At 53.7% G+C, this 143,875-nt stretch overlaps 3 protein-coding genes across 4 annotated transcripts; 1 reads left to right on the forward strand and 2 right to left on the reverse strand.

Moving 5' to 3' along the window:
• Positions 1-7,727: 7,727 nt before the first annotated feature.
• Positions 7,728-55,360, forward strand: LOC122380530 (T-box transcription factor TBX20-like). Its single transcript, XM_043363750.1, has 6 exons — positions 7,728-8,034; positions 20,890-21,172; positions 40,314-40,587; positions 41,084-41,248; positions 43,201-43,277; positions 54,383-55,360. The coding sequence occupies exons 1-6, from the start codon at positions 7,899-7,901 to the stop codon at positions 54,855-54,857; spliced, it is 1,410 nt and encodes a 469-aa protein (XP_043219685.1). The 5' UTR covers positions 7,728-7,898; the 3' UTR covers positions 54,858-55,360.
• LOC122380531 lies at positions 45,357-46,641 on the reverse strand. Its single transcript, XM_043363751.1, has 2 exons — positions 46,082-46,641; positions 45,357-46,036 (listed from the first exon to the last, which is right to left on the reverse strand). Exons 1-2 carry the CDS (start codon positions 46,617-46,619, stop codon positions 45,753-45,755), a joined length of 822 nt encoding a protein of 273 aa, XP_043219686.1. The 5' UTR covers positions 46,620-46,641; the 3' UTR covers positions 45,357-45,752.
• Positions 55,361-88,016: 32,656 nt separating the features above from the next.
• On the reverse strand, positions 88,017-139,434 carry LOC122380532 (T-box transcription factor TBX20-like). Of its 2 annotated transcripts, none has more exons than XM_043363753.1 (7): positions 139,090-139,434; positions 138,110-138,298; positions 125,732-125,978; positions 97,872-98,145; positions 97,433-97,594; positions 97,191-97,267; positions 88,017-90,384 (listed from the first exon to the last, which is right to left on the reverse strand). In XM_043363753.1, exons 2-7 carry the CDS (start codon positions 138,195-138,197, stop codon positions 89,862-89,864), a joined length of 1,371 nt encoding a protein of 456 aa, XP_043219688.1. In that variant the 5' UTR covers positions 138,198-138,298; positions 139,090-139,434; the 3' UTR covers positions 88,017-89,861. The 2 variants fall into 2 exon arrangements, with proteins under 2 accessions (XP_043219688.1, XP_043219687.1); XM_043363752.1 differs by having other exon boundaries at positions 88,024-90,402.
• Positions 139,435-143,875: the final 4,441 nt, after the last annotated feature.

Genomic DNA, 143,875 nt, shown 5'->3' on the forward strand with positions numbered 1-143,875 from the left:
GGAGACCACCGTCCCCCACGCTAATACAGCGCTAAAACAACGAGAAAGCGGACGCTGAATATGCAGTCGCATAGCTGATGAGCGCTTTTCACACGTTTAGTGGTGATTTCTGAATAAAATTGTGGCTGGAGAAGTGTGGAGAGGTGGTTATGTTGTGTGGATAGGCGCGGAGATGTGGATGCGTGGTGTGGGGAGTTGCGGGTTTGTGGATATTTGGTGCGGAGAGATGCAGAGTTGTGGAGAAATGGCGAACTACTCGGTATAATACTAGGTGTGAAGAGGAACAGAAAAAGTTATAACCGGAGAAAGAAGCCCCTTTTCATTTTTGCAGCGGATGTAAGGACAAAAATAGACTCATGAGAAAGCAAAGGCCTGATTTCTAAAATGCAAGAAACCGTATTGCGTTTCAAGAAATCAATAAACCAAATAACGTTCCTGATTCCTAGACAAATAAAGGTTTAGAATGAGAATTAATATAGTCTCTATTTTGCTCTATTTATTAATATAGTCTCTAATTAATATAGTCTCTATTTTGCTGAAACATGATAGGTCTTTGCGAGGTTATCTATAACACTTCCATCCCTTGCAAACGGAATATGCCGACGACATGATGCTTATATTTCTGCTGACCAGTTTATCAAAGCATTATGTGTGCCATTGGTCTGGCAGTATAAAGAGGCGTTTATTTTGTACTGGAATGTGTTTATTTACACTTACTTCTACATCTGTGGTCCACCGACTTTGTATATGTCTCGCATAACTCAGCATTGAGAACGATAAGGTCGCTATGTGCTCTGTCTGAAGAGGGATATTTCAACAACAGTGATAATTAGGTATCGCAATGTGATATGTCAATAAGTACGGAAGGCTCTGACTTCGCAATCTTTTGGACAAATTATTAGTAGCAAGCGATCCCAAGTCGACATCTACCATATCAGCCGCGGAATCTACCCTGTAAATCGATCGATCAGTTGATTTTTGATCCCTGTAACACAGCTCACTGACCGGGAGGGGGAGGGTGGACTGCAGTGCGTATCACGAACCCGATCCGCGGCGAGAGACCTGCCCTCCAGTGACCCTGCCTCCCCTGACTGCACCACGAGCTGCGCTGTGATCTAATGACGTCACAGGCCCACTCGGCCGCCCCCCGCCGGCTGTGGCGTCACGCCGGCAGCTAACGGATGACTGGACGCTAATTGGCGCCATTGTGACGGCCGATCGTGACGTGGTGACGGGGGTGACTGGGCGCCGCTCGCCGCGGGGCGCACATATCGCCACGGCGGCCACTTGTCACCGCGCGCGGCAATGGCCGCCACTGGAGCTGCCGGGGGTCTGGGGTCGGGTCACTGCAGCAGTGGGGGCTGGGCTCGCTGTGGACGTCCAGAGCCACCCGGCGACCGCTCGGCGCTGGGGGCGTCGAACGGCCCGGCCGGCCGCCGCCGGACCCAGCAAAACCACCGAACGCGAGCCGCCGAACACTAAAAGGCACGTGACCGGCTGACGTGCGACGACCAAAAACAAAGCCACAGCTCGCGACCGCAGAAAAAGCAATCGCCTGTGTGAATCAAAGTGAAGTGAGCGACGAAAAACTTCCACGGTCGACACTCGACAGGCGCGCTCAGAGCACAAATCAGCGCATTAGCGAATCGGTGAATCGTTTAATTTGCGTCTGACAGGAGGCAATCAGAGCCATCGATAAGCTCGGGCCCACCCTGCACCGCTCGCCATCCATCAGCTCCCCATTCATAATAGAGAAGGTGTACGGAAGTTGGCTTTCAATTTGCCGGTGTGATCATCTATGGAGATATCTGGTGGTTTTTGTCGACATTCCGCAGGGCGGGCTGAGCAGCCAGCCGAGATTGATCGTGGCAGCACTGATGGTGATACAGATAGGGAGATGTTGTGTGAATGGCCGCACAGAGTTGCCAGATCAGACAGGTGACGCCGATTGTGATGCTAGATGACCTCCCGCTGACCGGGTACGGGTCTCGAGGGCAGTGGGGATCGGGAGACGGGGCAGCGATTGCTGAAACAGGGTCAGGTGAAGGAGACCTCTGATTCGCGAACAGTGACTAATTTTGCAGCCATCTGCCAGACTTACCGCAGTGCAAAGTTCTGGACTGCAGTGAAAAGCCACGGTGATAGTTCTCTTTGATTTCATTATCTAATTTCTATCTGCATCATCAGTCATACACATCGTTATGTCATGTCCGATCGGGAAAAATGGTGGGTGACAAAGCGCTCCAGTCGGCCCTTTTCGATGACCCATTCCTTCCACAGTCGTGACCCGCACTGCACGTTCAAGCAACTGTCACGTCGTGCACTGCAACCTGCTCCAGTTCATCATCGCGACATAACAACCTACGCTGCGGCCCCTATCGCCATCCTCGCAACCAAAGTGATTCGTCAAAGTGTTCTCGAAAGCAACCTTTGACACTGACACCACAGGAGCACGACAGACACTTCCTGGAGAGCAGATTGAAAGTCCTAGTCATCGTGTTCAACAACAGACCCTCTCAATCGATAATTTATTAAAACTGTGTCGTGAGGCCTTTCTGGGCTCAGAGCACTACTCATCCACTGAAGGCTTTGGTGGCTCACATTTATTTATGTCTTTATGACAAAGTGTGTCACGGATTTAAACTTACATACCTACTTGTAGGTATATAGTTATGTCGCCGATTCTTTTTTGGCAGTAAAACCGTGACGCCTGAGCAGAGGCAGGTGTTTTTTTTTTCATGTGCACTTTCATCAGCGAATGATAATTTTTAACAAATTCTACTGCTCCTGCAGCCTGCTCCCACACTGATCCCCCCCCCCCCATCTCGAGCCCCTTTGACTGCCGCCACCAGCCGGTGACACAGCTCGGCGCCCCAGCTGGGGGCTGCCGGACAGCTGCCGAGCTGCTGCAGCTCTCAGTGGCTTCATCGTCCCAGCGGCGCGCCCGCCGAGCGACATGCACCGCCCGCTGACCGCATGCAACATGCATGAGGCCGGATTTGTTTGCTCAGAGTCCTGGCGGGGCGGTAGGCGCGCGGCGGTCACAAATAGTGACGATGCATCATGACGACGTCTTCATGGCGCTCCGGTGGCGAGCGCTGCCCGAAGCGGGAACACCCAGAGCGCCGGCCGCGTTTATGCAACTGCTGACCCGACGTCGCACGTGACCAGGGTCACTGAACGGTGCCGAGGTGCTGCCTGTCGTCTGGATAGTCGGTTTGGTAGTAAGATAAATGAAGAAGCTTTCTGGGTGGTAGTGGAGCGGATAAAGGAAGTTTGTGTGAAGTTCATGGAAAACGAAATATGAGTTACACGCACATGACGCAATGCAGTCTCCAGTGTGTCCTGCGACACAGTCTACCTCCCAGGACTGCTTTCGAGCATCACACCACCCTTTTTCCGGGTGCCCGCCCGTGTAGCTGACGCCAGTTTTTCACTTCCTGTTGGACTCACGGGACGTCGGCGCCGACTCCCAGTGACGCCGACGGACAACAATGCGTCTTCATCGGCAAAACCGGCGGCCGGCGCGCGCGCTTTGGACGAAAAACGGCGCGCCGCTGCTGATGGATGCGCGCATAGAGGTGCTTCGGTAGCAGGGCCTCACCGTGTCGAAAGCAGGAGGTTTCGGCAGTGTCTCGGCTCCTGGCCACACGTTGGCGGTATTACGGGAATCTTATTTTTCTTGGGATAATGATGACAACGTATAAAAAGCAAGCGACATACGACAGTGAACTATTTTGGACAGCCAGCTAGCATTTGGATAACACGATCTCTTTGCGTTAATATTTGATTTATTTTTACTATGATCACGGCTTTGTTATTATTACTATTTCAATTACAGCACGAATATTTGTAAGTGACATGAAAATGGCTGAAAGGAAAAAAATACAGCTGCACAAAGATCAACGGAATAACACTAGGGAATGTGTGTTTCGCTAGTTATAGTCGTGAATCATGTATTCGTATAATCAAGCACATTTATAAAGGATATTATGTTTAATGCTCTCTAAAATGTAATGAATCATACAAATTTGATTAATATTGTCAAACTTCCCTCTATACCTAATGTTCATGACATGAAACATATTAAAAGTGCATATGATAGCGCAATAAATGATATGCATTGGCCACCTATTAATAAAAGCCTCGCGTGTAGCTATTTCATTGCGACATGAAACATTTCCGGAGCAGACAGCCGACATTAGCCGGGCAAACTGGTCACAAATGTATTGTTTGGCGCCTCGGTAAGTGTCGTCAATTGTTAGCCGGCCTCACTCGGTGTAGGGCCGAGCGCGCGACAATGGCCAGGGCCCGCCGCGCCACTCGAGGCATGTCTCCGGCCGCTCTGTAAAATACTGATTAATTGAGCACCATCACGACACACTGTCCTCGATATTTATCGTTCGGCTTTTGAGCGTTATGGCCGCGGTTAATCATCCGAAGATATAGTTCACAGCGCGCAGAGCGGCGTCGGCCCATTGATTAGGCTGAGTACCTCGCTGTCGGTGCCGAGGAGCTTCTTGAAACGCGCTATAGCTCTCGTCAATCCTTACCCGGGCGCGGCAAACAGCCCCGTCCGGCGGCCGGCCGCCGTGGTCGATCGATTGTTATCGCTCGCAGGATGGTCCTGGCTACTTATAAACGATGTTCGGCGACAGGCTGAGGTATGTGTGCACTGCGCTGACGAGCCGAGCGGCTAATTTCCACCCATTGGCCAAACGCGCCGTGACGAGACCCGCTCGTCCCGGCGGCATCTGTCATTACTTGGGTGCGCCGCGGCCGCGAAAATAGGGCCGTTTCGTCAAGAGAGCTCTCTCCGGACAGACGGTGATTACAGCGGTCACGCGCCTGATCTGCGCTGCCGCCGCCGCCGAATTGCTGGCATTTCTGAGCGCGTCGGCCGGGACCACCAGGACCACAGTGGGACCGCCAGGACCACGACCGGACCACCAGGACCAGACCGCGGCCGTCCAGCGCGCCATGACCAGCAGGTATTTTAATGTGTCGCCCATGGCGTGCGCTGCGCTGAATATGTATGTGTCGCGCCACCCGGGACGGGCCGGCCCCCAATTTGTCATCGCCGCTCGGCGACTCATTAGGTGACGGAAGCGGCGCGGCGGCGGCGAGGGCGGCGCGGCGGCGGACCACCCCGGCCGGCCACGGCGCACCGATAACAGTAATGGCCAGTGGCGTCATTAACAGGCTATTAATCACGCACAGGACACCATCAGCGTGCCAGATTTCCTCTGGACGGTTAGGCGACACACAACCCTTCCCCCGAGTGGAGGATCGCGGCCGTGTTTTGCGCTCACCCGACCTCTGAGGACTCAGGGCACTTCAGCCGGCGGATGCGCTCGCGGGAGATCCGTGAAATTCACCGCCGGCTACTACAATAGTGGTGAGGGAATGTTTGCCAACGGTGAGCAGCTTCAAAGACTGCTGCCGCGGCGCCAGTGACTGATCTGTCGCGACCGACCCATCACACGCACACCGCACGCACAATCACACACACTGTGCGGCGCAGAACACACAGCAGCGATACGGCGATGGTCTGAGCTAGACAGTGAGAGCGCGCAGCCAACGCTGGGACCGAGGACCCTCGCCGAGTCGCCACAATAGGTAATTTATAGATTTTTGACGGGATGTCAGCGGCGCGATCGCCAGTGACGCGTCTCGGTGGGACTCTTGGCGGGTCAGACCGCCCAGGTCGGGCCGCCACGCCGCGGGAGGAAGATCGCTTTGTGGGCGGCAGAAGCCTCTTTGTGAGCGGCAGAGGCCTCTTTATGGGCGGTAGAAGCCTCTTTGTGAGAGGCAGAGGCCTCTTTGTAAGCTGCCGACGGTGGCGGCCCAGTAATGCTGTGAATTTTAGGGACACTCAATGCGAGAAACGATACGAGCACTAACCATTTCATAAAATAAGTTTTCTATGCTCCTTTATCTATAAGTAATATGCAATATGGACGTCCCTTTTATTGTAATAATAGACATTTTCGAGTGAGCCATGAAATAGCGAAATCCACTAAGTGGATAAATCCGTTAGATTTATGCAATATATCTAGATGTGCATTAGTGTTTCTAATTATGTAACATATTTAGTTTTTTTCTATTATTTTCTTTATTCGACAATAAAACTGTTCCATGCAGCTGCACCACCCAGCTGGGTATGCGTGTGTTCTTGGTCCGCTGGCAGCAGCTCTCTGGTCCAACATTAGCACATCACCGGACTATGATGTGATGTGGCTGTGATGTGCCGACTCAGATCTGATGAGCTGTGAGCTGTCGGTCAGCGATCGTCCAGCTCTCGGCCTCCAGAGACTGTCAGCCTGTGAATGAAGGGCTTTCGCAGCCCGCCAGTCCTCCCTCAGTTCCTGTGTCAGCTCTTGATCAGCTGGGAGCAGGTGGGCGGCCGAGGCACTCAAGCAGAAGCTCTGCCCCGACGAACATGCACACACTACCGTAGATGACAGGCTAGGCAGACGTGCGACTAACAGCATGCGGTCTGACTGATGAAATTTTGACGGATCTCTGTGAGGCTCCCGACAGATCAACCGGTAAAGGTGCTTTTGGCAGTGGCCACTGACCATGGCCACAAAATGCATAATTTATCTTGTACTGATGTTATGAAGCCAGCAGTGGAGTGTTTTACCCTGATGCTGATGAAGGTTTGGTATGTAAATAGAAGGCCATCTTCTATTTAGAAAAAGTGTAGCATTATAAGAAAAAATGCGAGCATTAATTTGCAATTTTGGCTATAGAATAATGTTGCAGGATAATAGCGTTGCTGCTTTGTGTGGATCGCCCACGATTGTAAATACAATGCTGCTGTGTGCCATTTTCTGTAACCCTGTTTCGCTTTTGAAACTTTATCAGGGTACGTTTGAACTTTGATTTTATCTGGCTGCTCAATACTCAACCACCTACATTAGCATTTCCCCCAATTAGTCACTCATTCAGAAGCAGTTCCGATTATTCCGGCCCGGAGATCGGTGTGACTGGTCCCGCTGAGTTGGGGCGCCCTCGCCATGGGCGGCGCCGCCACTGATCAGAGTTCGTTCGCCACGCCCTCGCAGCCACAAAGGCACCTAACACGCTGCAGCACTGCGCTTGTGTACCGCTTCTCCCCCAGCGCAAAACACCGGCGATATCTACTGATATTTTGCCGCTCTCAGCTTCCCTGCCTCCGCGGCACAAGAAGCGAAAAATTCCCACTGTGCGCTAGCCGCTAGCCCCGTGAAGTTTTACATGTCGCCCGCCTTTCACTCGATTAACTACCTGCAAGAATGGAGCAGTTTGCAAAAACAGATAGCTCTGGGCGGGCTCGACTGGAGATAGCGGTCGAGCGAGTAACTCGATCGTCCATTAGGGAAAGGGAGGAGAGAGGTGGGAGCGTGGTGAAGAGAGAAGAGGAGCGAGAGGGCGAGAGAGCGATCTGAATCGGCGGTGGTGGTCCGGCGCTAATGGCTGACGGCCGGCCGGGCGACACGGACTGCATGTTTTCAGACGATTAGTCACGCCTGCTCAGTCGTCGGCCCAGAAATCCTCTGTATATTCAATTGCTATCAGCCGGATCGCCGCCGCCGCCGCCGCCGCTCTCAGCGCTGGGAGCGGCGGCGGCCGGCGGCGTCGCTCGCTCCGCCCCCTCAGCAGACGGCGGGCGGTGATTGGCCGGCGGCGGCGCAGGCCCCGCCCTGCTGCCATGGTGACGGCCGGCTGCCGGGCGAGTTCACACCTCCTCCTAGTAGCGAGCGGCGGCCGGGGGAGGGCGCGTCAGGCGGCGGCGATCGATACGAACCCCAGTCGAGCGGCGGAGCCGGCAGCGCAGCGTCCGTCCGTCGTGCGGCCGACCGGTGACCGAGCGACACGCAGCCACAGACAGACATATAGACAGAGAGGGAGCCATGTCGCCGGCCAGCCTGCCCAGCTCGCCGGAAATGGTGCGACCGCGCGCCACAGACTTTTCGATCGCAGCCATCATGGCCCGCAGCAGCAGCCGGGCCGAGGTCAGGTCGGCCACGCCGCCGCTTCTGTCACCAGGTGAGTGCAGACCCAGAGTGACCCGTTCACCCTGGGGAGGAGATGGGATCAGTGGTCTCCAGCCTCCGTTATCTAGTGTCCTGGTGGAACTGGGCTGTCGGTTAGCTGCTGCAGTTTGGCACGATTGCAGCGAATTGGATGTGAGCTTGAGTGGTCCACAAAGGCTACGTTCCAATTTTGAATATGACGCTTTTCTCCAATATCCATTTCTCTAAATCATGATGGAAGTATAAGTTTTATCGCATCTAACACGAATAAACATATCGACTTATCTTTTGCCGAGCTATCAAACTCCAAAATTAGGCAAAACATTTACTAGATCTATGTGCTACAATACCAGTGCACAAATCATAGGCTGTTAGGTCTCAATAGACCCCAAACCAATGATTTATTCCCATCTCATCCTCGTCATGTCGTCCCGCCCTCCTTTTGTCTTTCCACCGGCCCCTCATTAGGGTCCCTCCCAAAACCCACACCTCGCCAGGTGCCCTGGGGAGCAGCTGGCCGGCCGGGACGCTCCTCCTGTTAGTATTCCTCAGGGACGGGCGCCCCGCGTGGCACATGTCGCGCTCAGCGGCCGGGCCAGATACAAATGTGCCGCACCCCGGGAGGCAGCATCGGTCGCCGTTCGACAGAGTCCCAGCTCCCGACCCCGACCCCGACTTCGGCTGCCGACCGCGGAGACCGAGCCGCGCGCTCTCACGTGTGGGGCTCTTGGAATGTCACTGAGAGCTAACTTGCATACAGATTAGAGGACTGAGTGGGCTGCCAATGCACTCATTTGTAATGTCACCAGCCTTTGGAGCATTTTGAGCATGTCATTACCTCTCGCTTCTTTCATGTTATTTCCGATCTAGCCACAGCATAACGTTAATCGTGGTTGGGAGCTGTCTTGAAGCGATTTTCCCGCAGCCAGGTAGTGTATCTGGGGAGGCCCGCCGCCCGGCCGTATCTCCCGCCCCAATCGTCACCCCAGCAGCCCACCACACCACCCACTGTGCACCACTGCGCCCCAGTCAGCCCCCATGGGCCCCTTCCGCCTCAGAAAATCACCTGGTGGTGGCCCGCCCCCAGAAATTGAAACTCTTCCGGACAATGAGTCGGTCGTTGGTGTCCTCTCTAGATGTGGGTTTCACTGCGAGCTCTTCTGTGCCGCTCTAAGTGGGGACATTGTATGATGGTTCGACAGCCCACTGAGTTGGAAATGTGAGGTGGTTTAGGGGAATTTGGTGATGCTTTGTGTGCTCTGGACTCGGTGAGTTGACATTCCCGGCGAAATGCACGATGATAATGGGAAGTCGTCATGACGTATGGGTTCATTTCCGAATCATTGTTCGGTGTTACCCCTTTAGTGGTCAGCTGGAATGCCTGGCTAGGAGTATGGCCCTATACTGTGGTTACAGACAGTCTTTGTGTGGTTCTAAATGTTCTGTTGACTGCCGATGTTCCCTGAATCGCTTTGCGGGCCGTACCGTATTCTTTAGTTTATAAAATTAAAATATGTAGTTCCGAGTAATTGCAACAGCAATGAACGTGATGGAAACACCGATCCAGCAAGTGTCCATTCCGCTATTCATTATATCTACTAGTTACAGCTAAACCTGTTTATTCATAAAAGCAATATAATAACCCGGAACAAAAATGATAGACGTCTATCATTTTTGTTCCGTGTTATTATACTTGTCTCAACTGGGATACAATATATCATAAAAGCAATATTTAAAATTCGCCTCGCCTTGTTTCCTTTCTGAAATCCTTTATCTTCTACACAGTGTCTCTATGTCCATCTGTGTGAGCAGTGCACGTTCCAAGCAGTTGTCGGGTTGTTCGCTGTAGGTCTGAACAGAAACACTGGTCAGTCTTGTATGGTACACCTCAGAGCGCGCGCTGGTCAATCTGATAGCGCCAAACAGCTGCTTGGGCGGCGTTTCCGGCCCCTCCCGGACGGCAGCCGTGGTGGGCTGCAACATGCCGTGTGGGCTGCAGCAGCTGTGGTGAATGGGCTGTGGCAGCTGGGCTGTGGCAGGGCTGGACTGTGGCGGCTGGGGCTGTGGTGGATGGGATGTGGCGGCTGGGCTGTGGCGACTGGGCTGTGGCGGCTGAGCTGTGGCGACTGGGCTGTGGCGGCTGGGCTGTGGCGGCTGGGGCTGTGGTGGCTGGGCTGTGGCGACTGGGCTGTGGGGGCGGAGCTGTTGCGGCTGGGGCTGTGGTGGATGGGATGTGGCGGCTTGGCTGTGGCGGCTCGGCTGTGGGGGCGGAGCTGTGGGGGCGGTGCTGTTGCGGCTGGGCTGTGACGGCTGGGCTGTGGCGGTGGAGCTGTGGCAGCTGGACTGTGGCGGCTGGGCTGTGGCGGCTGGGATGTGGCGACTGGGCTGTGGCGGCTGGACTGTGGCGGCTGGGCTATGATGACAGCAGCTGTGTAATGAATCTGCTATGGGACGGTTGGGGCCGAAAGCTTTTTGGAGAGCTGCTATGACCAGGCTAGAAGAAGCCTATGTTTTCTTGGTCCTGTATGAACATAACTTCACAGACTGCTGTTGACTTGTGGAAGCTGATACTGTGGCTGCTACGGTTCAACTCCGCCTGTGACACTTGTAACGCCAGTTATGGCTGTGAAGACTGTTGCTGTGAGACAGCTGTTGCATTGATGTAGCAACTGCTGTAGATGTAGCTCAGTTGTGCCATTTCGGCTGTAGCTGCTGTTCGGGCACCTGCTGTCGTAAGTGTTCCTGGTTGATGGCTGCTGTTGCTGCGGCTGTTGCTGCTGCGATTACGGTTGGGGCTGCTGTTGCTTCGGTGACTTCTGCTGCTGAGCTGTCGGTACTGTCAGAGATTTGGAATCGCAGTCGCCGGGATATAACGTCTTCATCATGACGCTTATCTTCATTTCAAGCTTCGATGCTTTTAGTTGAAAAAGTTTGGCACATGGGGTCTCATGTCAACATTGAAATCAAGCAGAAAATAAGAAATATTTCGTTTTATTCCGTCTAAGCTTTTCAGAGATGTACGAACGAATCACGGTTTTGAGTTTTATTGATCCATTACGACAATGACAAATGTCACAACTCTATGGTCGACAGTTGTTGCTGTCGACTTTCAACTCCAGATTCAGCTTGAGCCATTCTTTCTGCGTCATTGGCTACCAATGACAGTGTTTCCACATATCTGGCAACGTTTCCACATGTTTGTAGGCGCCTGTTCCCAGCCAGTCTGTACCAGCGCCATATGGCAACCGAGCTGAGTGGTCAGCCATCCATCTTCAATCGCCCCGAGCTCTCGTTTCTGAATATAACAGACTCTGTAACTCTGTAAGACGTATGAGCGAGCCGCCATTCGTGTTGAGGAACAAATAGGTGAAATGGATGATGTGCGCGAGATGCACTCTTCGGTCCTTTGGTCTCCTGCACAGCGGGATAGAAGAAGGAGAAATAGAAAGAGAAAGAGAAAGAGAAAGAGAAAGAGAAAGAGAAAGAGAAAGAGAAAGAGAAAGAATGAGGAGGGAGAGAGAGAGAGAGAGAGAGAGAGGGAGAGGGAGAGAGGGAGATGAGAAGGAACGAGAGGAAGAAGGTTGAGATGGCTGCATTGACCGGTATTTCCGACCATTGCCCAGTCAAATTTGTACCCCAACCTATCCGTTGACAGTTACCGCGAGTGGACATCGAACTGAATTCATTGCATGATAATTCTCTTTTGTCGTCTTTTTCTGTAAATAATTGTCGAGGGAAAAGGTGCAAGCATGGTTTTAGTTGCTGATATTTTTATTTTTGGCATGCCCCTGGAATTTTGAACAAAACTTATCTACTTTCACAAGTCAATTTGATCTTGGTTTTACTATGGATAACAAATGCTCGCATAAAGAATATTTGTAAATGAACTGTGAGCAACAGGCATCATGTATAAAGTGAAAATAATTAAAAAAAAAAAACACTGACAAAGAACTTGTATTCACTATTTCATAACATCTAACCCTTCTCTTGGTGACTGCTGATGTTCCCCGTACGGGCCCCACGCATTTACAACCACTCTGCGCTGTGGTTCCCCCGTACAACAGTCGGTGAAAGGTCATGACCGAGGTTGTGTCAGCGTTTGACGAGCATACAACTGCTACACGTCATGTTTAACCCCTCTACGGTTATATCTGCAGGTGGTGGTGACAGAACCATTGACTGTCCTGAACTTTACACAGCGCGATCACAATAGCATGGTTCTATTGCTGTCGTTTGTTTTGACGATTGGTCATATGACGTCAAGCCCCAATGGAAAGAGGCTCAAAACAGGAACATCGACTGCCGAATGTGTTTGATGACGTCACTTCCTGTGGCAATGATCATCACAATGCTGTCTAATTCTATATATGGACAGAAATGTCTGGAAGGCTCTCAGTACGCTGAGCCATTCACATATGCTCCCAGCATTTTTGCTTGCATATGCTCCTCAAATAGCAGCATTCTGGCACCAGTGGACCCATTTGGGCGTCAGTGTCCACGGCGCTGTGTGGAGAACGGCTGTGACTTACTGCGGGTGGTCCGTGTGCGCGTCAATGGCTCATGACGGCTGCAGCACGGAGGCACCAGTCCACTGCGTCCGTTTTCGCACTAATTAGAACGTGATGATGCTAACTGCCCGCGCGGCCGGCATTAATTCCATTATCTGTGATCTGTGTGCCGTACATTCTTGTCAAACAAGCTGGTGTACACGCCGTTATCATTTGAAATGAGGGCTCAGTCGGCAATATTGCCGTTATCTATCATTCTGTTCACACTACCATTTCATGCTGAAAACTATGTCTTGTTCTGCTGTGCTGGGCTAACGGCATTCTAGGGCGAGGCAGACCTACTCATGGTGATTGGTTAATTGCCTAAATGGGTAGTTTTTGAATTTATGGAAGAGAAAGCAAATAATTTATCCATATTACACAGAAACTTGGTGAAATTCCACGTACGACCTAAATCAAAAATGTAAATACGGGTTTTATGTAAATATGGTTAATTGCTCCTGCATATTAATAGGACATTTTCAAAGGGTGACTTATCCACCATTGCATACATGTCATAATTACTTATCAACTTTTGCCAGCAACTTCTTATCCATTCTTTATTATTTTCTAATGCATATGGTGCCTCAATAGGTAAAAGCTTCTGTTGTTTCTTTGACAGAAGATTTGTTTTTCGAATATTCCTCTTTTTTACGTGAATAAGCTTTTCTAACGCAACAAATAATACCCCCCCCCCCCAAAAAAAAAATCGATTATGCTCCCTTTCGGTTAAGCTCTGCGAAATCTGAAAAAGAACTTGAGTGGCCGTTTTCATATTTGGAATAATATTTGTTTACTGCAACGAAATAACATAAATGAGTGATTTAATTTCCGGCATCGCCCACTTCTTATTGTGGATCACATTTCAGAAATTTTCTGACCAGTGACAATGCCAATGCTGAAATATGTACTGCTGTTTTTTATGTTTCTATGATGGCCTAAGCCGCCTTAATACACCGGCACAAATATCATTTTAGGCATGTCAAAAAGAAATCCTGTCATTCCGCTGTCGAACGAAACTGTGCAGTGTCCATTTTACACGATTACCCAACTCTCAAAAGCGCACCTCATTGAACCCAAACGAAAGTCATTTAAGTTCTTGAAAGCCTATCCGCATGAGGATTATCTTATCGAGCTTGTTAATTGAACAAGAGTCCTTATTTTGGGAATACAAAAAAAAAAAAGTATCAGAGCGGATGTATCAAAACTCAAAATGAACCTCAACATGAAACAAAGCACCTCGCATAACTTCTTCCACAGCAACATTTTGTGGCTGTTTGGCATCGCATCCCCTTTTTGCTATTGTACTAAACGTGAGCCAGCTCTGAAACTGTCAAAACACCAGTTCCCCAAAGAAAGCTAAGCTGCCTGTAACAATATGTACACTTCCGTTTATAGACAGTCGCAGCATTTGCATACCAGTGTCCGTCCCCCTAGCCTACAGTGGGCGCCCTGTTTGTGCCATTTGTACCACATTACTGGCGCAGCGGGGGCGAATTCCGGCGAGTCTCCGTAACCATGACTACACAACCCCCTCCCGATCACCATTCATGGGACACTCCATTGCGAGTGGCGGAGGCCGTCCTCCATTGAAAACAGCCGCCGCTCTCCCCGTGTTCGGCCGCCGTTCCCGGTCCGTCCACCAGCCGGCCTCGGCGGGCGGCCGCTTCTCCCACTGCGCCCGGCAGCGACATTTTTACACGGCTATCTTGTGTGGGATCGCGGCGCGATTTCGCGGTGATCCGTCCGTCGGGCCGGCCGGGCATGAGAACGTTGGTTTACCACCGCTGTGCGCCGAGGGGGGTCGCGCGCCGGGCTGGCCGCACTGGGTCGGCACTGGGGACGGCAGGAGCGGCGGTATAGGGGCGGGAGCAGCTGGACGCAGGGGCGACAAGAGAAGAGCGGCAGGGACGACAGTGGCGACACAAAGTAGCAGAAATGGATAGCAGAAGCTGACAAGCAGGACCAGCTCTCTGCATCTGGTGTCGCCCTAGTCTGTGACATGAGCATGCTCCTGAACCGCGGGATCGGCCGCCCACTTGAGGAGCGACGGCGGCAGTGGCGGCGGTCACAGGCCCTGGCTGAGCGAGGCTCTGTGCGTGCCCCAGTATCGATCACCTCCTACTGCCACCGCTGACGTGCCGACACTGCACGCCGTGTTCTCTCCAAACAGAGAAACGACAACTTTGTCATGCTGAGCCGGGCGACCAATATTGGTGCGCAAACAGACTGACAGACAGAGCGCCTCACTGCAGATCATGGACTCGGGGTCCTGGTCCCACTACTGGTGACAGGATACCGCATGTTTGGAATATTAAGACTAGCTCCACGTTTTAATCAGCTGATTTAGTCTAAGCTGAATGGTCTAACACCGCTTCACGGGGCTTCTTCAGCGGTTCGTTGTTTTGTCTTTACCCCGTCGAGCCATCAGCAGCGCTCGGCGCCCCAACTTGGGAGCTGATGTGAGATGTCTGTGACTGGCGGAGCCGCGCCCCAACTCGGGAGCTGTAGTCTGTCCGGTGACCAGTGGGGGTCCGGAGCCTCCCGCCCCTCGACGGCCGGTCTGCGGTTAGACCTTTTTGTCCGGCCTGGGAAAGAAGTGGCCCTCCACCTGGGCTCTGTCGGACCTGGAGCCCAGCGCAGCAGCTCTCGGCAGCTGCTGGTGCTGACTGCTGGTGGTGCTGGTGCTGACTGCTGGTGGTGCTGGTGCTGATACCACCGGGGGAGCGATGGCAAAAATGGACACGACTTCAGAGTGTGGTCCGCGGACACTGAAGGACTCGGTCTAGCGGGTCGGCTGATGGTCAAATCGTGATCTGAAGCTGTAATTAAACAGCTTTCTGCACCTGGCAACCCGGATATAGAGCTTCGCCGTTTTACAGTGGCTGGTTGCGCTATGAATGGACGCAGGAACCGGCCTGGTTCTCCGTTCCACAACTTGTTTTCATAATACGGAACATATTCTTGTTCCCTCGCCGTTCTGCGAGTTGTGTTTGACGCAGGCAACAACAGGCGTGACATCCATTTGACGTCTGTAAGCGCGCGGCCGTGGTAAAGTCACGTCGTTCCCTCTATGGTATAGCGCTGACAGTGTGTTTCAACACTGACAGCCACACTTTGCGGTGTCAGCGCGACATTTTGATCGGCCCTTGTTTTGATCGGTCGCCGCCGCCACTAAACGGATCGACAGTGCCACAATCAAACTGTTCTCATTTCGACATCGGAGCGACAAAAACAGCGCACGGCGCGACGCGCGGCGATCGATGCGCACCGCGCCACGTTCGCCGTCGGACGTGCCGCCGCGCCAGGATGGCCGCTGACCGCCGGCCGTCCGGCGCGGCGCAAAAGTCGCGTCGCGCCACAGACGCCGCCACCGCAGCTTTTTGTGCGGACAGGAATGTGGCGCACGTGAAGCGCCACAATGGTGTCCGCACGGGACGCGTGCGGCGTCCGCGGCGTGTCTCGCAATGTGGCGCACGACAGACGGCGTCTGGCGCACCGCCCATCCGTCCGTCGGCGCTGCTGCCAGTCAAGTCGGCTCCCTCAGTTCTCTTTCTGGGTGGCGGAGCGGCGCCGGCGGCGACCACTCATGATTCCTAACAGGCTGCTAACCTGCACCTGGCGCCCGTTCGGAGAGCCGGCCGCTCTGGGGCCGAGGTGATGGCTCGCGGAATTTGCCGCATTCCGGCGGTGGGTGAGTGTGGGGCGCACGGCCGGCCTCCCCCCCCCCCCCCCCCGGGGCTCGTCAGGTGCCCGCACCGGCCGTTCCCACAGGGGAACAGCCGATCGCCGCCATTTTGGCCTCTTACCCGGCCGCAGTGAGATGCAAACTGGTGTTGATGGTGGGGCGTTTAGCTCATCTGTTGGCCGCAGAGCCGTCCCGTTAATTTTGTTCCTCATTTTTCACCTGCTCCGTGCCCACCGGTTAGCGTGAAAAGGTGTTACTCACCCGGCCCCACGCCGTGCTCGGTCCTCATTTCATCCCAGCGAGGTCTGCTATTTTCACACGTTGAGTTCAATACTGGCTGTCTTATGAGATTTAACTATTTTTCATTTCCTCTAGCCTGTCAATTTTTGCGTAAAGCTTGCCTGATTTTAGACTGTCTCTACTCTATTTCCCAACCTCCCCAATCCCCATCCATTCCTCTTCTCCCTGTGACTGTGTGACCGTCTGCTGGCGAGCCCGGTGACCTGACCTGACCCGCGCGCGGTGGTCGCCGGCGCGGCTGATAGCCTGTTTGTCGGTAATCACGGCACAGCCGCGGCCTCTCGGCCGCCCTGTGTGGCTCACCGGTCGCTCGGCGCCGTGCCCGACACGGCCCAGTCATTTTTCACCCGCGGCTGGCCGGCTCATCTCAGGCTCGCTAATGTCGGACGGCGCCTTTGATGTGCCGCGCCGAGGTTTTGCGATGATAAGCCATGATTTCATTTACACATTACATCAATTAATAAGAGTCGGTCATGTTTCAGAAATTAGATACGACACACTGGCAAAAAGGCGTTGCGCGAGAGAATGCGCCCGCGCGGTGGGTAATTGATACAAAGGTGGCCCCCGGCGGTGCCGCGGGGACACGCGAGAGGCGTGTTGCACCGCGCTGCACGAAACTCGAGCGGGGGTGTAGCGGCTGGGCAAGCTCCAACGGGGGCGTCAGCGGTGTCCGGTGAGCTGTTCTTTCCCCGCTCTGTGGTGAGCCGACCCCGTGAGCTGGCCCCTTCCGATCACAGAATCAATTTACGGACCCAGTGCTCGGTGGGACATCTCGTCTTTCCCTACTCTTAGATTTATCCAGTAGCGCTGACTCGTCTCAATGATTCATTCTCACCAACTGAGTCTTTGTGTCGAAGGCTTCATCAGTGTCACACCCAGCCAAACTCGCGCCCCCGACACCGGAGCTGACACCCAACCGGTATAGATCGCTCGACCTTACTGTGTTTGTCGACTCAATTGAAATGGGGCCGATCACGGATGGGAAAACAGGATCAGCCCTGCCATCGATACGACCACCAGTGAGCTGTTACTCGCGGCAAGTCTGAAACGCGGCACGTTAGATTGATTTCCAGGCAGCTAAGTGATCTCATTGCAAGCTCGGAAACTGATATGGTTGTTCTTTTCACTGGCGACAAACACCCTTTTTCAGCTTCGCTTACGACAAGCTGCACGTTTTATACGACCTAGGTTTTTTCCAGTATTTTTTTGTGTCTAGTTGGGTTGTAACTCGGAAAAAAATTGTAATTTTTTGTTAGCTTGATTCTATTTGACACGTACGCTGAGATTTGATCACGATTTTATTTTTTAAACCAGTACGGACCAATTTTTTTTTTTATAAATTTAGTCCGAACCTTTTTGATGGGAAGGATTCACAAGGACAGAGCCATCGCTAAGCGAAGCTTGTTGCGATGACCCTGCCCTCTACCCTCCGATCGCGCAATTCCGATTCTATGGCAGAATTTAGAGTCCAAAGTTTAACGTGCGCACAAAGCCGCGCACGGCCGGTCCCCTCGCTGACTTCGCCTGGCTACGGCCTGCCACCAACCGCAACCATACCTGTCAGGAGGCCCATAAATGTCGAGCGCCCGTCGCGCTTCGAACCCGGACTGTCATAACCGGGAACGCGTGCTCTCACCACGCGGAGCCCAGCGCTCTAACCAACTGAGCTACGAGACCAATCACTGGACGCGTTCGTTAATTATGTCAGTCACGTCAGCAGCGTGGTCTGATGGCTCCGTGAGTGTCGAACAGCGCGAGGAGGTGAGAGCCACGTCAGTTGGCTGCGGTCTGATCGCTCTTACTGCGGACTGGATGATAAAGGTCAGAAAATTGTGGGACCCGACCCTTCTCGCCATTTTTTACCGAGTTGACATACTCTGCACGCTAGTTTTAACAGCATGTCCGGGAAATTCATTAGAAACGTTCATTGAATATTAACGTGAACTTAACTGATGATAATTGGTTGTCATGAGGTTCCGTGAATAACTGAATAGTTACAGCCTTGTAGCGGGAACATAAAGCTGTTACATGATTTGGTCGGCTCTTTTGATACAGCGAACTACATACGAAAACCTAGCCATATTTGTGCGTCCCAGTTTAGAAGACGACCGTTTTAGTGTACATATAGTTTCACTTTCAACTACGCGTCATATAAGTACTGCGTAGTGCGTAGGTACGGCACTGGATAACATGCTCTGTTCCAGCGTGACCAGCGCTGGGTCACATTTTGCGACGTCCGGTCACCGCTCGGGTCAGCGGGTCAGCGACTGGGCGCCGCTGAGAGCCGCCGCCTGCCTTTGATGTGCCGCCCGGCGCGGCGGTGTCCGGTCTCTGAGCAACATCCCGCGGTCTCGCAGGAATGCTGACCGCAGGGGCGGCTGCAGAAACGTCATCACCGGCCCCATCACCGTCATCACCATCAAAATCACCATCACTGGCGGCGGCATTAGGCATTAGCAGCAGCAGCGGCAGCGGTGGTCTGGCCGCCGCCCTCCCTCCGCCTGCCCTCGGGGCAGGGCGGTGCCCTTTGAGCAGCATCACCAGAGCTGGGCTGTCTCTGCCAGCGGCGCGGGGTCACGGCGGGATCTGACCCCAACTCCGGGTCACGTGACTCTCCGGGTGACGAAAGGCACCACTAAATCTTGCATTAAATTCAATTACGGCTCAAATTAGGATGAAGTGTGGGATCCAGAAAATTCATGTCCATGTTTAATTGGCTGTAAAACTGCATGTCGCTGTTGTTCATTGGTTAGGACTATTTTTCTTCTATTCAGGGCGTAAAAATAAGATGCTATTTGGAACAACGCTGTCGGTCTAAACAATGCGTACAAATAAGCTACACAACATGCAAGGTGGTATATAATAACCCAACCATTTTGCATGTAATTAGTTATGTAAAATAGCTGTTTGTGCTTCACAGTGGTAATCATCACCAAGCACTTGTGAAGTATTTTTTTTTGTGCACTTATAGAAAATACCTCTTGGGAAAGCTCCGTCGCCATTTCTGTCTCATGACGTGCTCTATTTTCCGTCCCTCTTCCTTCCTCCCCACTCTCGCCGATGTCGTCTGACAAACAGGTGCAGTGCAGGTCTGATCAAGGCCGTATAAGGTCTGATCTGATCCGCTTTTGTGTGCCGGACATCAGCCAGCGGCCGTTCGGTGTCCGTAATGGCAGTGGACCTCACTGACCGGCGATCGGAAGGGGATCAGCCGATCAGCCGCCTCACACTGCTCTCCGAGCTTACCTCACAGCGGGCAACTCACCTTCTCACCTCTCACCTCCCCCTCCCCACTCCCGTCGTCCATGGGGCCAGTTCCGGCCGACCCGGCCCCGCGGTCAGCCCGGCCGACGCCCTCGCACGTGCCCCAATATCGGGCTTTTTATCGCGCTCGCCTCACCGCGATCGGCGCATTTCTTCGTCAGCTCGCACAATGAAAACGTCAAAATATTTTTTACCGTCATCCACGTGCGCATTGAGAGAGCGGCACCGGCGTCCGGCGGCCCTCAGAAGAAAGCACGTGCCGACGGGGGCGGCCCGCGCAGGGCGGGACCCGCTCCTGATTTCGGCCAAATGGCCCCAGATTAGCGCGGAGCGCCGCAGAAGGCGAGCGGGCTTACCGCTGGCTGGTCGGGTGGGGAGGCACGTGTTTTGTACCGGGGATCGAGGGATAGTGATGGGGACCGTGTGGTGCGAATTATGAATGCGGGGCTGTGGTAGATACTAGATGTAGGGCAGGTCAGAAAAAAAATACTGCCTCTGAGGCAGATGACATTCTGGACAGTGGACAAGGATATAGCTCTCTGGGTGCCAGAAGATCTGGAAAATCTGTCAGAGTTCTAATGCCGGCTGGAAATCCCCAGATAGCTACAGCGTCGACATTCAAAAATGGATGTGTTAGAAGCCAGTGAAGGGTAAGATGACCAGGGCCCGACATGTAAATTCAGATGCAGCAGCTAACAAAGGACATTAGGATTTGGCTAAAACGGATTGTCATGAATTGTTGTAATATAATGCTGAGCTTGAATGACATCTGCATGAGCTTTGCTCTGTCGTCAAGCTAAGAAGTCATCTAGATGTGGAAAAATGAATGGGAGATTTGGTAGATTGTGCTTTGTCATCACGAATTTTATGTTCCCTACATCTGCCACAGAAGCTAGAATGACGTCATTATTTAAAATGCAGCATATCACACTTCCCATTATTGATGACAAGAGCTTCAAAAAACATTCATCCGTTCGCCTATCTCGAAGTCTTTATTTTCCCTCCGCACCTTCCTGCTCTTTGAAGCCGCTTGTCGCACCTCCCTGACCAGCTTCCCCTCCGTTTTCAGTGAAGGCGATGGAGGCGGTGCGCGTCTCGGAAGGTGAGGAGGAAGAGCGTGAGATCGACGTCGAGGAGCTGCCCGAGGCGGCCGCCATGGACGACTCGGCGTCCCGCGGCTCGACGCCCTGCTCAGAGCCGTCCGACAGCCCGCAGAAGCCGGCCAAGAAGGGTGTCCGCGAGACCAGCAACTGCGAGGAGCTGAGGGACGTCCACTGCCAGCTGGAGGCCAAGGAGCTCTGGGACAAGTTCTTCGAGCTCGGCACGGAGATGATTATTACCAAGACTGGGCGGTGAGTACCCGTGATCTGGTGGTGGTGCCCTGAGTGATGGGTGGGATGAGAGTTTGGTTAACGTAAAATGCAGGGTGATGATTGCCGGGGAATGGGAGTGAAGTTTTGTCATCATCCACTTATCGACAGCAACAGATATGTACACCCGCTGCGATACACACTCGATTGCACATTTCCCACACGCTTGCGCCCCTTACTGTTCATTAATCACCCCTGGTCCATCTCATCACCAGCTTGTTACAACTCTCCCGCATCCACTCCCCACTCGTCGGTCCGCTCCGTCCCCCGTCAAACGCGGCGTGTCGCTTCCAGTTGGCCGGCGCCGTGCAGATGAAATCAGGTACCATTGACTGGCCGTCACAGCTGTATTGTGTGCCGGCAACTGCCGCGCGGACGGCACGCGCCTGACACAATGACGCGACTGACTGCTGGGAGGTCGGGCGGACCCGGGGGTGATCCACTCCCCAGTCGTACTCTCCCGGGGATGGTGGGGATCGCTCCCCTCCCCCGGGACACGCCAGGGTATCGGGTGTGGGCGGAAACAGTGGCGAGTCAAAGTCGGCGGCGCTGGGAAAATGTTTTGCTGGTGTTTCAATGGATAAGAACTGGCGTTTGATCCGTATTTGTGGATTTAAAAAAATCGACGACTCGTATTGGCGCAGTCTTTTCTGGCTGACATTGCTATTCTTCGTCAACTGAGCATTACATGTTTATTTTTAAACGTTCCTAAACCTACTTTAAGCATCCCTCCCCAGTTCTGTTTCTGTCTTGTGTAGGTTTGCCTTTTCCCAGCGTTCTCTCCTTCATCCCGCTGTACGGTGGTACGGCTTCGTCCTTTTCACACCGCTTCTCTGTCCCTCGGCTCCTGTCATCCCTCCCCACTCACAGCAGTTACTCTGATTCGCACGCCGCTCAGTTGGTCCCTCGGCCGGTGTCGGTGTCAGCGGGGCGGCTCACGCCACCCGCACCGGCTGCCTGGGGGCATTATACGCGGCCATCGCTCCCCCATTAGATGACAATCGCCCCGGACAATCGGAACATTGCGAATAATCGACTGGGGTGCCGCCGCCGACGCGGTGCTGGCAGGTGTCGCGTCGGTTGCGACGTTCCGGAACGCTGGCCGCTTTGTGGGCCGTCGGCGCCGTAACGAGAGCGACGGCACCGACAGATGGCTCGGGATTGGACTGGGACGGGGCGACGACGGCGACGGGAGGCGGTGGCAATCGGTGGCGAGTGGGGCTGTGGAGTGTTGGGTGCGGACTGTGGAGTTCGGATAAAGTCTAGAGGGGACGGAGGAGCTGGTACGACGTCTATGAGACAGTCATGACTAAGCCAGATTTCAATCAGTGATGCATCGCTCTTGGTACATCTGTCTGTCCACCCGTTCACCGTTCGTCCGTCCTCCAGTCAGTCAGTCAGTCAGTCAGTCACTCAGTCAGTCCGTCAGTCCGTCAGTCAGTTGGCGTCGAGTCTGGCGGTTGCCGCCCGCTGCAGTCACACTCGCTGCAGGGACATCCAGGTCCGGTCTGGCCCGGCCGGTCCCGCAGAGCCGCCCTGTGAGATCTCGTTAGTACGGTCCGCTGCGTTTGTTTGTTCTGCGGTGTGTAACGTAATCTAACGTTCACGTGTTTCAACGAAGCTCACGTCATTCATTTTTATTGCAGCAAAAATCGTTAACTCTAGATCCGTGTCAAAGCTACCGAAAATACATGCATGGAAGGTGAAGTGGCAAAAAATCAAACATTCTACATAGCTATATCTACATAATTTATCTCACAAGTGCAGTTCTCTCGGCACTATACTGCAATGCTCACAAACCGACCTTCTCCCTGCGCACTCCGCTTCCCCGCCGGGTGGTGCCGGGTTGTCTGGCGCGGCGGCGCAGCCGTGGGGTCCAGGTGTGGCCCGCTCAGCCGCCGGCTGTCATTCAGGCATCGTGTTCCGCGCCGTCGGATGCCGGCGGGCCGCGCGTGCAGCCGCCGCGCGTGCATCGTCCACCTGACCGGCTCCGTCCAGCCGTCTGGCAGAGCGCCGGAAACGCGCCACCCGCGCCGCCACCGCCGCCGCCGCGGCCGGCGCGCTCAATTCTCCGCACGGAGCAGGCAAGGTCTCTGTTTCGGCGTCGCGCCGGCTCCGTTTCGGTGGCGTTAGAGTGAGCGGCACGGCCTACAATGTTGGGCTCGGCTGCGGCTAGCCGGGTGGTCCCGTCGGCCTCCCAGCGCTGCTGCCGCCACCGCTCTCTCTCCGATGATCGATCCCAGCTAACCCGGCCGCCGCGGCCACACTCTCAAACAGTTTACGGTGGCGCATTAGAGGCCTCTCGCGGACAGAAGGCCAGACATCAGCCGGCTGCAGTGGCGGGGGCGGGGGCGGGGGCGGCCGCGGGTGGCAACTAGCTCGAACGGTGTCTGGAAGTAGCTCGGTCGACCTGTAAGACGGCGCGGCGCCGGCGCTGCCCGCCCGCCGGCCGACGCACATCCGTCAAACGGGCCGACGCGAGGCGGGTCTCGCGGAAACGGTGGCGGTGGAGGGGAGGATTGGGGTCTGGAGTAGAGCAGACCGGGCAGAGCGGAGCCGGTGAGGGCTCGAAGACCGGCGGGCCCACACTTGTTTTCAGCGCGGGTGGCGCGCGCCGTGAGGACGCCCCTCTCATCAGGGCCGTTCGCGCGACACCGATCCTGACGAGGAATGCCCCGGGGGCGCCCTAATTGCCGGCGTCTCGCGCGGTCTGTGACGGCGTCCGGGCGGCGGCGGCGGCGGGGGCGGGGGCGGGTGGCGACCGGTCCATACCTGTCAGCGCGCCCGGCGGCACCCGGGTGGTCCTCAGCGCCGGCGGCACGCTGTTTACAATCGGCCTACAAATTGGTAAATTGATACTTGCGGCACGGAGACGGTGCCGAATTAATGAGCACCGAGTGGGCGGTGGGGAGACCGAGTCGCCACCAGCGCCGGCGGCGTGCATACAACTGTAGCGCGGCGAGCTGTGTGTCCAGCGGTCTGCTATCGGCCGTGTCACCGCCCGTCGCTCCGATCGACCCCCCGCGGCGCCCTCCCCTCCCCCTGTGGTGGTGGGGGCGCCGGAAGGCATCATGGGTGACGTGTTGGACGGCACCGACGCCGCCCCGGTGGTCCTGCAAGCTGCAGACGGGGAGCTGTGACCGGACACGGTACAGGTCGCCCCTGTCCGCTACCCTGTCCCTCCCTCCCTCTCTCCCTCTCTCCCTCTGCCCGACTCAGATCCGGATCGGTGGTTGTGCATGTGCAATGAACGACTCCCTGTTTCATAAGGCTCGATCGACAAACACTCGGCAGAAACTGCTTTGATATCGAATACTGACCTGGCCAAGTGCAAATAAAGAAAATCAATGAAGTTATTCATACGCATAGATGTTCTTCTTCAAGATAATCTTATCCTCAAGTGTTACGATGATTTGTTTTGTATTTCAAGACGGTAGTTTCATCGATTCATTTTCATGAGCCGTCCCCGGCCGGCCGGTGACACTGTACCATGGGCCGCTCTGCAGGTGGCCGGTGGCTGTCCCTCGCCCCACCTGCAGATGCACCCGTAACCCGCTCTCTCGGCACAGCGCGGCCAACAATCATATTTCAGCACGGCGTCTGTCGGGGTGCGCCCTGCTCGGACCGACACGGACCTCTGTCAGTCGGACCGAGTCATGGTCAGCCTGTCACCCATGGGCCCGCCGCCGCCCGAACGGCCGGAACCTGCCGCGGCCGCACCAGCGACGCCGGTGGTCCGCCCCGAGCCGTCGCGTGCACGCCCCACCTCTCCTCGCCCCGGACTCGCTCGGCTCGCCCGGGACTCGCCCGGCTCGCCTCTCCCGGCCTCGCTCTGCGGGCGGCTGCCGGTCGCCGGTCGCCACTCGCCGGGACGCTGTGTTGCTGGCTCAGGGGACGCCTCGGCGTCCGCCGTGACCCCAGCACGAGACATGAGACACGGGCCACGAGTGACGAGACACTGCCCACGAGGCAGCGCGAGTGACGGCGCGGCGCCGGCGGCCCGACAGCGCCTCACGGGGGGCGCCGCGAGCCGCTACTTTACGAAGCTGTTGTGCCGACACGGTGCAGGCGATTCGCGCACCCCAGCTGCGCGTCCAGTGTCGCCCATTAGTTTGTGAGACCGTTACTGTCTCCGGTAGGGGTTTAGGGAAATAGATATAACGCACCACTCAGCCGCGAGCGGCGTGACATGCTGGAGAACACGAGGAGTTCTCGGCACGGTGCCGTGGGGTTCTCCCAGCGTCTCAGGTCGAGTGATCTCCTGAGCCAACAGGAACTACCCACACCGGTAGGTTAGAGGGAATACGATCGCCCTTACAGTTGAGACACCGCCTCGGCTACCGTAGTCGGCCGAGAGATGACCCGACATCAGAGCCAGCCGCCGCCGCGCCGGTGCTGCCGGCGCACTCTGACGGCCCGGAGGGAGGGGTGACGGACGGGGGAGGGGAGGGGCGGCCCCAGTACCCGTATCGATATCATTGCTCGTCTGAGGACGTCCGTCACGGGGCCTGGCAGTCGTCGGCCGGCCGGCGGCGCCGTGTGCTTATTTATGGGCGGCCGGGCTGCGTCCGATCAGGAGGACCGACCGCCGCAGTCGGCGCCGCGCGCGTCACAGCAGCTCGCCGCCGCACTCCGAGGTGTTGAGAGGTGGCTGGGGCGTCCCTACCGACCCCCATCGGACCGCGGCCGCCCCCGCCCCCTCCCCGCCACCGGCCGCCCGCCGCTTTACTGCCCGGCCCACCGCCGTATCGCCAAATCACAGCCGAGTAAATTAGCACGACGGCTCGACTTGGAATGCAGCCGTCCGGGGACAATACCTGTGTCCACAGGTCGGTTCGCTGGTAAGGTGGGCACCGCGTGGTCCCGGCCGACGCCAATTTGTCACAGGGCCGGGTCGACCCTAAAACGTTTACCGCCCAGTGATTGGGACCCGCGGAGGAGGGGGAGGGAGGGGACGACGTGGTGTATCGACTAACAAGGTGACGAGCCGTCAACGCCGGCCGACCGGCCGCGATTGACGGCCCCTGGGAACGGACGGACGGACGGAGAGCTCACCTGGCCACCCGTCGTCCCGTGTCCTGTCGTCCGGGGACAGCCCGTCGAGCGAAACACCGATACAACGCCAACGCTGGCGGCCGGCGGTGACAGCGGAGGACACGAGAAACAGCGCGGCGAAATATCGGCCCGTCGGCCCCCAATGCGCCGATCGAGGACGCTGCGCCGGTACAGCTTTGTTTACGCTGCGCCGGACAGTGTTGGCCCACCTCCTGCCTCGAAAATAGCGTCGTTAAACGGCGGGATGCGCCATGTTCGCCGCTGCGCCACTCTGCGCACGGCCGCGCCGTCAGCTGTCTGAGTGGACGTCTGTCTCTGTGGCACAATGCTGGCGCGGTTCGGGCGAGCTGGGCGCACAGATGTTGACTGCGTTTGGCCGCGGGCTCGACGAGCGGCGTCGGCTAGTCTGCGCTGCCAGTCGTGCAAATGAGGGTCTGACACGGACCGCCGGGGGGCGGGGGCTGTCGGACTGGGGAGGGGGACCGACGCGGGGAGGGCTGGGAAGGCGGACAGCGGCCCGCCCCCGCGCTCCCCGGTGACAGGCCTCTCCCGGTGACAGCAGGGAGCAGTCAGCTCATTGACAGGCTGTGTATGAGAGCTGGGCACGTCCGGCACAGAAGGCACCGATCCAGAACAGAGACAGGCCGGCGCGGCGCGCACAGAGCGGCGCAGCGGGCTGGCCGCCGACAGCCGACGCGTCGCCCCCAGTTAATTGTGCGCCGTCAATGGAGCGATGTTGTCGGAGCGCGCCCAGATGGGCTGACCGTCCGGCGGCTCCCCCGCTGTGCAGTAACTGGCCCGGAGTCGCTGAAAAATGTCACACGCCGTCCGACAGGCCGCCCGCCGCGCGCCGGAGAGTCGGACTGCGCGGACGGCCGGCCGCACCTGCCGCCGCTGCAGACGAGCCTCCCGCCTGTGTGCGCCGGCCCGTCTGCTGCCGCCGTGTATGTTTGTATGAGAGCGGCGACTGTTTGTGTGCGTGTGTGCAGCAGCGTTGCTGTATGCGTCACTACGCGTCACTCGCTCCACTGCATCCGCGCACTGACGGCTTCTTACAGAAGGCGCAATTACGGCTCGGCGCGGCGTCGGCTGCACCCGTTGGTGACGACATTCATCAGACTCGGCTCTGCCGGTGTCGTCCGTATCGGACCATCGTCACCCCCCGCGCGGGCCGTTTTCACAACATTGGCTCGAGCGCGGCGCCGCCGCCGCCGCCGCTCATTAGGGAGCATTGTGGCGGCCCGCGACGCGGTCATGCCACGTTCAGCCGGTTAGCTCCGATAAATTGAACTGAGAGTGAATCTGGGCGCGTGGAGAGCCGGTGAGCGCAGTGAGAGCCGCCGAGTGAGCGCGGCATAGTGGGATGATGAGCTGGGGGCCGCGGCTGGTGATAAATCGGGGCCGCTAAGCAGGCTACCGGAAAAGGCACGACCGCTCCTCGGCAGCATATCAACTCGGCGCGCCGGCAGGCTTGTTGTCGCCTCTCTCGGCGAGAGATGCCAGTGCAGTGGCACGTTAAAGCTGCCGGCTCCAGCACCTTCCTCAAGGCTGCAACGTGGCGCGACGCGACGAGGCACGGCGCGGCGTGGCAATCGACGCGCGCAGGGCGCAGATGAGCTCTCGAGTTTCGTCTCTGTGGGGTGGCGCGCGCTGGATAGGTGTCGCACGTCGGCCGGCAGCTCTACCGCGAGTATTTGTTTGATTTTCGAGCGGCGCCTCGTGACTGCAGACTCTGCGGTCTGAGGGCCGGCCCCTGGCGCTATCGCAGTTCAAAGTGACCGCCCGCGCCGCTGACGATGGCCCGGCCGCCGTCGCCGCCGCTGCAGACGACGGTATGCAGTGATGGTTGAGAAGTGACCTCTCCTCCGTCGCCGACATGTCACAGCGGCCGCCGGCCAGCCGGGTGACGAGGATGACCTAATTGGCCGCGGGCACCTCGAAGGCGAACTTGGTAACCGCGCGCGCGTGGATGGCCGACGGACCTCGCCGCTGAATCCCGCCCGGTGTAGCGTTGTGCGCTCGCGTGTCTGCTGCTGTGCGCGGCTGCTGCTGCCGAGGTGGCCTCAGGCTTCGTGGTCCGACCTGCGCATTATCACGTCGTGAAATGCTCAGTCCGATCATTGCGGACGGTAATTGCTGGCCGAGGCGGGCCGCCGCTGGGTGGCAGGCCGCCCCGTCCCCGCCGCCGCCGCCGCGCCGGTCGGTGGACGCCATCCGTCCCCTCCCGGGCGTTGCACGCGGCCGCCCAGCTCGGCAAAATAATCATTATATTCAAATTCGTCGCTATCCATCAACGGGACGGCGCCGGCAGCGCCGCACGGTGGCCCCGGGGCGAAACTGGAGCGGGGCGAAACAGGCGCGAGCAGGCGATATCGGCGCAGCGGGCGCGCCGCCTCGGCCGCTGATGGAGCGAGTCGAACCAGAAATGATAGTTCGGTCGGCGCGTTGGGCCCGTATTAGCCGCTGTGTTAATCTGTGATAATAACGGCCGCGCGCTAATCTCTTGTAATGACGGGTTCGCGATCGGGCCGTGTCGGTGCTGAGACGGCGCGCCGGCGACCGCCCAGAAGGCGGTCATCCATCTCGAACCTCCGCCCGGAGCCGCCCGGAGTCGCCCGGAGCCGCCCGGAGACCGCCCCGGGCCCACCGCGTCACGCTGTGACCGGCCGCCCCGTCACGTCACCTCCGTTACATCACGTCACGTCACGGCAAGGCACCGGCTGCCGTTATGCTAATGTTGCTTCCGTCGGTGGCTTCGGGCGGTGGTGGGTCGGTCGGTGGGCGCAGTCCAAACACCTGTCGACGAGACTGGACGGATGGTCGGTCAGCGTGGGAGGGGCCCAGATGACACCGCCTCTGCCCACCGTCTGCCGTTCCACCGCCCACCGCGCCGCCACTGGTCTTACCACCACTGTTCCGCTGTTCTACCGTTATACTCGTATACCTACCCAACGTCCACCGCTTCGAAGTTCACCGTCTACTGTCTACTGCCCATCGCCCTCTACGGCCATCACTTGGTGCCATTGGAAGAAACAGACCGTCTTCCTGTTGCCGTTGGTCTTTTGGCCCTTGTCTCTCTGTTCTGTAGCCACCCGCAGTGCGTGTTTATTCTCTGACACCGTTCCCGGCACGCTCCCCACCCCGGGCTCATGTTCCTCCTGTCCTGAGCGGCGCTCTCTGGGCCGATCCTCCACTCGGGAGAGCCGGCCGTGGCGTGTTCCTCCGCCTCCCGAGTGATCGCTCTTTGTCCGCGGCCGCCGGGGAGGAGCCCGCCGCCGAGAAGCTGGTCGGCCGGCGCTAAATAACGCCCGCTGTCGAATAAATTAGCCAAAATAGTGATCAACAAGTCATTAGGGGCACCGCAGCGCGGCCGGCGGCAGGATTTACACGGCTCCGCGCCGTCTCGCCCGGCGCGCGGGCCGCACGCGCGTGCCGCGCCGCCGGCTGTGCGTTCACGCATGGGGCGTCGGAGCCGACGGCCCCGCCCCGTCCGCCGCGGGGGTCGTCGACGCCGACGGTGACGTCGCCGCGTCTGCGCCGGCGCCGACCGTCAATGGCGGCGCGCGACGGCGTCTCAGCCCGCCGGCCGCGCACAATTATGGTGGGCGCGCTGTCGTGATAGGAATTATTTGGCGTTTAATTGTGTCGGTGTAAAATATGGACCAATACGTGCGGCCGGTGTTCCGGGCTGCCGCCGCCGCCCGCCAGGTTTTTGCTGACGGCTGCTGTCACGCAAGCCGCCGGCGTTTGCGGCACTTGTGGCTTGATGCGGACCGCGTTTGCCGCATGGACCGCGGCAAAATTGGCTGGTAATTAGAGATGGTATTAGGTGTAGGCTGGTGGGTGGGGAGCGGAATCAAGTGGTATCTGTCCAATGGGATTTATTTCAACTGTTTTGTAACGGATGGGAGGCACGTAGCTGTAAAAAGTAAGCGTGCATTACCTCCCTTGAAGCAGCAAGTGGCGTTAGAACTGCAGGCCGTGTTGAGGTAGCGCGCCGCGCGGGTTATAATTACAACTTCCGCAGTACGTGTATAAGTGACAGCTGTCCCATTCCTGCCATGGTAGGCATAGCACAGCGCCATAGCTGTCGCGGTGGGCGGTGACGAAGCCGGCACTGGTGCGGACAACGCACGCCAGGGCCGAGTAACAAGCCGTGATAAATTCACCTGAAATATGCTTCTGATAGCAATGAGCGAACGATGACGATCTCACCATAAATCGCCGGAATAATAGCGCACCGGCGGCCCTAAATTATGACTGTTCGTGCTCACCTGAGCGGCGCCGACGAAAATTGTTTCAGATTATGGTCGGCGTATATCATAAACAGCGTCGAGTGCCCATATGTTGGCGGTCTCACATCATTATTGCTGGCAGAAACAAAACTTTTGGCGCTAATTTAATAGTGCGCCGCGCCGCCGGTGGCCGACGGGCACGGAAGCGCCGCCGCAGAGGGCTCGTTTGAGCCGGGCTCACCGCCGCAGCCGGTGGCAGCCGAGACCGCCCGCCGCGCCGTGCCGTGCCGTGCCGTGCCACGTCCGGTCGCCGGCTCACGGCGCATCGGACTGCTCAGCGCCGGCCGCGAATCCTCTCTGTCGCCTTGTCGCATCACTCATGCGGTGTATTCACTATTCATGTGCGGGCGGCGGCGGCGGCGGCGCGGTTGGCGGCTGGTGGCGGCGACGGTAGCTCCGCGCTGGACGTTACTAATCCTTTGCCCACCGGCCTCCCGCCCATAATTTCTCACCGGTGCGGAGCGTCACACTGCATGCATATAAGATCGCTCATACGCGCCAGCGCGACGCTTTCCGAATTAATAACTTTATGCAAACGTGGCGTTGCAGCCATCCATCGGGCCGTGAGCGGTTCGCTGCGGGGGTCTGCGCCCTGTCACCACTGGTGAGCCCACCGCGCTGCCGCCGCCGCAAAGTCAACAACTTTTTACCAGTCGCGTCATAATTCGCGAGCAGATTCACCGGTGTGTGGCACGGCTCGACTTTGGGCCGCGGCGGATGAACATACCCAAAGCCGTGGCGGCGACCCGGTCGGCGGATGAGCGGCCAGCGGGGGTCGCCGCTGGGTGTGAGCGCGCGGCTGCATTGACAAATGGCGCGGCGCCGCCGAGCGGACGCGTCGCGGACGTCCCGCCGGCGCGAGCCGCCCTGACGGATGGCCGCTTACGGGCGCGGAATCCGGCGGCGCGCATTCCGCGCTGGCTGTGTCCATTTGTCGGCCCGTCCGGCCGGCCCGAGCCGCTGTCCGCTGGCCCGGCTGTCCGGCGCTACTGTTCGGGAGGGCGCACTGTTAGAGACTGCTGTTTAGTTGTTCGTAGGTGTTGTTCGCTGCCCGGCTGTCCGGAGCTACTGTCCGGTCGCCCAGCTGTCCGGAGCTGCTGTCGGTCTGCTGTCCGGAGCAAGTTTGTCGGCATCGTTAGCACCGGAGCGTCGCTGTCGTCGCCGCCGTCGGCAGCGGCACGTCACTGTCGCCGCTCGTTATGCGGAACACGGTCCGTTCTGACAGCTGGCCTCGCGAGGGACGACACCTCTGCTGCCTGGGTGCTGGCGCAGAGGCGGTGCCGCTTCTGGAGGTTTGGTAGATCGTCTCGAACGACTCGTTTGCCTTTCAAAAGTCACTGCCCCGGCTTGGTACCAATGAGGCTAGAACAAAGGCACCGATATGTCATTTCATGTCATCACTGCAGTTTTCGTCATCACAATTCACAAGTGCTTATGCAGGCTGCAACAACACAACACCTCTTTATGGTTTAGCATCGTCACGAGCAGAGGTATAATTTTCTGCTATGTAGCCCGGCAAATGTCGCACGTCCTTCCCAGCGCTGAATGGGCTCGGCGGGGCGGCCGGACGACCGCCGCCGCTGTCGCTAGGTCAGAACCGGGCGCAAAAACACGGCGACAATAGCAGATACTTGCCTCCGTCAGCGCCCGCGCGCTGCTCTCGCTAAGCAGCTTACATGCACGGCTGACAAAACTACAGTGGAGCGGTGCAACACGCCGTGCTGGTGGTAAGACGGCCGGCAGAGCTCGGCGCTGAGGCGGAGTTTGAACCCTGAGCTGGCCGGCCTCTGAGTCTAGAACTTGTCCTTTGTCGCGTTCGTGTAGGGCCGGCCGACATAGCGCAACATTGACAGTCTTGTCCCCAAACCTGGAAATTTGGAATAATAATGGCCCAGCGTCGGTTCAATTATTCCGCAGACATTTTGGCCTTCATCGTGCTGTAATGTCTGCTCAGCAGGTCATCATTAATTCAGAGAACCCATTAATCTGCTAAAGCTCGGCGGTTGGGCGACCACCGCTGCTGTCGCCGCTGGAGCCTGGAGCTGCCGTGCACGAACATTGGCAACTGGACAGCGGCGGCGGCGGCAGGGTTAGGGGGAGGGGGGGGGGGGGCGGTGACACAGCGGTGGCGACGGTGGACATTGCCGGCGGCGACGGTATAGGCGGTGGACAGGATGCGGTGGGCGGGAAGACGGTGGCAGCTGGCAAGGACGACGAATATATTCTGCTACCATTGCAATGGTATTCGTGCAGCCCAATAAACAGCCATAATGCATTGGCTGTTTGTTGGGGCCAGATATTCTCACAGTGTCGGTAAAGCTCACAGTGTCGGTAAAGGAATGAAGACCATTGTTTCATTTCGGGCACTCAATCTAATCGTGAGCTATGCTCATGATTCGATTGTGAGCTTCATTCTCACATTACTAGAGACGTAATATGTGTGCATTTTTATATCACATCAAAGCCAGGGTAAGTATTTAGCATACATTACTCATTCAAAGCACATTTGCCTGTTTGCAAGTGGCGCCTCTGTGCTCGGAGGGTCACACTGCTGCAGTCGCCCCGGCCGGCGGAGAGCAGTGGTCCACGGGCGCAGTCTCTGAGCCAGCACAAAGCCGTCTCGGCTGAAATTCCGCCGTCTGGCGCGGTGTCGCGCCGCGGCGGTGGCGGCGCGCCGGAGACGGTAGCGTCGCAGGAGGTGCGGCGCGGCGCTATGACTGAGCCGGCACCTCTGCGGCGCCGACAGCCGCACTTGTTTCTCGCGCCGGACAATGCCGCATTACTGAGGCGTGAGCTGGCCCACGGCCGGCCGGTGCGGCTCGGGCCGCCCTCGCCACCGCGCTCTGTTCTCCTTTGTCCTAGCCACTCCATTTGTTGTCGCCTGATTCCTATTCTGTTCTCTCCCTCACCAAATGTTTAACCACAGCTGTATCAGTGTATCAGCTCGCTGCTCAGCGAGTTGCAAGCCCCTGCCTGTTCACCGCGCGCCCTGCCGGCCGGAGCCGGAGCCTGCACTTTACAAGCTCACCCCGCTAACGAAGCGCGTGTTAAACGCACCGTGCAGTCGGTACACGCGCATAAAACGCCTCCGGGCTGTAAATTGCGCCGCCACTTCCGGTGCTGCAGCGCGCGGCGGTGCCTCTCCCACGAGCGGCGGTGGCGGCTGAGCCAGGTGTGAGGCGGCGCGGCGCGGCGCGGCGGCGGCGGCGGGCCCGTATCAGCCCCTGGCCGCCCTGTGGCGCCCGCTCACACCTCGTTTCCTGAAACTGCAGCGCCGTTAAGACTGCGCTGCATAATGCGCTTAACGGCGCCGCTGCGGTCATGGCGGCCGCCTTTTGCACACGTGGTTATTACGTGTGATTTAGCGAGGGATGTGCGCCCTGCCTAACTACCGTGAGACCCGCCCCGCCACCACGGGCGTGACCACGCCAAGTCACTCGCCGACTCACGCCGAGTCACGGCGCGAGTCGGAGTCAGAGTCGGAGTCAGTCGCAGTCGGTGGTCGGGTGGCGCTCACCCACCCCTTCGGTCAAGGTGTCGGATCAGGTCGATCATCACTGACCTAGCACCGCATAAAACTATCCCCCGTGGCGAGCGGCCCACGCGCCACACTGTATCATGGTGCGGGAGACAGGGGCGGGGAAGAAAAGATATCAACTGGAAATCGGATCATGACAGCTTATGGCACCACTGTGAGGTCCCACTTGTTCATCGCAGCGCGGCTCCCTCTGCTGAATATCCACACACGCCCCTGCATTCGTGATATGTTGTTACCTGGCACGGAATATATGTGCATTACGAAGTGAGGCAAATTGCCGCTGAGTACCACGCTTGTATCTCTAATTACTCGCGCCGCCGCGGTGTCGGAGGGTGGCTGTGGGGCCGGCCGGGTGTATCCACACCTCGGTGAGCGAGCCGGGGGCGGTCGGTGACGCGCCGTGTGGCGGCTCAATGCCCCGTGTGGCGGCTCAATGCATTCCGAGCCGTCGTCGTGTCGGCGGCGGCGGGCGAGTTACGACGGCGAGCTGGTGCAGCGCGCCGCGGTAGCCGCTGACATGCAGCTACGTCAGCGGGCGCGGCCAGAGGCGCCCATCACTGTCCCCTGGCGGCTCCCGCGCACCGTTCGCGCCCGCCGCCGGCTGGGAGAGACCGACCCACCTCCGCGTCAGGTGTGAGCCGTTATCCCGACTCCACACACCCTTCCTCCGCACTCCACCACCTTCTGTCCTTCTCACAGAACAAACCATCCCACACAGTCCACTGGCTGACCAGCTCCCGGTGGTGCACTGTGCAGTGTGCACACCTGGCTCCGGATTCCGAGCCGGACAGGAGTCCGGGAGCCAGCTCGACAGGGCGCCGACACCTGAGCGCCGTGCCCCGGACAGTGCAGCACCCGGTGGGCGGCCGCCGCCGGCCGTGGGCGACCCGTGAAAAGTGTCTCGTGCTCGCTGGCTGCAAATCAGAATACACCTGGCATTTGTGGCCGGCTGACCCCGCGACAAATATAGCCGGATAGATAACAGCTCCGGCACCTACTCAGCACCTAAACGGGCAACCGGATCTGACTACCATCTCTGGACTGCGAGCTCCTGACTCATGACTCCAGCTTGTCTCGAGTTAGCGGTTTATAGTCTAGATATGACCTCTCAGTCTCGACCTGCATTTGACGTACCTATTCTGCTCCTTGCCTCGTCTATTGCTTAAAGTCCCTCATCTTCGAACTTTTATCTCTCGTATTCTGCCTCTGGTTTTTCGTGTCTCATCTTAAGTCTCCAATCTCCCAGCTATCATCTCTCGTCTATCTACCTCCCGTTTATCTCCCGTCTCCGTCTCGTCTGCTATCTATATCTCCGTCTATCTGTCGTCTCCGTCCATCCGGCTCCCGGTCCGGCAGCCGCTCGCGCCGCAGCACACGCTCGCCTGCGTCCGCGGAGTCCAAAATCGCGCCGCCAACACTGTAAAAAAAATTCACTAGCTAATTTTGAAATTAGGCATTTTTTACGAGTGCCTCCCTTGCTCCTCGTTACAACATATATGGACATTAGTAGTCAGAGCCATGCACGTTAACAATGCCGCTTGTGGAACAAATGCCTACGAGCGAGAACATGTTCAGGAACCTAATTTTGCGCAGTGTTAATGAACTACGCACAGCCTCACAGTGTTACCCGCCGTTGGCTTGTTCTCGGCCAGTTTTTAGCGTGTCCCTCAATTAGGTCATTTCGCTATTAGCTCAGCTGACGAGGCCCCGGCTGGCACCTACTAAACGGATAACCTTGCGTGCAACCCCGCTTGTTGTCACGAACGCCTGCAGCTGGTAAACGTGCTGGCAGGCTTGCGTGGTAAGCGGCTTCGGATGGCTATGAGGATGTGCCTCATAGCTATCCTCGTCGCATGTTACAACCTAGGAGTCTGTGGCTGCTTTCAGAAGGAGTCCCCCCCCCCCCCCCGCTTCCGGGAGCCGGCGTCCATTTTGTGTTGCGTCGCCATTGCTGTGTGTGTCTGCCCAACTGCTCTTTGGCTTGATTGAAGGTGAGGCATCTTGTATCATTTGCTGTGTGCTCAACAAAAAGGTTGTCCATTTGTAAACAAAGGTTATTATGTTGTTGAGCTTCTTAGAAGATGTATAGTATCGCATAATGTTGCCCGTCGTTGGCAGAAGTGCGCCGGTATCGTCTATCCAAGTCAGAATAGCTATATGTTTGGGACTTAAGCTAGCTTGTGGCAGGAATATATCACTTTCTTCAACTTTAATTTAATCATTTTCCAGATTGGTATGCCTTATGATAATAATAATGTTAATATTCGTTTTTTCACCCATTACAGACTTCTCTGGTGAAGAATGGGGCCATGTATGTCCTGGCCTACCTGCACCCCGCGACTGCCGCCGGTGCAGAGCTAATGAAAAAATCACAAATGTTTGATGGTGGTTATTTAAGAAACCTTATTGAAAATTATTCAGTTGGTTGTTGTTGTTGTTGTTGTTGTTGTTGTTGTTGTTGTTGTTGTTGTTAAAGTTATAGTTATTGTCCTGGCGTTGTTATTGTTCTCGTTCTCGTTCTCGTGCCCGAATAAATGTGCTGCAGCGCTTCTCAGTCTGTTTACTTGCGGGTGGCGGTCGAGAGTCGGGGGCACTGGTCGACGGAATTCCGTCGACGGAATTCCGTCGACCGTGCCTCGACCCCGAAGGCCAGTAGTGGTACTAGTTAACTAGTGCCACTACTGGCCTTGAGCTAGTACCATTACTAGCCTTGGGGGCTAGTACCATTACTGGGTATGGATTAGTAGGCAGTGGCTAGTTACCTTACCAGGCAGGGGCTGTTATGACACCTAGTAGACGCACTACCCACGCTATTTACGTGCGTGTTGTCAAACTAGGTGGAGCACGGTGGTCGTATGCATACGAGGCACAGCCTTGTCGAACAAGCTTGTTACTCGGCAACTAGCCTAAAATTAGCCAAATTTACACGCTCCTGCAATGTTATTTTTGCGCTGAGAATTCCTCTACGAGGGGCTTGTAAGTTTTTTTTACAGTGAAGGCGATACTATCGCGTAATGCGCTTTGCTAGCACGCCGTGTCGCCGCGATGTGTCTCGGCCGGCGCGGCTCGCGTCAGCACCGATATAACAGCCGCGGTGAGCCGGCCGAAAAGGAATGTCAGCGGCCGCCGCGACCTGCCGCCGCTAATCGGACGCACCGCGCGACCCGAGTGACGTCACTGGTAGAGCTGGTGTGACGTCACTCCGCGCAGTGGACGGTGGAGTGTGACGTCACTCGCGGCGCCCTGGCAGACGGCCGGGCGCGGCGGGCGGCATCCGGCGGTCGCCGGCCCCTCTCCGTCGCTGATGGTGGCCCGCATAGCGCAGGGCCATTCCAGATTCCAGGGACAAATTCCGCGCGCCGTCGCGTCGTGGGCGGCGCGCGGAAAAAGCCGGCGCCCCCCGGCGGGTGACAGCGCGCCGCTGCCATTGGCCGGCGCGCGTCACGTGGGGTGCGATTTCGCGCCGGCGGGGGTGATTTACTTCCGACTGAGTTATGGTGGTCCGGACGCGCGACACGGCCCGTTTGCGTGCTGCTGACGGCGGGCTGTTGGTTTTAATGTGCGCCATTAACAAATGTCGATGTTTTAATAACCGGGCGGCGACCGTCCCAGCTGGTGGTCGGCCCTGCCGGCTGCACACCGCTGTGCGGAGAGATGACGGTTGCAGCGAGCGAGCGGGCGCGACCGGTCGCCGCCACAAACTCGGTATAAACTCGATACAAACCTGGTACGATTCCGGTACATGTGTTTCGGCTCCCTCGCACCCCGACAGAATGGCACACTTTGACTGTCCGTCCCGCCCTGTACACCGCCGCCCCGCCCTGTACACCACCGCCGCCGCCCCCGCCTTACGCCGCCACCGCCGCCGCCGGCGCGGGTGGCGAGCTGCGCGCCGCAAAAGTGCCGTGCGCGCCGCCTTCGCCGCCACTCTGCCGGCCCGTTTGTCGGCGGCAAACATGTAATCAGCGCCGGCGCCGGCCATTACGGCGCAGTCAGGCCGACAATCACGGCGCGCCCACCGCGGCGCGGCGGCGAGCCGCGGCGCGGGCGGCCGGGGCCGAGTCTGGTGCGGGCTCTGGTCTCCGAACTGCTGCAGCCGACAGAAGCTTTAGTCAGCTCTGGCCACCAAACTGTGTCCCAGGGAAATGGCACAATACATGCCAGTAGCAACAGCGGGCAATGCCCTGATACGGCGACACTCAACGACAATTGACGGAAATTTGCGGCACTGTCTGTCGTAAGGCCTACCCCACAATCAAACTGGCATTACACGGTGTTGAGCAGTGCAATTGCCCGCACGGTGCTGTGAAATGTTACCGATGTTACTGTAGCGTTATTTCAGTCACGGCGCGAATTTCCCTGCTCCTACATCGGGCGGCGCTAATGCGGCGATCCGCCCGACGGCATCCGTTACCCGTTCAGAGACGGAAGTGCCCGATTCGGGGTCGGCGCCGCGGCCGCGACTCGATTCGGGCCGCAGTGGCACCCTTTCACAGTCGGCCAAACGAGCGACCGGTCAGGCTCAGTCGGCCAAACTGCCGGTCGCCAGTCGGACCAGCTCCCGGCCAAATGTCTCCGCTCAGACACCGCGCGACACGCCGAATGGACGTGCCTCCGCGCTAACGGCGCACCACGGCAGCAGCCGGCGCCGTCTCATTGGCCGGTAATGCATTATGACAAATTTCACTGATGCTATCGAGATATTAGCGCCTGAGTTATGCAAGGCCTGACAGACGAGATTGGTATGGTCTTTATTTGGGATAAGTGAACTGGACGCGGCTATGGGGCTCGAATGGGCGGCGAAAACCCTGATCAGCGTGCTATCTTTATGGACGAAATGAGGCACGGTGATCTCTGCGTCTGATCTCGGCTGTATATAATGGGCATAATGCGGCCAGCTCAATGCTGCAGTGGCGAGACGGCGGCCGCCGGGCAGAGTCCCCGCGCTGGCGTTTTATTGGCGTCGTATGAAGTCAGCCTTCAGCTGAGCGCTGTTTTAGGAAGTAAGCCAGAAACTCTCGGCCTTGTCTCCAGCTCTCGGTCGCAATGCATGACATTGCAGTGTGTGCAAATCGCCAGGTCATCGCATTGTCTCCGCTGGTGGTTTGCGAACAATCGACAGGACACGTGGAACAATTGATGCTAAGCCCCGACCGCGCACTCATGCCACGCGCACAATGAAGACACTAATCTTCTTTTTAAAATTCCCTTGACACTCAGTCATGCTCAAGCTTCTCTAAAGAGCTTATGCTGCGATGAAGCGTCTAGTTTGAGAGATACATCGACACCATGCTGCACAATCGCCCGCTCCCAGAGGGCTCCACACTCCACAGTAGGCTCTAGTTGCACTCCATGAGTATAGCGCCTCCCCCCCCCCCCCCCCCCAGCCATGCCGCTCGAGAGCACCGGGGTCAAACCAACACCTCCAGCAGCTCCGCCCCAATCATTGAGCCCGATCACACGTATGAATGAACGCCCCCCTGTTGTCTCTGCAAACTGTAATCAGCTGTTCAACCAGCCGGGTGGCAGGCTGCAGCCGCAAGAACACCCAACACTGTTTGGATATGTCTAGCAGCGCGCTCAAAGAGCCCCTGTCTGTCTGTCTGGCTGTCTGATGAAACGAGGGGAGCACGAGGCCTCCGGAAACCCTCACCGGGAGGGAGAGGGGGCACACAGACTGCACTTGCTCCGTGCAAGACGAGTCGACAACAGGGCCGTCTCAGCACACGTGCGGCTCGGATGGACCGATGCCGACACAGCTTTGCTCTCAGCCGATGAGGGATGATGCCGCCGTCCTAACCGCACGAACCGGACACCAGTCCATCCGCAGCGGCTTCCTTTGGTGTCTGTTAAACAGAGCGCCGCCAGTGGTCTGACAGTGGCTCTGTGAGTCAGCCGCAGACGACCGGACACGAACCGGCAGCGGATCGTCGTATGACCGACCGCAGACTGTCGGCCGCAGTCATCGGGCAGACTGACAGAGCAGACTAGCGCTTACACACACTGGTGCATGAGACCTCGCAAACTGACGCAGGCCCCTCGCCAGACTGGCGCACTGACGCAGGCACTTCGCCAGACTGACGCACTGACGCAGACAGCACACAGACTGACGCACTGACGCAGACACATCGCTGGCAGCGGAGCGTGCGCCGCCTGCCACTGTGCGCCGCCGCCCGCCGCGCCGCCTGTCTCGCCGCACCACCCGTCTGAAACGCGTCGTTTTTGTCCCCGGCAGGCGCATGTTTCCGACGGTGCGATGCTCGTTTACGGGCGTGGAGCCCCAGCAGCGGTATGCGGTCATCCAGGACATCGTTCCCGTCGACAACAAGCGCTACCGCTACGCCTACCACCGCTCGTCGTGGCTGGTGGCCGGCAAGGCGGACCCGCCGGCGCCGGCCCGGCTCTACGTGCACCCCGACTGTCCATTCAACGGCGAGCAGCTCAAGAAACAGGTGGTCTCCTTCGAGAAGACCAAACTGACAAATAATGAGATGGACAAACAGGGTCAGGTATGTTATTGCATTATGACTGAAGGTCTAAGAATTGGTCAGTACCTAAAGTCCGAAGCAGACGATAGCGCAAGACAATTAAACGTAAAATTTAATCATGTAATACTGATCTTTAAATTGATCTTTGAAACCGTCACGATTGGTAGACTGGTTGTGAACGTAAAACAATAACTTTCACTGAACAATGGCTTCGATGGCTTTCACAACGTATAATGACCCAGAAGCGTTAAATCGATCACGAGCAGCGAATACAATTGATTTCTCTTGCTTCTTTGTGGTCTTCCCTGCCCCCTGTCTCAGACGGGGGTGGCGCCGGTCGCGGATGGCCCCAGCACACGACGGGTGCCGGCTTAGCCCCCGTTCGAACGTCACCGGCGGTTTTGTCTAAAATGGAAATCACCGGCCGATGATGAAGCGGCTATTGAGCGCGGCGTGCAGCGGCGCGCTGCGGCACAGGCGACGCATTGTGTTGTCACGCGGCGTCCGTCTGCTGCAGATCGTGCTCAACTCGATGCACAAGTACCAGCCGCGGGTACACCTGGTGCTGCTGGAGAACGACATGAACGCCTCGGCCATCGACGACCTCAGCAAGGTCAAGCACAAGACGTTCATCTTCCCGGAGACTGTGTTTACCGCCGTCACCGCCTACCAGAACCAGCTGGTGAGTAAACGGATGGAGCGAGTCGCAAGCTTATCATAGGGAACAGTAATGGCTGAGGATTGAGGAAACACTAAACTTTTTCGTATTTCTGCATGAACTTGGCGGGAATATACTTTCTCCACATTAGTTATAATATGATAGAGACCGACCACGTTGATCTGGTCGGCATATCTGGCGCCTATTTAAACCTCTTCTCTTTAAGTAGGTAGTCGGTGTTAGCAGATTTTTTGTAACCAATCATCTTGACGTGTGATGTACCCTTCTCTGTACGCCACGCCCCACGGCCAGCCTGGGAAACACGAATAGAAATCGTTCCACTCCGGCGCACGGAATTTTACGCTGTGATAGATGGCCCAGGAAACGGTGTATTTATCCTCCTGGTGCCGGGTGGCGGAGGTGGCGGAGAGGGGGGGGATGATGAGGGGCGGGGGCCGCTGTTCAGGGGGGTATTAGAGGATCAGCGCGGCCGCAGCGGCCAATCAGCGGGCGCGCAGAGGAGGGGCGGGAGCCAGGAATTAGCGGGCGAGGTCTGACGCCGGAGAGACTGATCAGCCGGGCGGCGGTCGCGGACGGGAGAGACAAATGGCCCGCAGAGGCAGGTGCGCCGGCGGGGGACGGGTCAGCCGCCCCAGCACAGTGCGGCATTCCGGCTTACCGCAAGCTAACGCCTGCAATTTTACACGCCGTTCTGGATTATTAATGACTCGATGTTCTCTTGCAACCTGCAATATTGCTTCTTCCCCATAAATTTTCAGAGCACGCACAATAATTTTCAAATTTGTACAATATACTCACCTAACTCACGATATTCAATGGTAAGGTTGAGGTCTTTTCATCATCGAAAATTTTAGTTTTTGAGTTGTTTCACCGAAGTTCCAACTAACGCAAAAATAATTTAACAAGTATGTAACTCAAGACATCCGTAGTTCATGTCGATATTCAGCTACCGAAACGTAACCAAGCACACTGTCTCGCTAGAGCCGCCCCTCGTCGTCCATCTCGGAAACCGGTCTGTCATCCGGAGACCGGTCGCGGCCGATCGGCTCCTCCGTGACAGCCGATAGCCGCATCAAAATGGCGCACGGTGCGTGTCGGTTCGCCGCCGGGCGGGGGTGGGTGGCGCGCGTGACGCGGCGACACTGGCGGCGCACTGGCGGCGATGGCGGCGGTCCGAGGACAGCACGCCCGTCGGCCGTCCATCACTATTATCACGGCGCGGTCGCGTCTCCCGGTTTCCGGTGAGTGGGGGGGGGGGCGTTAATTGTCAGTGGTGGTGGTCCGTCAGCGATGGCCGACTGATGTCCCACCGATGACGGTCCGATGTCGGTCCGATGACGGTCCGATGACAACTGCGATGGTCCGCGAAGGACCGTCGCGGTCAGCTGATAAAATCTACTGTCACGTCATCGACGACGATCGGCCGATGGACATGGTTTCCTCACATTTGGGACACACAAAAAAAGATCCTATGATCGAAAATAATTAGGAAACGCTGCTCTGAAAAGCTATTCGGTATGTTCGTTTTCTCCACCATTTTACCATTTGAACTGCCTGTTTTACATCGCGTTCTCCCGATTTTACACATGACCGGTAATTTCCCGGCCAAATAACTACGTGCGTGGTATCGCGTGCGCGGCCACCGCCTCAAGTGGCCGCCAGTGATGCATGGCGGACCGGCGGCAGCGCGCGCGCCTCGAGGGCTCTCGGTGGCCGTCTGTGCCGCCCTCTCCCGTCAGTACGTCACTCAGTCAGCGCGCGGCCAGCCAACGCCTAATTGGATCACAGAGCGAGCGAGCCTGGCTGCCGGCGCCGGCGGTGGCGGCGGCGCTTCTGAAGTCCGCCACCTCACCGCCGCCGCCGCCGCCGCCGCAGCCGCTGGCCGCTGCTGCCAGCCGGAAACTGAGTGTACCGCCCGCCCGCCGACTGATCCCACTCCGTTTGTTGTGTTGCAGATCACCAAGCTGAAGATCGACAGCAACCCGTTCGCCAAGGGCTTCAGGGACTCGTCTCGGCTGACAGATTATGAGCGGTGAGTGTCGGAAAGCGGGCCGGAGATTGTGTTGATGACTGAGCGCGGCTGGTGGCTGAGTTTAGCACCGGACGGCTCAGCGGCTGACGGGCGCACCTCTCAGCTCAGTGGCGGAGCCTGTCAGGCGGTCGTCAGGTGTGCTGCTCCCGTCCTCTGTCTCCCGCTCACATCCTCTATCCGCCGGCAGCTGCCCGTCGGCTCGGCGCCCCGCCCCCTCGCGCGCCGGCCGTCTCCGCTGGCGCGCGTGCCCTCAGGCACGTCTCGCGTCGGTGACTCCGCGGCGGCGCGCGATCAAAACAGGCTCGTGTTCGGTTGTGCCGCGCTGCGCCGTGCGCCACTGTCGACATACATCACCGCAACGCGCCACTTCCGGCGCGGCGCGCGCTTTTTGCCGCGCGCGCGGCCGGCGGCGGGCAGCGGCCGGCGCGGCGGCCACATGAAAGCGTGTGTGGTCCCGATCGGCGAGAAAAACGTGCGGCGCGGGGCGGAGCTAGGCGGCGATCGGCGGTCGGAATTATCGGCCTGCCGAGATAGGACCGCCTTTTGGTCGCGCCTTAGTTTGGCGAGACGGCCGTGTGATTACTGGGTCAGCAGTGCGACTGACACGGCGGTCGTTTTTGTGACCTGTCGAGAGGAGTGCCGCGCGGCTGCCGGCCGGCCGACGGGCGGACTCCCAGCGGCCGGCACCTCCGAGCCGCCTGCACCGGCCGCTCGCTGGCGAGCGGCGGCATGCCTTTTCATGTCCCGCGCACCGCCTCCAGTGCCCATAATAATTAGCCCTGATGATAGCAAATTGATGCAAATAACCTCGGGTTTATCATAATATAAAAGTTTGTACCCAGATGGCGCGGTGCGGCGGAGCGCGCCCTCACTGCGGTCTGCAGCGGCCCGTTTGGTGCGGCCGACCGCCGCCATAGCCGACCGGCCCAACAGGCCTCTATGAGATCATTACATTTTGCACATCGTCAGTGCCCGGATAACACGTGAAAATAAATTAGCCAGGCGCGAAAGAAGCGCCGTTCCGACGCCGCCCGCCGGCCCGCAATGGTGCAGTATAATTTTGCCCGTCAGCAATGCCCTATTTGCCGGTATCCGCCTTGGCAATCCCTCCACCACAGACAGCCTGCCTATCACGTCATGGGCGTAATCTGCACCCAAAGTGCATGACGGGTGTACAAACGTACGAATACACAGACCCATATTCATCAGTCATGCATTTGCAAGCGCAGCGGAACGGAGAAATGCATTTGACGAGCGACACCTACGGGGTCGTGCGGCAAAAACTTTCTCTGTCCGCGGGCGCCACTGCAGCGACACCTGCCGTGTGGCTCCAACACTATTGGCTCAGTCTGTGCGCCCACGCCGTGCCGCGAACACTGATCCTACACATTGTTCAGCGTTCTTGTCTTTCCGATTGTCCACCGCCACCCCGCCGCCGCCTGTGGTACTGTGTTTCCATGCATTGCTGGCTGTGTAAGCGTAATCTGCACCCAAAGTGCATGACGGGTGTACAAACGTACGAATACACAGACCCATATTCATCAGTCGGAAGGCCGGCAACGTTAACCCTCTTTGGACGGGACCCGCCGCTTAGGATGCCTGAAGGAGGGAGACCGGCCGCCGTACGTATCGCCGCACGGCCTGGGACGACCAGCGGCCGGCGTGGCAGAGTTGAGGCTCCGTTAGTCCGACTGCGGCGCCGTGGGAGGCGCCGCTGATGCGAAGGCAGTGCCCGGAGAGGCGGGCTGGGTTGAGACCAGCTCGACGGCCCGCCATGCGAAGTACGCGAGTGAGATCGCGCGATGTCAGAGGGCGGCGATGGCCGCCGATAAACAGTGCGTCATCAGGAAGGCCCGTGCCGCGGACCGCGAGGTAGTCGCGGACAGCGGCGACCGGACACGTGGCAAGATCAGGCCGGGCTCGAAGCGTGGTGGTGAACGGGGAGGCCGACGTTTTTGAGGATGGAATGGTGAGAGAAAGCTGGGGGCCGACGAGACTCACGTGGCTGAGTCGGACTGTGTGGGTCAAGTCTCGGCCGCGCACGACCTCGCCCGGGCGAAGCATAGCAAAGAAAAGCCAATGTAAAGATGGCACGGAATGCAGCACGGTCTACCGGGGAGAGGCCTAGGAAATGGAGTGCGGCGCAGAGCTCGCCGAGCTCGGTCAGGGAGACGGCGAGGCGGTTGTCCGCACTCGGCCGTAGCCGGCGGGATCCCGCTAACAGCTGTCGCACCCGGAAGTCCGCCGTGGGATCCGGCGCGCCGGCTAGCTTGTGGCCGTAGGAGATGGCAGACGCCTCGGCGGCGAGGGTGGAAGCGGAACAGCCCTGCTCGTGTCGAGAGGCCAGGAAATCAGCAGTGTCGGCCACTGAGATGGGAAACAGGGCAGCAGTGGGCGGCAGAGTGAGGAAAACGCGGATTTGGCCCCACACTGCTCGATAAGAGCGAATGGTGGCAGGAGCTAGCGCGGCACCAGCTAGCTGGTGAACGGTGAGAGCGTGCCGCAGGCCGGCCAGTCCCAGGACGTCGGCGTGGCTGCTGCGGACGGGCGGAGCTCCTTGAAGACCTGCACAAGACCGCGGGACAGGGCGTCAGCTGCTGCATTGGCGATGCCGGGTGTGTGCACGGCACGCACGAGAATGTTATGAGAGACGGTGGTGAGAAAAAGGAATCGGAGCCATGGCATTAGGGCAGGCGAGCGAGATGACTGAGAGGTTATACAGGCCACCACAGCGGAGTTATCTGAGCGCACAAGGACGCAGCGATGCGCGAACCGATCTCGCCACACGTGCACGGCTACAGCGACAGCCACTAGTTCCAAAACGCTGATAGGGGCCTCGCGGAGGGACGCGGGCCACGGCCCCAGGAGCCAGTCCTCGCCGCAGATGGCACCGAGCCCGACCGAGCTGGAGGCGTCCGTCTCCAGGATAAGACCCGGCTCCAACAACCAGCGCCGGTGAGCGAGAATCGCGCGGCCTGGGAAACGGTCTAGAAACAGCAGCCAGGCGCGCATATCCTGTCTGGCCGCCCGGGTGATCGTGACGCGGTGGTGAGGGCGCGACACGCCGCGACACAAGTCGAACATGCGCCGTAGGAACGGGCGACCGAGTGGCACTGCGGTGCACGCAAAGCTGAGGAGCCCCGTGCATTCACGGACCATGCGGAGGGGCGCTTTCCGGCGGGCCAGCAGGCTCGTGAGGCCTGCCCTGGCACGTGCCAGCTTGTCAGCTGGCAGCCGCAGCTCGCCGCGCTCAAGGTCCAATACCACCCCGAGGAAGGTGAGGGACCGGCACGGCGCCACGGTCTTGTCGCGACGCAGCGGGATCGCCAAGTCACGGCACATGGCCTGAAAGCCGCCGAGCGAGCGCTGACACGCTGCGTGCGACTCGCCGATGAAGAGGAAGTCGTCCAAAACAGAAACAATGGGACCCGCCCCGAATTTGTTCTGCGCGATCCAGACGAGCGCATCACTGACGGACTGGAAGATTTGGGAAGAGCTGGCACAGCCCATAGGAAGGCAAAGGTCCACGTATGCGCAGTCCCGCCAATGGAAACCGAGCATGGCGGCGTCCGCCGGGCGGACGGGCACGATGCGGAATGCACTCTCAATATCGGTTTTGGCGAGGTAGGGGCGTTGGAAGGACCCAATCAGGCGAAGAGCCTCGTCCACCGACCCGTATTGAACATATGTGCGCTCCCGGAGAATGAAATCGTTGACGGAAGCGCCGGTGGGAAATGACAGGTGGTGAATGACCCGAAACGAGCCCGGAGACTTTTTGGGGATTAGACCAATGGGAGAAAAACGGACGATCCATGGCGGCGCGGGACAGAAAGGACCGGCTATCCGACCCGCGCGCGTCTCAGCCGCGACATATGCGTCCACGACTTCCGGCGCCAGAGAGCAGGATGGAAGGTTGCCGCCCGAGTCACCAGAGGGGACCTCGGCGCTGCCGAGCGGGAAGCCGTAGCGAAAACCGTGCACTAGCTGCGCGGCCAGGGCGGGGTCGTAACCTGTCAGGAGCAGCGCGAGGTGGTCGGGCGGGACTGATACCGGCGGAGTGAGGGAGTCATTCGCGGCCGGGGCGGCGGGTGCCGGGGAGGGCCGGGGCGGCGCGGCGAGGGCAGGCGAGCACGCTATGGGGGCCACGGCAGAGGCGGCACTCGTGCCGGAACAGGCACGGGGACCGGCGGCACCCGGCGGCGCGATTGTAGCCGAGGCAGAGCGCGCGAAAAGAGCCAGACGCGGCGGCCGGCCGGCTAGAGCCGCCCCGACCCTCGCCGCTTACACCGGCTGCAGACCCGGCCCGAGAACCGGCGATTCCGCGAGCGATTGCGGTGAGCCAAATGGGAGACGTGGCCGCCGTGGAGCCCCATGGGTGAGCTTCCGGGCAGAGGCCCCGTGCGCGCCGAAAGGCCTCATCGAAATCGCGCCACGCGAATCCAAGGCCGGGCGCCTGCAGCGAGGACACTTGTTGCATGTGGCGCAACAGACCGGAGGCGTCAGCGGGGTGGGCAGCCAAGTACACGGCCGCGTATCGAAGAAACGCGGTGGCCCAGGCGCCGAAATGCGGGATTGGGCGGCGCTGTACCGAGGGACGGAGACGGCCGTCGATAAGGCAAAACAGCCCTGGTTCTGCCGGGGGGATAGAGTCGTTGAGGAGAGTGTTTAGGTCAATGAATTGATGGGACACGATGAGGGCCGCCACCGCGGGGGATACGGCAGCGCGGGCCGCTAGGTCGTCACCTGCGGCATTTTCCACCGGTGCCGGCGGACGGCCGGCGACGGGCAACTGCGCCGCTGGCAGGTGCGCAGGTGGAGCAGGGCCGGCGGCGGTCGGAAGGGCGCCGGAGAGAACCGCCGGGAGCGCCATTGGCCCGGCTTGCAGTTCGGCAGCCGGCGTGTAGGCGTGGTCGGCGGACGTCAGATGGGCAGCTGGCCCATCCTGGAGACGCTGTGCCGGACCGCGCTGCACGGCGACCGTCGCCGGCGGTGATGGCTCGCTGGCAGGTAGAGCGGCGGCGACGGCGGCCCGGACCATGTCGCCCACCATTGTTTGAAGAGCGGCGGGGTCGATGACCGCGGCGTCAGGGGGCGAGGCGGCGGCGGCCGACGTTGTAGCAGCATGGCCCCGCCCTGGATTGGGCGGAGTGGTGGCCATCACTGCGGCCTGTCGCCTCGCCGCAGCAGCGGGCGTGCGGCGGCTCGTGGCACCAGCGCCAGACGCGGCCGCGGCCGCCGCGGAGCGTCTCGTAGTGGCGCGTCGCGGCGCGTCCGTCCGTGGCGCTGGCAGGGGGCGTGCCGGGGCACGGCCCGCCGACGACTTGGCCCGTGGCATAGCAGCTCCGAACGCATGAAAATAGACGACGATGTTAGCGGGAATGTGTATTTAAACGGCCAGCCGGTTAGGAGGGGGGGGGGGGACACACACGACACAGCACGGGAGCGACCCGGTACACGCTAAATCCCGGAGGAGGCGTCCATAGCCTCCTGTAGCACGCTCTCCAGGGTGCGCCACCCGGCCGCGGACGGATGAACCCCATCCGACGCCAGAAAGTCAGGTGGCGGCACAAAGTGGAGCAGGAGCACCGGCGGTTGGCGGAAAAGGCGGCGCAACAGTTTGTTGGCCACCCAGCGCCGCCGCCGGAAAATTCGCGCCGACACGCCGCTGGATGGAAAGCCTGTGCGCGGAGGGATGGGCAGCACATAGACGCGAACGACTCCGGCTGCCAGGAGCCCGAGCGTCAGTTCCTGGAGGTTGGCGAGCCACCGCTGAACGCGGCAGTCCCTTCTGGCGAGGTCATTTCCGCCCGCCACGAGCGTGACCACGCGAGGACGGGCACGAACTGCGGCCCGGATGGCCCAGCGCCTGAAGCCGTCGTCATTGACGCAGCCTCCGCGAACACCGGCCGCCGCCACGGCAAGGTGGGGCGAACAGCGGCGGGGGAGGTGGACAGCATAGCTGTCCCCTACGACGAGCATGCCTGCAATGAGAAAAACAAAATTACGTAAGCCCTGGACGCTCCCAGAGTGGGACGCGGACGAAACCGATATAGCATACACGGTTGCGTATACGTCCAGCCAATCTGTGACCGACTAGCGCTGCAGCTCAGGCATACACCGTTGCGTACACGTCAGGCCAATCTGTGACCGACTAACGCTGCCTCTCAGGCATATACGGTTGCGTACACGTCAGGCCAATCTGTGACCGACTAACGCTGCCTCTCAGGCATCCACGATTGCGTACACGTCTGGCCAAATTGTGACCGACTAACGCTGCGTCCCACAGAGTGGCATACGGCCAGCAGTGAGCTGACTCCAGCCCATACACCGTTGCGTACACGTCAGGCCAATCTGTGACCGACTAACGCTGCCTCCCAGGCATATACGGTTGCGTACACGTCAGGCCAATCTGTGACCGACTAACGCTGCCTCTCAGGCATACACGATTGCGTACACGTCTGGCCAAATTGTGACCGACTAACGCTGCTTCCCACAGAGTGGCATACAGCCAGCAGTGACCTGACTCCAGCCCAGATGGCCCGCTGCAGACCCGGTGCAAGACGACCCCCAATCAGCTGCGGACCTGCGGTCCGGTCGCCGGGCCAAAGGCCGCTAGGCCACGGTCACGGTCAGCTGACGACACGGCGGGTGAATCACCCGGGCCGCCTCACGGCGCGGATGACGGTTACGTAATGACACGCCCGCGCCTGCGCCGCTGGCGGCCACGTGGCTACCAGCAGTTGCTGTCGCTGCCGCCGCGGCGCCACCAGCGCTGGAGGTGTCCACACCTACCGCTGACGTCACGATCACGCGATCGCTGGGTAGAGGTCACACGATTGCTGCTCGGACCCGCCAAGATGGCGTCAGGGTGGCTTGGCCTTGGGTGCACAGAGACATTAGGTCATGCGCGTGGACAGGGCGATGAATACAACAAGATACGAGGCTAGCAGTCTGGTGGCAGCATAAGACGTAACTCCCTGAATTGCGGCACGAGCGTAACTGCGTATACGGTCGCCGGCGCAAACGCGCTATGGCCGACGACGCGATCGCGGGCCGCGGCGCGCCCCTGCGGCCGTAGGGGACACCACAGTTGTCGGTGGTGCAGGAACCTGCGGCAAGGGCCCTAGAGGCAATGATAGAAAAAAAATATAAAACAGCCAGCGACTGGTACTTTGGTCTGGCAGTTCCTAACTGAGAGCCGGCTGCCAGTGCCGCGAGCCCACTGGGCGAACATAAAAATACGACACCACGGCCCAGCCAGGCCATCTCGGCGTAATGCACCCACCACGTGGGGAGAACTCACCAGATGTGGTCCAACTACAATCGGAACGCTGAACAATCGGAAAGACAAGAACGCTGAACAATGTGTAGGATCAGTGTTCGCGGCACGGCGTGGGCGCACAGACTGAGCCAATAGTGTTGGAGCCACACGGCAGGTGTCGCTGCAGTGGCGCCCGCGGACAGAGAAAGTTTTTGCCGCACGACCCCGTAGGTGTCGCTCGTCAAATGCATATTAGCATCTAAAACGACGTCGGCACGTCCTCTTAGGAGTGCCTCGTCGCGTCCATCGGCCGACGTCAGGTGTCCTCCCCATTCTGATACACACACCTCGGCGGAATCTCCCTTGGAGAGCGGCTCACCATCCAATCTTCATCAAATTAAGGCCCCGGATGGCATCATGGCCTAGATGAAAGAGCGCCGCCGCCGCCGCTGGCGCCCACCGATCCCGGAGGTCACGTGCCGTATGGTCCGGCGAACCTCAATCACGACGAGCTTCGAGGTCCGAGGTCTCAGCCGCGTCAGATGGTGCCGTGAATGGGTCGCCGGAGTGTCGAGCAGTTCGGTGGCGTTTCGGCTCAATATCCAAGCGGACTAATGCTTCTGTCAGCTGTAGAACGGCTTTGCTTCTTCCCACCTGTCCCAACTTCGTTCATTATCTCCTATAAAAGTTCTGCCTTTGACTGGTCCCACTGTCTCACCCGGCTGTCCCAGCTCCCCCTCCCCATCCTGTTTCACCGTGCTGTCCCAGATTTGTCCCACCCCTCTGTCCCACCCTGCTGTCCCAGCTCCGTCCCACCGGCCTCCTCCGGCGGTGGTCCGGCAGCCGGCTCTCTCTCCGCCACCGAGCCGCCCATTAGAGGCGGCCGGTGCCCGCGGAGCCCAATCTCATCTGCGGCGCCCACCCGGTAATCATCCGCCGCCACGGCGCGCATCTTCTAACGAACCGCCGCGCCGCCGCCGCCTTATTCGCTCCAAATTAATATAATATACCGATACTGCTCTGGGACACGCCAGCCGGCGCCCCCGGCGCGACCTCCAACGCGGCCCGCTCGGCCCAGAACATGATTTCAATTAGCGGAGGTGCGAGATTTACACAGCCTTTAATTAGAGCGGGCGCGGGGCCGGGTGGCCGATCGGATGGTGCGTGCACCGCGGCGCGCCGGGGCGGGGCGCACCTCCACACCGTGCCGAGACCGGGCCGCCGCCGCCACTCAATGACACGCAATCAAAATATATCATTAATCGCGACGTTAATAAAGGTTCAAGTGACCCGTAATTATGCTTTAATATGCAGGTAATCGTGCCGGGCGCGAGATGAAAAGAGCCGACAGAGGTGAGAACATACCTCCCCTGAGCCATTAAGTAAACCCTGACCGGCGGCGATGGGCGCTACAAAGGTGGTCCGACCGCCGCGGTGCGCCGTTTTTTCGCCGCACCTCGCCGCAGCGCGCCGTGATCGTGAGCGGAGCGCCGCAGCACGCCGCAGCGACCGGCGCCACCGCGCGAGCTGCATATGTGATTAAGATGTTTTGTTCCGACGCCAAGATAAACGTGAGGCGTTTGATTTCGAGTCAATTAGCCCAGTGGCCGACCGGGAGTGGCGGTCTGCCGGCGGGGTGCTGTGTTGATAGATCGGAGCCAGTCTCTGCCGGCCGGGGGAGCCCAACCTCCGCCAGAGACCGCCGGAACCGGACCGGTCGGCGCAGAGCGAGCGGGCCGTGCCGGGGAGCGGAGCCGTCCGTGATGTCTCAGACCATCTGTCGGCGCGGGGGGGCAGTCACCGTGACGGCGCCGCCGAGCCGAGCTGAGAGGCTGAGCTGGTGCAACCACAGGGCTGCCGTCTCAGTCGGCCACGCCGGGCTTTGAATGGGTGGCCTCGGCCGCTGCAATGCCGACCACCGAGCTGCTGGGTAACCCTGCCGAAGGTCCCCAGTCCAGTGCTCGTTGTTTTGCACTCGTGTTTGCCACCGGTGGAGTTTTTCCCATAGTGCGGCTCACCGTCTCATGCACGACGTGTCAGTTGGTGGCCGCTGGCTACACCGGCAGATGGCACGGTTGCATTAAGTTGTCATTAGAGCAACGATAACTACTGGACTCTCATTGGACGTGACCTTTGGTCACTTCTTGCCTCTGTTGGCTATTAACGACATTATGAAAATTAGGGTGGTAGTTTTGATAATTCACCGCATTTCCTTTTTGTAGTCATTAGTAAGCGCCGTCTTTGTGAGAAGCCGCGGCGTGACCATTTCTATTATTTTAGTGCTGACTGACAATAGTTTCCTGGGCTTGCACGGTTGGGCCTGAAAGCTGCAACTGACGAATGTTGCACGGCTAAAAGGCGACTCAATGTTTATGGTCACCTCACTTCGCGTCGGAAGTTATTGTAAATCATAGTTGCATCAAAACAGCAGCTCTCCACCTTTCGCCAGCGATATAAATCACCACCAGAACTGTAAACCCTGTAACACCACAATCCTAGCTCCTCGTAACAGCAGTACAATCTCCCCGGAGTTGCCGTGACCGTGCGCCGACACACCGTGGCCACTCTCTGGCGATCGTTCCCCGCGGCCGCACCATCTCTCCGCCGATATTACCTGAGGTCCACGATCCCCGCGCCGCCCGGAGAGCTCACCATTTATCACTATTAGAGCGGCGGTGTCGGCGTGATTACCTGGCGCTCGGCCGCCGGCGGTCGCTGAACAAATCCCGACATTAATACCGTATGCCGGACGCCCCCGCCCCCGCCCCCGCCCGGCCACGCACAGTGCCGCCCGAGTAATGAGGGTACCGCCGCCCGGCGGGCCGATGCGCCGTGACACAATGACCATTCCGTCCCTGATGGTCGTATGACCGATCGGCGATAAATCTTTAAACGCATTTGCTTTGCTCGCTCGTGAAAACTTATAGGTGTTTAGTCTCTGAGAATAGAGTGGGCCCAATCTGTGCTCGCTCCGCCGCTTCTGACATACTTTGTTCTCCGTCGTTAATTGCCTGAGTGTTCGCGCTCGCTCGGCCGACCGTTGTCTGGCCAGTGCTATCTTCCATGTAAAACGCGGCAATAAATTATATCGGCAACAAACATTAGAAACATCCATAAAATCCCAAACAAAGCACCTGGGTGCTTGGTTTGGACGTAAACCTGCCAATGCGCCTGCCTGGAACTCTGGGCTGACGCGGAGAGATGCCCAGGGCTCCGGGGGACGCCTCGTCTCGGCACCTGTGTCTCCGGCCATTGTGCGTCACCACCACCACCGGACATAACGGGGGTGTGCCACTCGGCGGCCCTGCCCAGATGACGTCATACGGAGCGCTGGGCGCATCCATATTGTGTTTTCATGCTCGGCAAACATCAGCCGAGTTGGTCTGTGGCGGCCCCACAGAGCGCGCCGAGCGGCATAATTCGAAATTACAGGCTTTAAATCGCCGTTGCAGACTTTTACGGCTCCGCGCCCACGTTTGCCACATTAGCCGAAACGTTAAGTGCAGCTCGCCGGAGCAGTTGGGTAAGCGCGCTGCCCACCGCCTCGCCCCGCCGCTGCTCGCCGCCGTAAATCACCGATCGTCACTCTATCATTACGGCTCGTACGAATTATCACTAATTCGACGGCCGTTTGCTCTCGGCGCGTTAGCCGAGCCGCGCCGCGCCGGCCGCCGCAGAAGCCTGCATTGTGACGCGGCCGCGGCGAATGCAGCGCCTGGGAATGCGGCGCCGAATGTAGCCCGGCCGCTCCGCAACTGTCTGCCGGCCGCCATCGCGCGGCTCCCACCATAGCTCATCCGCTGTCACTGTCTGATTCTCACGGCTGTCTCTCTCTCCTTTTCAGGGACAACCTGGACTTCATGCTGGACCAGCAGCAGTACGGCTTCCCGCGGCTGCCTCCGCCCTCCATGGAGGTGGATGGTGCCGGTCTGGTCGAGAAGGCCCGCGCCCAGATGGCCGCTCTCGGCTCTCGTCTGCCCGGTCTGCCGGGCCTGCCGGGGGGTCTGGCGCCGGACACGGCCGCCCAGCTGTACGCACTGGGCGCGCGCGGCCCGCCGGCGCCGCTGCCGCTGACCGCCCAGCTCTGGTCGCAGTGGAGCGCGCTGCACGGCGTCGGTCTGCCGCTGGGAATGCTGGGCGGCGGGCAGCTGCTGCCCGGCCTGCCCGGCCTGCCGCCCTCCTCCCTACCGATGGGGGTGTCCGCCTGCCCGCGGCCCGCCCCCTCGCTGGCGGCCAACGTCAGTCGGTACTCGCCCTACAGCGTGCCCACCAAGCGGGCACCGTCGCCGCCCTCCCCGCCACCACGGACGATAGTGTAGGGACGACTCAACTTCCCCTCCCCACCCCGCTCCGCTGCCCCGATATGGTGATATCTAGATCGTGAATGGACAGGACCGTCGCTCTGCTGTCGTGAATGACATCAGAGTCTCTCCGGCCGCCCTGTTTTCTTTATATAGAGTATACGATGTAACGTATAAAATCGTAACATGACGCACGTGCGCGAGGGTGTAATGTAGCGACGTACAAATTGTGGTGAACGTAACGCATGGTCATGGACGGTGCGTTGTCTATATCGGTATGTTGTCTACCCTATTTGTCCAGTCTAGTCGAGCGGCGCCGGTGACTGGATCGGCTGCAGGTCGGGTCAATGGTCAGAGGTCACCAGAGGTCACACGCACAAAAGTGACCTGGTGATGTCGCCGTAGCTTTAGCCGCCGGAGCTCCCAGTGAGGTATATCTAGCCCGCGCGGCCAACGCACCTTGTTTTATGTAAAATATATTGTTGTCAATGTTCTGCAAATACATTAAGATTTACAACGAGGCTGTCCGGTTTCTGATGTGCGAGTTGTGAGCCGTTTATGTCGTGATCGATGTGTAGAATGGACACTGGGCAATCCATACCTGTTACGGATGCCTCTATGGAAGTTCAGCACGAATAAGCCACAGCACAACAAACGGAACAACTCGAGGTCGTGGTGTAGGGTAAATATTCGTAACTACCAGGCGTCCACACTCATTGACAATGCTAACCGTTTATCAAATACACTTGCAAACTTTACCCTCCACTTTAGATAGTCCAATAGATCAACAACGAACCCTTCAGCCCAACGTTACTTTCTTGTTCATGATCCATGTTTACAAAAAATGACCCCTGCTTCCATTTAAAACGAGGGTCGTTCTGTATATAGCCTTCTAGCAAACTTTGCAACAGCTCTGCCGGTTCTTTAGGAACGTTTTGAACTATAAGTTGTTTGTCGTCTGGCGGATAATTCATGTCACCAGTGACTACAAACACTGTCCAAATTCATCAGTTATGTGTAGTGTACAAAGGATAGTGCCTGTATAAAGTCGATAAAAAAAACAATGAGAGCGGGTGGATATGCTGCAGCCAGACGAGTTTCAAATGCTGCTTGGCTGAACCTCCAGCAGAACATCGTTGAGTGAGGCGCGAGAGCGCTTAACAAGCCCAGAATTATCGCTAAAAGTAAGCTTCGTAGCGAGACACGTGTAAGATGACATTGAGGAAAGGGATCATCAAGATGCATCTAAAATTCTAAAGCGTTCCTAAAACTGAAATATGAGGTCAAGTTAGAGGCTAAGGTCAAGTCAAAGCATCGAGTGTGGTCGCATTTAGAGCTCTTCTGAACTTAGTAGGTATGGGTTATGTCAGGCTCAATTTTGTGGACAAAATATTGGAAATGCGTTTCAAAGCATTCTACAAGTAGGTACCAAACTGTTAGCAAACACCAAGAGTCCAAGATCAATAAAAATAGTAGAAGTGATCTTAGGCTCATAAAAGTTAACTATTAGAAAAATTAATCGAAAAATCGATTAGACTTCTTATCAATTTCTCTTACAACTATTGTAAGCATAAGGTCAATTCTACCATTTCTGTTGATAATCATCATACTCAAAGAAACATTGCATCACATACAACTATCAAGATCAGCTGAGTCGCGTTCTGTGTCACACGTGTCGTTTCTTCCCCGAACAGTGCATCGGCGGCCTCCGGGCTCCAACGGGACGGACCGCTTCTTGGACACCGCCAGGCACCAGTCACCGGTCGCCCCGCACGCGCACGCACAGAAGTTCTTCGCGCTTCCAGGGAACACGGCTCTGGTGGCTACCGCTGCAGCACGTGCGGCTGGCTTCTGTGGCCGAGTACCGGACCGGTTCGGTGACGACGCTGCTCCCGACGGCACCTTTGATCGCAGCTGGAAAGCCCGACTCGACCTCCGAGCAGGCGTGAACGGCTCGGCCTTGGCTGCGACGCAACACTTCAAAGCGCGCGCTGTCGCCGGACATTTGCTGATGGTGGGATTAATTAGCAGGTGCGGGCACACCGGCGCGACGACAGATCACCGAGGCGACAGCTGCTGCTGCGCGTGCAAAGATGGCGTGCTTTATTGTGCAATTTATAATATACCGACGACGCACAAGTACCGGTCATTATACTGTGAGACTGGACCCACATAATTCAAAGTATAATGAGCTTGATTGTCTGCCGAGCAGAAAGAGTAGCCAGAGGCTCGAACAGTGAGCTTATACATATTGCAATGTTTAAAATTCCTCTATAGGCATACACCTTTGCACGGTCCAATATAGAAAGAGTGCACACAATTCAGTAATAGTGCAACCGACTTCGACAGTTTGGCATAGTTCACTGCTAGTTCGGCCCCCAAAAATAAAAAAATTGATTTTTTTAGAAAAACTAAAAAAATTTCCAATTTTTTTTTCGAATTTCGAAAAAAACGGAATATATGTGATAGTCCCTACGCTCTTCGATATACATACCAAATTTTAGATCGATACCTCTTTTTTGGCCAAGTTATAGCAAAAAAACTGTTAAAAATTGATGACGTCAAATTTTTGAACTCAATTTTTAGCAATTCTAGACCTGGTAGCGCAAAACGGAGACCACCATTGAACTCCCCGTGACGAGCTGCATCGAATCGATACCCATTTTATGCAAAAATATCAACTTTGAAATTTGACCTAATTTGACCTGACCTTGACCTGACCTTGACCTGACCTTGACCAAAACGTGACCTAAGCCGGCCCTAAAGTCTGTCTGACCCACATAATCGCATTTGTCATGTAAAATGGACCATAAAACATGTATCACACGACACTTTCATATTGTGACCCCCCCAGTGACCTGACCTCTGTGACCTGACCTGGTATCAGTGACCTCAAATAGCAAAATATTTGTTTGAAGAACATTTCTCCACCGATGATTTTCAATGAAATGCATTTTACTCGATTTTACAACGCATTTCTTGAAATGCCTGTAAACGGTGAAAATTCGACCTTTGACCTGACCTGTGACGTCATCGGTTTGACCGAGGTCAATGAAATTGGGTCACAAGGTAGTTCCCCGTTGGGGCTATCCAACACCGTTTACCGCTTGTCGCTATATTGCGTGGTTCTCGAGATCTGAGGGGGGGGGGGGGCCCAAAATGGCCCCCCCATCAGACCGCGTTGCTCGGCAGACCCCATCTGGGCGCAGGATATCCCGCACCCCGTTGAGGTCTGGCAGGTTCCACATCTTGTTGGGGGGGGAGGGGCAAAGAGCCCCCGTCGTATCTTAGGAACCAATAGCCGGATCGGAAAAATTCAAACGGCATTCGAAAGAGCACATCAAGATGCACCAACCTAGTACCTATATCGATGATTTTGGTACTTGACCTGTGACGTCTCAGGGAGGTCAAAAAAGGTCAAATCAGTCCAATTTACAATAAAGGTCAAATCAGTCCAATTTACAATGACGAGAAGTCGGTCATAAAAAGTTAGGCTTCCAAAATGAGTCTGGTTATGATGTTTATGGTAGCTCTGGCATGTGGATTGTCACCTGAATGGATGATGACCTGTGACGTCACAACAGAGGTCAGTTTCGACCAATCAGAAAACACTTACGTGAACCGTAAGGAAAGGCATGTTAACCCTCGCCCCGTTGGGGGGGGGCCATTTTGGCCCCCCCTGTGGTTTTTCCTGAATAGCAAGAAAACGGCGGCGCGCAGCGCCGCCAAATTTTCAGTACCTTTCCGGGCATCAATTTGACACCTTCACACCAAATTTCAAGTCTTAGGTCACCTTAGGTCAGGAGTTATTGAGGTCAAACTGAGGTCATGTTCGAGCAAAAATGAGCAAAAAACATGCAATCTTGAAACGCTCACCAAATCTACAGTTATCAAGCAATTTCAAAGTTCTTTATATGGTCTAATAGACAAAAAGCGGCGCTACAAAACTGCTATCTCGGAATTTCAAAATTTTGGGTTTTTGACCCAAAAAATTTCAAAAAATTGATTTTTTTAGAAAAACTTAAAAAAAATCCAAAATTTTCCGAATTTCGAAAAAACCGGAATATATGTGATAGTCCCTGCGCTCTTCTACATACATACCAAATTTCAGATCGATATCTCGTTTTTTGGCCAAGTTATAGCGAAAAAACTGTTCAAAAATGATGACGTCAAATTTTTGAACTCAATTTTTAGCGATTCTAGACCTCGTACGGCAAAACAAAGACCACCATTGAACTCCCCGTGACGAGCTGCATCGATTCGATACCCATTTTATGCAAAAATATCAACTTTGAAATTTGACCTTATTTGACCTGACCTTGACCTGACCTTGACCTGATCTTGACCAAAACGTGACCTAAGCTGGCCCTAAAGGCTGCCTGACCCACATAATCGCATTTGTCATGTAAAATGGACCATAAAACATGTATCACACGACACTTTCATATTGTGACCCCCCAGTGACCTGACCTCAGTGACCTGACCTGGTATCAGTGACCTCAACTAGCAAAATATGTGTTTGAAGAACATTTCCTCATCGATGATTTTCAATGAAATGCATTTTACTCGATTTTACAACGCATTTCTTGAAATGCCTGTAAACGGTGAAAATTGGACCTTTGACCTGACCTGTGACGTCATCGGTTTGACCTAGGTGAATAAAATTGGGTCACTAGGTATTTCCCTGATAGGGCTATCCAACACCGTTTGCCGCTTGTCGCTACGTTGCGTGGTTCTCGAGATCTTAGGGGGGGGCCAAAATGCCCCCCCCCCCCAACGGGGCGCGCTGCTCGGCAGAGCCCAACGGAGCGCGGGTTAAATTGTGAATATTCGAGTCTTTATGAAGACATGTCATACATATATAGTCACAGAAACATCTTTGACCATTTTTCTTGGACCTATGACGTCACATGAATGTTAAAAAGGTCCAATTGTACATGGGTTCCGCCACAGGGGGGACGGGGGGACTTGTCCCCCCATATTTTACATTTTTAAGATTATGCCTATGGGTGCTGCATGGGAAGAATCGACTTCAAACGGCCTTTGTCCCCCCCCACCCCACCCCCAACCATCGCGTCGTGACGGAGCCCTTGCAATTGTACCGGTTTACGACGAAAAACATATTTTTTCACGTAAAAGTGACTTTAATCACGTAAAAGATCATATTTAGTCCGGAAGAGGTTGAAAAGTATCATAAACATTACTCTTGTCTAATTTAAAGCCCAAATGCTGAAAATATCGTGACGTCAAGTCAAGTGGCTATATCTCTGGCAGTTTTAGAGATAATCTATTAATTTTTGGCATGTGAAAGAGACCCGTAACGGCTTGTTTGACATATATTCCGGTGTTCGAAAATTTCCCCAAATTTCAAAAATATCTCAAGCAAACTAGATTTTGAGATAGAAAATTGCTAGATCTTGAGGCTTTTCTATTTTGAAAATTTAGAGACAGCTATTTTGTTTGGCTTTACATCTCTGGACGAATTTTCGAGTCCCTACATTGAATGTCTGATTTTCTGCGATTTTTCTTCGCGAACAGATTTTTCGACGAAAATCACCGAACATGGCCTCAGTTTGACCTCTATAGCTTTTGACATGCGATGATCTGGGGCCTAATTTTTTAGATAAATTGTGTGGAATTGATGCCCAGTTTTGTATTGAAAGATTCAAGCCGAAATTCGCAGCCGTTTCTGAGTTATCTGCGAAAAACCACAGGGAGGCCCTTTGCCCCCCCCCTCCCAACGGGTCGCGGGATATGATTGAACCTTAAAGCAACGATGAAACATAACATTAAAGACCCTCTACCTTTTGCACCACGAACAGTGCAGCTGGCTACGTGACTTATTTGCGTTGCTGACTGCCTACGAGTGTCATTGGAGAATGGAGGCTCAGGTAGCGTGATAGGTAGGGGAGAGCGGGGAGAGTTGTATCATGTCCAAGTTGTATCAGGGCGAATTGTGCCAAACTTATCCGATGGATGGCGCTCGCGACACGACCAGCCGACGAGGTTTTCTGGGCGCCATCTTTCCCTGTTCTGTCTTGTGGCTGAGTGGACGCGTCTCGAGGTGAGAGCCGATTTTATGTTTTTTGAATGTCATTCTAAAAAATAAGTTGCAAGAAAATGTGTGTTCTGGGCATTTAGATGTGCACGAATTTGAAAGATCTCCGTAGCGGTGGTGAGGGTAGGTTCTAAGGCTGCGTGAGAGAAAACGGATTTCTCCAGCTGTCCGCTGTTTTTTTAGCACGAGGATGTTTTTTCCAAGATGGCGGCTAGGTACATGTTGTATCAGAGGCGGGTGGGGTATGTTGTAACATGTAATTGTATGTATGTATGTATGTATGGGTATGTTGCTTTTGATCGCGAAAGCTAAGCCCTGGCTCGCGTTTGTAGGTAGCAAGTCAATGCTCGTTCCATTTCGGCACAATGTGTTGACTTCTTTGCTCTTAACGGGCCACTTTTGCGTCTAGTCTGTTGATGTTTCGTTCGGATTGCATTGACCTAAGTTTGGTCTAATAAAGTGAAGCCTTTGAGCATACCTATACATTGTATTAACCCCATTTAATGTTGTTGTTATGTTCAAAACCAGTAGCAAGCACACTCCCTGAAACGTGAAATAGTGATACAAATTACCCCACCATGTGATACAACTCACCCAAGCCATGGGGCAAGTTGTATCAAAAACATTGTTCTATTCGGGAGACCGTAGAAGAAAAACCGGTAGGGGTAGTGGAAAAGTTACTTTGCACAAAAAAGCAGAAGAATCAAGGAAGGGGATAGTATGGATATAATGAGTTTATCACAGATAGTTACGAGGTTATGAGTCTCGGAGTAAAAACTGATACAACCCACCCCACTCTCCCCTATGTCTAAAAAAAAAACTTGTCATTGCTTTTTATGCAATGCCGGACTTACTGAACAGTGCCTAAACTACATGCGGCACCCCAAAATTGAAACGAACTGACGTATAGCGTGCGCTATGTTTAACATGACTGAACCTGGACCATTTTTATCTGCACTGCGCCAAATGGTTGCACTATGACGAATATCGTGCCGCGATTCGATACACGAATGCACTATGCCCTACTGTCGAAATCGCCCGCTCTATTACTGAAATGTGTGCACTGCCGCCTAAATTGGGCGTAAAAAGGTGTAGCTGTCTAACTATTCCAAGGGCTGTCAAGTAGCCCGAGATCAAGCTACGCATACAGCGTGGCGCTTTTATAAAATGGTGCTTGGACCGATCCTTTGAAAATACGCGTGTTTCAATATATACCAGCATGTATCGGGTTATAAATGGAAATTCTTTGAAAATCCGGTTTATCCCAACAAAATTATAGGATGAACTACAAAGGGAAACACGAATGTCATTACTAATCTGTAACGGGAAATACAATTGATATATTAGTGTTTCTGATTGTAACAAGATCATGCAGTCTTTGCTCATGTCTAAAAGAAATAAAATATCAAAAACTTGTTTCTTGTTATGATTACCTATAACCATAGCTTGTGTTTTTTTGTATTCGAAATGTAGAGCGATATGCATGGATTTATGAAAAATAATTGTTACAGTGGGCTAAGATATGACGAGTAGTGGGGTGCGGTAGCGGTAAGCATGGGGGCGAACTTAAAAGGCAGGCTTTCAAACGCTGCGGGTAGGGGAATATGCTCCCAAAAATTGTTCAAATTTCCAAAAGCTACTTGGATCAAGGGCCCAATCTTACCAATGCCGTAAATAGGATTTGGCAGCACTGGCCGGAGTTTACGGCATTGATATCAAAATTTCCTTTTAATTTACATCCAGCTAATCTTGTCCAATGATTTTTACGAATGTTGCTTGAACGAACGAATACGTGAATGTAGAATAGTTCTGAATGCTACCAAATGCCGTGAATGCGCATTCACGGCATTTGGTAAGATTGGGCCAAGGATCCGCTTGCTCAGACTTTACTTACTTATTGTAGAAGCCTCGCGCCACTGGGCGAGGCCTGAGGCAAAATGGCCTGTGCCGGCGAGGGTTAAAGACTTAAGATATTCGAAGCACTTGAAATTCTTGGGTTCTTGAAATGAAAATGACATGACACGACGCCAGTAAACGTCATTAAAAGAAAAAAATATCCAGCGGATTTCACTCCAATTTTCAGAAAACATGCCAAGTTGATGTATGATAAAATACCGGAAGTTTGACATAGCTGGCTTGACACATTTACATAGAAGATACTAGTGAGGTACGGGAGGGAGCAGATTCGGTCACCCCCCCCCCTCCCCCTTGCGGAGCGCGGGATGACCTAATTCAAACCTGTAATAAAAAAAAACAATTTTTAGTGTACTTTCTTAGCGAGGAAAACGACAGAAATTACATATGCTGCAGACTGGACAACGTGTCCCAAGAATACCCCCGTCGTTTGGATCGGCCTCTGTTTTTGGTTGCGGAATAATGCATTCATTATTGCGGCGTATTTCGGTTTGAAACATCAATGCCGGGAATCATTCACTATATAATAGGACATATGGGGCAATAGGACCGAAGGATGGTCGGCGGGTGTTAAAAAAAATACAGTAAGCACTTTTGAGAAAAAAAAACATGATAATGTTTTACAGATTTTATCTCATTTTCTGAAAACTTGTGTCACAAACCAACCTAAATTACGAATTTACGACCAACCAATTTTAATTAATTCCAGGTATTGCAACTACATATAGCAAATCACCACACTAGGCAAGCGTATATTTTGTGCAGCAATAATTTGCTGTAAACAATGCATCAATTTTACCCACACGAAGAGAAAACTGATAAGGGTCTATGAGTCGTTCTGTTCTAACTTCTAGGTTTTGCCTCTTTTATGTCATACATGCTTTGTTCCGTTTTCAGGAAAATTCATCGCTAGAAGGCTGCAAAGTACCTATGTTTACAAAAAGGTCATAGACATTAACTGTAGCGGGAGCAGCTCAGGATTTCGACGCCATGGGACAGGCTCACTGCAGTGGCTATATGCTAGTCCCATTGGGATAGGAGTGTCCCAGTGGGACAGGTGATCCAGGCACTCAAATGGCTACCGGGAGGGATACATGTTGCTTTCAGAATTGCCTTCCAACCTTTGTCTAGTGAGATGACCGTCAGCCCAGACAAGGTTGTGTGAGTAAGGATGCGGAATGCGGATGGGCTGTTCCTGGGAAAAGAGAGAACGGATGAGCAATATAATTGTAGAAATATAGCATCCCTAATTGTATGATGCGAGACACCAACTAGCCAATAGGATGAGTGATGACACATTCCAAAATAAACTGGTAAATCCTTACTCAGCCAGTTTTCTTTGAAGAATTAGCATTCGTAAGGCATGGGATGTGGTTTACTTACTTTCCATTTTCACCAGTCCAAAAGTCTGCCCTAAGCCCACATCGGCCCCCTACATGTAGGAGGACCCTATGCAGTCGGCAGGGCGCTGCATGGTGCGGGAGCAGTTGCCGTACCTGCCCGCTAGGCGGCAGCACTGAGCAGTTGGGTGGTGGCCGCGCGGCGGCGGCGCCCTGCCATTTGCCAGCGCGGCCGGCCGGCCGGTCCGCCCATAATTAGTGGCGTGGTGTGTGGCCCGCCGAGCCGGCGTCATCGGAGGCGTCATCAGAGCGCCGTCATCAGCGCTGGCGCTGCCGCAGTCATCGGAGCTGTCCAGCACAGGATCGGCATTATCGAGCACGGTGCATAAGATGTGATAACAACGGTCATTGACTTGACGATGTGCTATTTTCTAGCGGTTAATGTTTATTTCAATCTCAACAGAGCTTCATTGGGTTCCACCATATCCATCCGACATTACAAAGGATGCGCTGTTTGTTTATACTTAATATTTCGAACCAGCCAAAGCAGTCGCATGTTGCCTGAATGCAGGATGAGACAACTGACTTCTGAGGGCATTATTAGGACTTGAAAAGTCTGATGGTCCTCGGTTGTCCAGCCAAAATTCTACAATTAGTACCTTGTACAGAAATTGTTTTGAAAATAACGAGCAGTATAATTCGTGAACATTAATTTTCGGGTTATAATCACACCTATGTGAAGGCATTATACGATGAACGTTAACCGTATTCGTCCGCCTTGAACTCAGGGGTGGAGCTTTCTATTCACTTGGTAGGTCGGCTGCCCCACCATCTTGCCATTTTGCCCCACTAATATATAATAATATGTATCGTATATATGAGTTTTAATAATAATATTTTAATTTTAATAATAATATAATAATATGACTTTTGCCACACAACGTAAGCAGATATGCAGGACTTTACTGCTTAGCAAACCAATGTTTTCGCATTGAGGAGCTTTGAAACGTCTGTGTAATGCAAAATATTATCTCTGTAATGAAAAGAATTAATTCGTCGTTGTATTTTATCTAACTTAGCAATCAGACATTGTAGGTTTGACAACTTTTTCCCCACCAACGTTTCTGGAAAAGCGCCACCCATGCTTGAACTGATGGACTACAGGTGTCAGTTTTGGGATATGATGCGCCTTGATTTGACTTGATACAATTTTAGGAGTACCCAAGTAAGTATCAAACATGGGCTCGCTGAATTTTGCCTTCGTGGTTCTCAGTAGGGTGCTGCCTGCTGCTTTTCGTAGACAGTGCAATGAAGGCAGTTTCTTCTCCCCGTCATCAACCTTTCACAAATTCTCCACATCTCTTTAAAAATGATTGAGCTCCCTATCAGTAGGACAAGCGCAACAATGGGGCTCCCTTCATGTCAACTTTGATGCATCGAAGTCTCCGGCCGAGCCTGCAGCGGCGTAACACAAAGCCTGCTGGCGGGAGCACTGCGGCACAGCCGACAGCGCAGGCAAACCGACAGGCAGAGTCATCTGTCGGCGGGCGGCCGAACTAGCCCGGTGCCTGGTCACTGTCGGCCGGAAGCGACGGATATCCATCAGCGGTGCCGCGACCGCGGCGGCGCCGCCATCTATCCTCGAATTATTGCCAGTCTGCAACAATTACAGGGCAATCTGCACCTGGGAGCACGGAGTCATGGTAAAATACGGCGGCGGCGTGATTGTTACGTTAATATTCTGTTTGAAGATAAGGTGATGGATGAATAGCAGTGGGTGTCTTTATCAAATGGCATGCTTACAGGCGAAACCCATTGTTGATAGTGCTTCACGATAGCATGAGATGTGCAAAATGAGCGCAATGATACATTAACCAAATGTACCGCCATGTTCCCTGTCCCTTAATCGGTCGCCAGGAGTATGACAACAGTTCCCCACGAGCATTCCAGTCATTCAGTGACAACAAGCGGAGCTGGAGTCGGATTTGATTAATGTCTCCAGCGCTCATTCGGTGGGAGCCGGCCTAACAACTAGAGCAGTCTCTGAATGGGCGGCCTGTCAGGGATATCACAACACTGTTGGAATTCTGCGCCGTCATTTGAGCGGCTATCTCTTGCTCTTCTGAGTGGAGCGGCCGCAGCGATCATTTACCAGCGCATTGATCGGTCTCTTGAGATCGTGAAAATACCGGCGACAATGGTCACAAACGACCACGGTGACGCCGAGATTTCGGCACAACAGGCCACCCTCATGGGAGTGCCGCAAACACGCAGACGCATACCAACAAACAAACACACAGAACTCGAGCACACGTAGATGTCAAGAATATGAGACACGATGTCGTCTATGAGCAGCCTCGTATAGAAAAACTTAAATTATTGTGTATAGGCGGTGATTAAAACGCGGAATCTATTACTGTGCCAGTTAAGATAAAATACAGCACGATCAAACACCAATCTAAAGTTAAATGTTAAGAATAACACGACATTCATGCGTTTAAATCGGACCGGTTTTAAGCAACCATACTTGAAATTAAATAAGACTTTGTATTTCTTTTGATCCTATCAAGAGGAAAGTTCTATAATGTCATATTATATTATATGATCATGACATAAGAAGGTCGTGATTCCCCCTTCTAAAAATGGTCATTATTCCCAGCAAGGAGTAACAATCACAGCCAAATAATAGTAAAGTGAGTATTGAAATAAGAGCAATTGGAGATATGGAAGCAAAGTTGTAGTAACCACATTACCAGGATGAGAGGGTCTTCTGCTGAAGATGTTACCCCATAGGAATAAAGAGGGAAGGAGGGAGGAGGATTGAGAGAAGGGTAATAGAGGGCCGAGAGAGAGAGAGAGAGAGAGAGAGAGAGAGAGAGAGAGAGAGAGAGGGGGCAGATCAGGGACAGAGACAGGGACAGAGAGAGAAAGACAAAGACAGCCAGAGCCAGAGAGAGAGAGAAAGAGAAAGATATATAGATAGATAGATAGAGAGACAGACAGACAGACAGACAGACAGACAGACAAACAGACAGACAGACAGACAGACAGACAGAAAGACAGACAGACAGACAGACAGACAGACAGACAGACAGACACAGACAGACAGACAGACAGAGAGATAGCTCAGCCGCCGCCCGCCGCCGCGGTCCGGCTCTCTCCTGTCTCACCGTTCGTCAGTGGCCCGTGAACGGCGCCTCTTCTGCCGAATATGCGTGAAAGCCGCTCGCTCCTCCGTCACACTTGTCAAAACAGGCATTATTGTGTTTTTTAGAGGAGCGCCGCGCCCGCGGCTGGCTCAAGAATCAATCTTAATGTATCTGTGTGTCACCCATTATTATCCGGCGCGCTTGTGTTGGCGTAAGCCGGGATGATAAATCATTGGACGGCCGTTCGCCGGCCGATGTGAGATAAGCAGCGCTCAGGCGGCGGTCGCCGAGTGGCTTTGTGACAACTGTGGTGCGCCACCAGCGCCGCGCCGCGCCGCACCATGCCGCGACGCCAGCCTGAAAGCGACTTATTAATGCGAGCGAGGCCATTTGCTGGTTGGCGGGCTGACAGGGCGCGCTTTGACAGTGTCACGGACCACGGCAGCAGCAAACACTCCAGACCACCAGGAAGACTCTGGGTGACGGCGGGACCAGACAGACACGGACACAGCCACACAGACACACAGACATACATACACAGACATACAGACACAGACATACAGATACAAACATGCACATTGCACGAATTGTTGGTTTCATTCAGGTGAGTACAGAAGAAGCGTAAGATAAACATGAACACCTATGAAAAACTTTTGGAAACAGAAGCACGTATACTGTGTAGTACACATTGATTTATTTGGTTATGCCCTTCCGGTCTATAGTGACAATATTTTAGGCCCGTGGATGGGTGGATGGCTGAACGCCTATCACATCTGATTAGGCCTTGAGCGAACGCAAAACAATGAATTGAGCTAAGCACAGCAAGCGGGTGTGTTGCGAATTCCTTCAGGAGCAACTTAATCACGGTGACAGATCGGGTGTCTGAGAGTGACATAACCAACATCCATTTCTGACGCCTTTAAGCCCCTCCCCAATCCCCTCAACAGGGATGACGTCATCCTGTGCTCGGCTGCTCTTAGGCAGTGCACGAACGTTCGACTTGCACGTACATCGGAGACGCCCACGGGGTGCCAACTGACAGAGGGTGCTGGAAAGTGTGTACCGATAGATCAACTTCACACGCACAGACACGTGAAGTGTCCCTATGGTGACAGAGTGATCGTGGCCTGGCCCCTGTGGTATTGATGTGGAGAGGGACGTCAGCGTTTAACACCGCATACTCAATATGGAGGCATTGAATGATGGAACGTGATGCGTGTTTTTATTTACGTTTAGAAAACAGTGTGCTGTTGTTGGGAAGAGGAACATAAGCAAGCATGGTGTTATAAAATATGACTTTCTTCTTATGTCCAGCTTATACCCAAGAATCGCAAGTGCTTAGCGGCCAATGTCTAAAAAAAATCATTGGAATGAGTTAATTGATAGTAGCCGTTTTCACGACGGCCATCTGGTACTAATCTGGTGCACATTTGGTGCAGATTAGGTGCAGATTTGGTCAAATTAGGTTCAGTGTATCTCTTAGTAGCTATCAGTTAGGGTTGCGATACTTGCTTATATGCCTGCTTTGTCATATCATCAGAGAGTATCATCGATTAAAACACTGAAATAAATGCATAAAATAAAGATATTTGCTGTAAAAGAGATAAGGTGCAGATTTGGTCAAATTAGGTGCACGCACCGGATAGTCCTTCGTGAAAACGGCTAATATCAGCTAAGCTGCTCAATTCAGCAGTGGAAGAAGCTAAACTAAGATAAATCTGCAAACGCCGTTCCTGCAAAGCTGCACCACAGGCTATTTCCAGATATAGTTATTTGCATCATTATACCTGGGGCAATGGTATATTATATTTGTCTTCTGCCAGTTCTTCTGGCATATCTTTTTTAGCAAACAGCCCAGCAGCAATCAACACCGGCGTCCCACCACTTCCAGTCCCAGCTCCCACCACCCTCCGGTCCCGGCTCCCATTACCCACCCACCAGCTCCCACCACTCCCCCGTCCATCGGTGACCGATGGTCCAAAGCGGGGGACACGACCAGGCGGCTGATCAGACCTCTGAACAGCGCACCCCCGCCGGCAACTATCGGCCCATCGGACACCCTTCTGATACCGCGTCTGTCTCTGACACCGACCTCGTTAGCAGGCGTTCAGACAGTCACGAGCCGAGGGTTCCCACGCCGCCGTGACCTGGCTAGCCGTGACCGGGCGGGGTGATACCCGGCCCCGCCGTGACCTGATAGGGCGTGACCGGTCGGGCGGGAGGTGTAATCCACGGGACACGCCCCTATTGTACTGGAGGTGCCGCGTGGTGTAAGATCTGGGTCAGCTTAGTGGGAGGGCGGGTAGAGCAGAGGGTTAGAGAGGGCTGCACGTTGGAATGATAGATCGATCAGTTTCAACGTTTGTCCTTAAATATTAATGTACGTGTATGTCTAGAATCTAGATCACCCCTGGAACACCATACCAAATGCGTCAAGCATTGGCCCTGCACCCACAGTAGAATATAAAATAACATTCTTCCAAATACTAGCTATAGTGTCTGGGTCCTATCAAGCTACAACGCGTAGATAACGATATGCCTTATTTCAACGTGATAAACTGCAAGGCATAATCATATGTCTTTTAAATTCAGAAACGTGGACAATGCTTTCAGCCTTCATCTGATTTGTGGTCGGAGATGAAACCCAGAGGCCGAATATCATTTCCTTTGATATGCAGCTTTAGATGACGCTCGAGGTAAAAAGAACCACAAACCTCATACCATTTTGTGATAACCGGCCGGGCGTCGTTTTTATCGTGGCGCCGCCGCGTGAGACGCCTGAAGAGGAGGGATGATGGACTCGATGTATCGCCACATATCGGCCGCCACGCCGCCAAATTACCATAAGCGGACAACTTGTATTCACGGTCCCCGGCCGGGGACGGCGGCGACCCGCCCTAATGCAGCCATCTGAAAGGGAATCCGTCCTGAGACGACATAGCCGCGCGCTGAGCCGCCGACCTTTCAGCCGCCCGGCAGCCCCTCCCTCCCCACGCACACTGGCTCTCAGCAGCACGCACTCTGATTGGTCACGGCGCGGACAGAGAGAGGTGGCAGAGCGCGAGACAGAGCGCCGCCGAGACCGCCTGTCCAAGATGGATACCACCCTATCGGCGGATGGGCGCCGCCATACCTGCCAGCTCAGCGTGGCGACATTAATGCCGCATTCATCATGCGTTCGGGCACCGGTGGCAGTGGTCTGTGATAAATGGAACGGCGCCGACAGAGCGTGAGTTGTCACCGCGGAAACGCCTTCTAGTCGTCGAGAATCACCTACGGGTCGTCTGAGAGTCGCCTGCGAGTCACCTGCGAGTCGTCTAAGTCAGGTATCTGAGTAGCCACCAGACATCACCGAGTCATCTTTAGTCGAAGACGTCAAGGCGCTTCACTGACGAGAACGCCGCAATTCTGATAGGACAAGAGAGTAATAAGTTCCGACGTTTTGACGACGACCGGTGTAGTGCGAACGTCAGCGCGCACTTCAGCGTCGACAAATGACAGTGCTCGTCATCAGAGCACGTCATTTGTCATAGCTGGCAACGACCCGGGCCAAAAGCCGCCAAGCGTTTTCATGAATTCAAATAGCAGTTGTCTCCCCAAATAGATCACTGTCCATCTGAATCAGTCAGAATTTCAAGAATTTATCAACGGGAGTGCTGAGGTGTGTGACATCAAAGCTCGGAGTCAGTGTTTTATATTTTTGCACGCTGCTACGCCTATTAGCCCACATCACCACAGAAAACAGCCACACTGAGTTAAACTGCACGCCTTTCCGTGCATTCAGAGTCCATCAGAGGTCTGTAACATAAATCCCGCGTCTGTAACCATCACCACGCGTCCGTGACTCCACGGCACATCAGCCACGGACTGGAGCGGCGTCACTTTCAGTCATCAGACGCCTCCGACGTGATTAGCCCCCGGAGGCGTCACCGGCGTCACGGGCGGTGACGCTGTGACGGCGTCGCTGACGACGACACGGGACCGCCGCCAGCGACGGGGGGAGGGAGGAAGGGAGAGACCACAGAGGAGGTGACGAACAGGGAGAGATGTGGGTTACTGAGAAGATACAGCACTCGACCACCTATTGGTCTGGGATTCAAAGAAGGGAGTAATTTTAACCCTCGCCCGTAAACGGCGATCTGCCACCTTCGCCCATGCAGGGGGGGGGGGGTTGGTGCGACCCCCCCCCTTGGCGTTTGAAAACGGAGCGTCGTAGAGCTTAGCGGAAAAGACCAACGGATTGCTCTCAACGAGATCTCGCGATTGGTGGTATATTTTTTGGTCCTAGGTCAACATTTGACCTACTTTTGACCGGTCAAAGGTCAAATTTTCGGAAAAATAGACTTTTTCAAATTTTCCGCGGCGATTGCGGCAAAACGGTGGGAGATATCGACTTGAAACCTTCACTATCGTGTTCCTTGATCAATTCTCTATCGTTTGGTATGTATTTCGTTTCCCTAGCTCTAAAAATGGCGCGTTGGGAGCGCCGGAAGTCGGCAAGGTCACAGTCGGCGGCAGAAATTCGAAAAATCAAAATTTAAATTTTTGAAATCTGATTGTGTTTTTGGATTTGGGATGTCCATTTGCTCCCTATAGAAGCTAATATTGCTGCATATTCCCATTGAGGTGACAAGAATTAGCAAAATAGTGGTTCGGGCGCTTTTCAAAAATAGTACCGGACGCTGTTCCTCTTGTGACGTCATAGCTCCGTGACCTGACCTGACCCGGTCAAGTTTCTTATACCATATGATAGCCAATACTTGCCCCAACATGCATGGGAAGTTTCATCACGATCCATCAACCGATGTCCGTACCACCGGCAGGAAACCTCGGGCGTTGGCACTCAGTTTGTGAAAATCCGGCCGGAGGCTGTTCCCTTTGTGACGTCATAACTCCGTGACCTGACATGACCCGGTCAAATTTTTTTTATCAAAAGATGCGCAAGGTTTGCCCCATAAGGTACCCAAAATTTGGCGGCGCTGCGCGCCGCCGTTTTTGCACTATTTCCGAAAAACCTCAGGGGGGGTTGCACCAACCCCCCCCCCTACATGGGCGAGGGTTAAACACGCGTTTTGCATTAATAATGCTTTTCTTGCCTAAAGATACCACCTTTTTCTTGTGAGTAATGAATAATGGAGACATTACCGTGTGGATTTGTACTCAGATCGTCGTACTGTAACATGACTTTACATATCCGTGGTATCACATCACCAACATGATTAGGAAACTGTATATCAACTTCGCGAATTCAATGCCTAAAGCAAATTACAGCCAACATATAACATTTCCAGCTAGACGTGCGTTCCAAGCATATCAGAACACAGTAATTGCTTTCCTTTGCCATTGCTGTTTTATCGCTCCGTGACCATGGGTTATGAATGCGCAACAGTTCGAACTCCTGATAAAAAAAAAAAAATAAACCTCAGTCTGATCCAGACCTCTGCGCTCGAATTCCGCCGGCAAACGCAGAGCTCTCGGTATGAATCTTACATCCTGGCAAACATTCAGACTATCTTGAAGAAACAAGCTCATGGTATGTATATCAGTGCTATGCCGGCACGAATGAGCCTCTTTCAGAAGGTACGAGTGAAATAAAACAGGCTGGGTCAACTAGATTACCTTGTACACCATTTCCGATTCTTGTTGAGATAACACTGGACAGGCAGCCGTTTCGCGGCAACGAAATACCACATCAAAGCAGCCGCCTCGCTTCAAAGGGCCCGACCAACTGCTTAAGGTCACCTCGGAGCACTCCGGAGGCCGTTGGTTTAATCAACATTAACCGGACACCCATGAAAGGAGCATAACGCTAATTTGGCTGGCATTTACCAATAGCCGGCGGGCAGTGCTGCGGCGGCGCCGGAGAGCAAACGACCCATTTCGACGAGCACCTGGCCACACCACCGCCAAGGCGCGCACATTTCCAGCTACGCGTCCAATTATACACCGCTCTGCACCGCGCCGCTTATGCAAACGCACGTCCGAAACACGTCTAAATCACCCAGTTCTGTGAGTGGGCGCTGCCGGCGGCGGCGGCGCGGCGGCACCTCCTCCCAAATCTGCGCGGGCCGGGCGCACTCTGAGCACGCGCTCCCATCTGGTCGGTCGGGGCCCACACACGGCGCGCCGGGTCCGCGGCCGGGCCCGGTCCTCCGGCAGCGCTCGGCTGAGATATACGGCCGCCGCGCCGTGATGAAGGGCGTCGTGGCCGTCACACTATTTGCTCTCGGCGGCCGGCCCACCGGCGGCGCGGCGACGTTACAGCCACAGGGAAAATAAACACCGACTAACGAGGAAACGTGAACCCGCTTAAAACATGTGCTAATTTTTGGCGCCGCGCGCCGTCGCTCGTCCCGCGTCGGAGGCGACGAAACCGGCGCCGACGCGACGAGAGCAGCGCGGCCCAGCGCGAAACGCGCCGGTGGCGGCTCGCAAAAACTTGGCCCAGAATCCAGTTACCGGCACAGAGCTGCGAGAGAGTTCCGTCTGACATGAAGGGAAAAATGAAAATAATGGCACTTCTGTGAGCATGATAGGAGAACGACTTTGCCCGTGAACTGAACCACATTTTTTAATCGTAAAAGCTTACGAAAAACATGCCCATCGTTTTTTTATATTATTATCGACGTCACTACTCAAAATGTTACGCCTTTTTTCGCATTTCCTTCGTGGCTCTCATACCTTGGTGGCAATGTTCTATTCACAGGCCATGCAAGAAGTTTCAAAGCTGTTTTACTATATGTTTATAAGCAGTTAGTCTTTCAGGAGAATTCCTATTGATTAAATTGTTTGATATGTTTAGTTTCAAATTCTTTTTTATGAATCTTTTGCTTTACCCTCTTACAGAAGAACTAATGTGTTGTTCCACAGCGCATCGAAATATCTGTATTTGTCAAACGAGGGTCACCAAGCGCACAAATAATTTGGGTGTAGCTCACCTAACCGATGCTATGAATTAGCAGTGCCGCTCATTGCATCATGCTTCAATACCAGGCTTTTTTTTTAGACCAACGCCAACCATAAATTCAGTTGTTGATAGCCCAGCCTTTCTGCCAGCCCAGTGTAACCTGCATTTGGCCCAACTTTTGAATATTTTTAGTTTACTCACATACATTCGCACAATGCGTTGGCACTCAACTTTTTTTTTAGACAATAGACAGTTTATTCAGGACATTCCACTGGAACATGTGGCTATTACTGCCCGTCGTCAGTAAAACAGGTGATGATAAAATGCAATAAAAGATGAAAGGGGAACACATATACAGAGAGACACTCATGATGACTAGTTGCTAGTGTTCTGCTCCTCGAGCAGATGCCTGCGTAGGCGTTGTCCGAACGCCCCCGGGGGCAGTCGGGGCAAATCCGATGGCAGTGAGTTGAGGGCAGCCGGCGCTCGGCAGGTGAACCGGCGTTTGCCCATCTCTGTACGGGATCGCGGCACGTGCAGGAGTGTGTCCTGCCGCGTGCTGACAGCAGCGTCCCGGCCGCGCGCCTCCGCCACGGTGGCCAGGCTACCCGCTAGCAACTCCGGCTCGGCGTGACACCGCACGTTGTGCAGCAGGCACAGGGAGTGGTAGGTGACGAGGTTCTCCGCGCTGAGCCAGCGCAACTGGCACATCAAATCGGAAACATGATCGTACTTTTTGCGGCCGAAAATGACTTTTGCTGCGTAGTTTAAGATTTTTTGTATCCGAGAGAGATTGTGTCTGGTGCCAGCACCATACACTGCGATGCAGTATCGAACTTGTGATATGACCAGTGCGCTGACCAGCACGGAGATCACATTGGGCGGTAGGTGCCCCCGGAGATGCGAGAGACCACCCAAAACTCCAAAGCAGCGTTTCGTGAGCGTTGTAATATGATCACCCCAGGTCAGGTGACGATCAAATATGATGCCGAGATTTTTTGCTGAGGAAACTGGGGACAACTCGTGATTGCGGTATTTTACTTTAAGTTCAGGCAATGTGCGAAGATTTTGGGGGCTGCCCAACAGCATCAGCTGAGTCTTAGCGGCGTTGACTTTTAAGCCGTTGGCCCGGAACCAACGGTCAAGAGAGGCCAATGTGTCCTCCATACGAGTGACGAGTGATTGAAATTGAGATTTCTTGCCGCTTACTAGAATTTGTGTGTCGTCTGCATATTGTACTACTACTGCGCCTTCGGCAAACTGACTAAGGTCGTTGGCGAAGACGCAGTAGAGGAGGGGGCCTAAGGCTGAACCCTGAAAAACTCCGATGCTGTTGGGTAGCGGGCGGGACTTTTTGATTCCACCGTGATTGTCAGTGAAGCTGACGCTCTGAGTGTGGTTTTGAAGATATGCGGAAACTTTGCGTTTTATGGGTTGATGCTTTCTTTGCTTTTTGGACTGATTGCTATTACCTACTAAGTTGCTAGAAATTCTGTTAAATGCTATTGTTAGTGCTCTCGATGGCATTTCAAATCAAAGCCGGATAGCGGATAAACGAGCAGAACAGCTCAGAGTAAAGCGTGAACGTTTGTCTTTTAAATCATGCGTCAATAACTATTTTCGTTCTTACCACACTTTGAAATATCACTTTCTGTTGAACCCCAAAACGAATGTACAAAAATATCAAGGAAGCTTAGTCCCGAAATAGTTAGTTGAAACTTTTGGTGCTCTAAAGGCCGAAATGGACTCTTTTGCAGGCAGGAAGTCGTGAGCGAGAGACTATTCCAATGCCTACATTTGCTCCTGATCATATCAATTGCACAGGGAAGTGCATGCAAGTAACGCGAGCGATATGTGATATACCGGTGTTTGAATAGCCTTTCTCATGCGAATCCATGACTGCCAAAAGAGTCTATTTTAGTCTTTAGAGGCTTCCGTCCTCATTGACCCACCTCTCTTCACTCGCTGGGTGTGACACCGACCCAATGGTAGGGGGAAATATGACCGGAGTTCTATAGCCTTGATATGACCGGTATCGGCCCGGTGTGCACATATGTAGAACTGTGATTGCCGCACTTATTCCGACGGATTATATGACCTGGAAACACGACCGCTCAAAAATGGCCTCTCACCCAACTGCGAGCCGCTTTGGATTACGTGGCCGTAAAAACAAAATGGCTTCCCTGACTGCAGGAATTTTATGTTTCCTGTCATGGCCCTCATTGGTGGGTTTCTTTCGTCGCAAGCCACTATTTGTCTTTGTCAATTGCTGTCGGCCACGCCAAAGGAGAGCTTTTCTCAGCAATTATCGTGTTTGATATTTTAATCGCTCCCTAGCTGCCGAGCTTGACGTGCTACTTGTCCGTACTCTAACGACCCGATTACGAATTCATCAGGCCACGCTAATTCGACTAATTTCTGTGCGCTATTAGTCGGAATAACTGCCCAAACAACCACCCATGGTGTCAGTCGGCTGCAACCTACAAAACACTCGTTTGGTTGGGGATCATATTTACGGGCGGTGTCATGAGCGGCCGTCCGTTGTCCGGTCCAACGCCGTGCCAAGGTCCCCAGGCAGACGACACGGCCCTGCCGCCTGCCGACATCATTAGGCCTCATCGACGCTGAAATATACCAGAGCATTGTCGCCGCTGCAGTCCCCTTAATGCATAGTTAGCAGGGAAAACTCGCGCCCGAGGACGTAAATTATGTCCGCCGAGTCGCCAGAGCGTTTGACAAGGCCTGTAATTAGCGAAGCGAAATTAATATACACTCTGGGAACCAGGCTGGGTGGCCGAATTAGTCTCGCCATGTGGAGCGCAGAGCTTGGACAGAAGTGTCAGCGGCGAACGGGAAGGGAACGGAACGGAAACGGAATGGGAACGAGATGGGAGAGGGACAAGAGATCTTTCCTTCGTTATCGATGCATCCTAAATTGCTTACGGAAGGCTGCATTGATCGCACATAATAGCCGTTTTCACGACGGGCTATCCGGCGAATGCACCTGATTTGACCAAATCTGCACCTAGTTTTTTTTTACAGCAAATATCTTCATTTTATGAATTTATTTCAGTGTTTTAATCGATGATGCTCTCTGATAGTATGACAAAGCAGGCATATAAGCAAATTAATGCAACCCTAGCTGATAGCTCTGCTAAGAGACACACTGAACCTGATTTGACCAAATCTGCACCTAGTCTGTACCAGATGTGCACCAAATATGTACCAGATGGCCGTCGTGAAAACGGCTAATATGAATTTTTACGTCTTCCGGGACCAGTTGTCAACCTTTGATGCCAGTTGAGTTCAGATTGGACCAGATGACATGTCACCTTTCAGCTCCACGCCACGGGCTCCGACAGCCATTAGCCATCCTCTACCGTAGCTTGGGCTCTCAACCGGTCGGTCACCGGGTCTATCCCCCCCCCCCCTCCGAGCAGGCTGAGGGGGGGAGGTTGAACCCAGACCGGCAGGCTGTAAACGTGGCACTCTGGCGGCCGCCCGCCGAGCAACGAGCACCATCGGCGGCGCGCGCGCGAATTTATCGCCACATGATAGCAGGGCGAGAAATTCGCTGGCACAGATAACTGGCCGTCATAAACTGCGGAAAGTTCGATGGTGGTCCCCTGATAACGCGCCGCCGGGTCGGCCGGCGGGAGCGCGCACGCGCCGCTCGGGTCGTCGTGTCGAGCTGGTGAGCTGGGAGCGGGGTGGTGAGGGTCGGGGGCGGACGGACCCGGATGGTGACCTGCCGCACTCGCCGCCAACATCGGGAGCGCCGTGTGCAGGCCGTCAATCCGCGGTATTTCGCCGCTGCCAACGGCCCCAGCTCCGGAGAGCCCAGGCCTGGCAGCCCAATTGTAAATATCCAGTCAGATGGAATAGAGCGAGGCGCGCACGGCCCATAAAGCGGCTGATGTCCCAATAAAAGGATGGCTATAAATGCCTCAACACTGCATGCTCATAAATTGTCCCGTCACAAAACAACTAGAAGGGTAAGCAAGCAGGATTTCAGTTGATATTCGGTAGCAATAAACATGTATCAAGATTAATGAGGAAGTAACCATAAAAGATGTCAATATAATAAGCACATCCGGCTCATGATTCGGAATGATTAAAAAAAAAACTGAGCTAGCAGTGCAAATATAGCTCACATTTATGCAGTATAGGCTCTCGAGGTGAAGCTCGGCTCTCAACCCACCGTCTCTCCGTCGACCATTCCCATGTCATCGCCGCGCCGTCGCGGACGCGGCGCCGCGGCGAGAGGCGACGGCGCGCGCTTTTTTCGGCGCGCCTCGCCGTGGGCCATAAATCGCGGCCGGCGGTGGCGGTAACGAGACAGACCGTTGACGAGAGCGGGACCCACCGCAGACCACAGCCGGCGCCGCTGGCAGCCGTCGCCGCCGACAGGGCTGCGACTGACTCACAGTAGGCAGCGGCGACCTGTCGCTCTCGACGCGTCGAGCTCGACGACCCAGGAGAGTCGGTGCACAGGAGCGTGTGAGGAGAGGAAAATGGAACATCATATGTTATTGGGGCATCATAAGAATCTCATAGGTCTGGTGATAACCTGCTTGATGACCTACTGATATACAGCTGAGACGTCAAATCTCTCGTTCCATTTAACCCACCTTCCAATAACTTTCGAAAATGAAAGCAGTTCAGCTGGCGGGTTTTGAAACGTTGTGACAAACGAGTGTCGTGACTCAATCAATGCCTCTTTCTCGTGCCGCTGTCGTGTGTGGGTGGGTGGGTGGTCCCATCTTTACGCTTCAGCGCGGTCTGTTCGACTCGTTCGGCTGGTTTATGTGTGTACCGCGTCAAACGCGCCAGATACGTCACACCTCTGGATGAGTTGTGGTATTTTCTCTGGGTCAATATACGAGCGTGCCCCCCTGGGGGCGCTGTCCCCGCGGCCTGCCCGCCACCCGCCCCCGCCGGACCTCCCAGCGCCGCTCGACCAAACCATCGGCAGCCCGAGCTCCCGCTGCGGCCAAACCGGCGCACCTGGAGCGGCGCCGCACGCCGCACGCGCGCCACTGTCTGCCGCCGCTCTCCAGGTGAAAAGTGGGCCTACAATCGGGCGGCCACCTCCGGCGGACGGACGCGACACCGGTCATAGTCTGCGGTCGTGGCGGTCAGCGCATTACCATAAGAAAGGCGACAATTTATGAATTTCGAGATGGTCTGTGTCGGTCGTCACGCCCCGGCCGCAGCGATAAATGGTGACTGCTGTGAAAACACTGCAGCCGCTCACAATGCCCATGACTGAGCCCGCGATTTAGACGTGGGCTGGCGCGACGCGCGGCGGAAGCCCCCTGCCGAACGGACAATATGACGCGGCTGGCGTTTTTGTCTGGCGCGTCGGTCGGATCGGCGCGATCGTGGGGACCACACGGGTGGCTGTGGGGCGCCCCGGGGCGACTGGAGAGCGCCCGGCGGGGCGCCCCGGCCACCGCCGACGCCCGCCGGGCGCCCCGTGTCCCGACACCAATCCGGGGCACGCTCCACTCCGGTACAATGTCGCGCCGAGACGGACGACCTGCTCGCGGCGGCGGCCCGATTGAGACGGCTGCCGGGCCCTCTGCGCCGCACAGAGCGACACGGTCCGGACGGCGATCCGGCTCATTGAGCTGGGATTAACTCAGACGGGACAGGGAGTCGGCAGCGGTCGCCCGCCCGCCCGTGTAACCGACACCTCTGATTTATCACTTTATAGGGGCGCAGTACAGGCGACCGGCGGCCCAGGTGTAAAATAGGGGTGGCCACCGGTGCATCAATAGCCGTAAACGTCTCCGGACCGCAGAGCGGCGACACAGTGGGTCCGAGGCAGCCCCCGGGCGCCTCGTGTCGAGCGGCTGCCGGTGCAACCCTCCGCTCAGCTGGCGACATGCCCCGTCAGCTGCCAGCTGGAGTGGGAACTCCGAGTTAAACACGGTCCAACTGAGTTAAACTGATGGCAAGTGGTCGGAATGGACCGACAGAATGGCTATTTGGCCTAATACTAGAGAACTAGTGTCAAATGTTTTCGATATATGGCGTGATTCTGAAAAATCCCTGTCATAAGCTGTCGGAACTACACGACGAGCACCTTTGTTGTCTAAAATATGGTCACGTCAGGTTGCGCCCTTCGAGCGAAATGCAGTTGGTGCAGTACGTTAAGAAGTGTCGTTACTCCGAAGTAAGCATGGGAGATGTATCTTTTTAGAATATTTTATACTGATTTATTATTTCAATCATATTACAATTTAAATGCTAAGCATGGCTCCTATTTTTACGTTACTGGGAAGACACGAAATAAATACATTTGTCAATTGAAGTCTTCAGTGGTGTATGTACTTCAGCCAGATTTTAGCGCGGCAGAATGTCTTTTATGGTCAAATGTTTGAATTAATTGCGTTCATGGAACAGACGTCTGAGCAGTGATCATAGATGTGTGTCTTGGTATCTGCACCAAGTCGATGCTCTAGGTGTCAATTTTTAGCCACTAGCCAGGGATAAATTATTCACGTAGCCAGGCCACACCGCCATCTCATTGGAGGAAACGAGGGAAAACATTCGCCGTTCCACTGCGGTTACCCATAAAATCTGCGGAGACACTTCCACGGCATGATTATCACAACGGATAGCTTTATAGCAATCACTTGAGCCCATACTCGCCCAAGTCTACGACAAATTAGTGAGGGACCACCCTGGCATTCATTATCTCATCTGGGATTATTACCATTTTACGGCCCTGCCTGTAAACTTAAGTATGCATTCGTTACGGCAGGTTTTACTGCTCATTCGCATATCGTACCTATGTTTCTTATTTACAAACGACCCCAATGCTGTATGCTTCAGTGACATTCAAACAACGGCGGGGGAGGGGCGGATGGCGCATCTGCCTGTGTGGCCGGGATCCAAGAATGTCTGGGTTGAGAACAGGTGTCGTCAGGGAGACATTACCGGTGAAAAGGCCATCGGCGCCGGACCGCAAATTATGAGGTGATGTCGAACGTTTATCCTCTCGGTCATCTCCTTTCCTCTCTCCCTCACTTCCTCACTCCCTTCGTCGTAATCTTGTACCGTTCCTTTCTATACTCGTTCACTCTCCCTATTTCGTTCTCTCCCATGTCTTCCTGAATCCAGGCCCAGTTGCTTTAAGCGTCATCATCTGCCCATACACTCCTGCACATTTCGTGCTGCAATCTCTCCTGTTCCACCAAAGCAGACAGCCGTTGCTAACTATCTAATATTTGACAATAAAAACATCTAAATGTCCCACAACCTCACCATCACAGTGTTTTCCTCCCTCACTTCCTGCAGCGTGTGGCGTACTTACGCACAAAATCTCGCAGCTGTGGCTCGCTCTCGGCAGCTGAACCTCTCGCTCCTCCACCGGTACCACCTCGGGGCACCATCCAGCAAACGGTGATTGCCCATCGCGGGCCATCGGACGTCAGGGCACCTTGTCTGATGATGGAGCGTTCGATAGCACGGAGGCACATGTGCGGCCGCTGCCGCAGGTGATCTCAGACGAGGCAGACACGTGTTCGGTGCCTCAGAGCGGCTGTGATTGGTCGTTTGGAGTCGAACTCGAGTGGGATGGTGCGGTATACGCCGCTGAGTGTAGTGCAAGAGCCGGATTTCGGACGGTTGAGTGGAGTGATTTGTTGGGGCTGTTGAGAACAGTTGTGTTGGGTAGTGAAACAGGGAGACTGGAGAGCAATACAGAAAACAGGCAGGTCTGCCTTTATAGTGCGCATCCTTTTAGAGTCGTGGTGTCAAAACAGATATGCCACGTAGTGAATCCCATCCGCATGCTTATGAAGATGACCGTTTATCCCGGAAGTCGCTTTTGCGAAATCGCAAACTGGATCAGTCACCACTCTGTCCTTTCTGTCGTAACACAGCCCCCTCCCCTCTAGTTCTGACCCCTCTCTGTCTGTTCCGTGACCTGCTGACCCTGGCGTGACGCCCACAGCTGGACCCTGACGAGAGGCGTCCCAGGGGTCTGCGTGACGCGTGACGAGCCGTCACCGGGCGACGCGCGAGCTGCGACAGCCGCTGGCGGCACCTCCGTAAAAACGGTGACCGGCTGACGGCCGGGCAGACAGCGGGGCACTGGGGGAGGGTCGCGGCACCCCTGGGCCCCCTCACCACTCCACAAAGGCGGTAACGGGCACTACCTGGCCCCAGACGCGACACCTCTGGAGGCCGACGGATGAAAGGTTTATTACAGGGGATGACGGGAGCGCGCAAAAAGAGACCACCGCCACCAACGCCCGACAGCGGCCTGGGAAATGAGCTCACCCGTGTGCCGAGGCCAATTTGGTTAAAGTTTTTCGTGGGAATGGGAAGCTGGCGAGTTTCTCTGTCAGTCAATGTCAGAAGGCGTTGGATCGCCGCACGTGTCATTGGAGTCCCTCTGACGCTTCACTGAAAAGATTGACACGTGACATCTTATTTTATTCATAGTGCCATTCGGCTCTTCCTACGTGTGTATGTGCTGCATGCTTATATTGTATGGCATGGCCATACCATAGCTTTGCGCGCTGCTTGTAGTTGCGCACGGTGCACACATGCAAAAAAAGTTCAATTTAGTGCTGGATCCAAATAAAGCTGTTCCTTTCATCACGTGTGATGTTTTTATGGCGACTCCTTTCCGGCGTCGTTTAATATTTGATGTGGCTGCCGCGCGTCCCCGCCATGCCACGCTCACTTTGCCGGGCTGGCTCCATCTGCTGAGAGCGTAGCCGGCAGCGCCCCAAGAGCGCGCACCTCCCAAAAGGCCTTGTTTTCGATTCAAGATGGTGCGCCGTCGCCATCAACTTTGGCAATTTTCCGCCGCCTCGCCGCCACCGTCGCTCTAAAATTCTCACTCTCGCAAAACTTTCCGCATTTATTTTGATATTCTCGTGCAGCGCCGGCCATCTCGCACTTGGGAGGAGTTGAGAATATCCTCGTTTACGGCCAGAGTAAATTCCATTAGGAAAATTAAACTCGGCTCGCGCTGGCTGACAAATTTACACTGCAGTCCGCCGGCCGGGATTGATCGCGCCGCAGACGACCAGTGACGTCACGAATGGCGCCAACTCTTCCGGGAGCCATCACGGCTGGCCGCCGACGCCCCGCCATCTATATCGCGGCGAAATATGATGATAATTTCGCCAAGATTACTACTGAAATTCGAAAGTTATCGCGCAAAGTTGCCGGGTAAAGAGATGGAGATTAATCTCAGAGGACGCCAGGCCGCTTTGTCTGACGAAAATGGCGCGGCGGAGCTGCTTTACGGTGACAGCGCGCGACGGACGGGCCCGCCGCGACGGCGGACAAAGGGCCGGCCGGCCGGTCGTCAGCAGCGACGCGGCTCTCATCGTCGCCGTCGATGATGGCGGCCGACCGCCGAGACCCGGGCGCGTTTGTCACGGCGTGATGGGCCATCGGAGCTGAGCCGTCGGCGGCGGCGGCAGTTGATAAAACGTGCCCGCGCCGCCGCCGCCGCGCCGTCCTTCTGCGGCCGGGCCATCCATCCTGGACGTGTCTCATTTCAGGGAATTTTCTCCATAAAACAGACGATAGCGTAAGCAATAGAGCGACAAAATGGGCCAGTCATAAATCGCCTGTAGCATATTGCAGTCGGCCGCACCTGCCTGGGACGGCTCCTGCGGCGGTCTCGACGCGACGGAGACACTGCTGAGCTGAGCCATCGACGGAACGACGCCTACGCGACCGATCGCGCCGGGCGGGGGACCCAGCACAGGGTTCATTGGTAACAGGGGGCTCGTAAGGATGCCTACCACGGACGGGTGACGATCCACAAATGGCAGAAAGCGCTGTTCGGGGTGTATGTGTGTGCGCTCTGTGCAAACGTGTGGATGTCAAATTCGGACCATTTGCAATTGGATCGGCTTTACGATGCAGCACGCTATTTCGCTGTTTTATCCAGTGGGAAATAGGGAGTAGACGCGCTGAAATAGATCTAATATCAGTCCAACACTCAGTCGAGTGCTCAATTTATGCATACGCAATGGCCCAATACGTGCCCCAGGTTGAAAGGCAACGTGGTTATTGCTCGCGACTACTGGGACCTCTATCATGAATTTAATTGAGTCCACTTCGCCGGGTGGACATAAGACTAACGTGATTATTATAAGAACGCGTGTGGCAACTGTTAGCTGATTATGAGAAGTGCACTTCAGCTAACAAGGCGGACCATTTCATGCAATCGTAATGAGCCCCCAATTGCACAGTACGATAGGCGCCACGCATAAAGTGCACAGTCGTTGTCGGTGCCTGATCACCACGTGGGCGGTGGAGCGACGTCCGACTGCCATTAGTCAGCCATTCGGCGACAGTGGGCCGTTACCAGTCTGCACAGACCACCCCGCCGCCGGAGAGTCTCGGACAGAAGGTCTCCGGGCGGCAGTTTGCAACACGCACCGCCACTCACCTAAAACACACTCAACGCCGGCTTTTGTGTCTTCAATTACGGCAACGATAAGCGTCCACCGGAGGCCGGCCTCGACGATTCGGGAAATTGCGCCCCGGCGCAACGAGGCGAAATTTATCTTTGACATTCTGCGCCAGGGTCTGCTGGGGAGCGCCCCGCCGTCCCTATTACGGCCCGTCACCTTCCCCGGGAAAATTCACTTTAATCTCTCTATTTTCCCGCCTAATACAGTGCCCGCCTAATCGCTGGGGTTAACTTACAATGTTAATGTGATTGTGATTTGGCCGAGATATCTCCCACTGGAGTTGGCGCGCCAAATTGGCTCCATTTGTATGCGCGCACATGCAGCCGCGTAAAGATGGGGCGAAATGCCCCGGGCGATAGGCGGCCCTCTCTCTGGGGAGGGGCGCTGGCGCTCGCGGAGATAAACTCGCCGCTAACGGCGCTACTGCCAGCGCGACCAGAGGCTTTGTGGCGCGCTCTGCCGGGCAGGGAGGACGGGACTGGCTCCCGGATCCGCCTCCTCAATGATGCCCTTCCGGCAGCGGGTGATTGCCGATGGGCAGAAGGGTGGCCGTGTCATCCAGTTGTGGACCAGTGGTGTGCGGCTGTCGTAGGAAATTAATTAGCTTGTTTATGGGTGATTGCTTTCTGATATCACAAGTCAGTTGCTGTGGCCGCTTACTTTTGCCAAATTGTCAGGGAACTCAGATTTGTTTTTCAATAGAAAAACGCAATGCTAAAGAATAGTGTTTTAACTATTGACAACAAACTTTCGGTTACCTATAAGCGCATTATAAACTAAAAAGTAAATATACATGTGTGTATGTTAATCACCGTGCAAAAACCAAAGTTTATCGCAATTTGAAGTATAGTTATTTCACCTGCACTTAAATTGAATTAAAAGATATGTGCCAAAGGGTTAGAGTGCGCAGCATACTTTTAAAGGCTAATGGAGTTATGTATTTATAGAAATGGCATAGAACATATGTTATGTAGTAGTCTCTTGAATCCTCCTCAGTGATCTAATACTCATTATGAAATGAAGCCTCTAGGTATAATGGCTAATGCTGACCAGCTCATGACAGACATCAATTAAATGATTTGTCACTGAAAATACCACTGTTGTCTGCTTCAAAGCTAATGCTCGTGCTACAAACACAAGTGGTCATAGTCAACAAAACAAAGACCGCCCTCGGGCCAAACCTGGCATTAACGAGTGTCGAACGGTCGCCCATCGAGCCACCTCCTGCGTCACCGTCCCCCACCTACCTCAGTGGAGCGGACGGTGACGTCGCGTCACCGGCGCTGATTATGGCCGCATGGCCATACCGCCTGAAAGACAATCATACTCGACTGCATGTAACGAGCGGCGTGGCGATTTATGCTGTGAAGATCCGGTCCGAATGGCCCACGATAATGGCCAAACGTGTCGCTGGGGGAATAAAGTGAACACTCGGAAAACGATAACGCGCAATATTCGAGCGACTGTGCGGGCCAGTAATAGAATGGTAATGCTATCAGTTCATCCATTTTTCTGGCAAGAGCTGAATGACTCGCAGATAACCAATCACTAGCATTATCACCAGTGGTAGTGTTCGTGCACTCTGTGCATTTACCACAATGTGACAGCGTGTAATGAGATTACACGCAATTCCCAACGTGTTACTGTCCAAGCCCCGTCACGGCACTTTGGTCTGTGATCTGATTTGTAGAGTCATTTCTCACTCACTTCTGAAATCAGTACACAGCATGGCATCGGCGGAACACATATCTTCTTTTACATTCCCATGAACTCTGACAGCGGTTAGACTTTGTGGGTGAACACTTAGACCGTCGCAAAGAATCTCTAGCTCATTATCCTTTGTTTGTATAAATTATTTATATAGCACAGCATTGCACCTAATGCATCGGCCAAGCACTTTCCTGACTGACAAAGTTCCATGAATCAGCAGCCATTTATCCAGCTGCCTAATGTTGCACATTGTGCCAATTATCTATTTGCGCTCATTTGAAGTGGTCGTGCAGACGTCAGCACTTGTGACTTGGACATACAGCGTCGCCCTGCTCTTCAGGCGCCCCATCGACCGATACGGAGTCGCTCATGGGCCCTCTCGGCAATTATGTCAACGTAACGATATGCTCATTAGCAAACGAGCCACTGGGGAATCGGATCGGCGCCCTATACAGAAATAAAGCGGCCCGACGAACAGCACCTATGGCCGGTGAGGCACTGTGCAGGGCATTGAAGTGCAGTGTTTTATACGAAATGTGATGGACATGGCATGATTGAATGGCGCCAGGAGTGACAGCCGGTGCAAGCTCCTCTAGGGAATGGGATGTGCATTTTGGGGGACGGGCTGTTGGTTCATTCATTAGGCGAGGTGTCTTTATGATAATTAATGAGTAAATAAGGTAGTAAAATGCAGGAAGCTAGGAGCCCTTCCCCTTACAGTAGCGCTTACTGGTGTGGTTCAAGCCCCATACCGTAGCGCATATATCTGTATATGCAATATGCATTTCCCTATAGCTTGGCGTGTCCAGCCGCATTCCAAGCACTTCACAAATGAACTGACCCACCCGGATATCCTGTTTACCAACTTGTCATCTGAAGTGCTTTTGGTAAAAATTGGCACATGTCATATTTCACAGACGAGGCCAGTTATGGGAAATCCATTCCTTTGCCGATGGGTTATGCACCCAATAACATGAGTTATGCTCTCTTTTAATAGCACTGTTGACGGCAATGGCAGTTGTGATGGATATCTGGCTCCCGAAGTGATCTTACAAAGTGACGAATTATTTCGCACCCGGAACGTTTCTAGATCGAACTAGGGAATTGTGATATTGCAGCGCTTGCCGCTATGGCCCATGTATGACACCCGAGGGCCAAGGTAGAGTACCTGTATCGTGATATATCGTGCACCTCCTATTCAGCGGCCTATAAAACCGAGTGATACTGCATCGAATAGTGTCGATCTGCATCGATGATCGCATTCGCCTTAAATACACACCACTTGGCTTGGTCTGTGGTGGCATCTGCATCTATCGGGTGTTTGGACGTCGTGCAAAAAATCAACAGGAGGCTCGCAGTATCGGTCGGTTCCTTGTGGCCCAGTTCTGTCGGCACTGAATCGCACCATTCAGCCCCAGCGGGTCGGCGCAATCGTCTCTTAATTGCGGCAGCAGTCGTCCGATGGCACTGTGCGGCGTGTACCAACCCACTCATTGAGCGGCCGCCCGCCCGCAGCGCCCATTAGACAAATGATAATTGTGCTGACGTTGAAAAATACGCGAATAAAGCACGGAAGGGCAGCCATCAATCCAACAGTGGTGTCCCTACTGACCGGCGGAATCGTAAAAACACACAGCACTTTCCGTTGAACTCAGTATATTGACAACTAGGGCAACAAATAATCATCAACAATACAGGCTGCATCACCATGCCACCCTATCGGCGACCGTCCAGTGTGGCCGACAGATTCCTTGTGACACATCGCGGAAAATCGGCGCATTTTGTTTCAACTGGCGGCTGCAACGACCCAGGGATTGCCTCTACAGTCATTTCACCTACTTCAGACACGCTTATTCCACCCCTGCCACGATCAAGATAGCCTACGCGTGGAAACTGGACTGTGGACAGGTGGACTGGGACGCGTGGACGCGACGGGCTCCACCAGAGAGTCCACTAGTGCGCCCAAGCTGCGCCGGCAGGAACTAGTCACATTTGATTCTGCAGTCGGCCAATCAGTAATATCGATATGTCTAGAAAGACAGCCTAGCACGTTTGACGCTCCGCAGGCTCCCGGCTCACCGCGTCAGTCACCAAGCAGAGCAGGATCTCTGCGTTATGGGAGCGCCAATCGCATGGAATGTATCCTATCCGCCACGGAACATAGGTGACGGTTTTCCGTCAACTCGACGATGAACTCCGCGAACTTTGGTGGAAAACGAACGGACTTGTCTCCAGGCATCAACTATCGACACACCGCATCGTCAACAAATGCAAGAGGGATCTCAGAGGGGCAAACTAGCTCAAAGCAAATTTACATGCGAATGATGGTAGAGTGAGCGCACGAAGAGGGCCGGCAACTGAAATATTTGATCTCTATTTGATTTAGAATGTACTGAACCTGGATGATATCCTTCAAAAAGACATACTCAGCTAGGATTTTAAAAATGATTTGGACCTTACCACACAACCTACTTGTATGTTGTACGAGTAACACCTTCTGTCTGCCTAAAACATTACTGTTATCGAGTATCTATCTGGCTACCCATAGATGTCCATCACACTCAACACAAGACCAGTCCAACAATTAGCACTCTACGCCGGCAAACAGCACACTCCTTGCACTCACCTCCGCACGCATACACACCCGCAATTAAGACGTATGCACTCACCGCATCTACCGCGCAACGGTGTCTACTGCAAGCAACTCATCATAGTCGCTAGCGGAGCAAACAACATCGGTAGATTCATGCACCGCACTTACACCAAAGGCAAGGCATCTAACATAACTTAGAGACGTCAAATTTAAAGCCACAAGTATTGCGTTCTTCACCTAGGTAACAAAAAGATGGACATTCACACACCCCACGACATTCGCCTACAGCCGAAGAGCGCGTGGAATTTCGGGCATATCCATCCATCGAGAGTACCTAGCGACATGTCCTCTTGTAAGAGAGCAGCACTACGACTTCTACAGCATGAGAACGTCTCAGTGGTATCCCATCTAGCTGGCACAGTTAGATGGACACTCCCCATTACTTGGTAAAAGAACGATCTGTAAACGTCCTGGAATCTGCCTAGCTCAGTCCGCCACAGGTAAACAGAAACCTCGTCTAGTCGCTTCCCAGAGAGTCCAGCGTACCGTCTTCAGATGGCCGTTCCTGCGGTGCTCATATTGGACACAGCTGGGACGGACTCCATTGCTCTGGAACCTCGATAAACGGTTCTGAAGAGCATTCGTCGGTCAGCGTCTAAGACACTCCCTCAACCCAACTGGCCTGGCAACTTCCTGATTCTCCTAGATGGAGACTAGTTTCCCTCGCGGACCGGGACTACTTCAGCGAGTCGAGCCCGACTTGGCCGCAGCAGACCCCTCGTCAGAGCTCGACCAGGGGCGGAGCGTTCGTCGGAGCTAGTCCCACTAGCCCCAGACGCAGCTGCCGCGTCCCTCGATCGTTCGTTTTCCCACCCGAGTCCCTCTGACCTCTCAGCGCGGACTGCTGCGCGGTGAGGTGCCGGGCGGTCTCTCTGCCTCGGCCGCCTCCACGGAGACCGCCGAGGGTGACGGTGACGGCGCCGCCGCCTTCCCGGGGCTGGCGGCCGCCGGGCTGAGCAGGCGCGGGTAGATGTAGGGAGCGTACCGCTGCAGGGCCGCTGGATAGACGGGCCGCGGCAGGCGCAGCGCGTCCCCGTAGCCCTGCTGCTGCGCCAGCGAGGCGGCCGAGTGGCAGGCCAGCGACTGCTGCAGCTGGCTGGCCAGCATCGACTGCGACTGCAGCGCCGCCCACTGGCTGAGCAGCGGCAGCGGCACGGGCAGCGGCGCGCGCGGGTAGCCCAGCAGGCCGGCGCCGGCTGCCGAGCTGGTGGGCGGCGCCGACTGGCGCAGCATCATCTGTGCGCGCGCCGCCAGCAGCGTCTTCTCCTCGGCGGTCAGGTTGCAGGCGTCGAACACGGGGTGCACGCCCGGCAGGTAGGGAGGGTGGTCGACCAGCAGCGTCTCGAACGTGTCCCTGTAACAGTGAGGGGAACTGTGCCAGGGTCGTCGCTGCCCTCTCACGCAAACATCGGGGGACGGAACCGACACGGGAGACGCATCCGGCTTAGAGGTGACTCGATAGACGTAGCAATTAGCGAGATAGAGGAAAGTACTTTGGCTGAAAGCAAAACTATGCGGAGCATTGCATCAGAAAGGGAAAATGAAAATTCTGGCTCGAAGCAATGCCCAGACACGTACGAGTACTTTGCACAAATTAAATTGTTCTGTGTGTTTTTGCCAGACAGCAAGAAGTTTAACATAAAGTCCGCAACAAAAACAGCGACTTGTCAGTTTCGAAAGTTGGGAAGAACATTTCGCTGGCAAACTTAAAAGCAAAATTGCTAATTTGCAAAACCTTTGCACACTCAGCGACTGAATTCAATTAACTTTTCTCAACACGAGAAACTCGCCGCACCTAATTGCTCACACCACTGCCGCAATGTACCCAACTAACCGGAGGAGCTAGGACACAAACATCCCAACTCTGAGCTATTCGCCGGCATCGCCCGGCAGCTCAGCAGCTCAACGGTCTGCAGCTCAGCGGCTCAGCCACTCCGTCCCCGTGTGGTCGCCACATCGAGCGTCGCTGAAGGCGTTAAAGCGACCCCAACGGCGGCAATAATTTGGTAATCGCGTGCCACTGACTGATGCGTCATCGGCGGCGTCGGCGGCGCGATCGCCGCGCTGGGATCGGCCGCGGCGCGACGCTTTGATGCGGTCGGAGCGTTTCCGCCACGGGCCCGGCGGCGACCATGGATAGGTAATTATCGCTCAGCTGCAACGGCGGCGGTCTGAGACGAGCCGTGTGGATACAGCGGCGCACGACGCCGACCGCTACCGGCTCGGCCCGACGTGTTACACGGGTGAGCTTAGAATGGATGGCCTGCTGATGAGTCGGGTGGATTCTTAGTTCACAGAAACAACTTATCAGCAGGAAGGCAATGAGTGATTATGTTTTGTGAGGCGAAAGTATTGTGCTGGTGGATACACATCACAAAGCGTGCATCCAAATAAGTATTTTATTTATCAATGAATGCATTATTCTGACTTTTCCCGTGTGTGCATAATCATTATCATTTTTGCAATAAATATGCACATTGCACATAGTAAAGGCATAAATATGAGCTATTTTCGCGAGGATTAGGTTCTGGCTATCTGAGCATTTACGCTTGCGACCATTGTTGGACGACCACCCAAGCCGTCACCATCCCTGGCTGATTCTGGCGACTCTAATAGCACTCCACCATTTCAGAAAATATACGGCTGTCGGTGCTGGAGGTAAAACCATGCTACGCCATGTCTTTGCCGGCTCTGGAGGCCCTTCTCAGTGTTCACAACTTGCAGCAGGGCGCGTGCCTACCGCACCGTTTGCTGGGCGGCGCTTGCCCGAGCCCTCCAGTCCGCCTGCCCGCCGCTGCCGCCGCCGCCGCCGCCCAGCCGCTTATCTTGACAATACAATTTGGAGGGGCGGCGGTGACCGCCGGGCGGCGGCGGCACAAAAAGGCGCATCCGAAGTGGAAAGTTGACGCGCAGGACTGCAATAATGAGACGGGCAGGCGGACAAAAACGCGCCACCGACGGAACGAGAGCTACTGGTGCCGGACGGCGGGCGACAGGCATCACTCGGCGGCCGCCCCCGCCCCCGCCCTGCCGACCGACAGCGACGGTCGTCAGCGGAACGGGCGGGAGCGCGCTTTGTGTGGTCTGAACGGGGAGCACGCCGCCACGGGGCGCAAAAAGTGACCACGGGTCACTCAAGGCATCTCGAGCTGCCGTCCAGATGCTGCCGGGTGACGCGGCCCCACCGGGGTGCAGCGGGGTGCAGCGAGGTGTGGCAGGGTGTCTGTGGGTGTGGGTGGGATGAAGTGTGATCCTGAGGGGGAGAGGAGTCGACTTGCAACAGGAGAAGACTGCCAGGTAGCCCAGGTAGCCGGTGATGGCGGCGAATAGCATTGAGACTGGTGATTTGCTCTCTCCGGTAGGGGAAAAGAGCCCTCGAGGTGTCCTCGAAGTGTCAGAACAGTGACAGAGGTTTTCGGTGCTCGTAAACATTGATCAGAAGGGACCTCAAGATGACAGCATCAGACGGCGGATGAAGGATCAGACGGCGAATCGAAGCCACCGCCCAAACGTCTCGCCGAATGCCCGCTGACGTCCCGCCGCGCTGGCTGCCAGCAGAGGAGGGCCGGTGATCGCCGCCGTCCCGCCACATTCCGCCCTCCTTCGATCGGTGGCGAATGACACGATGGTGCGATCAGCACCCTGACGAGAGATGTGAGCCGTCTCTCACCTGAGAAATGTCCCACTACATCAGGGCAGCATCGCCGCGGAGCGCGCTGCCAGCGGCACGTCGGGAACTTAGCGCCGCAGATGTTTGGGCCTCGGCAGCTGGCTGAGTCACATTGAGCTGTCACATAGCGGCTGAGGCAGCTCATCAGGCTGTCTTTAGCTCTTCCCGACCATAAGTAGGTCCGATTAATCAGTAATAGTTGAGTCTCTGCCAAATGATTAGCATAACTCATCCGACTATCACGTCTTGTTGCAGAAATGTGATGCACAAAGAACGAGAAGAGTCTTCTTCCTAGAAATGAAAGGTCGCCGATTCCAGCACACGGCAACCACGTCACCTTTGCCCTTCGGATAACTGGCTGGCCTTACGAGCCAGGCCGGCAGCCGACGAACCGAGAACGTCGCCGCCGACGAACCGAAAACGTCGCCGCCGACGGCCGACGGGGGCGGTGGGTAGATGGTATCGGGGCCGTTTGGAAAACAGGCGTGAAACGAGCTGCCGTCGGCCGGCGCTTTGTTCAGACCGAGAGCAGGGGGAACGAACTACCGGAACCAGAAGCAGAAACGGGACTGCGGGCCAAGCTCAGAGTCGGAAGCATGTAGGTAGCCAAGACTGAGAGCAGGTTCGCGGGCAGGGCCACTGCCAGAGTCAAAGCCATTTGCTAAGGTTGGAAGTTGGAAGAACAAGAAACCGAAAGAAGAGGCAGCAAGCGTTACAACAAAATCATGGCAGCCTTTTGGCCCATTTCTCTAAAACTACTTGCGAAAAAGATGATTTCTCGACAGACCAACCAAATGCATGACCATCGACGGCGCGTTTGCATCCATTTAGCGTACCGCATCCCGACACGAGGCCCACATCCGGTCTGCGCCTGACATCTGCACAAAACAACGTGACGTACTCAATAACCAGGCTGTTCTTCAGGCCCCAAAAACGCACCGTGGCGCGTCAGGTCTCCACGCTCCACCGCGTCCTCTGTGGCACCTCACACCCGCTCCTCGGTCTGGCGGCGTTCGACACCCGCCATCGCGCCAAAAAACATCTCGCCGCCAGCTGCGGGGCGGAGCGGCCCCAATCAATACCAGCTCCTGCGGCCTCTGCGACTCTGCCGACGCGTCGACGGCCGGCCGACGCCAGCCGACGACTCCGGCCGCTCGGTCCGACGAACGAGCGGCCAACGACGGCCGGCGGTGACCCGACGGTGGCACTTCGGCGGGTGATCTGTAGATGACCTGACTGATAGTGAGTGACCTGTGGATGACCTGATGGCGAATTGCCGGACGAAGACTTCTCAATGGCCTGAAGGAGATATACCTACACGTAAATGCGACTTGCAAAATACCTACAGGCGATGACTTGTCTCATACATTCAAAAGGCATTTCAATCCCTTCCCAATAACTGAGGACCTGCAGGACCATTCCGGAATCTGCACCTGTGGGAGCGACCTGAACTGACTGTGCAGGTTCATCGCAAGCCCACCACAACCTTTTCGCCCTTATTTATTAGCCCAACTTACTAAGTAGAACCACTACCTACCTACTTACTGTCTATAGTCAGCTCAGTCCTTATACAAAGAAAAATATATTCCGACACAACCCTGTCAAACCGGCACCCTCTCCAGCACGAACCAGCTCGACGACGGTCCTGGGGCGCTCCACTAACACAGTCATCCGCACTGAGCTCGTTGTCGGTTTATGCGCGGCCATTGGACGTCGAGTGCCGCCATTGCCCGCGGGCTGAGTGGCCGTAGGCACACGGTCACGACACTGGCGAACTGTTAGCTGGCACTCACGAAGGCCGACGAGCCGGCAGACAGGCGACCCGGGCCGTCTGGGACTCGTGACCCGACAAGGTCAGACATGCAATGGAGCTCTCAAACGCTGGAGTGCGATGGTAGGCTGGTGGCACTATATTTGGTGGAGATCTTAATAATTGTTTTGTAAAATTTTGGTAATATGTTTCAGCAACTTCCTGATCCCTGTGCACCTTCAGCTAGGAATTTTGTAGTCGGGTGATTCTATTATTTACTTTTATCATGATTATGATAAACTGTAGCGTGCTGTGTGATTGGCAATATACTAAACCCATCACGAATAATAAAAACAGCACAATACCAAATCCAGCGGTCGATCGTGGAAAGGCTGCTGGAAGTTTGTTGCACAACGATATTCCCTCTGTCAATATTATTCCGCTCCATTAGCTACGTATGTATGCACGCAGTAAGCCCACTCCTTTCCCTCCCGAACATCCCACCCCTCCAGCGCCCACCACAGCCCCCTTCCCCTCCCCCCCCCCGGTGGGACCCCGGGCTCTCTCCCGGCGGGATTGAGCCGCCGGATCGGTGGCCGGCGCTGTTGATCCGGCATGGCGGCGTTTGTTTGCCACCGGCGCACTCAAACAGAGGGCCATTTGTAGCCGGCGGCGTGTCACGTGCCACGCGCTCCCCCGGCTCCCGCTCGGCTCCGGCGGCTCCCTGGGGGGCCGGGAGCCGGGCGGCGACCCGCGCTGACCCAGGATCCGGTACGCGCCCGCCGGGCCGGCCGTGGGAGACGAGGTGCCGCCGCTCCGGTTACCCCCAGAGGGACGGCCGGAACCAGCGCATAGATATATGGGGCGGCTCTTCCGCCCCCGGGGAGAGAACGCACACACCGTCGGTAAACGGTGTCACATGGACTGGTTGTTTTAGCTAACCAGAATAATGCATAGCTAAACACGCAGAAAATGCCGATAGAAATCGCTGGCAGCAATGGAAAAAGATAACAGGATAGAAGCCGAAATATAGGAGTATTTTACTCGATAAAATGATAAATCGCAAATCATGACACAATTTTTCACAACACAGGACGAACTGTCGATATTCCAAATGGCCAATTTCACATAGGGGGCCAGTGGATCCATCCATTGAATAAATAATGTGTCGGTGGATCATTAACCGCCAATAAAGTAGGAGGCTCTGAAATTTACAATGGGCGTAGCGAGTGCAGCCGTTGTTTGCGATCGGCTGTCAGCCTCAGGTAATACGTTACGGACCTGATCGTGAGTAACGAAGGCCTAAGTAACATTTTACATTTCGAATGCAGAAGAAAAAAAATGGCTAGGAACATCGATTTTATAATCCTTATACAGGAAAAGTAATCTAAAATTTCGAAATGTTTCTAACGAAGCTGAGACTAAGAGGAAACTCGAAGCTCTGAAAAGCGGCACCCAATTTTTGTTTGTCTGTGAGATTGGCTGTATCAAGCTACCATCTCTCTTGATACTTGCTAAGGTTGATAGAAAACGAAAAAAAAAATGAAGTGAGGTCAGGAAACATTTTCTCCTTTTCCCTTGTGCACGCTCACATTCTACTGTATATAGTTGCCAGCCATCGGATGAAGAGCTCCTCTCGTCTCCCGTGGGCCAGCCTGGTTGAGTTTGACGGCCCATGAAATCCTCTCCCGTCCGTCCTGCCCTCCTGACGTCTGACAGTGCGGGCGGCGCGACCCTCCCCGGTTCTTGCAGCGCGCGTGACAGTCGAGTGTGCGCGGTACGCGAGGGGCGAGGCCGGACGGCAGCCCGCCCGCGCACGATGTCTCCGATAACCACACACTGAGCGGCGCGCGGCAAATAAGCGTGAAAAACCCGACACCGGAATGCGAGATATGAGGCCGCCGGTTATTAACGACTCAGCCCTACCGCCGCTGCTGCTGCCGTTGCCTCTGCGTCGCCAAGAGGAGTGGTGGGTGCCTTGCTCCTACCATGCTTCGTGAACACCTCGCGAGCGCCAGGCACGCCGGCGCTGGCGATGGAAGGGTGGCCGGTTCCGGGGCGCGTCGTCATGGTGATTTAAGGCGTCAAACTGTTGTTTTTATCGCGTGCCTCAAGTGTTTGTGTGGCTCGGCTGCAGTGTGGCCGACAGCGGGTGCCACGGCGCCATGGGAGGCGGGGCTGCCGCAGAGAGAGGAGCGACGGGCGGGGCCGAACCAGCCGGAAAGAACGGGTGCAGGCGGTAGCCCCGCCCGGTGGCAGCGCACGCCTGACGCGCTCATCATACAGCCGACGTGTAGGGAGCGGACCACCCAGAGTGCTGCAGAACAGACGTGAAATGCCCGCCCCAGAGGTCGGTCAGAGTGACGGAGCTTCTGTGTGATATGGATCACAGAGAGCCCCGAACAGAGGCTCAGGCCCGGCATCGGACATTCGAATAGATAAGAGGAATGTGCGGTGTGTCTAAAGGCACGCCCATCGACGGTCATGAGCATGGCTTGTGTCATTGTTGAAGAGTGCATCTACACCTTTTCTATCAAACATAAAATTAAATAGAGCTTTAGGAAAAATACCTAACATAAAATGTCTTTCAACGCTGCAAAGTGTTCATTCCCACTTCCTTATGACCAATAGTTCGTTTTTTCAGTTCTCATGACATAAAGAAGCAAGGTCTTACATGGCGAGCGTGCACAAAGAAGATCGATATTCAGTGAAGTCTTTCCAACTCAACCCTCTGACTTACCTCTCAAAGTCGGTCAGCCGAGACGAGTCCCTGAAGCCCTTGGCGAACGGGTTGCTGTCGATCTTCAGCTTGGTGATCTGCAACACAACGCATGTCAGCCTCATTATCCCTGATGCACGAATACTGCAACCTTATTGCAGCCTTGCAAAAAGAGGCACACATAAGAAATTCCAAGCACATAACTTAATCATATAAACTCATTGGGTCCCTAAGAAATCGACTGTCTGCTTCAGCACACTCACCAGCTGGTTCTGATAGGCAGTGACGGCGGTGAACACGGTCTCAGGGAAGATGAACGTCTTGTAGTCCTGACCCTCGAGGTCAGTGATGGTCCCTCCCTGGCCCTCCTTCCTCAGTATGAGGTGGACGCGCGGCTGGTATCGGTGCATCGAGTTCAGGATTATCTGAAATAGAGCAGTCATCATCAGTGGTCATCGTTGTGCAAGGTGCATGTGTGTGGCAATGCATGTAGGAAAATAAATGCCGAAATTAATTTTGCAGTCATAAAAATAAGCGGCTCAAACAAGCAATGGTGGGTGATTGCTCTTGTTCCATTTCTTCCCCTTATAATTCTCCTAATTAGTTTATAGGTAGATAGGCATTTCCAAGCTTTTTTCAGTCGTGCAATGCCAGAACAGGCCCAGGGCATCACAACGCGAGCGATCCTGCCGAACCACTCACCAGTCCGCTCTTATCCATCTCGTTGTTGGTGACTTTGATCTTCTCGAAGGAGACCACCTGTTTCTTGAGCTGCTCGCCGTTGAAGGGACAGTCGGGGTGCACGTAGAGCCGAGCCGGCGCCGGCGGGTCCGCCTTGCCGGCCACCAGCCACGAAGAGCGGTGGTAGGCGTAGCGGTAGCGCTTGTTGTCCGCGGGGACGATGTCCAGCACGACCAGGAAGCGCTGCTCCAGCTTCACTCCGGTGAAGGAGACTCGGATGGTTGGGAACATCCGCCTGAGGGAGGGAAACATAGGGCAGTCGGTTAACTAGGAAAAATATGTTGAACGAAGGACTAGTTGAGAGAAAGTAGTGCAGCTTTATGCGCGGAAGCTGGGGCATAAACTTCTCCGTCGAGGGGGATAAAAGGGGCGGAGCCAGGGGGCAAGAGGGGCGAAGAGAGCGAGCTTGATTCGCCGACTTGGCCCGGCACTTTGCCGACCGATCGCCAGCCGGCGCCACCGGCGCCCGCCGTCGCAGACGCGTCGCCAGGCACTGTGACGCGGGCGGCGAGTCGGCTCGGGCCGGCCGGCAGGCAGGCGACCGCGACGGATGATCAATCAGCGAGTGGCCGATGCGCACATTCATAATTTGGCATACCAATGCGCAAAGAAATGACGCAAGCTTGATAAAAAAATTGGCTCGTTATTTGCACTCGAATTTGAGATATAGGCCTCCAGAGTTCGGAACGTTTTTTTTTGGGGGGGGGGGCCACCCGGTAATATTAAGAGATGAAATGTTTATGTTATCACCTCTTTTCATTGCTAAAAAACGAATAAGCATGTCGCCGATGTTGTACGGTAATGATGATTGGCTTAGACGTACCATGTTAGAAAGAAATGGAAAAATAGAACACGTGAATAAAACCAGTACTTGTGATGCTATTTTAAATATTTTTGTCCCAATTATATGCCAAATATTCAAATACTTAGCCAAAATGGTGGTACTGGATGTCGGATGACATTCGTTTCAACACTAAGTGCTTTTTCGATAAATGGCAGTGGCACGGTGCATGGGTTACTGCTGATCGCCCTCCCTTCAAAAAAATCAAACAGTAAAGTGACCGAATAACGAAAAAAGCTAGATGGAATGTGTCACCCTGAGGCCTGAACCATCAATGAGACTAGATGCCAGTAGCATGGTCATGGCAGCAGGCCATGGAGCCGAGTCAAGTGACCCGTTGACTCACATTTTTTAGTAAGCATCTAAGCAAAAAAGTAATTTTTACATGGCATGCTAGAAACACAAACCGTTTAAAAAGTAATTGACCGAATAATATAAAAAATCATGTCATTTACTGAAAATATATGCCGCATTGACTAATGGAAGTTTCAATGTTGTATTTATATCACTTTCTGAGAAATATTGATTTAAAGTTTAGAACGTTTTTTTCTGGGCAACCCGGTATCCTTTTTTAGGGGAGCTACACTGCAAAAGGCGTTCTGGCATGATTGAAATCAGGATGTGAAGCACTGCTGGCTTAGCCCTCGCATGTGTAGGTGGGGGGGGGGGGGTCGGATGGACCCCCCATTGGTTTTTCGCGAATAACTCGCGCAAAAACCGGCCGATCGCGATGAAATTTTCAGGACCCTCGAGTCGATCAAGTTTACACCTACTCTGAAAATTTCATGACTCAAGTGACCTTTGACCTGTGACCTATTTCTCGAAGCCATGTTTGGCCGGAATCGCGATTCGGCGTATGTCGGCTCGCATTAGCCGCGCGTTTGCAAGCTTTTCGTGGTTTGAAACCTTCAAACATGTGATTTTATGTTGCTCCCATGCATAAGGGTGGATGTCAAGGTCACCTGAAGGTCAGGTCAGGTCATCGACCTTTGGTGACCTCGGTTCACTTTTTCGAGTTTTACATGTTTACAGGCTTGAGTTTTTGAAGCTGAATTCGAATTTAAAAGTCATTCGAACATTTACGAAGTAGTTTTGGTGCCTTTGTAACATGTTACGAAGCTGTCAGAGGCGGTTGACACGTAATACGAATACCCGTCACGACCCATGCTGGTTGACCTGACCTGACCTGACCCGACCTGGTCTAAATGCTTAAAGACATCATCTGTGATCAAAACTAACACGATATTCGTGATCAGCGCCCCGAAAAAAAAACTCCATACCAGCAACGCTTTACGGCCTTCTAACAGGGCCCGATTTTCCCGACCTTTGTTGACCTAGGACCTTAAAATTGGGCATTATCGGCTTCCTCTCGTCACGGGCAACACGATCGTTTTTTCCGCAAAGCTCTAGCTCGATAAAGGGCGAAACGGCAAGGGGGGTCCAACCGACCCCCCCCCCCCCTACACATCAGAAGCTGGCAAACGCCGCACACACATGCGAGGGTTAAGCTTAGCCCACACCTTCTGGAGCTGTCTGGTGAGGCAGACGATCTTGGTGGCTCCTAGCAGCCCTTTGACGTTCTCTTGAAGAGTCGCCCAGAGAGTTGTGATGGGATTAAGGTCTGAGTTATTCCCAGGTCAGCTATAGTATACATCCAGAGGAAGGACAGGTTCTCACAGCGCCAATCTTGCGCATATTTGCCGTTTGAGGAAGGACTTCAGCAAACATGAAGAAAGATTTCCTTTGCGTCGGGCACGATAGTGCGCTTAATCATCTCCCCACTTTGGCCCCATCAGTGGATTAGACGGGGACGCTCGTCTGAGAGGATGTTCCACTGGTTGCATATATGCCTTATTTTTGGTGATTTTTTGGGGGCACCTCCGGGGCACCCGGAGCCTCATTGCCCGGTGATTTGCACCTTTGCCGGATGCTGGAAGGGTAGAACGGGCGGGACATCGGATGCATCAGCAGTCCCCACGTGGTTGTTCTGCCGGTTTGACGGATGAAAAGGCTTCAAAGATCAGATTTGGCGCTCTTTGGCAAGCTTCAAGCGACAATGCTGACGTCGTTTCGTGAATTCTGGTCATCTCGAGAATTTGTACGTCTTGATTTTCTATTTTTCACGGATCTATGTGGTATTTTAGATCGGATTCCGGCCGCAGTGGGCCATTTGGAATATCTGGTATAATAGTGTATGTAACTGTACAGTCTGTCTTAAAAGTACCGCGCAAAGTGGCGGTGGATCCATCAAGCCTGACCAAGAAAGGTCTGCTTTAATTTGAAAGTCACCGAACCAATTGAGCTGGGGAATGGACGAGGATGTCCATTGCTTCGGTGACCCAAATTTAGCAGGCCCTTCCTCAGTCAGGCTCGATGGATCCACCGCCACTTTGCGCGGTACTTTTAAGACAGACTGTACATCCCCATCATCCCCATATCGCATACAAAATGCAAATTGCAAGCGCTCCTCGAATAACAAACCCGTCCAAAAAAGTATGTTTCCCAATGACTGATTTGTTGACTGACTTTAGGCCCTTACATTCAGCGTTGGCTCCTGACGGTCTTTGTTGGCCACTGAGAGCCCTCCCCGGCTACTGAGGGGCGGGCCTATATAAACCTTAGAAGACCCCTACACAGATAGCTGAGAGCCTCCAGCCGATCTTTAGAAGCCCACGCCGAGTTTTGGAGCTCTTAAGCCGGCCTCTAGGAGTCCAACGCAGCTGACTTTACTTTCATGTGGTTTTGGATGCCCCATTCCAGCCCACGAAGGCCCAAGTCTGCCTCTAAGGGCCCTATTGGCTTCTGAGGGCCTAGCCTTGCATTAGTCTCTGAGGGCCTCAGTCCGGCCTCTAAAGGTCCCTTGCAGAACTTTGAGGGCCCCACCAGCCTCTGAGAGCCTGCGTCGACCTCTGAGGGCTCCAGGACATGCCTTGAAGAATGTCGGGCCAGCGATCGCTGAGTCCAGTCAGTTGACAGTCTAACTCGAAAGTTAAACTTTGTGGTTATCATAAACATCATCACGAACAACATTACCAATAACGATGGCACTTTTAGTTTTTCTTCATTCTATCGATTAACGGTTTCCCCGTATGACGTTTCCTCGTATCGGCCCACGTCGCTTGGGTCCGCTTGAGTAAGTAGGTAAGAATCACTTGTGTTCTCCAAATATTGATACTTTTCTGACTAGCATGAATGTGTCGTTTGTGGGACCACCTTAGAGCGGTATTGGATCTCTTTGCATGCGTCATATTGTGGGAAACAGTTCTCTTTCTCACAGGCCCTTGTGTTACTGAGTCCCCACCTACCTGGGCAGTGGGCTCTGTACCTCCCTGTGTTGTGTGTAGGTGCCCTTCCTGTGGTCTGTTCTGTGCCCCTATCCTGCACTGTACATCTATCGCCATTCCTGTGCCCTGTATATGACATTCCGACATCTGCTCTATCCTGTGATTACCTTGCCTTTGCCTGGTCCTGTCGGCTTCCTGCCATGCATATGCCATGCCCTATCCACTGCATATCCGCTACCCTACCATCCCGTGCCTGTTCTTATCCTGCCCTGCGCCCGGTCGATTCCCATGCCTAACCCAGCTCAGTGCCCTTTCTGTCTGACGCCCCAGCTTGCTCTAGGTAGTCCCTCCCCATTCGTCAATGCCCTAAAATGTGGTGCCCTTCTTTTCCTGGCGAATGACCGGTCCATGGTTTAGGTCTTGCAAACCATCCGCATGCGCCCTTCAACCTCCTTTTTCCCTAGCAGACCCGACCTGTCTTAAAACTTAACATCCCTGCCCTTTAACCCTACCCTGCCTGTTCTACACCTGCCTTGGCACTGCCCAATGCCCATGTTTCAACATTACATTTCCCCCATCAACTGCCTTAACCTGACTCGCCCACTCTGTTCAGTTCGGTTCGACCCGGTCTAATCAGTTTCAATCTGCTGACTTTGTCCTTCCGTATCCTTTGATGCTCAACAAGGAGAGAGTCGGGGCTGAGGGGCGGCCCCTGCCCTGCCAACTGCTCAGTAGTGCGAGGAAAAGCGAATTCTTTCAAAAGATCATCTGAAATCAATTTGTACCTAATTAACCAACACAATTGAAAGAGAACAAGTCATTGATGCATCGAAAATAAAATGTGATAAAGACCGCTTCCTTTCCTTGTCAAAACAAATGTCCTGAATACTTACAGAAAAATAATAAAAGCAATGCTGATTATACTTTTGCGGCATTTATGTCACTCAAATATGATGCAACAAGCCAATTTTCGGTCTTCGAAACATGTACGGACATTGCGTACAAGTTTTGAAAGGTCCGAAAACTTGTACGGACACTGTCTAGTGTCCGTAGTGGTGGCGACGCACATGTGGCGCGTGGGCTGTAATATTTGGATAGATCGTCCCGTACCCTTCTAAACGTGGGCTGTGACTGAACTGTTTCGCTGGATCAACCAGCGCCCCACCGTGACTGTGTCTTGATCAGGGAGGAATGTTCACGCGGCTGTGTTTTTAATCAAGAACGAGTGTAGTGTTTCGGTACATCGCCATTCACCCGACTGAAACGCGCACTGACGTGGTACGTGTCGCCAGAGGCTAGTAGCTTAGCAACCTACACATATTTTTTTGTTTTGTTTTACGATTCATGATGGACATATTTTTCCTGAGGGTCACGTGAGGTCATTTCGGACTCCTGACCTCGCCATCATGAGGTCGCCATCATACCGGGGATCAAGTGCGAGGGTCACAATGATACCAGTCTCAGGAATAAAGAGAAGGCAGCAATGAACGAAGCATACTGCGAAATAATAGGATAACCAAACGGCTTCAAGCACTTATAACTTCATTAAATTATTATATCCTAGCATAAAAAAATGCATAGCAACATGGCGTTTCGGTAGATAGAGCTGATAAGGAGGAGGCAACAATTAACGTAGCAAAATGCGAAATAATAGGACAAATAAACGGCTTCAAACACCAATAACTTCATTGAACGACTATATCCTGGCATAAACATGGCATAGCAACATAGCTTGTTGAAAGCGCCTTCAATTGAATCCAAGAACAAATCTATGCGACTAATGTGAGGGGAGATACGTCAGATAAAACATTTTTATGTTGTCATTTTAATACGTTCCTTCAGCGCCGGCCGCCCGCCCGCCGCCGCCCGCAGTCGACGCTAGCGCACCCTGTGGCCGGCCGGCGAAACGGGGCAAAGACAACCAATCAGCTTCCCCCGCCGCCCGCTGGATCCGCCGCTGGCCGGCAGTCCCAATCGAGTACCAATGAGTCCCAAATGCGGCCCAAATAGTTCCAAATGTTAACACGCGCGGCTATGCATTTGGTATCATTTGAGACTGATTTGAAACTGCAATTGGCACTGCCCATTGAGTTCAACATTATTTGGAACTAATTGGTACTAGAAATTGGGAGAAGCACCCTCCGAGTCGAGAGTAGAAGCTGGGGCATAAACTTCTCCGTCGAGGGGGATAAAAGGGGCGGAGCCAGGGGGCAAGAGGGGCGAAGAGAGCGAGCTTGATTCGCCGACTTGGCCCGGCACTTTGCCGACCGATCGCCAGCCGGCGCCACCGGCGCCCGCCGTCGCAGACGCGTCGCCAGGCACTGTGACGCGGGCGGCGAGTCGGCTCGGGCCGGCCGGCAGGCAGGCGACCGCGACGGATGATCAATCAGCGAGTGGCCGATGCGCACATTCATAATTTGGCATACCAATGCGCAAAGAAATGACGCAAGCTTGATAAAAAAATTGGCTCGTTATTTGCACTCGAATTTGAGATATAGGCCTCCAGAGTTCGGAACGTTTTTTTTTGGGGGGGGGGGCCACCCGGTAATATTAAGAGATGAAATGTTTATGTTATCACCTCTTTTCATTGCTAAAAAACGAATAAGCATGTCGCCGATGTTGTACGGTAATGATGATTGGCTTAGACGTACCATGTTAGAAAGAAATGGAAAAATAGAACACGTGAATAAAACCAGTACTTGTGATGCTATTTTAAATATTTTTGTCCCAATTATATGCCAAATATTCAAATACTTAGCCAAAATGGTGGTACTGGATGTCGGATGACATTCGTTTCAACACTAAGTGCTTTTTCGATAAATGGCAGTGGCACGGTGCATGGGTTACTGCTGATCGCCCTCCCTTCAAAAAAATCAAACAGTAAAGTGACCGAATAACGAAAAAAGCTAGATGGAATGTGTCACCCTGAGGCCTGAACCATCAATGAGACTAGATGCCAGTAGCATGGTCATGGCAGCAGGCCATGGAGCCGAGTCAAGTGACCCGTTGACTCACATTTTTTAGTAAGCATCTAAGCAAAAAAGTAATTTTTACATGGCATGCTAGAAACACAAACCGTTTAAAAAGTAATTGACCGAATAATATAAAAAATCATGTCATTTACTGAAAATATATGCCGCATTGACTAATGGAAGTTTCAATGTTGTATTTATATCACTTTCTGAGAAATATTGATTTAAAGTTTAGAACGTTTTTTTCTGGGCAACCCGGTATCCTTTTTTAGGGGAGCTACACTGCAAAAGGCGTTCTGGCATGATTGAAATCAGGATGTGAAGCACTGCTGGCTTAGCCCTCGCATGTGTAGGTGGGGGGGGGGGGTCGGATGGACCCCCCATTGGTTTTTCGCGAATAACTCGCGCAAAAACCGGCCGATCGCGATGAAATTTTCAGGACCCTCGAGTCGATCAAGTTTACACCTACTCTGAAAATTTCATGACTCAAGTGACCTTTGACCTGTGACCTATTTCTCGAAGCCATGTTTGGCCGGAATCGCGATTCGGCGTATGTCGGCTCGCATTAGCCGCGCGTTTGCAAGCTTTTCGTGGTTTGAAACCTTCAAACATGTGATTTTATGTTGCTCCCATGCATAAGGGTGGATGTCAAGGTCACCTGAAGGTCAGGTCAGGTCATCGACCTTTGGTGACCTCGGTTCACTTTTTCGAGTTTTACATGTTTACAGGCTTGAGTTTTTGAAGCTGAATTCGAATTTAAAAGTCATTCGAACATTTACGAAGTAGTTTTGGTGCCTTTGTAACATGTTACGAAGCTGTCAGAGGCGGTTGACACGTAATACGAATACCCGTCACGACCCATGCTGGTTGACCTGACCTGACCTGACCCGACCTGGTCTAAATGCTTAAAGACATCATCTGTGATCAAAACTAACACGATATTCGTGATCAGCGCCCCGAAAAAAAAACTCCATACCAGCAACGCTTTACGGCCTTCTAACAGGGCCCGATTTTCCCGACCTTTGTTGACCTAGGACCTTAAAATTGGGCATTATCGGCTTCCTCTCGTCACGGGCAACACGATCGTTTTTTTCCGCAAAGCTCTAGCTCGATAAAGGGCGAAACGGCAAGGGGGGTCCAACCGACCCCCCCCCCCCCTACACATCAGAAGCTGGCAAACGCCGCACACACATGCGAGGGTTAAGCTTAGCCCACACCTTCTGGAGCTGTCTGGTGAGGCAGACGATCTTGGTGGCTCCTAGCAGCCCTTTGACGTTCTCTTGAAGAGTCGCCCAGAGAGTTGTGATGGGATTAAGGTCTGAGTTATTCCCAGGTCAGCTATAGTATACATCCAGAGGAAGGACAGGTTCTCACAGCGCCAATCTTGCGCATATTTGCCGTTTGAGGAAGGACTTCAGCAAACATGAAGAAAGATTTCCTTTGCGTCGGGCACGATAGTGCGCTTAATCATCTCCCCACTTTGGCCCCATCAGTGGATTAGACGGGGACGCTCGTCTGAGAGGATGTTCCACTGGTTGCATATATGCCTTATTTTTGGTGATTTTTTGGGGGCACCTCCGGGGCACCCGGAGCCTCATTGCCCGGTGATTTGCACCTTTGCCGGATGCTGGAAGGGTAGAACGGGCGGGACATCGGATGCATCAGCAGTCCCCACGTGGTTGTTCTGCCGGTTTGACGGATGAAAAGGCTTCAAAGATCAGATTTGGCGCTCTTTGGCAAGCTTCAAGCGACAATGCTGACGTCGTTTCGTGAATTCTGGTCATCTCGAGAATTTGTACGTCTTGATTTTCTATTTTTCACGGATCTATGTGGTATTTTAGATCGGATTCCGGCCGCAGTGGGCCATTTGGAATATCTGGTATAATAGTGTATGTAACTGTACAGTCTGTCTTAAAAGTACCGCGCAAAGTGGCGGTGGATCCATCAAGCCTGACCAAGAAAGGTCTGCTTTAATTTGAAAGTCACCGAACCAATTGAGCTGGGGAATGGACGAGGATGTCCATTGCTTCGGTGACCCAAATTTAGCAGGCCCTTCCTCAGTCAGGCTCGATGGATCCACCGCCACTTTGCGCGGTACTTTTAAGACAGACTGTACATCCCCATCATCCCCATATCGCATACAAAATGCAAATTGCAAGCGCTCCTCGAATAACAAACCCGTCCAAAAAAGTATGTTTCCCAATGACTGATTTGTTGACTGACTTTAGGCCCTTACATTCAGCGTTGGCTCCTGACGGTCTTTGTTGGCCACTGAGAGCCCTCCCCGGCTACTGAGGGGCGGGCCTATATAAACCTTAGAAGACCCCTACACAGATAGCTGAGAGCCTCCAGCCGATCTTTAGAAGCCCACGCCGAGTTTTGGAGCTCTTAAGCCGGCCTCTAGGAGTCCAACGCAGCTGACTTTACTTTCATGTGGTTTTGGATGCCCCATTCCAGCCCACGAAGGCCCAAGTCTGCCTCTAAGGGCCCTATTGGCTTCTGAGGGCCTAGCCTTGCATTAGTCTCTGAGGGCCTCAGTCCGGCCTCTAAAGGTCCCTTGCAGAACTTTGAGGGCCCCACCAGCCTCTGAGAGCCTGCGTCGACCTCTGAGGGCTCCAGGACATGCCTTGAAGAATGTCGGGCCAGCGATCGCTGAGTCCAGTCAGTTGACAGTCTAACTCGAAAGTTAAACTTTGTGGTTATCATAAACATCATCACGAACAACATTACCAATAACGATGGCACTTTTAGTTTTTCTTCATTCTATCGATTAACGGTTTCCCCGTATGACGTTTCCTCGTATCGGCCCACGTCGCTTGGGTCCGCTTGAGTAAGTAGGTAAGAATCACTTGTGTTCTCCAAATATTGATACTTTTCTGACTAGCATGAATGTGTCGTTTGTGGGACCACCTTAGAGCGGTATTGGATCTCTTTGCATGCGTCATATTGTGGGAAACAGTTCTCTTTCTCACAGGCCCTTGTGTTACTGAGTCCCCACCTACCTGGGCAGTGGGCTCTGTACCTCCCTGTGTTGTGTGTAGGTGCCCTTCCTGTGGTCTGTTCTGTGCCCCTATCCTGCACTGTACATCTATCGCCATTCCTGTGCCCTGTATATGACATTCCGACATCTGCTCTATCCTGTGATTACCTTGCCTTTGCCTGGTCCTGTCGGCTTCCTGCCATGCATATGCCATGCCCTATCCACTGCATATCCGCTACCCTACCATCCCGTGCCTGTTCTTATCCTGCCCTGCGCCCGGTCGATTCCCATGCCTAACCCAGCTCAGTGCCCTTTCTGTCTGACGCCCCAGCTTGCTCTAGGTAGTCCCTCCCCATTCGTCAATGCCCTAAAATGTGGTGCCCTTCTTTTCCTGGCGAATGACCGGTCCATGGTTTAGGTCTTGCAAACCATCCGCATGCGCCCTTCAACCTCCTTTTTCCCTAGCAGACCCGACCTGTCTTAAAACTTAACATCCCTGCCCTTTAACCCTACCCTGCCTGTTCTACACCTGCCTTGGCACTGCCCAATGCCCATGTTTCAACATTACATTTCCCCCATCAACTGCCTTAACCTGACTCGCCCACTCTGTTCAGTTCGGTTCGACCCGGTCTAATCAGTTTCAATCTGCTGACTTTGTCCTTCCGTATCCTTTGATGCTCAACAAGGAGAGAGTCGGGGCTGAGGGGCGGCCCCTGCCCTGCCAACTGCTCAGTAGTGCGAGGAAAAGCGAATTCTTTCAAAAGATCATCTGAAATCAATTTGTACCTAATTAACCAACACAATTGAAAGAGAACAAGTCATTGATGCATCGAAAATAAAATGTGATAAAGACCGCTTCCTTTCCTTGTCAAAACAAATGTCCTGAATACTTACAGAAAAATAATAAAAGCAATGCTGATTATACTTTTGCGGCATTTATGTCACTCAAATATGATGCAACAAGCCAATTTTCGGTCTTCGAAACATGTACGGACATTGCGTACAAGTTTTGAAAGGTCCGAAAACTTGTACGGACACTGTCTAGTGTCCGTAGTGGTGGCGACGCACATGTGGCGCGTGGGCTGTAATATTTGGATAGATCGTCCCGTACCCTTCTAAACGTGGGCTGTGACTGAACTGTTTCGCTGGATCAACCAGCGCCCCACCGTGACTGTGTCTTGATCAGGGAGGAATGTTCACGCGGCTGTGTTTTTAATCAAGAACGAGTGTAGTGTTTCGGTACATCGCCATTCACCCGACTGAAACGCGCACTGACGTGGTACGTGTCGCCAGAGGCTAGTAGCTTAGCAACCTACACATATTTTTTTGTTTTGTTTTACGATTCATGATGGACATATTTTTCCTGAGGGTCACGTGAGGTCATTTCGGACTCCTGACCTCGCCATCATGAGGTCGCCATCATACCGGGGATCAAGTGCGAGGGTCACAATGATACCAGTCTCAGGAATAAAGAGAAGGCAGCAATGAACGAAGCATACTGCGAAATAATAGGATAACCAAACGGCTTCAAGCACTTATAACTTCATTAAATTATTATATCCTAGCATAAAAAAATGCATAGCAACATGGCGTTTCGGTAGATAGAGCTGATAAGGAGGAGGCAACAATTAACGTAGCAAAATGCGAAATAATAGGACAAATAAACGGCTTCAAACACCAATAACTTCATTGAACGACTATATCCTGGCATAAACATGGCATAGCAACATAGCTTGTTGAAAGCGCCTTCAATTGAATCCAAGAACAAATCTATGCGACTAATGTGAGGGGAGATACGTCAGATAAAACATTTTTATGTTGTCATTTTAATACGTTCCTTCAGCGCCGGCCGCCCGCCCGCCGCCGCCCGCAGTCGACGCTAGCGCACCCTGTGGCCGGCCGGCGAAACGGGGCAAAGACAACCAATCAGCTTCCCCCGCCGCCCGCTGGATCCGCCGCTGGCCGGCAGTCCCAATCGAGTACCAATGAGTCCCAAATGCGGCCCAAATAGTTCCAAATGTTAACACGCGCGGCTATGCATTTGGTATCATTTGAGACTGATTTGAAACTGCAATTGGCACTGCCCATTGAGTTCAACATTATTTGGAACTAATTGGTACTAGAAATTGGGAGAAGCACCCTCCGAGTCGAGAGTAGAAGGTTCAAACTAATTATATGATTGGCCACAGAAAACGGATAACGCTAGCACAGATAACAGATGATAAGATTAAGTGGCAAATCAGAGACACACAGATACAGAACACACTGCACATAACTAAGTATACCTATGTGGTTATATGTGGCTATCTGTGGTATGTGGCGAAACATTAATTCATCTGCCGTTCATCTCGATTTATCTGAGCCTTGCTACGGCAGCACCGCTGTCTTATCCAGCACCGATCGCCCCCGGGTCAGCCAATCACCGTTCAGACATACACCGTCTCTGCTGCCGCCACCGGGCGCTGGCGGCGCGCGATGTGCATAAACAGCACACAGCTCGGGCATACAAATGCGCCGATAAGGCAGCCAAGTGTCCTAATGCGTGAACGATCAAGACAGATGAGACACCGTACACGTCATTCCGAACGACGATATGAGAAAATCACCTTTCTAGGACACGTCGATGCGGGCGCGTTCACATATGTCATTCTTGTGTCAGAATTTGAGACAATCAATTTGAATCGATCTTTCACTTCTCCGCCTAGTGTCATACCGTTACCATAATCCTCGAGATGACTGAGATGTTCATTTTCTGAGCTCCGCCCTGAAGTTCTGCTTCCAACTCCGCCTTGTCGCTGACAGAGAGCTCCCTTCCTCTCCCCCCCCCCCCCTGCGCCCCCTCCCAGACCGGCACCTATTCCTGGCCTCCGGGTCAGCAGCCACAAATGACCGTGTCACTCTGCCGTCGACGAATCATCGCGCCGTCACGCTCCCGTCACGGGCGTGACGCCGGCGTGACAGACGGCGTGACAGACGGCCGGCTATATCGGGGTGGGCCCCGCCGCGCCTCGTGGGTGGGGAGACGCCCCTCTCGGCTAGCCGTCATGAGGGCGAGTGGGGAGGGGAGGTGGCGCGTGCCGTGAAGTCCGTTCAAGAGAAGTGGTGATAATTTGTCAAGGAGAGGGTATTACCGCTGGTGGTTTATTTGTTGCGTGTTGTTCATAGACGTCAAGTTTGTTTATGTTGCGATGATCGATGATAAAGAAAAACTTGTAGGTTACATTGTATTGGATGAGGGTAAATCAATTCTTGAATCGAATGCTGACTGGACCGGCATGAAGTCTTTTTCGATATCATAGTGCACTTTCGTTCTATGTCGCTCAAACAGGTGTGCTTGCGAATACAATTACTTCTCTATCAATTTCTTCAAAATAATAGATGTAGCATCCTTCAAGTTCACACGTTCAGTATCAATGCTGCTGCGAGGCCAGTACCCACTCTTGCACCAGTCATGCGCCAGCTTTATTTTCTACCGATAGGTGGCAGCACGAATAAACGCCTGCAGGTAGACTGTACCGCATGACTCGCACATTGGTACGGGAGCTTACAAACCTGAGTGTTCAGTGTGGCATGTAAATGTTAAAACATCTTTGCAAATGTGAGCCATGGTAGCATTTCGGACTGAAAAATGTACCGTGGAACATTGTAAAAGCCCACTCTGACCACCAAGCATGGCATCCCGCATAAAGCGCACAGCACAGTGCTGACGCCTCGCCAACTGCCATCACACCTTGGTGACCTCTCTGGCTACACCGAGGGCGTGCCCCGCATATCCCAGAGCTTTACTGTCCCTCCACCCACCTCGGGCCCAGCGCGACACCGCCCGACACACCCGACACGGCCTGACAATCCGACAACCCGACACAGTCGGCAGCCGGCGGTCCGTCGCTCCCACTCCGCGGCACGCGCCGGCGGCAGGAATGTGACGAACGCGGCGCATTCTGTAGGCATTAGCGGCGCGGCTGCGGCCTGGGTGGCGCGCCGGCGGCGACATGTGGCGCGTTTCGCGTCATGAGCGCCGCCTCTGCGGCTCGATTGTCGCCGCGTCAGTGATGCACTGCCGCTGTGATTATGATTGGTGACTGTGATGGGGGCGCTGGGACGTGGAACCGGCTGCGAGCAGCGGAGCTCCGAGGTGGTCCGAGGAAGGAATGACCCGTGTTTAAGTGGGTGGGTGCTCGTGAAGAGTCTTGATATATTAGAGGTGATGGGGGGAGGGAGTGCTGCTGGCGCCAGGTTCAGTCGTAGCGGTTCGGCAGCTGCAGCGTGCACATGTGCCTGCTTTAGGCAGTTAGAAGGGCTAATGGATTTTCAATGTCCAAGTCGTCGCATAGCGTTGCTGCAATGAATAACACTCGGCACTGGCACTTTTCTAGCTATAATTTCTGGTCTGTCCTAATAAACATTTATTCCAATTATAAATCACTGTGTAATTATCAAAATAACTACCTATCCGCAGAGGCCCGCTTTCTAGACCCTTGCAGTATCCGAAGAATTACAAGTGTCATGACACACTTGGTCGTCCATTGCGTCACTCCCAATTATTGCTAAGTGATACCTAGATGGCAGCGAAGCTGAGAGCCACCACCGCTGAGTTCTCTCCACCGCGCCCGCCGGAGACAGCGGTCGTCGGTGGGTGCCAACGGGGCCGACGGCGTGTCGCGCTGCGTCGACACCGTCGCTCTGTCTGCGCGCCGTCAGCACCATCACTCTACCCGCTCCGGTGCTCTCTCTCTGCTCCGACACTCTCTCCCTCCCGTCGGCAAAACACGGCCATTCATCTGGGCCGGGCGCGCCGGGAACGTCGCCGGCGCCGACGGTATGCCGCGCGCCGCCGGACCTCCGTCGACGATGTGCGCCCATTAGCAGACTCTAATTTAACGTGCTAAATAATTTACGATGGGTGCACCGAGCGTGTCAGCCTCTGCGATTGGCCGGCCAGCTCGGCACGCACCAGAGAGACGCGTGGAATACGGCGGATGTCCGCGAGCCGCCGACGCACCCAGCCTCCCTCCCAATGGCCGGGCCGCGCGGCGGCCATTTTCCTGCGCGCGCGCCGCGGCGATGTCGGCGCGCACCGCGTCGCCTTTGTCTCGGCGCGGCCAGGTGACGCCGGGGACGTAATCGGCGCGGTAATCAGCCGGATGGGATTACTGTGCGGCGCGGTATCATCGTGGCCGGTAACCACAGTGGCGCTCGGCACGCCACCCGCGCCGCCCCCGTTTGTCCACCGCTTGATTGCCGCGCGTCTAAGGCGACGTAAGTGACGCGCCGGACGACGTAAGTGGCGCGACGCGGCGACCTGCTGCCGCCGGACACATGGTGGCTGCCTCGGGGCACGCGGCACTAATGGAGCTCGTTGGCCGGTCGGAACGGATTAGGACGACACGCGCGGCCGACTGCCTCCTCTCCGGTCCGCCGCCGCGCCCCGGGCACCTCTGAGCGGCTGAGGAACTCACTAAGCAGATGAGAGGCTCTGGGCAGCTCTGAGGAACTCACTAAGCAGATGAGAGGCTCTGGGCAGCTCTGAGGAACTCACTAAGCAGATGAGAGGCTCTGGGCAGCTCTGAGGAACTCACTAAGCAGATGAGAGGCTCTGGGCAGTTCTGAGAAGCTCTGAACGTGGAGAGGCAGCTAAAAGGAATTTTAGGGAAACTGACTTCAGCACGCAATCGATGAGCATCTGAGCAGGATCATAAGAGGAGAGATGACTGGCTACAAATGACCCCCCACCTGTCCGTGCTTCTATCCTCAGGATACTGAAATCCTTCTCCTCCACGCCGCAACCCCCTTCCGGGCTGGACAGGCAACTTTATCTCATGCGGGCTGCTCCCTTGGAGCGGCACCGCTGCTCCTGAGGGAGCGCACCCCGTAGCCGGGTGCAGTGAGTGCCTTGGGACTGGGTGGCCTGTCCTCTGGACGGGCTCAGCCCCGGCGACTCACTAGGGTGCCTGCCCAGACCAATGTCTCCCCCTAATTCCTATCATCCTTCCGGCTCTGCAATGGTCTTGTCGACCGAAAGGGCCTAACCCAACAAAACAAACAAACAAACAAGCTACAAATGAGCCAGCACGAGACAGCCAAAGATCACTAGTGAACAAAATCAGGAGCACCAGAGAAGAGCCACTGCGGCGCTGTTTTTCCGATCAACCGATCTGCGAGCGACGGCGGTAGCGGTGATCGGAGCGGCCGCTGTGCCGACTTGCCAGCTGCTGAAATATGCAGACGCTCGATGGAGCGGCGCTGAAAAATGCAGCTCGCCGTAACGGCCTCCCGATCGCCGCGCTCGCCGCAGACACGTTAATGTTTAATGGCCGGCGGCCGGCGGCCGGCAGCCGGTGTTCGAGCACCGCTACAGTGAAGAATAACAACATGGAGGCTCGCCCGGTCAGCGTTCTTGGTTTGTAGGGGGATAGAAATGGTCAGTGTGTAAGTGCCTTGGTCTGCCCGTCGCCAGATCGGCTTGGCTCGTCCCCTGTCTTTTGCAGAACCAGCAACTGCTAATGTGCTTCTGGTCTGGCTATCCCGCGTCTGCTTTTCGTGTCTGATCAAGATTCAAGTTGTCGAAAATTCATAAAAATGGTCAAAGATCTTTTCAGATTCTGATTCTTCAGCATAATTAAAATCACACCACACACCACACCACCCTCTTACATCTATCCTTCAAATCATTTTTACTCGGGCACTCCCTGCAGCTGGCACATTCAACGAAGTGAAGTCACAATTTCGACTGTGCCGGTAAGGTCAGCCACTCAGTAGACTGAGTGGGCTGTCAACTCAACATGTTCCATTCCGGGCGCCTGTCAGTCTGTCTTTTAAAGTGTCTGCTCGTTTCGTGTGTATGTCTGCCTGTGGGTCCATCTGCATGATGTTTGCTGAAGACGTCATAACGGAGCGGTTTAGAAAAAAAGCGAGTAGCCGAAGATAAGATGCAACGAAAGCATCATTTCAGGCGTAATTTATTTGGCCAGTGTTGTAAGTATTGATGTTCACATTTCCATGCACTAAGATACTATGTGGATATTTAAGACAAAGGTCACATCCAATCCAAAGTCTCGCCAGCTGCAGTGTCGGTCTCATCCTCGATCCGACGTGCCATCATGCACGGCATTCCGTCGTCGGAGGCGCCACCGTGTGACATTCCTCCATGTCAGACCATCGGGCGACATGACAGAGTCCGTCAGACGACATGACAGCCCGCGGTGTCGCGCCAAAAAGCGAGTAGTATCGACGCGCGACACGGCGCACCCGACAGCGGCTCTCGGCCCGCGCGCAGCTCGCTGCTCGGGGAATACGGACGGGTCGTCGCGGCGGCCGGGTGGTCCTTTCAGCCGTGCTGACCGGGCCAACAGGAGCCACCCGGTGAATAAGCAGGTGTCGTTTTGACAGGGCCTGCCAGATGACGCCAAACACTCCTACAGTGAGATACGAGTAGCTGTCGTTGGCAGTCAAGCGCTTGAAGGAATAAATGCGTGGACTAATATAATCAAAGCGATAAGGCAAAAACGTAAGAACTGATAAGATGGGAGGGTATTTGTCCGAACGTTAAAGAAGCGTCTTTTACTTTTGCATTTCTTTTTTTCTGTATCAATTCTGTGGTTGCCTGGCTATGCGTTCATCTGGTAATCCATGACCCCGCCTCCAGTCCATCCGTATATTCCTGGTGTCCAACACACAATCCCTGGCGCATCTATCACCCGTTCGCCGGCTGGTCGGTCGCCCTGTCGGCGCTGCCCCGCCCCGGCCCTCCGCCGACCTGTTGTTCCGGTCGGCCACCTGAGCCGCTTCGAACACCTATCGGTCGAAAAACACGGACCAGCCAAGCCTAATCTGTATGATTTGATTCAATTTCTCCGCGGCCAACGTGTAATAAGGCGGCCCGAATAAAAAGGCACCAGGTCCAAATTTACACTTCTCCACTGTAATTTATGCACTCTGGAAATGAGTACCCATCAAAAACACCTCGCTACAATGATAAAAACAAGACCATTACGTCGAATGGAGCGCGTTGCAGGCCATTGGCTACGCAGGACGGCCAACAGAATCTAATGGGCCGCCGTGATACTTTATTAGCCTATAATGCAGGGAGTCAATTTGTATCAACCGTTTTCGAGCCCAGGGGCGGCAGTTTAGAGAACGCAAGGCACAAAGAAGGCTGACCATTATCAATAACGAGCCTTATGGACCTGGGTACGACGCGAGTGAAACTTAAAATATCATTAACGAAATGACCCCTAATTCTGAGTGCAGTACCGACAGGAAAAACAGTGTGACGGCTCTTGAAAGTGCGCTGGTCCGATGGGCATTGTGGTGTCAAAGCAGGTGAAACACAGCGATTGCCAACAAATCCCCATGTGATTGTGCTTGACCGCCTTCTTCCAGGCAGATGAGGTCCACTACGAAACAAATTACTCAAAGCAGCTATAACCTTATCATGTAAGCAACAGAAATCCTGACAGCATATCGTCCTGAAATGTTGAATATACAATAGGACCCAAAACACACCCCAAAGTATACTAAACAAGTGGCCGGTTAAGTCCATGAAAACGCACCCCAGCGGACCCCTGTCTCACGCCGCGCCGGGGTCGTTTATGTCTCACCCGTGTCGTTTCCGACGCGGCCGTGGTGATTACATTTCAATTATGTCTGAGCGGTGGCGCGGCGGCCGGGTAGCCTGATTGGTGATTCCCGGGGGCCCACAGTCGGCCTCGGTTTGCCGTTCACACGGGCTCCGGTGCCGTCCTATCAGCGTGTCCGCCACCGGACGTGTGACGCGGCCGGAATCGATGCCGCTAACTCGACGTTCGCGGCGCACCGCGGCAATCTGGGCGCGGCGTGAGAGACAGACACACTGGCGGCAAATGACGCGCGTTACGGCCGATTCCGGCGCAAATATGTCGCCGAAAATTCTCGTCAGCGGCGCCCGTCTGCCGCACTGGCGGCCATTTCGGCGCACTTACTGCCGGCTAACAGCACCGTATCACCCGCACTAATTACCCTCGCGAAACACTTTTCGGAAGGAGGTGGCCGTGACAGCAGCGGTTGACGGCTCTTCTAGTGTTACGGCGTCGCTCCAGAGCTGGAAAACTCGTCGCTATGACAACCATGACGCTAATTGGGGTCGCGAAAAGAACTCATTATTTGGGCGCATTAGTTGACATAAATCCTGATGTCATGGCCTGCTCGCGTGGCGCCCGGCGCTGGCGGATCCATGTTTCACACGGCTGTCGCAGCTAATCAGGACGGTGAGCTGTCGCAGCCACCCCCAGGCCGCTGATTGCATCAAATGGGCGTCATGTACAGCTGCTTTTGTAGCAGCCCGTGTGGCGCGCAGGGAGGACATATACCGGGGTCAAATAAAACGCTTCCGTGCCGTGCAATGAAAATATCGCTTGAGTTCTGAGTTCTGACCAGCGGTTCTGTAGCTCTGCTCTGTCAAGCTGAGTTCAGGGATGCGATGAATACTCTGCAGTTAATTTCTTTTAAACTAGCTAGATCGAACTATAAATGGCACCATAGCATCTGAGCGTTAGAGCGGAGGCAGTAGAAAAACGAACGATGGCTCCTTTCTTTGATGAGTCACTAATATACTGAGAATCCAATTCTTATACCGTGTAATAAAAACAATTAGCGATAATGACATGGCACATGCCATGCGCAGACATTGCATGAGCAGAAACACTTAGTTTATCACGGCTCCCCACTTTGCTCGATTCGTTAATTGTAATGGCCATCTGATTCTAATTATAACTCAATAGTGGCGCATACTAGAAATGGCTTATCACTCCAGGGTGTGCTATGCATATTAGATAATGGCCTATTTGCTTTACTCATTAATGTACGAGGATAAATCAATCCCTAGTTAAGAATATTGCCTGTGTAGTGTATGACAGTAAAGCTCAATGTGTGCCAGAATGTAATGAAATGATGACCCGGCATGATATCATTAATTTTCACTTCAAATCCAGGTGGTTAGCCTACATGAAATCATGGGCTTCAAACAGACATAGTAATGAAGAATGCACGCTTAGACCTGGCCCTTGTTACTTGGGAAGCAATGAGGGGCGTTATTATCATTAATGACTGCTGACCAATGCAACCCGTTCAGGTTTATTAGTCTGGGAATGAAAGTGTGGGGCCGATGCATTGTTCTGTCACTATACAAATTTTTAAGTAAAAAGAATCACGTTTGCACTATGCTTAACTGCATTAGGAAAAACTTCGTGCATCATCAATTGGCATCGCTACTTCACTTCACAATTCATTTTCAATATGATAAATGATTTATATAGCATATGTAAATGTGAAAATGTTACAATATCAAGAACAAAAGACGAAAACACGAAGGCAGGCAAAGGCAAACAGGTAAAAAATAGTTCAGTTTTAATAAACCACCTTATGTGCAACATCCAGTACCTAGCACTATCAAAGTCCTCAGTTCAACAGCGGCCTACCCTCCCCCACGCCTCCCGAAACCCTCCCCCCCCCCCCTCGACTTCCCCGAGGCGGGTCGACCGACGACCGGCGCCACCGACGACCACTATCGACGTGTTTTGACGCCGCCGGGCTCACAGCTCCTACATTCTAATCTCCGGCCGTCAGTGAGTAGTCCCCCCACCCCCCCCCCCCTTCCCACCCACCCCGCTCCGGAGCTGGGGGGGGGGGGGCGTAATAACAGCGTGCTGCGCCGTCAACAGCGGTGTCAGCTCGTACAAAATTAATGAACATTTCCATTCAAATTTCCAGCCGCCGTCGAAATTTGAATTTACATGCTATTAGACCTGTCGGCTCGAAATTAACTTTTCATAGCGCGCTCACGCAAGGAGCGCCATATCCGCTGCTGATTCTAAGTTGGCAGAACTGACGCACACAGTGCTGATAAAAACATGACGGAAATGACAGGCCAGGACTGGGTCAGTCCTGGTGATGCTAGCTGAAAGGGCTGGCTGGCGGTGGAAGGAAGGATTCGTTATTCGCAAATGCAATGCCTGGGCACTCAGTCATTGACTGAGAAAGTTAGAATGTTGATGCTGCAGCCATGATGTCGCCTAGGAACTGTAGGTAATGCTTTTATGCACTGTATGGCTTTTGGAACATTTTTCGTGAACCAAAAATATAGCAAGCCGGTCGCCTGCATCCCTGTGTGTTGTTGTGTCAGCTTCTCACCTAGTGTCGGTGTCGGTGTCAGTCTATCCACCGTGTCACGCGCGATGTCACCTGTCCCACCAGCTCCCTCTGCCGTGCCACCCGTACCAGGCGGGGAGGGCAGAGTTTCGGGGGTGGGGGCGGTGCCCAGCCCATCGCGTGTCCCGCGCAGCCAGTGAGCGGCGCGGCTGCCATACTGGACCTGTCACCGTCGCTGACTGCTACCCGAGTCAACCAAATCAGCCCCCTCCCCCCGCCCCTCCCTCCCCCATCCCGGACGGCGACTACGTCTCTATCGAGCGCGCGTGCAAGCGGGGCCCACCGCGCTCCCGGCGCTGACACGATCGCCTGCCCTTGTTGCACGCAACCGTCACAGCCGAACGACAACACCAAAGGAACAATTTCAAAAATTACGGGGCCTAGCTGGGAGCGTAATTAAATAATGACACGGTGCGTGGAGACAAAGGCTTCGTGTGTGACCAGACAAGGGCTAATTCGATGAAATTTTCTGTATCTGTCGCCATTCAGTTGGGACTTGCATGACCGTGCGGAGCTGTGTAGGAGGTTTTGTTCACCGAAGCTCGAAATTGGTGCACTGTGCGCCAGACTGGTGCTGCCGCCATTGCCCGCGCCCCACTGGGGGGGGCTATTTATAGCCCCCCCTCCCGTTTTTCTGCAATAACTTCCAAACCGCTTGACGGATCGACGCCAAACTTTCAGTACCTTCGGCTGCATCAATTTGACACCTTGTGTCAAAATTTAAACTTCGTAGCTACCATAGGTCGGCCGGAAATGACGTCAGAGTGACGTCATGTTCGTCCGATTTCGACGCAAAACATTGAACCACGGCAATCGCTCCCAAGAGCTCAGTTTTTAAGCTAGATCCAATTTCTTTGCATGAAAGGACTCAGAATTGACCGCGCTATCAAACTGCTATCTCGGATTTTCAAAATTTTGAAAATTTCGAAAATTGTATATAATAATATTCAAAATTTATATTTTTATATTTTTTTTCCAAAAAGTTTTTGACTTTTCGAAAAAAACCGGAATATATGTGACAGAATGCATGATTATGACTAACTCTAGCAAGTTTTAGCTAAATATCTTCAAAAATGACCGAGTTATACGCATTATTGCAAAAAATTCACAATTATTAATTTTTCAAATCAATTTTTCAGTACGTATTTGACATCGTACACCAATATAAATGGCACCATCGTGTTCCTGAGCTCAAACTGCATCCAATAGACACCCTTTTTGTTGAAAAATTTTAACTTCAAAATTTGACCTTTTTTGACCTGAAAGTGACCTGACCTAAGCTAATTTCGACTCAAAACGACCTCGAATGACACAGACGACATCAAATTCGAAATGTTTGGCCTAAATGGACCATAAAACATGTGTCACGTGACCGACGCATGATATAATATTTTCGTGACCTGTGATGACCTGACCCTGACCTGAAAATCAAAGTACAAGTTTGGTACCCTCAAGGTATCTAGAGCATCTGTTCACGAGTGTGGAAACCAAAAATGAGCCTGATCTGACTTGTAAGACGGCGGCCAGAGCCCAAAATGTGAACAAGCAAAAATGCTAATAATTTTTACTTTGACCTGACCTGTGACGTCATCGGTGACCTCGAGGTCAATGAAATTAGGTTTCGCTCGACAGTTTTTCCGGGGCTATCAGACGCCGTTTGAATTTTGACGATCAGCCCAGTAGTTTCGGAGTTAGGAGGGGGGGCTATGAATAGCCCCCCCCCCCCCCCCCAGTAGGGCGTGTTATACACAGACCCCAGTGGGGCGCGGGTTAATGCCCATGCCAGGCTGGTCTCTTTGAACAGAGAGGTAAAAAATACAGGTCGATGCACCTCGGTCACCCCGGTTCATACAGTCGCTGAGGATGTCTTACAACATCAGAAGAACAATCAGGCCAGTCGAGTTCCACTAGTCATTTGCTCTGGTTACATACATTATACTCTATATATGCAGCGCTGTGTCATTTATATTCTCGGCAAATGAAAGGGGAGAGCTCTCATGCCGGTAGCACAGACCATGTCCACGTCTGGTGCGCAGGCGTCAGCGAGGCGGCTGAAGCGACGCCACTTCACGTCCCAGCGGATGGATATCATCACTACGTCTCTTTATACGATGTAATCCGACCCACACTGTGCACAGCAGTAATGGATTCCGCTCAGTCGCTCAGAAGTTACGAATAAAAATGCCCAGCCTGAGTGACCGCTTCATTCACACTCATTAGCAGTAATGTGACGTTTCCACGCCACGTACTCGCCGAAATTAGAGGCATCCTTAAGTAATACGACACTTAATGAATGCATTAAATGCCACGTAGCGTGATTGAGTTAACCATATGACGGCTGCCCTGAGGGCAGAGAACCGGATTGGTTCTAGGTGGTCCTGCTCCACACAGAGATAATTTGACGCGAAAATGTGCCGCGTTTTGAAGTGATTTATGAGACGTTTGTCAGAAGGAGATGACCATCTCAAACCGGCAAACTTTCAAATCTAAAATTTGAAATAAGAGGAAAGCCTTCAGCTTTCGTCCCGCCCAACCGTTCTGAATTAGCGATATGATTTTGACGAAGCTAAGGGGCAGTAGTGTAAAGCAATTAAATAAACCATTTTTGTCATCAATTGGTTTTAATTGCATGCATAAAGTAAACGTATATTTTGGCTTGTAAAAGTGGTGTGCCTTGCACAAATTTCAGCACTTAACGACTCTGACGTGTTTTTATTCGGCCAACAAGCCATTAAATAACGACGCGTCCGTTAGAGATCAATGAGCATTGTGTCGCTACGTTTCTCATTTCTACATACCGAGTCCACAATTACGAAGCATCTCTTCTACAAATGCTGCGCGCAGTCCTGATTTGCAACACATGTGTGCTGCCAAGATCTAGAATAGTCTCATGAGACTAAAATAAGTGCCTCGCCCCTATTTCTGTCGCCGTAACTATCCCTAAGTGTCCCAGTATGTCTAGTTGGTCAGCCATGGCCGAAAAATAGTCAAATTTCAACGTGCATCACCAGCCAGGTGGCCAATAAATAACTCGAGCTTATGAGCAGTAGCCTGTGACTGCCAACATAAAGACTCGAAACAAAACAACCAGACAGCACAAATTAAGAGCCCCTAATTCTAGCGAAGACATGAAACACATTCTCTCTTCAGTAACCCAGAGAACAAAGCGATGAACGGAACCAGCACGGGCCTGCTGCTGTCATTCTGGTCGACCAGACACATCGTTGTTTGTTTTCACGCATGAACGACGACGGTTTAGTCTGGGCTGATCGTCGACTGAGCGTCGGCAGAGGATAGAGTGTGCGCTTATTGTGCCAGGCTCACTGAATTGTCGGTTAAAACCACAGGAGCGCAGCCGTTTCTCTCTCAAGTTATCAAGTGAGGCGGATGAATCACCGTTCAGTGGGTTCAATGTTTCCACGCCGGGCGGAATTGGTACTGTGCCTCACTGGTACTGCTTGCCAGAACACAAATAGAGGAGCCTTTCCGGAGCTTAGCCAGCATTGTAATCGGTTTGAGGAGATGAGCATAACGTTGACTTTCAAAATAGTTTACTTTGTTTGGGTGCATTATGAATTAAAGGGACCCTCCCACCTTAACATTAGTTTTGAGTTGAGATAGCCAAGTTTGCGGCCAGGCTCAGAAACCACCATTTATCCTGGTCGCAACCCCCGCAGCTTTATGGTGTTCAAGAAATTTCTTCCCTTTACTTGCAGGGTGGGACCAGCGTGGTCCCTATCTCTTAACCATTACGGGAATCTGATGACGTCATCAGGCTTTCGAACGTCCGTTAAATGTTTGACTAAAACGTTTTGTAGGACGCGGTGGTACATGCTGCTTTGCGCGCAACAAATGCCGCACTTTCAAATAAAGTCGCTAGGAACAGCGGAGATCCCAAAAAGTAAACAAAAGTAAAAGTCTAATATCTTGAAAACCGGTGAATATTTTTCTATGAAATTTGGTAGATATTCGTTTTTGCTCTTTCTGAACCGAGCGACATCACTTTCATGCCAATTCATTAACTTTTTTGAAGGTGGGAGGGTCCCTTTAACTACTTTATCTCTCGTTTACAGAATACACCGGCAGTTAAGATATATGTAAATTGCAAGTCCATTTCGATTTAACCTCTCTCTGACTCCACCCTCTGCCTTGCTTCTGTTTTTGACAAGCTGTGCAAGCTTGGCGGTGCTCAACTGAGTTGTGTGGGCTGTCCGGAGCTGTCCGGAGCTGTCCGAACCCCCACGGCCCGCTGCCACAGCGGCCAGCGCGTGCCTCCGCTGCGTGCTGGCATATCCTCGAGAAGTCACAACAACAATGGGGGCCTTCGGCGCCGGCCGAGGCACCCAAGCCGCCACAGCCGACCGCTCTTTGACAGTTTCGACGCCGGCAAGAAAAGGTGACGGCGCAGCGCGCATTGTGGCGCAGATGCGGCCGAGTGAGACAATGGTGGCGCGTGGTGCGTCAGATGCACCAATTGCCGTGGTGTGCTCGCTGGTGACGGCAGGCCGACAGACGCACCTGGACGGAGGCACGGCGTGGCGGCTGCGGCCGAGCTGCGGTCTCCACACGTGCAGCAAGCGGCACACGTGGCGGGCACTCCGCACGCAGGGCACGAGGGGCACGCGCGGGGTGCAGCTCAGATGAGGTGGTGCCTCTCGTCAATTGTGTTGGCCGGCCTACCGCGGCTAACTTCCATCAGTTCAACATGTCATAGTTAGATTTCCTGGGAAATCTCCCAGACAGCTTTGAGCTCGCAATCCTACGCATAAAAATGCCGTTTCAGGTGTCATTAATTAACATTGTTCCATGCTCGTCCATACCTGAACAGATATCTATAATTATTACTTTCCTGGGCTTACATTTGATTCCGTTCCTTACAGGTTCGCTGTTAGTGACCCCTGTCTTCTGACTCATTTCACATTCATTCTGTGAAGTTCAGTCGGGCTCCGGAGTTCGTCCATGAGTTTAAGTGGGACACGTCCAGCTATGCCCGAGGGTTCAGCTACCTGGCTAGTGGGGCGCAGAGGCTAACTGCCCTCGCATCAGTGGGCGATCAGAAGATAATGTCACATCTAAAAGCACGCTGGCCGTTTCAATGGCCCTTGAATCACGAATGGCTTTTTCAAAGAAGTAAAAACGTCACTAAATCGAGCATCGTATATTGGCACTGTTGCAAGAATCGCTGCCTATTTCAATAACAAGTAGCCACTTGAGCGAATAAAGGGCTTGGCAATGGGTGGCGTTGAGTGAATGTTGCATTGTCTTTCACCCGCACAGCCCTTTCACTTCAAAGGGCATACTATGCAGGGCATATTTTCTGCAATTGCTCTGAGTTATAGACACTAGACAGTTACCAATCTGAATACCCCACCGATTGACCGACGGCGTATAGGGCACCCTGCGTTTAACCTACTACCCTGCGGTAAGTCTGTGGTTCACCGTCGCCTGGACCCGCCTCAGCCGAGGTGACGGACGCGTGCCGTGACGGGGGCCGTTTGGAGACCTGACGGCAACCTGCCCCGCCTGCCAGGACCCTGTTAGACTCCTTTACCGTCGAGCAAATGGTGACAATGGTTCACAGCACCCCGGCACCGGCCTTGGTAGGTGCTGGCGCCGGCTAATCACCCGCGCTGAGGGTCGTTCGAACCCGGTACCGCACGGAAACGAGCGCGCTGACACCCAGCCGCCATTCGGCACGGCGTTTGGCCGCTCGTGATGAAGTTTCATATTTCATGCCCCGCGGCGGCCGCCATTGTAGTCGGGTCGAACTCGGGTCAGGCCGGCCGGCGCGCCGAGCAGGAAAAACGCACCACCTCAGCCTATCACATCCGGCCGGCTGGTGTGAGGGGTTCGACAGTACTCGCTGGGGGTCCGGCAGTAATCCACGACTCGCGTGTCGACTGCGCGCGCCGCGACCGGCCGCGACCACCGCGACGTCGACGGCCGGCGATAATCGGTAATAGTTGGCCGTCGCCGACCGCCGACGGTGACAAAAAATGGCGTAAAATTCCTGCCGCTTTCACGCGGCCGCTCCGTGACGCCGCTTTGACAGCTCGGTCAGGAGTTCAAAAGGCGGAGTGGAAGCGAGAGTGACGCGCTATGACAGGCCGGGACCGGCCGCTGAGGCTATTCAGGTGCGCCGCCGCCATATTAGCGAGTGGTCCGGCCAGAGCACATTCGCCGGCTCGACCTTTATCTGCGGGAGCGGCCGCGGCGGCCGTGCACGGGGACAGGTGAGGAGGCAGCTGAGACGGATGCCCCGAGATCCCACCGGGTGGCATTCACCGAACGCTGAATGGGAGAGAAAGGAAACTGACAACTTCGCAGGTATGGAATGTCGATATGAAAATGGCGTCAAATGTTGAAAGGACGCCGACGAAGTTATTATGTTTGATGTTTTCAGCAGTCATCGAAGCTTTCCACCACAACATTCTATCGCTCCAAACTCAAACAGCCGCCCATATTCACGTTTCTCTCCACATCATCCCGGTCCCCCTCAGCCCACCTGCTCCTCTCTGACCCCCCAACATCCCCATCATCTCCCCAGCTCCCCCACTCACCTTCCAGTCTTGGTGACAATCATCTCCGTGCCGAGCTCGTGGAACTTCTCCCAGAGCTCCTTGGTCTCGAGCGTGCACTGGACGTCCTGCAGCTCGGCGCACGTGCAGATGCCCTCCGGTTTGGCCTTCTTGCGCTCCTCCTTGTCTTCTCGGACGGCGCTCTCCACTGTGGAGGAGACCTCGGGAGTGCCGCGGTCGCTGCCCTCCAGGACCGTCTCGGCGGCCAGCTCCTCATCCTTTTCTGAAACTGAAAACGATGGAGGAACGTCATCAGGATGAAGTGTTTCTTGTATTCTTGAAGGCGAGAGTCACAAAAACAACACGTCAACTTTAAGGTGGATAAATAATTAGGCACGGATAATCGAGGAAGGATTCAGGATAGCAATGAAAGAGAAAGCAATGTCTGGTGAAGAAAAAAAAACGAAGAAGAAAGGTAGAGAGAAGGGGTGTCTTGTAAAAGTTTAAATAATCCAAAGGCATTAGTCACTCATTCGTAGTCAGTTCACGTCAGTTCCAGATTGCTTTCAAATCTCATGAGCCCCGGTGAGTCAATCACGCGTGATTAATCACGCGTCTATTTCTAGTGATCCAGTATGGTTAGTTTGTTGTGACCGTTGAAGTGAGGAGCGTATCTATTTTCATCACAATACGAAGAACCGATGGAGGCCAGGGGCACCAACCACCGACCGTAGGGCCGGGCGTTAGCCACCGGAATTCCGCCGTGTAACTGCGAAACCCTTTGATTTCGGCAGCGGTGAGCAGATGCTCCCACTCGTCCTCTGTCGGACGGAGCGGCGGCTGACAGCTCGGGAGAGCTTCTGAAGGCGTGTGACACCCCTCTGACGGGCTATGATGCCCTCTGATGGCCCCGAGCAGCCGGTGCAGATGCGGCTGAGGAAGCTGTCGAGATGCCGTCGGCGAGGAAGGCGCAGAGATGAGAACGTTAGACGAGGATGACTGACAAGTGACAATCTAGTCGTTGAGCTCCGCGGAAAGGAGAGCGTCTCTAAATCGGAATATTGTTCTGGAAGACAAGGTGGTGAGGTCAAGGACAACGTCTGGACAGGACACGTTGCATCTGAGGAAATTCATTTTGCTCACTGATCTGCCAGCTGCTAAAAACATAGGCTGTTTAGCAATGCAAGGCATGTGAAAATGCTTATGGAGTGTCCATTTGTTGAACCATAATTCAGCATCAATCGATTGTCGCCTATTCATCGCGGCACTCAGCAATCACATTAATTTGGATGTCGCTCCTTGTCAGCGAGAGATGGGGAAGCCCTCAACTCTGCTTACTGTGAGGGCGAGGCGTGAATGCCAACGCAGGCGTCATACTCGTCAGCTCAGCCTGCTCACCTGCATGCTCTGGGTCAAAACGAACACGGACCGACGCGACCGAGCCACGCAGAACCGCCTAAGAAAAACACCGTCGGGGCAGCGGAGGACGGTGGCCGAGCCTTGCGCCGGAAACGCGCCTTTTTGCGCCACAAGTGCCACGACTGTCCAAGCGTCAGCTACCCACCTGTGGGAGGCGCTAGCCCGGCTAATGTAATCGTTTTCCATTGGCTGGAAACAGCTTCTTATGTATAGAGCCAGCGCACCGGAAGGGAGAGCGACTCGCATGCGAGCGACGCGTAGCGTGAGGCTCAAGAGCTTTATTAAAGGCGATAACTTCATGCATATAGCGCCTCTGCGGTTAGCAACGGACGGCTGACGATGGTGGAACAACGGGGAAAAGCCACCCAGCGCCATCTGAATCGGTTATCGAGCACTGACCGGCTGCTAGCTAACTAGGAACAAACCACAAAATTGACAGCGCAGGTGCCACTAAGGGTGTTTAACGAACTCCACAAAGTGGTGAGGTCACGCCTTTTGGGAGCGCTTTAGGCCGCAGTTCTCACATTAATTTCGATGGACAAAAACCCTGTCTGGTGGTCGGTGCGACTGCAGCGGCGGCGGCGGTGCCCATCGGCCAGTTGGGGCGACCGGCACTGTCCGAGAGGCCACCCCAGGCGGACCATTCACTTAACGAGCCGCGGCCAGGACCGGCCGGACGCCTGAAAACGGCCTCCCGGGATAAAGTCGTTCCCAGTGCGCATGCGTGCAGGCCGGCTCCTTTCCGTGTCTGAGCATCATGCATCAGAGTCTCTGCCGAGGATAAGCATCCCAGTGTTATAACCAACACCTCCACATCTGCAAATGGGATGTGACCACGTTATTCGCGCATAAAAGCTGCGAAACGCCTTTGATGTTCGCGGACCGAGCCGACTCGGAATCATCGTAAAGGCAAATTATTGCGTTCAATGGAGCATTAGCCGGCCTACGAATTAGGAAGTGTAACAGACACAAGGCCGGCTCCTTTGAAGCGGCCCATTCCGTGCCGAATGGCGATATGATACTTAGCAAATTGCACCCAATTTGTTAAATAAAGATTATAATTCGCGTCAGGAGCAGGGAGGTCCGTCTCGTTTTCATTTAGCCAATCCCCGCCGCATGGATGGCCGGCTCGTTCCGAAACCCAGCCGCCAATTTGCCGAGAATTTGTAAAATTTGGGTGGTAACCAATTATACATTAATGGGCAATAAAGTAGTGGGCTAATTGAAAGTGAGCGCCCGGCGCAGTGAGCCGGCGGCCGGCCGCGGCGCCCAACGAGCCGCCCGCCCACGGATATGGAAAATGACCGAGTGTCGATAATTTCATACCGAGAGAGGTGCACGGCTCGGCGCGCCGGTGTCACGCCCTAAAACGGCTTGTTCTGTCTGACAATTGGCAGTAAAACACCGATATTCTTCTTTACGACAGTCGCGCCGCCGGTCCGGTACCATAAATCGCGATAAACGAGTCTAATGGTGCACAGTAATATTGTGATATTTTCAGCTGACTGATATTTTCGCAATCAGTACTGATCAGTAAATGAATACGTGGCGGGGTCCGCCTTTGTAAGACTGTTTCGGAGGTTGCAGGAGATTTGCAGTGAAAAACATTGCTGAGGATGCGCGGCGATGTCCTCAGGGGATACGCATTATGTCTGATCAGGGGCTGGTTTCCGTCGTCCATTTTCGTCCCTGGTTCCCGCTCGCTAGATATATGGTCAAGAAACAACCGGGACATCAACCGGGTAGTAATCAGACTCTCGCTCGTTTCAATCTCCGGTACTTGGAGCCGTGATCTGGTGAAAGGACACTAAAACCCATTACAAATGAACGTTGCAACATTCGGCTTAGCTGCTTACATGTGTTGCACATACAAAACAATTAAAACGGATTGGTATTAAACGTCATGTTGCAGTGTTTCAAGTGACCGCTCGCACCTGTCCAAGTCCCAGTACGTTCATAAATATAGACATTTTGACTACCCAACGTACAAGAAAGGACAACTACATCTCGTGGCTTAAAATAACATAAAGTTCGCCACTGGAGGTGATAATATATTGTTTACAGCGCACCTGAGAATGCAATTGCACCTCGTCTAGGCATATCTATAATATACAGCTCATACATCGCACTCAGCACTTAATTCCATTTTATGCATGTCGCGTAAATATCCGTCCGATTTTCATGCCCACGCTGGTCTGTCTAGCGGCTTCATCAGCTGGTCTCCCACTGTGCGCCCTGCTGGAGGATCGAGCCCCTCCCATCCGCTCCACCCTTCAGTCCGACCCCCTCCTCGGCCACCACCCTCACCCATCGGAAGCGACACCCCACCAACTGAGGTGACGCGCGCGCAGCGTCACATATCGTTATGGCGACCGGGCGCGCCGCATTCGTCACTGCTGATCCACGCGCCGCGGGTGTGGACAAAACAGCGGCGCTCGGCGGCGGCCGGCGCTGAGCTCGCCGAGCTGATGCTGAGCTGACGGTGAGCTGATGCTGAGCTACGGCCTCTGACTGTCGACTGGTGGCCAGCGCGCGCCGCCCGAGATCCATAAAGCAGGGCGGAGTCGACCGACCGGACGGACGCGGAGGTCCCGGCGCGCGCGAAGGGTGTCCGAGAGACGCCCGAGTGTTCAGCGGGGTGCCCCGAGTGCCCAGTGGGGTGCCACAAAGTCCCTGTGATTTGCTGTGGTTGATGGGAGAGACCACAGGTAATGGATCATCTTCAGCTTTCAAAAACATTTCTGACGAGGAAATCTTTTCCAAAATACCAGAATACTAAGTGAACAGCTGTTCGGACACCAGTTAAACGGACCAACTGGGAGTTTTACGAGTTCGAGAAACAGCTGTATCGGGGACAACGTGCAGCGACTACTATAAGCTCGAAAAACTGCCGTGACTACTTCCTTTCAGCTGTAAATTTGGTATGTGTGCGCACAGACCAAATCAGTAGCGGCTGAACACTTTCAGTTAAGCGGGGGGGGGGGGTACTGCCGACTTTTGGTCCCATTCTTTCCATGCAGCGCATAGGGCTAATGTTAAACTGGCAAAATTAAGGGGGCACGGTGCCCCGGTGCCCTCTCCCCCCCCCCCCCGTTCCGCCGCCTATGGACCAAATGCGAGCTTGGTCAGAGAGTCTTTCCGGATCACCTGTACCGGAAAAACACGCTGCGCCCAACAGCACCCTTTTCGACTGTTAAAATCCCAGTCAACAGCGTTATGGGCCTGCGAAAGCTAAAAACAAACGCTGTTTTGACAGCAGCTGTAGGCTCGGACAGCTACTCGGACGGTCAGTTCCCGCTCCGACCGACATAGGCTCAGACAGCTGCTCTTTCGACAGCTTTTCGGACAGCTGCTGTCCTGACAGCTATAGGCTCGAAGGTCTGCTATCCCGACAGTTTAGGCTTTGACAGCTGCTGTTCCGACCGTCATAACCTCTGACAGTTGCTGTTCCAACTGCCATAACCTCTGACAGTCGCCGCGCTGCCAGCCGGCTCGGGTGACAGTCTCACAGCTGGGTGGTCGGGTGGGTGGGACGCCGACGGGCGTCAGTTGCGAGATATGGGCACGGCAGGGGGCGGCCGGCCAGCTCCGGTGGACACAGCGGACCTTCAGTGGGTGCACTGTGCACGTGCAGTCTGGAATGTCACGGGTGGGGCCGACTCGCTTTCACTGACTCATGCTCCTCGGCAACGCGCGAGGTTCTGAATGGACAAACCACAGCAGTGGAGGGTCTGCAACTTAGATAAGACGGATTATGAGGTTTAGGTAGTGCGAATGAAAATGGTTACGGAGCGAGCGAAGCGAGCGTAGTCTTTCCTTAGATTAACGGAAATTTCTGGGTATTGAGCGGCCGGCCGGCCGGCCGTGCGGACGCTTTTGCGAGGCTTATATCTCAGCAACCACTTGACCGATTTACACGCGGTAATTTTTGTAGGGTAGCTTCATTCCTTCTACCAAGTATTGGACTATTCCCGATGCATGTGGGTGACCCCTTATGCACGTGCCACGTGCAAAACGAAGAGGTGTCAGTTTTGCAGTTGTTGCAATATCTCGGTAACTACTTGGCCGATTGCGCTGAAAGTTGGCATGTAGGTAGGCACCCACTAGGCACTGCATATCCATGTGCCAGAGTTGGGGTGCTGCTGCACGTGCGCACGTGCAGGGGTCGTTTCCAGATCTCGAGAACGGCGGGGCCGATGGCGCTCAAATTTGGTACACGGATAGGGACCAGTTAGTAGGGTGCCGTGCACAAGTCAGTTGGGACCCATTTAGCACGTGCGCACGTGCAGGGTGCCGCTCCCAGATCTCGAGAACGGCTGGACCGATTGTGCTCAAATTTGGCACATCGCTAGAAACCGGTCAGTAGGGTGCCGTGCACAAGTCAGTTGGAGGTACCCCCTCGAAATTTCGCACGTGCAAGACTCACCCCCTCGCTCGCTCCGTTAGTCGCCCCAAAAGGCGCTATACTGGTAGTAAAAAGCTTACCGAACAAAATATGAAGCAATATGTCAACGGAAGCCCATGATACGATCAGCAAGTAGAATCAATTGAATGCGTTCAACAGAGATGCTGCGACCGGTTTATAGTCTCTAGACTCAAATGACTGCATCGTTGCAGAAGCGGCGAAAGACAGCACTGAGTCCTTGCCGTTCATTGCTCTGAGGGGCTGTCGGGCTATATGAAGTTGCAGCAGCAGCTATGTAATGTAACAAAATATGATAGGACGGGAAGGTAATTGAGAAGAAAAAAGACAAATCAGGGTTCATGTATGAAGCAGAGAGCAAGGAATCAAATTTAACGACGTATTTATCAGGACTGCAGAGTCGGAGCCGGAGCCGGAGTCGGATCCAGTCGGAGTCAACAGTTCTTCTCGGAGTCGGAGTTGGAGTCGAAGTCGCAAAAAATACCGATTCCTACTCCGGAGTCGGAGTTAATAATGCACGACTCAAAGGCATGCCCTATGCCTGTTTCTTTGAAAATGTTACGCTCGTTGACCTTTCCAAAATAGTTTTGTCGAAGCTTAGGCCATACTGCTGTTTCAGACGAGCGTTTCCAGCGAAAAAAAACTGAAGCTGCCCTCTCTTCATTTTAGTTTTGCGGACTATTTATAAATAGCCCGCAAAACTAGGCTTGTAAGGCTTTGGAACGTGCAAAGGATCGTTTCCGGCAATGTAAAGATATTCGACATGATCCTGGCTACCATGACATGGACTTGAGGGAAATGTCCGGAGTCGGAGCTGGAATCAGAGTAGGAGTCGGAGTCACCAAAAAGTTAATCGGGTCTGCAGCACTGGTTACGGAGCGAGCGAAGCGAGCGTAGTCTTTCCTTAGATTAACGGAAATTTCTGAGTATGAGCGGGCCGGGCGCTTTTGTGAGGCTTATATCTCAGCAACGACTTGACCGATTTACACGCGGTAATTTTTGTACGGTATCTTCATTCCTTCTACCAAGTATTGGACTATTCCCGATGCATGTGGGTGACCCCTTATGCACGTGCCACGTGCAAAACGAAGAGGTGTCCGTTTTGTAATTGTTGCAATATATCGGTAACTACTTGGCCGATTGTGCTGAAAGTTGGCATGGAGGTAGGCACCCACTAGGCACTGCATATCCATGTACCAGAGTTGGGGTGCTGCTGCACGTGCGCACGTGCAGGGGTCGTTTCCAGATCTCGAGAACGGCTGGACCGATGGCGCTCAAATTTGGTACACGGTTAGGGACCAGTTAGTAGGATGCCGTGCACAAGTCAGTTGGGACCCATTTTGCACGTGCGCACGTGCAGGGTGCCGCTTCCAGATCTCGAGAACGGCTGGGCCGATTGTGCTCAAATTTGGCATATTGCTAGAGACCGGTTAGTAGGGTGCCGTGCTCAATTCAGTTGGAGGTACCCCCTCGAAATTTCGCACGTGCAAGGCCCATCCTCTCGCTCGCTCCGTTAGTCGCCCCAAAAGGCGTTATACTGGTATTGATATTCCACTAAGTTTTGGCTTTAATTGTTTGGAAACTATAAGCCATAATTCACAATAAAAAATATTTGAACTATATTGAACTTAGGTGACCTGACCACTAACCTGACTCAAAATAAGCTCAAATATCTTTTAAAGGTAGTGTGCCACCTTTGAAAGATTTTCCATTTTATTTTTCCTAGGATAAGAAGCTTCTGTTTTTACCTAATATCGCAAAAAAATCAAAAATGGGCCTGGAATAGTGCCTTTTTCGCTTAAAAGTTTATCGGTTTTTCGATATGTATAACAATTGTAGTGGGCTGACCTGTAAACAGGCGTCGGCAAGTGACGGCAACAATTCGAATGCGGCGCACATGTGACAATAAGCAAAGGTCATTATAGAGTTACGACGTACGGGAATGAGTTATCAGCTGTCTAATCGTAGACAACACAATGTCGAGCCTTAAACTGTAAGCCTGTATTGGTATTGTTTCTTTTATTTGGCTGTCGAAAATTATTTATGGTTTGAAATATGATTTTATGTAAAATAATTGATATGAAAAAGCCGTCTCTTAAGTTATGACCCCATTTCACCATACGCAAGTGGCAGAAATGACAATGATCAGCTGACGCATTTTTCTTGGCCGAAGTCAGAGCGCGCGGCCCGACGCACCACCACCGCACCACAAAGTATGAGCAGAAGCCGCGCCCAAAGCCAGGGCCCCGGTAACGTGAGGTAGCCGAGTCGGGGCAGCGTGCGCTGACCCAAGCCGGGGCCGCAGCTTTGGGCGCGGTCTACCGCATCCCCGCGGGCAGCCCCGGGCCATCACATGACACCGGGAGGACGCGCGGCCCCGGCTTGGGTCAGCGCACGCTGCCCCGACTCGGCTACCTCACGTTACCGGGGCCCTGGCTTTGGGCGCGGTCTACCGCACCACCTAACAGGCGTGTTCGAAACCGCAGGAGATGATGATGAACGGGTTTATCGAAACTTGATTGGATGAACATATCGGTAATAGCGATTTCAGTGTGTGCATTTATTGTTCATAGTGGTGTGAAATGTGGTTGGGGTACGACCGACAACCCGTCGGGGCGAATTTCGCACTGGGGTACTCAAAATTTGAAGAATTTAAGACGTTTCCATGAATTTTGAAGGTATGGATAAGTTCTAAAAATCCGGTTCTCCTTATCTGGGCCATTATCTCCATACGGTCCAGGAAAGCTGGCACACTACCTTTAATGATCTTTGACCACCTTTTAAGTTTCATTTTCTTGTCGGTGTCCTCTAAGAGCATCAGTTTATTGATCAATTCTATATCACAGATTTATGTTCACTTGCTTTTCACATTTTGAAACCTAATCATTTGAATTTGTATTCGCATTTATCATTTACTTTCAACTGAAAGCAAGCTGTGTTCAACCAGATGATGGGGTCCTTACCCACTGAAGTCTTTTTTCAGCAGTTTTGCTATATATACGGAAACGAAACAAAACAACACGAAATTTTAGATTCATTAAATTGCCATACCACCTATTGGCAGCTACTTAATTCCAAATATGCACGCAGCATATTGCAGTATTGCACCAAAATGAACAATAAACGCTTGGACAGGCTTGTTTCGGACCCGTCTTACGCGACTATCAGCTCAGCTGGAGCGCGCCTTGGTTTGCGCAGGGCAGGTCAGATTGGACTTGAAGTGATCTGTCACTAAATTATTGATAATAATAATAAAAATAATAATAATAGCCTCTGTCACAAATTCGAATCATATGCGACCGCTAGCCTCAATTCCACTTTATTGGAAACGCCTCCCCAATATCAGGCGCTAAAGCCATCGCTGCAGAGGGGAAGGCGCCCCAAATCATGTTAGCAAGAATAGTCCGATCACCGCCACCAATGAACCAGCGGCCACCATTATGGGAAGCGGGGAGCTAATCGCTCCAGGATGGGGAGCAGCGGGGAGCCGAACACACACAGACAGACAGACAGACAGACAGACAGACAGACGCGGCACACTGCTGGATGCGGCCCGGCGAAGAGGGGAGATCGCGGCACACGAGAAACATTTATCACAGGGGCACACTGCATAACTGGGGAGGCCGGAGTGGGCGTCCCACAGCCGCAGAATAGATGAAACCGCGCTCTGACCACTGGGGAATTCAGCCACGAGCGGTCGGAGCGGAAACTTATGGAGCACGAGTGGTCCTAACGGGATCGGGGGAGCTCAATGAAAAGAAAATTGAGCTTTTCAGGATGGAAGGAAAGATGGAGAAAACATCGCCGGGGACACAAAGGCGACGGTGACGGCCGAATCCTTTAGAGACGGTGGGACATCTTTGGTGGCCGTGTCAGAAGCTGGGATGTTAGGTGCCTCAAGAATCGGACCTCCCACAGAATCGGAGCGGCGAGAAAACGGTAAACGACGTGCTCCCATTGCGGAGGATTTCATTATCGCGAGATCCGCTGACGATTGCTAAGGAAATCGTTAATACTTCTAGTGGATAAAGCTGGGCATTTTTCGAAAGGCTCCATAGAGTCCCACTTTATAAAAAGAAATGTAGGCATCACACATACACAAAACACACATAAAGCACAAAAATCACGAAGAATCAGCCGGATTATGTAGCAAGGAACAATCAGGGAACGTGTACATAAACTTGACCGAATGGACATTGGCAATGTATGTAAACTGAGATCCACCGAGCTGCTGAAAGTGGAATATAAACAGAAAAGCAGCATCGTAAAAACAACATAAGCGGAACATGTTTTATACCTGTCCGTCGTTTCCCAACTAGCTACCATGGAATGAAGCAAGAAATAATCAAATTATAAAGGCTGCAAATGTGCCAGTCTTAGGTGGCTAAGCACTAGTAGGCAGGGTTACAGCTGGGTCCTAACACTGCACCGCACCCTGAACTACAGCTTCACACGACATGCCAAGGCTCCGACCCTCAGTATTTGGAAATGAACCAGTAAGTTAAGAAGCCATTAGGCTCCATGGGCTGTCTTGAAACTAAGCCATTGAGCATTCTCTCGCTCTTCAAAATGCTGTCATTCATAACAAGACACATCTCAGAGATTGGTCCTGGCTTTGAAGCCATTAGGACAAGCTGAGAAGCCGTCAGCTTAACCTGACTAGCCACCTTCCCGGGACAGAACATGAAGTTGGGCATCTGGATCTGGATCTCGGTAAGCCTTCGAGCGATCCTGGCGATACCATCCTCGGTCCACACATCTCACGGCGGACTTGCCGGTAGCCGCGGCTTGTAAACCTGGTAAACGGCCGGCAGATACCATCGGCCGCGCGCCGCACTCGCTGGATTGCCGAGCGCGTGTCGCTCGCGCACTGGATCTGATTAGGGGCACACGCGCGGCGGGACACGACAGCATGGTAGGGCGGCCCGCGGTCACCTGATATCCCTGTGGTGTCGCCGAGAGGGTCGCTGAGTGAAACTGAGCCCCTCAGTGACCGCGGTATTGTGCTGTGTGTTACTGGGAACAATAGTGAATCACCACTGCCCTGAGAGGGCGCTCGAAGCACGCCCGTTAGAGACTAGCAGCTTAATTAGGGGTACGGCCACACCTCCAGTGAGTGTAACCCGGACCTCCCAAACCGTCCATGATGCTAACACCGCGGTTCTAAGAGCCAGGTGTTGGCATGTGTGTTGCACATGATGCATTTTGACAGTCATGTGATGAGAAGATGCCATAAACTATTTGGTCGCATAGGCAGCTGAGGACAGGTCATATTTACCCTCTGCGGACCCCCCACAGACACTTCCGAGGGAAAATGTACGGTACCTGGCAAATAACTAACTATATAGGCGTGGCCGGTTTAGCGTAAGCCGCTCGTAAATACTCCCCACCCAGACATATTTGCATCGTCTTGACCGCAAGGATCATCTGTTTAATGCAAATCACTGACGCCTAATAGTGCTGAAAATTACGCGAATGACGCAAGATTACATGATTTGAAAGATGGCACGCGTGGAATTTTTAGCAAAGTAAGCAACATTTATATGGAATTTGCGTTGAGCCTTCAAAATAGGTGACTTTGTCTTGGGGATAACTCCACAAGATGACGAATGGGAATGCTTGCAACGAGAAAAGTGCATGCGTCCATCGCATGCTGACAGATATCCACTGTGCAGTTTATATGTGGTATCGAAGAAAAAACTGCCAAATCACTATGATTTACGATGCTATGTCTCACTATGCTTTACACGGTTAATGACTTATAGCCTGCAGAAGTCTGCCTATTGACTTAGTCGTAACCTTTACGAACGAGGTTACCACCATATGGACTTTCAAGCACAACACCACTTGGGCATGCTGTTACAAAACAATTACACACAGCTGATATCCATTCAAATGCATGCAATGCATCAGCTCACTGAGCATGTTTGCATATTTAATACCACCTTTGCTAAGAAATGAAATGCTATGTTTAAAAAGATCTGTCGATGCTTCACGCCACGCACTGCAGTTTAAAATGAAGTGTCAGAAGTGTCGTATAGCTATAGCATGAGCAGCACATGACACTATTGCCATTACTTCACTGCATTCGCTTCACTACAGTTACCAGTGGGAAAAGACGCCAGATGACAGCGAATCATCTGTGTCAGATGAAAGCGTGACACCAGTGTCAGATGACAATGTGACACCAATTTCAGATGACAGTGTAGGAAGCAACGATAAGAGAATGTACAATATTTTCAGTATAGCATGCTTATTGCCAGATGACAGTTTGTCATCATCATCAAATAGCAAAGCATTAGAGATGACAGATGGCACATGACAGCTGATAATGTGTCAGTGATGGCAGATGCTTATCAGTGTACATTGCTGACATCCGACAGTGTCATTTCTGAGAACTGTCACTATGCTACATTTGTCATTGCTGTCACCAGACAGCCTGACATAGCTGTCATCTGACAGTGTGTCATCCTCACCTTGCTCGGTCCTACCCGTGAGTGCCGGCTGACAGCGTATCATTACTGTCCCCTGACAGTGTGTCATGTCTGTCATCTGACAGTGTGTCACCTTGCCCTCACCTTGCTCGGCGCGGCCCATGAGTGCCGCGATGGAGAAGTCGGTGGAGCGCGGTTTGTTGAGCGCCTCTGCCATTTGTGTGTCCAGCATTGGTGGGTCGGCGCAGGTCAGGTCAGGTCGCGCAGGTCAGGCGAGCAGCGACACGACGCGGGGGTCCGAACAGGACCTGTGGCCCTTCGGCGGAGAGTAATCTGCAATGGAGGGAATGTGTCAGACTACTTGGTTTCATAAGTTGTCAACTGCCCTCCCGTTTTGTCTCATGACAGGAATGTCATTAGGTACGTGTCAAAAGCAATAACCACCGAAAACTAACCCGTTCAAAACCTTTCCACTGCACTCTCCAGGGATCGTCAATCCAAGCAAGTCAGCGTAAACTTTCAAGGACAATTCGATATGTGTTGGTGACACCCTTCCCGAAGACAGTATGACACTTCCGGTTGCTTATATCGATAGTCGCATTTCACGCAGTGCCAATCAAGGAATCCCTTACTCAGTCTATTTAGGTGTGTCTGTATATTACATCCTCTAACATGTCTGTATATCCCTCTCCTCTATGGCCCCACCAAAATCCGCCACACTACCGACACCCCACCGCCTCCCTGCACGGCGGCGGAGCGGCCGCGTGTGACGGGCTCGACCGAGCCGAGTCGGCTTTCCCGGCGCTCGGCGGTCGGCAGGGAGCGGAGACGAGCCTCCCGACCAGAAATCGACGCGTCGAGAGCGACAGACTGACCGGCACGGACTCAGGTTAGGACGAGTCAGATATGTGAAGGATGGGGGCAATGCCGGAAGCTATATCAAAGCAGCCGCGAGAGATCTGCACCGGTTGCAAACGTCCAGCGCTGCAGCGGCAGCGGGCGCCTGAGGCGGTAGCGGCAGTGGCGGCGGGCGGTGGATGACGTGATGGTGGCGGGATGACGGCTGCCGTCGGTGACAGACCGATGACTGTCGTGTCAGAGTGACGCATCGGGCCGTAACTCACCTGCCGTCGATGCCGATGAAGCTGTCCGACACTATTAGAAGAGCTGTCGATGGTCTCAGATGATGGTGTTTATCCGAGCTCCGACAGCGCTGATGACCCGCTGGTCCGATCAGGTCAGGTCAGGTCAGGTCAGGTCAGCTCAGACCACAGTCAATCCAGACCTAATACCAGCACTGTATCACAAGTCCCGTTCGTCGCACACACCACACTGAACGTCCTCCAACGTTGCGTCGTTTTCGACGACCGTCGTCACCGGCGTTGGCTGTGGCACACCGGACCGTCCTGAAGACACTGGGTGGTCGCGGCGCGTCCGCTGGACTGCCGTCGGCTGCGGCAACTGCAAATCACCCGAAAACGGCGGGGTCGACTGGGCGGCGGCGGCGGCTCGGCGGCGGCGGGCGCCGGGCGAGCCTGTCGCCGCCGCCCGCCGGTCGACTCACCACTCGCCGCTCACAACGGCCGTGGGCTAGTGCGGATCCGGCCGCACCGCCGCCGTCGGCGCCCCTCCCCGCTGGTGGGCGGGGGAGCCGCCGAGCCGGCGAACTCGAAAGGTGTGTCGGTTTTCTGACGAGATGCGGAACTTTCGGTGAGGTGAAGACGCCATCCGGATTTATGCCGCGCGCAGATTGGCGTTCTGAGATCTAAACTTGGAGTTGGCCTGAGGTGGGGACGGTTATTGCTTCATAACCCGTCTCGAGTTTCGCGGAAGTGGAGGTGCGTCGGCCGGTTAGAGGCTCGTAACTGAGTGTCGGAGCTGGCTGAGGCTCCAGCGATGCAGGACTGACAGCTAGAAGGCCGGTGGAGTCTTCAGACGCCTGGAATAGCCCCGACAGACGGATACCGTGACGACAACTCGTGGATGGGCCTCGGAAGATCGGGCGACAGCGTGACATTTCGCTCACCTTTCGGGGACTCTTGAAAGTTTAAGATACTTTCACCGGAAAGGTCCCGCGGAGTGATAGTGGCTTCATCTGGAAAGTGATAAAACGTCTTACGTTGAAACTGCAAAGTGAACTTAAAGGTTACCTGGGAAGCGAAAATAGTCAAGCTACGGTAAACCATAATAGATAGGTGAGTTGATTACACTACGTTAATAAGAATTGGTTTTTGATGCAGCAGATGAATGTGCAATAAAACTATATTTTTGCTTTCGGTGAGCGAAAATAGAAGTGTTTGCCGTTTGGTGACGCATTATAGTGTCATACATCATACATTTACTGCATCTTCAGCAGCCGTCTGATCAATTTCCTATTTATTACGGAGCGAGCGAAGCGAGCGTAGTCTTTCCCTAGATTAACGGAAATTTCTGAGTATGAGCGGCCGGCCGGCCGGCCGGCCGGCCGTGGTCACGGTTTTGCGACGCTTATATCTCAGCAACCACTTGACCGATTTACACGCGGTAATTTTTGTAGGGTAGCTTCATTCCTTCTACCAAGTATTGGACTATACCCGATGCATGTAGGTGACCCCTTATGCACGTGCCACGTGCAAAACGAAGAGGTGTCACTTTTGTAATTGTTGCAATATCTCGGTAACTACTTGGCCGATTGCGCTGAAAGTTGGCATGTAGGTAGGCACCCACTAGGCAATGCATATCCATGTGCCAGAGTTGGGGTGCTGCTGCACGTGCGCACGTGCAGGGGTCGATTCCAGATCTCGAGAACGGCTGGACCGATTGCGCTCAAATTTGGTACACGGTTACGGAGCAGTTAGTAGGGTGCAGTGCACAAGTCAGTTGGGACCCATTTTGCACGTGCGCACGTGCAGGGTGCCGCTTCCAGATCTCGAGAACGGCTGGGCCGATTGTGCTCAAATTCGGCACATCGCTAGAGACCGGTTAGTAGGGTGTCGTGCAATTTCAAAAAAAAAACCCTCGCAATTTCGCACGTGCAAGGCCCACCCTCTCGCTCGCTCCGTTAGTCGCCCCATAAGGCGCTATACTGGTAATACGTAAGGCACGATAGTGTGAGAAAAACTTTACATGCCTATCGCATCAGTAGACCAACAGTCAGTATCAGGCGCACTTCCAAAGCTGGGTGAATATCAAGCTGCAATCAACAACGATGCCAAAGTATTTGACGATTGGGACTTGGGACTATGGGGTAAACATCGAAGACAGGGACAAGCCTAAGGCAAATCCAAGTCCTGATCGTTCACCCTATTTATGAGACTTTTTGTTGCAATTACTCGTTAGCTTGAAAAGCAAAGCAAAAGAAAAGAAATGATCGATGCTCGTATCAACTTAGGTTAGAAATCAGGCTGACTTTCAGATGGCTCGGTTCGACCTTTAGGGCAGGGGGAACGAGAGCATCATCAAGAGGATCGACATCGACTTAAATGAGGATAGCCCACTACAAGTACAAAAAAAACGAATAATGCTGATCGAATAATGCTAAATCTAACCATTTGTATTGCTTACAGAGTGAGTGATTTATTCACATCAAAGATTTTCCCTATAAACAAGGAAGCCATTAAAAAGTCATATTGAATGAATAGGAACAACTTCAAAATATTTTAAATGATAATTTGATCTCAGGTTATGCAGCATTATCTAAATTTGGGAAATGTGCTATTTGCATGTGCCAATAGTGGGCTAGCAGTTAGCACTTCGCATACGATTCTGCTAGAGTGTATGGTCGGTCCCTGGCCTGCATAATGCTGTGAATCAGAGCTATCACAGAAGGGCAGCCAAGCCAGCGCCCACAGAAGACACCCAGCCGTCTTAGCTCGACATCATCACCTCTGCTACACCACAAGCAGGTCGACCGACCGGGATCGATTTCCGGCAGAGAGGGGTGTTTTATTGCCGTGACATTACAGCGAGGGGACGGGGAGGGTGCTGCTCATTTGACGAACCCCACACACCAGACGGTCGAACAGACAGCCAACATTTATACCATCCGTCCAATCCCGTCCGAGTGGTATCAGGTTCCCGTCGCACGGCCGTGGTGATATTACACCAACTAACGCGATCCGTCCTATATTTACCCGTCGGTGATTTCAGAACATCTGACGCGACCCCTCGAACCCTGTCAGACCAGCTAAATGCGGCCACGAAATACGGCCGACGCCTCCATCAGCCGGCCTCGTGTTCCTGAGTCGCGATCCGGCCTCTGTCGGTGGCCATCAGCCGGCTCTATCATTACCGTCCACAAAGTCCCGCTTATGGAAATCACTAAGCGGCGTGTTATCGCTATCAGACGGCCAAGTCTGGTCGGATTGAGACGCGGCCCGGACGGGAATGGGCGCTGAGTGGCGGGTGGGCGCCAGAGTACGAGTGACATCCCACCATCCCCGTGACGAGTGTGACGGCTAGTGACGCCTGTGACGGGTGGGACGCCTGTGATGGGTGGGACGCGCCGGTCGAGTCGCCGCCGTCGGCTGCCGTCATGCAGAGTGGGGTCTCCAAGATTGGGTCAAATGGGTCGCAAAAGGGGTCACCTGGGTCGTAGGAGATTATCAGACAGGCTTTCTTGCGGGGCCAAACTAAATGGAATGGTGGGAAACGAGAAATTGGGAAATGAGTTTCCCTCTAAAGTGTTTAAAAGTGTTTTAGTATGAACGAACCATGAGCAGCGTTTGCTACAAGCTTTGTTATCGTGTCTCGGGACCATGGTATGCAAGGATGCAACTTTTCTCAGCGTTGGCTGTACACTCAGAAAACACTTTGAGAACATTTTTGAATAAGGGCTCATATGAGTGCCAAAACAGGGCTCAAATCTGTATGATTTTAAAATCGGGATCAGTTAGGCGCCCTTTTCGGGCTCAAAGTACATTAGCCCCGAAAGCGGCATCAGTTCGTCTTCCTTTTCGGGCTCAATTCGAGCTGCGTTTTAGGGCTCCATACGACATTCCGCCATTCCGTCTTTTGCTGTTTTCAGTGCCATGTGTTGGTGTACCTACCGCCGTGATTTCAAAATGAATGGTAAGTTATTAGTTATCAGTTATCGCTATCTTTTAGAAAAAATCAAGATGTTGATGCTCATGCCATTTTAATCCCTTATCAATTAAAATTGTGGTGGCATTTGTTCAGAAAAGGTCTGATCTACAATTGTGGCGCCGTTGATACGAATACGCACGGGTTTGATTATTCGTTTTTCTTGTATTTGCGCCACATGAAAGCATCATATCTGGATTCAGGATGTCAAATAGTGTAAGAATGTGCAAAAATTTTGTCTGGTTCTTCGTGATGATGTGATTGAAGCGATGCTTTCAAGGGTAGGTAAGGATTTTGTTACTTGTTCATAATGGTTATCTTGATGCTCAACTAAAATTAATCCTAACCTTGCCTACTAACCTATTAAGTTAAACTTAGTACCAATACCTACCAACCTACAACCTATTTGGATCTTTCATATACTTATAACATGCTGCTGCTTCTGCTAACATGCTGCGGAATGCTGGTTGACATGATGGAATGCTGGTATGACAGTGTTCCATGTTTCAGAATTTTAGGTGAATAACCATACATGATGGGGAAAATGTTTTCATCCTAAAAATATGACAAGTGGCTTTATTTCATCTTTGCTAAAAAAATATGTCAAAAGTTTGATTCAACAGCCAGCTGCCAGGTTACGCATGACTTGACAGTTGATGCATCTACTCTACATCATTTCATTTCAGATCCTGTGAAGGTTCTGACAAAATCTGAGGTAAAAATGGCATTATGCAGTTTTGCGGAAAGACTAAATCTATCTCATTTTGTCTTCAGATTTTTTTTATTGGGACACCCAATTGAAATCCAATTTTAGAACACTGTGACACCATGCCTGTGTGCCAAGTAAGA

This window comes from Amphibalanus amphitrite, unplaced genomic scaffold (genome assembly GCF_019059575.1).
Source record: "Amphibalanus amphitrite isolate SeventyFive unplaced genomic scaffold, NRLGWU_Aamphi_draft 000100F_arrow, whole genome shotgun sequence".
Taxonomy (NCBI): domain Eukaryota; kingdom Metazoa; phylum Arthropoda; class Thecostraca; order Balanomorpha; family Balanidae; genus Amphibalanus; species Amphibalanus amphitrite.

Bases quoted from the DNA above. Each gene is read 5' to 3' on its own strand.
- LOC122380530 (XM_043363750.1), top strand. From the start codon at position 7,899: ATGTCGCCGGCCAGCCTGCCCAGCTCGCCGGAAATGGTGCGACCGCGC. The intron at 8,035-20,889 runs GTGAGTGCAGAC...CTCCGTTTTCAG, and splicing joins GCCGCCGCTTCTGTCACCAG to TGAAGGCGATGGAGGCGGTG. The intron at 41,249-43,200 runs GTGAGTAAACGG...GTTGTGTTGCAG, and splicing joins CCGCCTACCAGAACCAGCTG to ATCACCAAGCTGAAGATCGA.
- LOC122380531 (XM_043363751.1), bottom strand. From the start codon at position 46,619: ATGTGCCGTGACTTGGCGATCCCGCTGCGTCGCGACAAGACCGTGGCG. The intron at 46,037-46,081 runs TCGCTGTAGCCG...TCGCGCATCGCT, and splicing joins CGTTTTGGAACTAGTGGCTG to GCGTCCTTGTGCGCTCAGAT.
- LOC122380532 (XM_043363752.1), bottom strand. From the start codon at position 138,197: ATGCTGGACACACAAATGGCAGAGGCGCTCAACAAACCGCGCTCCACC. The intron at 125,979-138,109 runs GTGAGGGCAAGG...CATCGTTTTCAG, and splicing joins CATGGGCCGCGCCGAGCAAG to TTTCAGAAAAGGATGAGGAG. The intron at 90,403-97,190 runs GTAAGTCAGAGG...ACCCTGGCACAG, and splicing joins CGGCTGACCGACTTTGAGAG to TTCCCCTCACTGTTACAGGG.